Source organism: Archocentrus centrarchus, unplaced genomic scaffold (genome assembly GCF_007364275.1).
Source record: "Archocentrus centrarchus isolate MPI-CPG fArcCen1 unplaced genomic scaffold, fArcCen1 scaffold_50_ctg1, whole genome shotgun sequence".
NCBI classification, from domain to species: Eukaryota; Metazoa; Chordata; class Actinopteri; order Cichliformes; family Cichlidae; genus Archocentrus; species Archocentrus centrarchus.
Genome location: NW_022060273.1, coordinates 988,013 through 1,104,878, shown reverse-complemented (window position 1 = coordinate 1,104,878; position 116,866 = coordinate 988,013). Strand labels below are relative to the sequence as shown.

Sequence of the window (116,866 nt, the reverse complement as noted above, 5' to 3'; positions counted from 1 at the left end):
CAAGCCTCATTCACACACATTCATACAAGTGCCTTTTTGTATACCTAAATATACAAATATCTTTTGAACCTAAGGTTCACACTCCAGTGCATGCATGGGGTTCAGTATGTTGGTCACGGACACTTTGGCATTCACATCAGAGGAGCCAGGAATTTAACCATCAACTGTCTGACAGATGACCTGCTCTACCACATGAGCCACACCCTTCAAAGCAAAGCTATGATTTGTCCATCTGAGTGATGGCTGCTGGAGCAAAGCTGTTTTTAAACCAATTATTCAGTATCAATTAAATGATATGGGATGCCCTGTCATGATGCATAGAAGCATGCAAGTATTTCTGCATTGGGACTGAAGTCATACATGCCTGCAGTAAAGTCTTTTGGCCAGCAGGTGCCACCAAGAGAACGCTTGAAGCCTAAAGTACTAAACCAATTTAGCATTACTAGCTGGATTACTAGTGAAGGCTTTAGCTGTCACTAGTTACCACTATACTTGCAATTAATTGGAACTGATTCAGCATTCCTCTAATCATGACCAAATCTGCAGCATTAAGTTTAAACTTAGCTTGATTTCAAATTAAAGAATGTTACAGTTTAAACTGTTTATCACAAGTCTGTCCTGCAGTATCCCACAGTATCATGTGTCTGTTCCATCTTCATCATTAACTTATCTTTTGTTTGTTGCGCTAAGATCAAATTCTTCCTTTGATAAGTGTTTGGCTCAAGTTACTGAGGAACATTTGACTGAAAACCAGCTGAAATCAAACTACAACCTATGAGCGTAACCACCCACATCAGCAAAATGACACAAAATGATGGAATAATGATGTACATAAGGGAATCGTATGTTTATTCTACCTCCTCTGTGTCTTAGTGTGGCTGCTCATGAGCAATACAACAAACAAATATTCCTTTAAATATCTGTGCTGTGGTGAGGTGGCAGTCAGGTTGGCTGGGACCTGCTGTGTTAGTCTGTATGCATTACATCAGATGATCCCCTCCTAGCAAGAACTTTAGGTTGGTGGTGAATGAAGTTTCCCTTTCAACAGGAAGAGACTTTTCACAGACCCAGACTCAGGGGCAGAAGAGAGAAAACAGAAAACAAAAGAAAGAACAAAGACGTATGGAGAGATTACAAACCACAAACAGGATCAACACAAAGTACAGGAGCGAATTGACAAAAGTTAATTGCATGCAGCAGAGACATATGAAGGTTAGTAAAAATAGGTGAATGTTGCATCATGGGAAGCCTTTCAACAGGCTGAGTGTTTAGCAGCATAACTAAAGGTGTAATGTTGCATTGCTGTAAAATGAACTGAGAGCATTCATGACGAATGAATATCACCCTTAAATATACTTGGAAACTGTACCTGCTGGAAACCTTGAGAATATATATTTGTTTGACTTCTGTCTAAATGTCAATATTATGATGCAAAAAGTTGGTATTGTGTTTGGAGGAGGTGATTTTCAGTGCAAGTTCATTTTCTCCTGTTCCCCTGTTTTATTCAGTTTGCACCACTAATTTAGAGCCACCTTTTGCACATTTAATACACTATTATGCAGCATAATTGGTCACTGAAAGCACAGCAGTTGTGTTACCCAGGCACAATATGGGGCTGCTGTAAAACTGTGAAGCAGTTGTCAGCTGAGAAAGTTGAACAAAGTTAGTGTATATTACCTCAGAGGCTGCAATCGTAGACATTTCTTCATCACACCATCTATTAGTTATGCTACCATAGACTCAGGCTGCTGAGGGACTTGCCATAATATATTGAGCACATCTCCTCCACTCCTCTCTTTTCTCTCTGCATGCGTTTATATTGCATTACTGCATGCCATTAACCTTTGCCTACTCTCCTGTAATTTTGTGTTTTGTCCTGTTTGTTGTTCATGGTCGCTATGCTCACCTTTTTTTCTCTTCTCTATCCCATCACCACCCCAGACCAGTCTCAGACAGTGGCTGCCCCTCCCTTAGCTGCGTAAAGACACTTCTTCCTCCTCACTGCCGTTACATGCTCAGAGGGTATTATTCTGTCTAATATTCTAGTCTTTACCTTATTATATAAAGCACCTTGGGATGAGGATGTTGCCAAATGGTGCAAAAATGGTGCCATATAAACTGAATTGAAACCATTGTGGTAATAACAAATATTTACATGAAATGTAGTCATTATTAAGGAGCAGCTGTGGCTTAGGAGATAGAGTAGGTGTTGGACGTTTGGTGGCTAAGTCCAAGTGTCCAAAAAAAGAGTTGTATGAAAGTGCTTTTAGTAAGACTAGGGAAGTACTATATAAATGCCAGTCTACTCACCAGTTTTCTAGTAGAATTGTACTGTTTAGCTTGTTTTGCTGTTGTCTAGATTAGGATTAGAGTCTATGTATAGGGTTGGTGATGATGTTTTGGCTCACTGTTTTATATTCTAACTGAAGTCCTTCCATTAATGTGCCATAACTCTGATTTCACCATTTAGACAGTATGAAAAACCATGAAAAGCAGAGGCCTGATGATGAAAGCCTTTTTAAAACTGCTTCAGAGATCTTTGGGGAAATAAGTTTAAAAGTTTAGTCTATTGTATTACTTGTTTTAGTATCATCTCACAAAACAAATTCACACCAAATAACATTCTGTATATTAGATTATGTCTTGGTTCCTACCACTTTACTTTTGTTTAAAGGTATGTCAGTAGTCCAAAACTGCCCCCTTCACCCATTCATTGCTTCATCATTGCATTACTTGATCATCATTTTGCCTCATCATCATCCTCTGTATATTTTCCAAAGGTATAAATGAGTCTGTAAAATGCACTGCCATAGCTGATTCAGAGTAATGCTGATTCTGCGCTCAATAAACAGAATATTGAACAGTATTTCTCCTTCGTCTGAGTGCTGAAAACACAATTCCCAGTAAATGGACGAGTACACATATAGTATTTTGTCACATTAACTCAGTATTCCTTATTACAAGTGCAGTTTAGGGCTAGTATTACTAGCTTGATTACTAGTACTAGTACTACTACATTTTTAACATTTAGTCGTGCTCACCTGAAAACAAACCTTTATCTTTATTTATATTCATATATTTGTCTTTTTTTTTTATACCTGTGGTTACAGCGATAAGCTTAGGTGTTGCCAGGATGGGTGAACATGAATGGATAGGAGCAGATTTGTGTTTAAGTGGTAATCTCCACTTTGATGAGTGTTGTGTGAGATAACAGTTGTGTTCCCGTTTGTTTTAAAGTGTATTATAGGGCATATTGACGGGGAGCTACACGTGAAGGGTATGTGACGTCAGCAGCGGGTCCAGTCAGTAGAAAGACCTGATCATCTCCTCCTCCCGTCTCTGCCTCTCCTGCTCGTCTTTGCACGTCTAAGGTAAAATTCCCTCTGCGGCGCTCACTTTATCTTTTTCTAACGTATAATTTGTTGAATATAATTGCTTTTTTTAAAAGTTACTGACCTATCATTGCCGCTTGTCTCTCTCCAGGAGGACTTGCCTTTTCTATTGTCTTGCGCTTTTCGGGACTTACAACATGGGGGGATTAGATGCGCTCCGACAGTTTAATTTGCTCAAATGGCTGAGGGAGGAGAGACAATCGAGGAAACTGATTCTCTTCATTGTTTTTGTTGCTCTGCTTCTGGACAACATGCTCCTGACTGTAGTCGGTAGGTGCTTTTCTCACCTTCTCTGCAAAGTTTTCTCTCTCTCTCTGAGCAACAGGTAGTCAGGTCTGTCCGTCAAACATGCTCAGCGGTCTGCATGCTGACCCCGTCTCACAACAGAGCGTTTCTGTTGATCTGTACCAAAATCCACCCCATCCTACTGTTAACGACAGGCCTACATGCACCCTGCCTGGACAGGAAGATGATGATTTTTAACTTCAGAGATTTCTTTAATAATATCCGACTCCTCTCCATTAGAAAATCTTATAGAAAGATCAGATTTAATGTCAGTTTTGAGGTAGCTGCTCTTTCTAAAACAATTACTCCGTGCTGTCTAATGTCAGACCATTTCTGTTACTGACGTGTGTCAACCTGATTTAATCCAGTGCTGCAGTAACAGCAGACATTAACTTGGCTACGCACAGATTTGCATTCTGCTGGTTTTTACAGACTCAGTCTCTGCTTCTTATTCTCAGGGCATTTAACAAACGACCCTAGCTGCCACAATATTTGGTTCATTCTTAATTCAACCCTTAATGTTAATTAAGGCAAAGAAGCTATTTTAAGGAGTAAGAAAAAAAATACAATCCATTGTTTTTCCTTCCCACTGTCACCAAGTGCTTGCTCATTGTTGGGTTTTACTGTAATTATTGTAGGTTCTTTACCTTACAATTTAATGCGCCTTGAGGTGACTGTTTGCTGTGATTTGGTGCTATATAAATAAAATTGAATTGAATTGATTGAACTGAATAACAATTTAAGGTGTTAAAGTTGATATTTTTTTCAGAGGAAGTCAATTGCTACATTTATGTTATAATAATAATGATAATAATTAATGATATGATAATAATTTATTTTTAGTGGATTGGAATAGTCGCATTGTATTATTAGTAGTAGTACTACTCAGACCCATTTTAGAGAGCTTTCTCCTTTAAAATATGCAATCCCTTAATATATTAAATGATCCATTAATCATTCATTATTTCATTATTAAATGCTACAGTTAATAACATTAATAACTTTTTCACTGTTCACTGTGTTTTTCTCACACAAAATATTAACACGTCATTCAGTTTATAAGGCTTTGTTGGACTGTATACTAATTATAACGTAACCATTCATCACACATCTCTACTATGTGCATACCTCCAGCTTTTTATAAGTGCATACAAAAAGGAGAAAAGAGCATTTTTATCAGTTTTTAAAATTTTATTTTATAGAAACGCCGTCCCTAAAAGAAAGCAGACTAAAGTGGAATACTCTGACAACAAACAGTCAGAAATATGGAAAATTATTTAAGTTCAAAAGAAGAAAATTAAATATAAGAAAAAGAGGAATTATGATCATTTATCATTTAGACATTGCATGGATGATGGCTCAGAGCATACTACATGATTTGAACAGACCTTTTCCAGTCATTCTAAAACCAAAATTTAAGCAGATATAAAATGCTATAAATAGATATAAAAAGCGATCACTTCCTTTTCTGTGTTGTGTGCATAAAGGGATCAAATAGGGTCAAAATCTTCAGAGCTGAAACAGTGACTGATCAGTCCTATATGATGAACCGATATCTCTTAATTGGCTACATCAGTGGACCTGTATGCATGTATGTTGAATCTGCATTCCTTTACATAAATTCCTGCAAATTATTTCTTCTTTTATGGCTGTCAAACCTTCAAAAAATGACTTTTAAAGAGTTCAGAAAGAATGACCAGTTTGATCAACATCATTCGGAACATTGCTGTCAACATCTGCCGACAGTTTAATTCAGTTAGCTGTTCTGTTTATGTAATGGCAAATCCAGTAAAAGTTGATTAGAGCCCAGAATAATGTTAACATGTTACAGTGGGGACAAAAAGGGCAGCACGATGGTGCTCACAGCAAAAAGATTCAGATCAGGCAGCTGAAGAACATCTTTATGGAGTTTGCATGTTCTTAGGGTGCTTGTGTGGTTTTCTTTCGAGTACTCTGGATTCTTACCACAGTCCAAAGGTGTGTATGTTAAGTTGTTTGTATGTTAGGTTGTTTGTATGTTAGGTTGTTTGTATGTTAGGTTGTTTGTATGTTAGGTTGTTTGTATGTTAGGTTGTTTGTATGTTAGGTTGTTTGTATGTTAGGTTGCATGTTGGCAATTCTAAATTGCCCATAGGTGTAAATGCAAAGTAGAGAAAGCGCTTTATTGCATGGAATAAAGGGTTTTATATATATGAATGTGTGAAAACAGTAAATGCCACTTGTATGTGTAAAGCACTTGTGGTTAATAACACTAGAAAAATGCCACTGAGGCATTTTACATATGCCAGTCTATTCCGTGCCAAAACATCTTTTTAAGAAAGCTCTGACAGAACCAGGTTTAGAGAGGGGACACATCTACTTTGGTTGGCTCAGGTGAGAGGAGAATGGGCAGGGAAAAGATGAACAGTGAGAAAAAATGAATTATTAACCGGAGAATAGTAACTGGAACGTGCAGCTTCAGAGCTAGAACCTGCAGAAAGATATAGATGGACAAAGCACAGCCTGCAGGAGAGAGGACACAAAAAGTAAATGACATGCAGGAGTTGTGTAAATGCATGAAAGAGAGGAGAGCAGAAAGTAGGTGAAACTAAAGCATCTTGTCCAGAGGAGGCGAGGTGTTGTTGGTTGTGATTCCTTCAGGTGTGTATTTTCTGAGCACAAAGACAATCAAAATAAGCTTGTTTGTTTGATTTTGGAATGGCTGATTTTGATCTACCAACCTTTATGGTTAGTTGCAATTAAATCATAAACTGTATATAAAAGGTAGATGTAGCTACCTTGACATAACTCATTGGTTAGCCAGCTACGTGAATACTTGAGCTAGCTACCAATCTGTCAATCACAGATACCCTGCTTTATCATCCTTTTTCATTTTAATGGGGACCATAACATACAAATACTCATCAGGAAACACAGTGAGATCAAATAAGTCGGAGGCAGAACCCGTGTCACAGGAGCGTACCTTACAAGTAATTAAACCGAGTGCAGGTTTAACGCCTTCCATATTGAGTGTTTTGTTTTAAATATAAAAATGGATCATTAGGCTCATTAAAAGCATTAATAGTTGTAGCTTTTGTTTGAAAAAACAAACAAACAAACAAAATCACTGGTACTTAGGCTCAGCAGGGTGTCAGCGTAAACCACTGAGCCGAAAGGGTTTGTAAAATTCTGGCAGAAACTGCAGATCGCCCTTACAGAGTCCTTCTTGTTCACTGTTGTCATTCACATTGCAGTGAAGTCTGGGTTAGCATCATGCCAGTGAGTATCAGTCAGTGGTCGTGTCAGATTTCATTACACTGGTTCTCTATTGCCTCCTTATCCCCACCAGTTCCCATCATTCCCAGCTACCTGTACACCCTGGATGAGTCGACAGACACGCTGAAGAACAACATCACGTCACAGCAGAACTCTCCAGGATCCTTCCAAAGCATTGTGTCGTTATATGACAACACTGTTAGGTTGTCTGGGTTTAATGGCACAGCTAGGACTGCTGAGCTGGTCCCTCCAACCCCTACTGGTACAGCACTCCCACCAAACTCCACTGACTGCCCCAGGTCCACCAACAAGCTGATTAATGAGAATGTCAAAGTAGGAATGCTGTTTGCTTCCAAAGCCACCGTGCAGCTGATTACCAACCCCTTCGTAGGTCCAGTCACAAACAGGTAGGGTTTTGGCATTGCTGTGTGTTTCTTTGAGGTGTGTGCTAGTTACCTGGTTAACTTCAATTTAGCAGGCAAGCTGCAGTCTGCCTTTTGTCACCTTTGTAGTGGCATCCCAAATCACAAAAAATAATCCAGAGAAATCAAAGTTCTTGCATGTCTTGCACAATGAAGCTAAATCATGTGTTTGTGAGTCTTGTATTGATTCTGTCCGATAAATCCAGACAGAAAAACATGAGTGAAAGCAATTCTTAGAATACAACTGCTTAAATTTTTGTGTTTTTTTTTTTGTACTTTATTTTTTACTGTCATAGTTGAGCAGTTTGCTGTGGTTTAAATCTGGAGTTCATTTGGATCACTCCAGGACTGAGAGACTAGTTGTGACAGCATGCTAGCACCTACTATCTATCAGTGAAGCTGTTTAGTTCTGTGGTGCTAGTAGAAAGTAGAAGTGCTATTAATAAAATATCCCTGTCAATGCTGAAAGTGTGCATAGTGCATATAAATTTGCCATTTCACGTTGTGACATGATGTTACAGACAGTTCAGATATGGACAATATTTTGTTTCTCACATGGAGTAGACTATTCTAAAACGCAGTAAGTCAAATATATTTATGTATGTTTTGATAATATTTTGGGGAATAATTTTGTTTTCATATCTGACTTGTCAGAAAAATCAGCTATAACTTAAACCAAAGTAAATCTCATAGTAAAAATGAAAGCCCAATTTAAATAAGGACACTGAAGATCTTGACCTGTGATCCAGCTTGATGTGTGTATTTTATAACATGTTTTATAACATGTGTATTTTATAACATGTTGCAACAAACAATAAAGAGAAAAGATAAAGAAAAACACGAAAAGGAAACGATTACTGAAAACAGAATGACAAAGGACAGGATAAGAGGATCACAGTGTGACAGCCGCCCAGAGGCAAGATTTGGGTTCAAATTTCCCTTTGATACAGAATTCCATTTATAGTCTTATCCAAGGCAATATCCAGCAAGAGAAAGAGCAGGGACACACTCCCTTTTTGACTTCTTGGTAGGAAAACTAAATTCTTATATGGTAAATGTGTCTGATTGCTGTGGTTTTGATGGTGTAATGCCATGTCAACTACAACAATCCAACTGAGTTACACAGAGCAGAATTCCTGATTATGCCTGTCTGCATGTGTGTGCATTTGTTTGTTCATTCATGGGTAGCTGCGCAGTGACTGCATCACTTGTCTTAGCAACACGTACACCCCTCCAACAAAAATCAGGTTTTTGCTATTTTTTATATTGTAGAAAATATATTTATATATTCAAATGAATGGGTGAGTGTGTCCAAATTTTGACTGGTAATGTTTATAAATTAAAAGTGCAGTCAATGCCATGGTGGAGAATTTCCACCTTCCGTTGTGGTGGAGCATATTTATCAGAGAAAAACAAGGCTTATCTAACATTATCACTGCACTGTTAGCCTTTTGATCATATACAAGGTGGCAGCACCTATAAAACTCAAACTCGACTTAAATGTGGTCACCATTCCCTTTGTGGTCAAGTTAAAGGCTCGTGGTGTCGATGTGCACTCGTCTTATTTCAGTTCTGGTCTCTGCTGCAGTTTTCCTGCTCTGCTCTGAGCATTAAAGGAGCGGGAACAGGTGAAGTGAAGATAATGTTACTCAAACTGATCACAGTTCATCACATTATCATTTATATAATAAACTTTCCCAAGTGATCATTTGTTAAACTGCTTGTTTGTGTTGTTGTTTTTCTTTACTGTGGGTTCGTTTATACATTCTGTGACTTTTTCTTTCTACTGACCTGCCCAAACACCACTCTCTCCACACTCTGAGACATCCTGATCGACAAATCACGACTGTTTTCCTGCTTGAAACATTACAGATCTTCACTGTATCTCTCTCCAGTGCAGAAGAAGAAGGGCAGGGACTAACTGACAATTTACTCAATTCCTGAGTACTTAAAGCAAAGATATAGATTTCATTTACAGTCCCACACAAGACAAATGCAACTGGGACATTCTTCTAAACGCGACATGATTAAGTAGCATCTTTTAGTGCACTGTATTGATTTTACAGTCCAAAACTTGTCTTGGACTGTAAACGTTTTGTAGCCCTTTGGGCATTCAACCACATTTCTGTTGCTACTTGCAGCAAATGTCTGACAAAGTTAGTTAGTAACTGGTGAACTTAGTGGAGGATTAAGAAGCTAAAAACTCAATAGATCTTGGATCGTTGAGAGGACGGAGGACAGTGATGATTTCTTTCATTGCGAGGTCACATGATGGTAGCAGTTGAGGAAGTAAAGGCAGCACAAAGAGGAGGAGGCTGTGAGGATGTGCAGGGCAACACAGCACTAAGACAGGATATCACTGTTCATTTCAGGAAACACAGACTGAGGAGAACAGCAAACAAATAAAAACAAAGTTCCATGTATGTAACCTGACAACATTCAACAATGTTCAGCTTGCTCATAAATAATTTTTAGTATGATTGTTTTTAGTAGCAACCTACCCAAAGTTTCCATTACCATAAAGTTACCTGTACATATTGGATATATGTATAGCTGACTGAACAAATAGTAGCTTATATTATATAGTTTATATTAGCTATTTCCATATCCATATCCATTAAATAGAATAGAATAGAATGCCTTTATTGTCATTATACAGGATGCACAATGAGATGAGATGAGATGAGATGAGATGAGATTAGATTAGATTAGAAAATTAGATAACATAACATTTAGTCCACGACTAAACCAACGGTATAAATCATGTTCAGGCAGGAGTTGATGTGTCAATCATCAGTGATGGTGATGATACATCATCACTGGTGGTGAAGACCGCGTCCGTGATTATGCAGGTGTATTTAGAAAAACTTGAATTGGTTTTAAATTGAAAAGAAAATCCTCCTGATGATGTGAGAAGAGAACTAAGCTAAAAATATTCAAACTGTGAAATACATGTTTAGGGGCGAGGGACAAAGCATGATTCCACTAACATTACAGGCATTCACATCAAAGGCAATATTTAGTGTCTCATATGGGCACCCACATATGCAGTAATTGAGGCAAAGAATGTAGTACTATTACTGGTTCTTAGTCACCTTCTCTCCTGACAGAGGACAATACAAGGCCAGTGAAGCATGTCAGGTATCCAAGCTATGATTTTGTTTTGATGTGGATGGCAGCTTTCAGCCTTCTGCAGTGTTCAACAGGCTGACACTTGAAACAGGAAAGAATGCATCCTGCAAATGCAAAATGTCTGCAAGTACCACATGCTTATGGCATTGCAAGTCCATCAGGTTTATTAATAATAATCAATTAATAATATTAGATAATTGTGCTGCATGCTGTTTTGGACCACATGCACAGTGATAGTCTACATCTTTTAAAGCTGAGCTTAATAACTACCTATCAAAGCACTTATGCATTTGCACAGCTGTAACAGCCCTCTCTGGCTGAATCATTTTCCACTGAAATTATTATTAACATCTATTTTCATTTTACAGCTTAACGCTTCAGAAGCTGAAGATAATTATTTTTTTGAACATTTAAAAAAAAACAAAAAACTGCTTACTACAGATCTAATGTCTGCCTTTTAACCCCTGTGTCCCTTCAGAATAGGATACCAGCTTCCCATATTTGTTGGCTTCTGTATAATGTTCATCTCTACTATCAGTAAGTTCCAGCAAACATGTCTTCATTATCAGAAGCACCAACGGCTTGAATTGTGCCTGATGGTTCTTTGTCTGTAATTCTGCTGTTCTCACTGTTATGAAGTGTTTGCCTTCTCATCGAGCTACGCTCTGCTGTTTCTGGCCAGATCGCTCCAAGGCGTGGGTTCCTCCTGCTCATCTGTAGCTGGTATGATCTCCTCATCAGGCTTTTTAAATATTCACCCTTCAGTGTATATGAATACATTAATATACATTCACTAGACACTGAATAACTATTTGCTTTTGTGTACAGCCTCTTCATTTAAAATGATTGTTACATTATGGGTTTGCCTGTAGCCTAAATGATTCCAGGTTCTGTCATACTGCACTATAATGTGATAAAATATAGATATGGTAGTTATTCTTTTTCTGTTTTCAATTAGTTTTCAATTTCTGTTTGTTTAGGATGAGGCAAAAGTACCTGGTTAGGTTTAAGCATCATATTTTAAGGTTATAATAAGCTGGTGTAAAACAGGTCAGTCTAGCTTCATATTATGAAGGAAAAGCTAATGTGCACTGAGCAATAGAGTGCAGAAAGCAACAGATCTGTGCTCAGCAGCTCAGGAGCTACTTGTTTTTTATTGTTAGTCACCCATGAGGACAGGTTGACTGACCACCTGGCTTCTCCTGGTCCTAAAGAGCAACAACACAATGGCTAGATAAGCATGCTGCACACACTGCATCTACACTGCCCCCACTGAGTGCAGAGAAATAGTTATGCATCCTGAGCCAGCTGAACCGGCCACATCTGGAGCTTTTTTCAGAACGTGGCAACAATTCTAATGATGCTCTAAGAAATTCTATTGATATAATTAGTGTCGCTACTACAAATACCACATTGTGCTGCTGGCTGACCATAACATGACCTCAGTAACAAAAGCATTAGCTACTATAACACACACACAAATATATATATATATATATATATATATATATATATATATATATATATATATATATATATATATATATATATTCCTCCTGGAAACACTGGCATCAAGCATGCCTAAACGATTGTTTGAAGTGATCAACACTTTGATTTCTGTTTTGAGCGGGTTTTCGGGTTTTGTTGAGATATGGTCTTAAACTTTTGATCAGCTGAAAAAATCATGTTTGAGTGTAAATGCAGTTTTCAAAAAATTCCCTGCTCAAAAGTTTTTGTCTCTTGCGCCGATTTCTTCTTTTAGCATCGTGAAGCTCTACTTAGAACCTTCTTAAGATCCAATAGTGCAAAATGCAAATTGTTGCAATTTTTTAACTGGTCTTAAGATTTTGATCAGGAGTGTATTTATATATATGTGTGTGTGTGTGTGTGTGTGTGTGTGTGTGTGTGTGTGTGTGTGTGTGTGTGTGTGTGTGTGTGTGTAACAATCACTGTTATTTAAAAAAAAAAACTGCTATTTAAAAAAGCACGTGTCTTCTCTGCACTTTGTTTTAATATTGGTAATATCATACAGCATCTATTGTGTAACTCTGCTGCCCTGTATCAGCGCTGTGTCTGTTATGATGATTGAATTCACATTGCCTAATCTATACAACTGTGTGTTTTCAGGGATGGGAATGCTTGCTAGTGTGTACACAGATGATGAGGAGAGAGGTCATGCCATTGGCATCGCCTTGGGAGGTTTGGCATTAGGAGTGTTAGGTATGAATACAAAGTGTTTAAATTCTTCTGTAAAAATGACTTCTGGATCTGCAGCTCTATATTTTTGAAGTTTTTACTCTTGTATTTCTATAGGGCACTGTTAGCAAATTATACCACAATAATTAAAAACAAATGTAAAGTCTTCTTTATGTGAGAAAAATTGAAAGCTGCTCTAGAGAAGATTATTGCATCCACACTTGAACCTTCTGAAAACAACATGCTACAGCATATACAGCATAAATAAACTTAGCCATGATGCCACCATTTTTGGGTGCAACTCACATGCTCAACTCTGCTGCACACAAATGCATTTTCCTTAAAAATGTGGCTCAATTTAAGGGGTAATAAACAGGCTTTCTAGATTTATTGCCAATAAGCATCATTACAACAAAGAAATAATCAACCAAACACACATTTCCTTACTTTTTGTGATAACTTTAGTAAAGCTGCCATTTTTAGTAAGAAAACTAATAAACAGACAGAGCCTGAGCTGCATTCACTATCCGTTTCTTCATTGCTAACCATCCAGCATTGTCTCCACAGTTGGACCCCCATTTGGCAGTGTGATGTATGAGTTTGTTGGGAAGACGGCTCCTTTCCTTATTCTGGCATTCCTGGCCATGTTTGATGGAGGTACAGTGTTTTTTTGTTTTTTTTTATCCAAACTAAGTAGTCCTATAGAAAAAGAATCCACTAATATCTGTTTGTTCAGATATCAAAGGTTTACATTAAATCAATTCAATGTCTTCACAGCTCTGCAGCTCTTTGTTCTTCAGCCCACCAAGGTGACACCAGAGGTGAGCGTGCCTGCTTTGATAATTCATTTCCTGAAAATTATCTGCCTTCATTAAGATGACCTTTACAGCAGCAGAACATGCTAAAGACCATTTCAGAAAATTTCAGGAAATACAGAAAGTGTGAGGAGAACCAGAGAAAAGGAGACCTGCAGCAGAACAGATGTGGAGCTGCATGTATGCACAAAGGGAGAAAAGTACTCCCATCTTTAGCCTTGAATGAATGTTGATACTCATTTATTTTAGCATATGTACATAAATTCCTCGAGTTATTACTGATGACAATAAAAAGAAAACGTGCAGTTTGCCTCACTGTGGTCATAAGTGCAGAGAGGGAAGTATGAGTTTGCTGGTCTCAGTCCTGGAATCACAAAGAGGAGGAAAAACTACTGAAGGAGAAAATGTAACAGAGCAAAGCACCATGGCAGAGATAAAGTAGAGATAAATACTAAAATAAATAAATAGTCTAATCACAAGGAAAACAGAACATTACTTATGGCAGCAGCTATTTATAGCTAGCTACCAATAATACTAGATCCAATTTAGTGTAAATTTGCAATGAATTTTGTGTATATGTATGGATGTGGCATACAGGCTGCAGATAATATATAATGAAAGTAAATGGCTGTGTTGTGTCATATCCTCCCACCTTATCATCTTCACTTTACCGAATCAGACTTCACCTGCTCAAGGAGCTGTATGTATGAATGGTCAGACGTGTGTGTGAGGGCCACATTTTTTATTACATACATTCAATCTTTTGCTGGATATGTTTAGCACCTTTAATTTGATACATGTAAATAAACTGGTACTTACAGTATAAGGACTTTACTAATCTAATTAAGTACTCAAAGTACTTTTTTCTACAAGCCTTTTACCCGGTTACACACATTCCTCCAGTACTTTATTCTGTGTATTTATTCTGTCTCTGTATCAAACCACCGTGTGAAGCATTTTTACAATGCCACACAATTTAGCTTTCAAATTTGAGTTCTTCAGTTAATTTAAAGTAGATGTTACCAGCTTTAAACTATATATGCATGAATAATAGCAGCAAGGTAATGTTGTGTTTAATGGTTGGCAGCCACCAAGCATATAAGGCAAAGGCCACTTAATTCAATTCAATTCAATTCAATTTTATTTATATAGCGCCAAATCACAACAAACTGTCGCATCAAGGCGCTTTGTATTGTGGGTAAAGACCCTACAATAATACAGAGAAAACCCAACAGTCAAAACGACCCCCTATGAGCAGCACTTGGTGACAGTGGAAAGGAAAAACTCCCTTTTAACAGGAAGAAACCTCCAGCAGAACCAGGCTCAGGGAGGGGGGGTCATCTGCTGAGGGGGGCTGAGGGGAAAGAAAGACATGCTGTGGAAGAGAGCCAGAGATTAATATCAATTAATGATTAAATGCAGAGTGGAGTATAAACAAAGTAAATAAGGTGAATGAGAAGAAACAGTGCATTATGTGAACCCCCCAGCAGCGTAGGCCTATAGCAGCATAACTAAGGGAAGGTTCAGGGTCACCTGATCCAGCCCTAACTATAAGCTTGATCATAAAGGAAAGTTTTAAGCCTAATCTTAAAAATAGAGAGGGTGTCTGTCTCCCGAATCCAAGCTGGAAGCTGGTTCCACAGAAGAGGGGCCTGAAAGCTGAAGGCTCTGCCTCCCATTCTACTCTTAAGTATCCTAGGAACCACAAGTAAGCCAGCAGTCTGAGAGCGAAGTGCTCTGTTGGGGTGATATGGTACTATGAGGGCTTTGAGATAAGATGGGGCCTGATTATTCAAGACCTTGTAGGTGAGGAGAAGAATTTTAAATTCTATTCTAGATTTAACAGGGAGCCGATGAAGAGAAGCCAATATGGGAGAAATCTGCTCTCTCTTTCTAGTCCCTGTCAGTACTCTAGCTGCAGCATTTTGGATCAGCTGAAGGCTTTTCAGGGAGCTTTTAGGACAGCCTGATAATAATTAATTACAATAGTCCAGCCTAGAAGTAATAAATGCATGAATTAGCTTTTCAGCATCACTCTGAGAAAGGATGTTTCTAATTTTAGAAATATTGCACAAATGCAAAAAAGCGGTCCTACATATTTGTTTAATATGTGCATTGAAGGACATATCCTGGTCAAAAATGACTCCAAGATTTCTCACAGTGTTACTGGAGGCCAAAGTAATGCCATCCAGAGTAAGTATCTGGTTAGACACCATGTTTCTAAGATTTGTGGGGCCGAGAACAAGAATTTCAGTTTGATCTGAATTTAGAAGCAGGAAATTAGAGGTCATCCAGGCCTTAATGTCTTTAAGACATTTCTGCAGTTTAACTAATTGATGTGTGTCATCTGGCTTCATTGATAGGTAAAGCTGAGTATCATCTGCATAACAATGAAAATTGATACAATGCTTTCTAATAATACTGCCTAAGGGAAGCATGTATAATGTAACTAGAATTGGTCCTAGCACAGAACCCTGTGGAACTCCATAATTAAATGGTAAATGGTAAATGGACTAGCTCTTATATAGTGCTTTTCTACTCAGTATGAGCACTCAAAGCGCTATTACAACATGTCGCTATTACAACATTAACCTTAGTGTGTGAAGAAGACTCCCCATTTACATGAACAATTTGGAGTCTATGAGATAAATATGATTCAAACCACTGCAGTGCAGTACCTTTAATACCTATAGTATGCTCTAATCTCTGTAATAAAATGTTATGGTCAACAGTATCAAAAGCTGCACTGAGGTCCAACAGGACAAGAACAGAGATGAGTCCACTGTCAGAGGCTCTAAGAAGATCATTTGTAACCTTCACTAATGCTGTTTCTGTACTGTGATGAATTCTGAAACCTGACTGAAACTCTTCAAATAAACGTTCCTCTGCAGATGATCAGTTAGCTGTTTTACAACTACTCTTTCAAGGATCTTTGAGAGAAATGGAAGGTTGGAGATTGGCCTATAATTAGCTAAGACAGCTGGGTCAGTGATGGCTTTTTAAGTAGAGGTTTAATTACAGCCACCTTGAAGGTCTGTGGTACACAGCCAACTAATAAAGACTGATTGATCATTTTTAAGATTGAAGCATCAATAATTGGAAAGACTTCTTTGAACAGTCTAGTAGGAATGGGATCTAACAAACATGTTGCTGGTTTGGAGGAAGTAACTATTGAAGTTAACTCTGAAAGATCAACTGGAGCCAAAGAGTCTAAACAAATACCAGCAGTGCTGAAAGCAGCTGAACATGAAGAACAATCTTTGAGATGGTTATGAATCATTTTTTCTCTAATGTCTAAAATTTTATTTGTAAAGAAATCCATGAAGTCACTACTAGTTAACGTGAAAGGAATACTCGGCTCTACAGAGCTCTGACTCTTTGTCAGCCTGGCTACAGTGCTGAAAACAAACCTGGGGTTGTTCTTATTTTCTTCAATTAATGATTCAATTCAATTCAATTTCAATTCAATTCAATTCAATTTTATTTATATAGCGCCAAATCACAACAAACTGTCACCTCAAGGCGCTTTGTATTGTGGGTAAAGACCCTACAATAATACAGAGAAAACCCAACAGTCAAAAACGACCCCCTATGAGCAAGCACTTGGCGACAGTGGAAAGGAAAAACTCCCTTTTAACAGGAAGAAACCTCCAGCAGAACCAGGCTCAGGGAGGGGCAGTCATCTGCCGCGACCGGTTGGGCTGAGGGGAGAGAAAGACATGCTGTGGAAGAGAGCCAGAGATTAATATCAATTAATGATTAAATGCAGAGTGGAGTATAAACAAACTAAATAAGGTGAATGAGAAACAGTGCATTATGTGAACCCCCCAGCAGCGTAGGCCTATAGCAGCATAACTAAGGGATGGTTCAGGGTCACCTGATCCAGCCCTAACTATAAGCTTTATCATAAAGGAAAGTTTTAAGCCTAATCTTAAAAATAGAGAGGGTGTCTGTCTCCCGAATCCAAGCTGGAAGCTGGTTCCACAGAAGAGGGGCCTGAAAGCTGAAGGCTCTGCCTCCCATTCTACTCTTAAGTATCCTAGGAACCACAAGTAAGCCAGCAGTCTGAGAGAGAAGTGCTCTGTTGGGGTGATATGGTACTATGAGGTCTTTGAGATAAGATGGTGCCTGATTATTCAAGACCTTGTATGTGAGGAGAAGGATTTTAAATTCTATTCTAGATTTAACAGGGAGCCAATGAAGAGAAGCCAATATGGGAGAAATATGCTCTCTCTTTCTAGTCCCTGTCAGTACTCTAGCTGCAGCATTTTGGATCAGCTGAAGGCTTTTCAGGAAGCTTTTAGGACAGCCTGATAATAATGAATTACAATAATCCAGCCTAGAAGTAATAAATGCATGAATGAGCTTTTCAGCATCACTCTGAGAAAGGATGTTTCCAATTTTAGAAATATTGCACAAATGCAAAAAAGCGGTCCTACATATTTGTTTAATATGTGCATTGAAGGACATATCCTGGTCAAAAATGACTCCAAGATTTCTCACAGTGTTACTGGAGGCCAAAGTAATGCCATCCAGAATAAGTATCTGGTTAGACACCATGTTTCTAAGATTTGTGGGGCAGAGAACAAGAACTTCAGTTTTATCTGAATTTAAAAGCAGGAAATTAGAGGTCATCCAGGCCTTAATATCTTTAAGACATTCCTGCAGTTTAACTAATTGATGTGTGTCATCTGGCTTCATGGATAGGTAAAGCTGAGTATCATCTGCATAACAATGAAAATTGATGCAGTGCTTTCTAATAATACTGCCTAAGGGAAGCATGTATAATGTAAATAAAATTGGTCCTAGCACAGAACCCTGTGGAACTCCATAATTAACCTTAGTGTGTGAAGAAGACTCCCCATTTACATGAACAAATTGGAGTCTATGAGATAAATATGATTCAAACCACTGCAGTGCAGTACCTTTAATACCTATAGTATGCTCTAATCTCTGTAATAAAATGTTATGGTCAACAGTATCAAAAGCTGCACTGAGGTCCAACAGGACAAGAACAGAGATGAGTCCACTGTCAGAGGCTCTAAGAAGATCATTTGTAACCTTCACTAATGCTGTTTCTGTACTGTGATGAATTCTGAAACCTGACTGAAACTCTTCAAATAAACCGTTCCTCTGCAGATGATCAGTTAGCTGTTTTACAACTACTCTTTCAAGAGTCTTTGAGAGAAAAGGAAGGTTGGAGATTGGCCTATAATTAGCTAAGACAGCTGGGTCAGTGATGGCTTTTTAAGTAGCGGTTTAATTACAGCCACTCTAAAAACCTGTGATAAATAGCCAACTAATAAAGACTGATTGATCATTTTTAAGATTGAAGCATCAATAATTGGAAAGACTTCTTTGAACAGTCTAGTAGGAATGGGATCTAACAAACATGTTGCTGGTTTGGAGGAAGTAACTATTGAAGTTAACTCTGAAAGATCAACTGGAGCAAAAGAGTCTAAACAAATACCAGCAGTGCTGAAAGCAGCCGAACATGAAGAATAATCTTTGAGATGGTTATGAATAATTTTTTCTCTAATGTCTAAAATTTTATTTGTAAGGAAATCCATGAAGTCACTACTAGTTAAAGTGAAAGGAATACTCGGCTCTACAGAGCTCTGACTCTTTGTCAGCCTGGCTACAGTGCTGAAAACAAACCTGGGGTTGTTCTTATTTTCTTCAATTAATGATGAATAGTAAGATGTCATAGCTTTACGGAGGGCTTTTTTATAGAGCAACAAACTCTTTTTCCAGGCTAAATGAGCATCTTCTAATTTAGTGAGACGCCATTCCCTCTCCAGCTTTCGGGTTATCTGCTTTAAGCTGTGCGTTTGTGAATTATACCACGGAGTCAGGCACTTCTGATTTGAAGCTTTCCTTTTCAGAGGAGCCACAGTATCCAAAGTTATACGCAGTGAGGATGTAAAACTATTGACGAGATAATCGACCTCACTGGGAGCAGAGTTTAGGTAGCTGCTCTGCACTGTGTTGGCACTGAAGAGCATAATAATGAAGGAATTAGATCCTTAAACTTAGTTACAGCACTTTCAGAAAGACTTCTACTGTAATAAAACTTATTCCCCACTGCTGTGTAATCCATTAAAGTAAATGTAAATGTTACTAAGAAATGATCAGACAGGAGGGGGCTTTCAGGGAATACTGTTAAGTCTTCAGTTTCTATGCCATATGTTAGGACAAGATCCAGAGTATGATTAAAGTGGTGGGTGGGCTCCTTTACATTTTGAGAGAAGCCAATTGAATCTAACAATAGATTAAATGCAGTGTTGAGGCTGTCATTCTCAGCATCTGCATGGATGTTAAAATCACCCACTATAATTATTTTATCTGAACTGAGCACTAAATCAGATAAAAAGTCTGAGAAATCAGACAGAAACTCTGAGTAGGGACCAGGTGGACGATAGACAATAACAAATAAAACAGGTTTTTGATTTTCCCAATTAGGATGGACAAGACTAAGAGTCAGGCTTTCAAAAGAATGAAAACTTTGTCTGGGTCTTTGATTAATTAATAAGCTGGAATTGAAGATTGCAGCTAATCCTCCTCCTCGACCTGTGCTTCGAGCATTCTGACAGTTACTGTGACTCGGGGGTGTTGATTCATTTAAACTAACATATTCATCCTGCTGTAACCAGGTTTCTGTAAGGCAGAATAAATCAATACGTTGATCAATTATTAAATCATTTACTAATAGGGACTTGGAAGAGAGAGACCTAATGTTTAATAATCCACATTTAGTTGTTTTATTTTTTGGTGCAGTTGATGAAGCTGTATTATTTATTGTTTTTGAATTTTTATGCTTAAATAGCTTTTTGCTGATTTTAGCTTTGTTAGAGGGTTTTAATTTCAAATGACAAAATGAGAATGAATAAAGGAATAAAAAAAATTAAAATGGCAAACAATCCAAAAATCTAAATGCATGAATAAATGTGTCTTTAAACAAGCGTGTTTCTGCTCGTCATCAGTGTCTGATAGGCATAACAGTGTCTAATAGCAAAAGGTGCTTTATACACCATTTCTGAACAGTGAACAAAGATTTCTTAAGTAAACAAGGAAAAAAGGGTCCTTTGGTTTATTTCAGGATGACACCTGTTCTATGATATTAATGAAGACATTAATATAGACAGCTACTAATGGAAGCAAAGCAAGAAAATCTTTTCATGATCATTAGTAAATTCTTTCTTTCACTAACCTTCATTGTTGCTGTTCTTCAAATGTACAGAAGCCTGTTTAGAAATTTTAATAAGGTTCCATGGAGACCTGCAGCAGGACAAAATTACCCATCTCAGCTAATCAGCACGGGCCTCTGGGCTCAGATAGTAATTTATGTGACTGAAGCCGGCTGCTTACACACACACTGACTAAATGTTTATTTTTATGTTATTTACCTTTTACATAAGATTTATTATTTTAAGCATTTATCATAACTGCAGGTAATTGTATCCTTAGCCAGCCTGCATACATTTATTAGGAATGATGGTTCGTAAAGTTTGTGTATGTTTGTATATTTGGGGGTCCTAATTGTTCCATTACTTATTTAAAAAAATGTATTTTGTTTTTTTGTGATTATGCTCTCTTTCTATCAGAGTCAGAAGGGGACCCCACTGCTGACACTGATGAAGGATCCTTACATACTAATTGCAGCAGGTAAGAAATTAATAATTGCATACAGCAGATGTGATTATTGCCTTTCTGATGGTATTGGGGAAAAATGATAAGAAACAGCAGCCAAACAGAGAGCAGAAGTTGATTTGATGGTTATGAAGTAAAAAATAGAGCTTGAAATTGTGTTGTGAAGTGAGTGCTCCACAATCTATCCACTAAAATAAACACTGTAATCTTATTGCAGTCACAGTTGCTCACAGTACACAGCTGCGCCACTTCCTCAAGCTCCCGTACGGGACCTCAAGTGTTTCCCTGGTCAGGCGGCATAATCTTTGCACTTATAAGGGTACATACATACATTCATACAATTATTCCTCAGGCATCCAGGGAATCCCCAATCACCAGAGTTTCTGGGATCATTACAGCTTGGAGTGTTGCCCGTTAAACTGTGAGCTTTGCCCTCTGCATAGTGCTGTGTTTACCATGGTAGTCTGCTACAAAGCTCACAATACTGAAAATGCTATTTGAAAATAATAAATTGTATTATTTTAAGTGTATAATATGTAAATTATTGGAAAATAAATTGTACTTACAGGTAAATACAATTTAAGACCCCATCAGATGGTAGTGTATTGTTACTACTAATGTTGTTTCTCTGGCAAAGATCATATTTGAAAAAAATATTCCTCGTTTGTCTGAATGCCCTGGACACACCCTGAGACTCCAACAAGGCTTCTTCCACAGACTAACTTCCTGATGCGTTCCCTTTTTTTCTTTTTTTGGTATTCCTCTGGGTCATATACCATTATCCTGTCAGCCATCTGAAAGGTAAAACTATTCGGTTATGGAACAGGAACGAGTCCAAATTTCATATGTATTTTAGCGAGCCTTTCCCTGCATGTTACTGTGTTATTTACTGTGACAACATCGAAGAAAGAGAACAGGCTGTTTGCATGCTTGTCCATGTGAGAGCTGGCAGAAAAAACCCAGGGTTAAAAAAAAATAGACCATAATTGACACCGCACTTATCTTCAATCTTCATCTCCAGGTGCCATTTGTTTTGGAAATATGGCTATTGGCATGATGGAGCCAACGGTGCCAATCTGGATGATGGAGACCATGTGTGCCAGGAATTGGCAACTAGGTATTTGCAAAGCTCTGCTCTGCACACACAGAAGATATACATATGTTGTTACCTTTATAAAAGCTCACACATTACCAGAGGACTCACACAAACACATGTACACAGATCTACAGTAATTAGATATACTTTCCTTAAAAACATTCGAGTTTATTAAGACACACATACATACATAGTAACTACTGCCATTCAAATGCAGTGCAGTACTACAAATGTTCCACTGAGTCTAGCTTTGTAAAGTGTAAATGTTCAGCTTTTGTTGACATTGCTCCATATCTGTTAAGTGTATAATTACAACCCAAACTAGGGGTGGGAGGCTAAGGTTACAAGTACTTCTTATATTGTAGTAGAGCACAACACTATCAACTAAATTTAATTAACAATTCTATGATAGTACCTATGAGGTCTGTCAGTGTCATCAAAAAGTAGAACTGCTGTATTATAATTAATTAAAATGAACAAAAAGGATCGCCATATTTCTGACTTATTATCAGCCACGAGTGGAGCACAGTCAGCCACTGATTTGATGCAGTATAAGTAATCCTTTAAATAGGACATACATTTGATTTAACAGTTGAGTTAAAGTAATGTGGAAAATGTTTGGTGATTTGTGCTTTGCAGGCCACAGTTATGCTGATCAGAATCATTTGGCCGTGTGGATTCAGTGAAAAAAAAAATCTCTCATATGAATGAATGAACCTGCAATATAAAGTAAAAAAGTAAAGGACTGTTTCTGCGACAAATAAAAATTTGAATCCATTCAGTTTTAAATAACATATTCCCATTAAAATGATCTTCTAAAACTCTACTGTAAGTATTGCTTATTCTACTGTGTATGTTTTTAGTCCTAGAATTTATAATATAATAAACTGAGATAAATAAAAGTGCCCCTAAGAAAAGGCGTTATTTACATTTAAATAGACCTAACATGCTTCTGTGTGAACAGTGTTGCTCCCAAACTAATTGTGACTAATGGCACAAATAAATGAGGAAACTGTGAACAACCCCAAAGTGAAATCCACGGGAACATAAGAGCAGAGCTGGTGGGGGAAGTATAACGTAGAAGGAAAATGCCTTTTTAAGACCTTATGTTGGGGCAAAGTCAGCAAATTTTTAATTTTTTAACCATATTTGACTGAATTCAATTCAATTCAATTCAATTTTATTTATATATCACCAAAGCACAACAACAGTCGCCCTGAGATGCTTTATATTGCAAGGTAATAAATTTAGACAATACTTCAAAATACCCACCAACATAAATGCACAGGGCATTTCAAGATGGCTGCCGAGTTATGAAACTTTTTTAACCTCAGTCAACAAGTTCTCTAATCATACAAAGTATAAGCAAACAAATGAAGTTATCCTTCTTTAGTGGCTCCTTTCTGGCACCAGATTATCAGGGACACTGACCATTTCAGAAATCATAATTCATTTTTTGTCAGGCTGTTTCACACACAGCCTAACAGGAAGATGGAGTTACAGTCAATGGGTGAAATCCAAACACAGGAGCACAAAAACACGGAAATAAGACACACATCTGTGTCTTACATTTGTGTCATTTGTGTCAGCTTTTGTGTCAGCAAATTAAAAAAGAGCTGGAGACACATATTTCTAAGTACTTGTGGTGAAGCACATCTTAAGTCCAGGGTAATCTGACCTTATACCTCCAAGCAATCAAGGGGCCGAAATCAAGAGAAGCTCTGGATGAGCCCGGCCGTTTTCATATGAAAGTGGTCTTTTTTGGCTTCCACCAAAATCCAAAGCAGACAGAGAAATGTGTGAGAAATGGTGCGTGAATAAGAATGGCTGAAAATGGTAAATATATACACATGCCACAGTTTCAAACCTCAGAAGCTAAAAAGTAACACTGTACTGATATTTGAAGAAGTACTTCCTGTAGGGAATACATTTTCTTTTTCTTCCTTTCAAAAGACTCAAACGATTGGTTCTGCTGGAGATCGATTCCTGTTAAAAGGGAGTTCTTTCTTCCCAAAGTCGCCGAGTGCTTTCTTATAGGGGATCGTCTGATAGTTATGTGGGTGGCTGTGGTGGTAAAGCGGGTCATCTCCTAATTATACTAATTAGGAGGTTGGCGGTTCGTTCCCTGGCTGCTCCAGTCTGCGTGCCAAAGTATCCTTGAGCAAGATGCTGAACCCCAAGTTGCTCCCAATGTGTTCATCAGATAAAAGCACTTAGGTGTAGAAAAAAGTGCTTTTGTGTATGAATGAGACATGTTGTATACAGTGTTTTGAGTATAGTAGAAAAGTGCTATATGAACCAAACCGTTTGTCATTTGTTGGATTCTCTCTTTTATTGGCTCTTTACTTCACAATATAAAGCACCTTGAGGTGATTGTTGTTGTATAAATAAAATCAAATTAAACTGAACTTGTACAATAAAATATTAGGCATTCTTTCATTTATATAACATATATCTATTTTTTATTTTTAGTGACGACATGCAAAAGTGCCACTTGTCCATCATACCAGACAGTTTCTATACCAAGACTTCCTGTATTCTTTGCTTTTATTAGTTTCTTCCTGCAGCCAGCTTTATATGAAGTCTAGGTCAGATAAAAAGGATGAGGGGGAACAGGATATTAGGGTGTCACATGCTGGCAGGTGGAAAGCACAAGTCTTCATTAGAGACAATAGAAGATGTACAGCAGCTCAGTGATGAGGCGTTGATAGAGATCTGGTTATCTCTGGGAATACTGCCCACACCTTCAGCCTCTCATGTCTGTGTGTGTCTGTTTCTGGCACAGGCGTCGCTTTCTTACCAGCGTCCATCTCCTACCTTATTGGAACCAACATCTTCGGCACGTTTGCACACAAGATGGGGAGGTAGGGAGGGAAATTACCCTTATCTCCTCTCTCTCTTTCTCCTGTGTCCATGTGATATCTGTTTCTGCTCCTCTAAATGAGTTTTCAGTGTTTGGAGTGTTTGTGAGGCTGGCTTTATTGAAGCCTTGACGACACAGGGAATCCATAATTTGTCTCTGTATATGTCTTCCATTGGAGTGGTATATTCTTTTAAGATTGATGCCATTCACCAAAACAGTTTTCAGTACTACCATAAACCCAGTCTTAATGTTAAAATCAGTTGTTCAGTTTACTAACTTCACCAACACAAACTACTAGAAACCACTTCCAGCACTAACAGAGGGACAGAGGCTACAACCAGGGACCGTTATTGCTACTCCTGCTGGTCCTACCAGTACAGCCTTCTGCTGCTAATGTTTAACACTGCTGTTTGTGTCACTACTAACACAGCTGCTGCATATTGTAATAAGTGAGACTGTAATGCAATAAAAACGTCACTTTACAGAGTGTTTTAAATTCTGAGTTTGGAGGATTTGGTTCTAGAAAACGAAAGTTCATGAATGCAAAGTGTTTCATTTTTTCTACGAGTATGAAATAAAATAAACAACCTTTGTGCTGCATCTCACATAATTATACTACACAGTGTAATGTTTCAGCCATTCTCACAAAGCCTACTGGAATTATTCAGAAGTAGATTTGGATGTTTGGGAAAATCACAGTAAACAAGAAGACAGTCACATGGAAAAATGGTTGGTCCACAAATATAAGATTTATTTTGTCATAAAAAAAAAGAGAGAGAGAAATTGTGACATGCAAACTTTTTTCATCAATTTTTTTTCTGTTGGCATCCAGCACACATAATCATTTTTGAATTTTATGACTTTAATATTTCTCTGATTTGCAGAAAAAGTCACATGGTCTACTTTAAGAGGCGTACAGATTGAAAAAAATGGAGAACTGTCACCACGGAGACTGTAGTTCATGTCTTGAATGCTTTTCACAATATTAACCACTTATTGCATATCACAGGTTACCAGTGTATCAAATCCCAACCAAAAAATACACCCCCCAAAATGTAGGCATCTTGTAGTTTTATTGTGAAAATACTATATCATGTACTGTGGACCTAGTCGCTATTACACATTTTTTTTCCTGTGAGACTGTGTAATGTAACTGTGGGTATTTTATTGTTATTGGGTTGTTTGGGGTTGTCTCCCTATTCACAATGATCATTTAACAGAAGAACGATCAAAAAATAACAATGAAAACAAAATGTACAGTACAAAAGGGTCTTTAAAGCATAGTGAGATTACAACTTCACTCCATTTCTAAGCTCACTTTTAAAAATTACTTTGTGTTCTTTCACCAATCTGCTCCACTTCAAACATGATTTCTTTGAATGCTTTCAACCCTGGAGATCCCTGCAGCAGGGAGTATCTGTTACCAACATGCAGCCTGCCCTTAGTTTTTGTTTTTGCTCCACGTGGTGCAGCAAATGTAGCAAATTTAGTACTGCATTCTTAATGCAGCATTGTTGCTTCATTTCTGCTGCATCAAATTTGGTTGTGGTGGATCGTTTTTAGAACTGCTCCAATGATATGAGTGTCACTCATTGTGATATTGTCTGCTATTCACAGCTTTTAGATTATGTGTAAGTTAAAATATAGATTTTTGTTGGCATTTATGGAGTCAGTGTTGCTTAGTCTGGATATTTCTGTTCCACATAGCACACTATGCACACTACATACTTATGAGTGTAGTGCATAAACAGGATACTGTTGTCTCACAGGAAGGTGGGCACTTACTGAAAATACACTGTGTGCAGAATTATTAGGCAAGTTGTATTTGATAGGAGTCTTTTTATTATTGAACAACAACTATGTTCTCAATCAACCCAAAAGACTCGTAAATCTCAAAGCTTAATATTTTTGGAAGTTGGAGTGGGGTTTTTTAGATTTGGCTATCTTAGGAGGATATGTGTTTGTGCAGGTAACTATTACTGTGCAGAATTATCAGGCAACTGAATAAAAACTAAATATGTACCCATCTCACTTGTTTATTTTCACCAGGTAAACCAATATAACATGCACCAATACAGTATGTTAGTACGCTCTCTATGGAGCACTTGTAGAAGGATACCAGCAGATTTTGCTTGATATTGTTCCTCTTGAGAACCCTCAGGAAGTACGTTCTTTGCTGGGCCTTTTTTGTCAGCTCAAAGGTGTTCGTGCTCCATGTGATGCCCTGCTCAATGTGAACCCCCAGGAAACGGAAGTCAGCCACCCTCTCCACACAGACTCCCCCGATGGTCAGTGGTGTAATGTCCGTTTTGTTCCTCCTGTAGTCTATTACCAGCTCTTTTGTCTTTGAGGTGTTAAGGAGCAGATTGTGTGAGGTGGAGCGGCTGCTAGTGTGGTGCAGGGAGATTAAGCGGACTCGTCGCCTCCTGAGATGAGCCCCACCACTGTGGTATCATCAGCAAACTTGATGATGGTGTTGCTGTGGTGGGCCGGGGTGCAGTCATGTGTGTACAGAGAATAGAGCAGGGGACTGAGCACACAGCCCTGTGGAGAGCCAGTACTGAGGCTGAGGGCAGTGGATATGTGTTTTCCCACCCTAACTCTCTGCTGTCAGCCGGTCAGGAAGCTCATAATCCACGTGCAGATGGAGTGAGGAAGACCCAGATTCCCCAGTTTGTTCACCAGTCTGTGAGGGAGGATAGTATTAAAAGCAGAGCTGTAGTCCACGAACAGCATCTGCACATTTCTCCCCTGCTGTTCCAGGTGTTGCAGTGCAGCATGGAGGGCTGTGGTTACCGCATCCTCTGTGGACCTGTTGGCTCTGTAAGCAAACTGGTGTGGGTCAAAGCCAGGAGGGAGAAGTGCTGTGATGTGACCCTGGACCAGTTTTTCAAAACACTTCATCATCACCGGGGTGAGTGCCACTGGCCGGTAATTGTTGAGGCTTGAGATGTGAGGTTTCTTGGGTAGGGGGACTATGGTGGAGGATTTCAGACAGGATGGGATGGTGGACAGAGCCAGGGACTTACTGAAGATCCTGGTGAAGACTCCAGCCAGCTGGTCAGCGCAGTCCTTCAGAACATGTCCAGGGACACCGTCAGGTCCGGCAGCCTTCCTTGGGTTAACAGCCCGCAGTGCGCGCCTCACCTCGTGCTCCTCTACAACGAGGGTTGCTGTGTTGTGGGTCGCTTGGTGTAGTGTGGCTGCCTTTTTTGGCTTCACCTCAAAGCGAGCAAAAAAGCAGTTCAGCTCCTCTGCCAGCGAGGCATCACTTTCCGCAGCTGCAAGGTTGGCCCTGTAGTTGGTGAGATGCTGGATTCCCTGCCACACCTGCCTGCTGTTGTTACTGTCGAGATAGCCCTCTATCCTCCTCCTGTAATCAGATTTAGCCTCTGATGCTGTTTTCCCTCCCTGCAGATCTCACATTTTATGAGGGACCACAGGTTCTCTATGGGGTTCAGATCAGGTGAACAAGGGGGGCATGTCATTATTTTTTCTTCTTTTAGACCTTTACTGGCCAGCCACGCTGTGGAGTATTTGGATGCATGTGATGGAGCATTGTCCTGCATGAAAATCATGTTTTTCTTGAACATAATGACTTCTTCCTGTACCACTGCTTGAAGAAGGTGTCTTCCAGGAACTGGCAGTAGGTCTGGGAGTTGAGCTTCACTCCATCCTCAACCCGAAAAGGCCCCCATCTTTGATGATACCAGCCCATACCAGTACCCCACCTCCACCTTGCTGGCGTCTGAGTCGGCGTGGAGCTCTCTGCCCTTTACTGATCCAGCCTCGGGCCCATCCGTCTGACCCATCAAGAGTCACTCTCATTTCATCAGTCCATAAAACCTTAGAAAAATCAGTCTTAAGATATTTCTTGGCCAAGTCTTGACGTTTTATCTTATGTTTCTTGTTCAAAGGTGGTCGTTTTTCAGCCTTCCTTACCTTGGCCATGTCCCTGAGTATTGCACACCTTGTGCTTTTTGATACTCCAGTAACACTGCAGCTCTGAAATATGGCCAAACTGGTGGCTAATGGCATCTTGGCAGCTTCACGCTTGATTTTCCTCCATTCATGGGCAGTTATTTTGCGCCTTTTTTTTTTAACACACTTCTTGCGACCCTGTTGGCTATTTGCCATGAAACACTTGATTGTTCAGTGATCACGCTTCAAAAGTTTGGCAATTTCAAGACTGCTGCATCCCTCTGCAAGACATCTCACAATTTTTGACTTTTCAGAGTCCATCAAATCTCTCTTCTGACCCATTTTGCCACAGGAAAGGAAGTTGCTTAATAATTTAGCACACCTTATATAGGTTGTTGATGTCATTAGACCACGCCCCTCCTCATTACAGAGATGCACATCACCTGATTTACTTAATTGGTAGTTGGCTTTCAAGCCTATACAGCTTGGAGTAGGACAACATGTATAAAAAGGATGATGTGGTCAAAATACTCATTTGCCTAATAATTCTGCACACAGTGTAATGATTGCGAGGTTTCACCAGGATTGCTGTGAGTTTTGGGACCATTTGAGCCTCTAACTACACAAATGAACCCACAGAAAAATTAAACAATTCCACAATGCAGGTACTGTAAATGTATGAAAACAGTTGGCATCATCATCCAGAGTTACTATATGCCCTTCTACTGCTGGATGAAAATTGCTTTTGGTCCCCCACTTTTTACTGTGTAACCAAGACGGATGAGAAGTGTAAAGAGTTCCAGCACCGACTGTGTACTCGTGGTGGATTTCATGTGGCTATGTTTGATAGAGTGAATGCATATATTATGTATTGTATTTCAGAATTTCTGTGCCTATAAAGCCCAGTGTTGTTCATTTTGGCATCACAGCTTTAGAGCTGTTGCTGACTGACATTTAATATGTAACTTTGGGGTTGCGATGAATATTTTGGATATTGTTTAGCTGTTTAACTAAGAATTTATAGAGATACTGCTGTTCAGCCTGTATAAATCACATCATCACTTCATATTATGGTAGTTCACTGGAGTAAAACTGACTACTCCTTCTCTTCCCAACAGATGGCTTTGTGCTCTTATTGGAATGGTTGTGGTTGGGATCAGTGTAATATGTGTAAGTATGTGCAATACAGCTACACCACAAGTATGGGAAATTTTATGAGCCCCATTTGGTTATCAAATTTGAAATGGACCTGAAACATTATTCTTTAAAGATGATGTAAACAATGTGTGCATATGTGAGCCATCTAGTGGAAATGTAGCAGCAAATTCACTAGATGTTCACTGCAATATGTATATATTACATTACTGTCATTCTGCCAGTGACAGTGTGACTTCTCAATGATTTCTATGCTAAAATCAAAAAGCAGCCAGCTTCTTGCACTTTATAATGTTTGTTCTTTACACTCCCATGCAGTGCATATCAATCATTAAAATGAACATAATCCATTTTTTCTAGGTCCCCTTTGCTAGAGACATCTATGGTCTGATTCTTCCTAACTTTGGTGTTGGTTTTGCTATTGGTAAGATTGCTAAATATAATAATTCCACCTATGAATATGTGCAGAATTTTATAATGTTGACTGTGTTACAGGCATGGTGGATTCCTCTATGATGCCTATAATGGGTTACTTGGTGGACCTGCGGCATGTGTCTGTTTATGGAAGTGTGTATGCCATTGCTGATGTGGCTTTCTGCTTGGGATTTGCATTAGGTAAGTAAGAACCAATGGCACAAACCTTCCAGATGTTTTGACCTCAGGTTGTAAGCCCTATAAAATGGCAGTACCAGTTCCTGGAAACCTTTTTATCATCTTGCATGTCCAAAGGTCATCTTGGTGTCATTGTGGAGCAGTAGTTCTTGGCTAGTACACATAAACTCAGGAAGGGAAAATTAAGCATTATTCCACTCAGAATTACAGTTGTGGTCAGAAGTTTACATACCCTTATTATTGGCATGAATATCACAGTAATTTGGGGGCTTTTAATTTCTTTTAACTGTTCTTTTTCCAAGGTGGATTTATTGTACAGCATACATCTTTAATGACTTTAAAAAAAAAAAAAAAAAAAAAAAAAAAAAAAAAGAATTTGGCACACAAGGTTTAGTTTATTTTAAATTTTCTCTAATCCACACAGGATCAAAAGTATACATACAAACTGAAATATATACAAACAATCACTAAATTATCTTAATAATTAAATTTAATTAATTAACAATTAATGATTAAATACAGAGTGGGGTATAAACAGAGCAATTAAGGTGAATAAAAAGAAACAGTGCACTATGGGAACCCCCCAGCAGCCTTGGCCTATAGCAGCATAACTAAGGGATGGTTCAGGATCACCTGATCCAGCCCTAACTATAAGCTTGATCATAAAGGAAAGTTTTAAGCCTAATCTTAAAAATAGAGAGGGTGTCTGTCTCCTGAATCCAAGCTGGGAGCTGGTTCCACAGAAGAGGCGCCTGAAAGCTGAAGGCTCTGCCTCCCATTCTACTCCCTCCCATTTGTTGTCAGACTTTCGGACCCCACCATTCTATTATTATTAAGTGATAATGTTGCTATGATCCTCTATCCTAACATTACCCCATTATTCCATCTATATATTATTTTGTTCACGCTTAGCTTCTCTGCAAAGTCCTGCACACCACCACATCAACAAACTAAACCCGGAAGTGATCTGTTTTCTCCATATACAGGTCCATCTATTGGAGGTTCCATTGCTGAGAGTATTGGCTTTCCTTGGCTGATGACCATCATTGGAATAGTGGATATTATATTTGCTCCTCTCTGCCTCTTTCTGAGGAATCCACCAGGACAAGAAGAGAAAATTGTAAGAGTCAAGATATACTTAAACACAGTCACCAAGATCCTATGGATACATACACAGAAATATGGAAGCCCTGGAAGGCAAGCTCAGCAAAATTCAGACAAGATCACTACATGCTGGAGATTTTCAGATGTAGCAAGCACAGGGTACTTAACTGTGGCCTGCTGGGAGTTTGCTGTGGTTACTAAACACTTCCATGTAGATTCTTTGTTTAAGTAATAAATATGTTAATAAATACAAATAGTAAATTTGTTCCAGCACATCCTGTCACAGACTGACATGTTCACCCTATACATTCACTTCCTCTGCTATAATTTTCTCTGATGCTTGATAAGCTTTCAGCATGGTTGATCACCTAATTTTGGTCACATGATTATTCAGCTGTAACTTATACAAAAGAAAATGAAACAGTAAACATTTATTGGAGAAATATAAAAACTAAATGCAGATGGATGTTGATGTTGGTCTTCTAATATTCCAGTTGAAGGCTATTCTGGGGCTATTCTGTCTGCAAATGCTCTATTGCCCTCCAGCCTAAACCTGGGGGCAGCCAACAGAAACCAGTCAGTAGATCTGAAGCAGTGAAATGAAATGTAGAGGTCAGCTGTGTGGGGTCAATAAATGCCAATCGGTGCTTTAAAAGGAAGTAATACAAGTTCAAAGCCAATTGTGAAGACCATAGCCAGTGCAAGGAAAACAAACCGGAGGAATATGATCGTGAATTGCTCAGTTTTTTTTTTTCTTGGGCAGTTCACTGCTTGGTAAATGTAAATGGACTGCTTCTCATATAATGCTTTTCTACTTGAGCACACAAAGAGATTTACACGTGAATAAGTCCACTGAATTCGTCTTACAGACGGCTGTAAACAAAAGAAGAAATTAGAGAAATAAAGGATCCATTTCTAGAAATGCTCCTGAGCTAACACTGGAAATGCAGTTATTATGTAATTCTGACACGTGCAGTGACTTAACAACCTTTCAACAATTGCCTTTTCAGGCTATTTTGATGGACACCAACTGTTCAATGAAGACGAGGTCCTACTCAACGCAGGGGACGTACTACCAGGGTGAAGACATGGATCCGGAGTACGATGATTATGATTAACGGGACACCGGCCATGCAGGGTAACCCTTCAGAGGATCTATTTTGTTGTACAAACAAAAGGAACACGGAAGAAAAACACAGCAAATGAAACAAAACAGCCAAGATATTTCCATGTGAATGTCCTGCATTCAGTCTGTTCACTGTCCTCTTAGCAGTTGTACTGGAGGAAAACCAAAATTGTTCTTTATCTGTGGTTGCAAGCGCATTGTGTTGCACATATTTTTTTAGCCAACAGCCTTATTCAATGGAGAGATGCGTCAGAAAACACCTTTTTAGGTGCTGAGCAACAAGTGCGCTTTGCTGATTTTCTTTTGAATACAGACCTGTCTTAATTCATGTATCGGCCATTGATTTTTAATCTACTGTATGATAAATTTAACAATCCAGTCCTGTTATTATCAGATTTAGGTGTAAATTGGTATTAAAATGGACACCTGTGTGATAAGTCAAGAAATTGTTGTTTGTTAAAATCAGGAACATTTGTTAGCCTGTTTCCACTGATGCTCCACACCAGAGGCCTCCCCAGCACCACTGCTGTGACTGATCTGGGTTGGGAAGCTAACATATTTAAGCTGTTATAAACGTGATGAAGAATGTATTCTTAAACAGATTATCAACACATGTTATTCTTCTAACAAGTATAGAAGCTGTGCTTTTTGAATTTTAGAAGTTTCAGAGAGAAAGATCAGGTGAAACTTTTTTCCAATAGAATCCACTGTTGGGAAATAAATCAAAATAAAGCCTATGTCCAGAGTACACCTACAGTATCAAGAAGTACCAAACCAGTCACACACATGCTAACATAACAGCACAGATCCAGTATTATCACAATTACAGTATATTTGGAAGCTGCTGATTTTAGTGATCTTAAACCTTTCACACAGTCTTTCACTATAACACCGTCTGTTTTGTAGGTCTCTCAGCCAGATGTGTCAGGTATTTCAGCTTCAGCATATCAGTACATCACTTACTTAAAGAATATTACGTTTGAATGAAGCAGCAACGTCTGGTGATGAAAAATGAACCTATGAAGTGCCAAAAACTGCTCTTCCTCTAATGGCCACTTGACACAGACTCAACTGTGTTTGTGCTGTTGAACTGTGTTATCTGACAAATAATATGGTTTGCTGTGACCATGCAAGAAGTCCAAGCTCCAGTTTTCCTGCGTGAAATTCCAGTACGTTGAAAGCCTATTATATGTAGCTATACATAGCTCTGTGCATCGCTCACATAGAGGTTATGGATACTGCTTGCTACCCACTCTAGCTAGCACTGACTTCACTTCACCATCTGGTCTAAATACACTATATGGACAAAAGTACTGGGTCACCTGCACATTACACCTGCATGACTTGCTCAGCCATGGAAACCCATAACATGAAGCTCCTGGCACACAGTTTTTGTACTGAGTTTTATACTGGAACTCTGCATTTACTGAGTCTGCAGTGTTGTTTTACACACTGTGCACTCAGCAGTGTTACATTGTGGCTGAGTTGCTGTAGTTCCCTATCAGTAGCAATCCATAACTCAGGAGGGAAGAAATTTCACAGACTGAATTGTTGCAACGGTGGCATCCTATTACACCCTATTACAGCACCACACCCGAATTCAGTACATTCTTTAGAACCACCCATTCATTCACAAATGCTTGTAAAGGCAGGCTGCATGGATAGGTACTCAAACACCTGTGGCAGTGTGACCTGGATTCCAAAAAAATTAAGTGGGGTCCAATACTTTTGTCCCTATAGGAAAAAAAAAAACATGGTGGCAGATAAAACGCAAACTTTGAGGTTTCAAAATGCAGAATCCAAAAAAAAAAAAAAAAATCACATGACGTCATGTGATTATGTCCATGTTTGAATCTATCTGCAAATATCTGGCCTGTTTTTGGTGTAATTTACTGTAGACAGCAGAGGAGACTTATAAAGATTGTACATGTCAGCTCCTTCTGGGTCCAACCCTTATGCTCTTTGTTCCCTTAGAACTGCCAGTGTAGTTTGATATTAGTCAATAAATCAAATGTGTCTGCAACAGAAAATTTGCACTAATTTCATTTACGTCCAAATGCTGTTACTTTAAAATGCTATGTACATGTTTAAGATCAAGTCCATGCATTTGTATAATATATTTTCTGACAGAACAGCTATATACAGAGTTGTTTTTAATAGCCCCTTTTTCATTTTGATATGTTAGCAAAAGCTTTATTTGAAATGTTAACTATATTATATTCAAGCGGTTCAGTTCTGGTTTCTTGAGTTCCTGGAGTTTTATTTATATTGTGATTTATTTATTGGAACTAAAGGGAGAGACACAAGAAAAACATGACAAACATGACATACGGATGCATTTTGACCACACAATCACATGCAGCTTCTGCACTGATTTTTATTGTGAGCCAAAATAGCAACAATAGTGTATGCAGCAGCATTTTGATTGACAGCTAGAGGCATGTAACCAGTAGGGGAGTAGGGGAGGTGTTGTTTCCTGGCGACCTTGCAACTGTCAGTTTGTGCCCTGAGCCATCATTAATGTTATTGCTTCCATCTGTGCTTCCTGTCCTATGACAAGTCAAAAGGTCTGCTGTGACAAGAGGTTTGTGGTGTATTCCACATTTAGTATGTATTCACAATGGGTTCCACCAGAGTGAATTTGGAGGAATAGTTTGACATACACTATATTGCCAAAAGCATTCACTCACCCATCCAAATCACTGGATTCAGGTGTTCCAGTCGCTTCCGTGGCCACAGGTGTATAAACCAGCATCTAGGCATGCAGACTGCTTCTACAGATATTAGTGAAAGAATGGGTCGCTCTCAGGAGCTCAGTGAATTCCAGCGTGGTGCCGTGATAGGATGATACCTGTGCAACAAGTCCAGTCAGGAAATTTCCTCACTACTAAATATTCCACAGTCAGCTGTTAGTGGGATTCTAACAAAGTGGAAGTGATTGGGAACAACAGCAGCTCAGCCATGAAGTGGTAGGCGATGTAAAAGCACAGAGTGGGGTCAGAGGATGCTGAGGGTCATAGTGCACAGAGGTCACCAAGTTCCTGCAGAGTCAATCACTACAGACCTCCAACCTTCATGTGGCCTTCAGATCAGCTCAAGAACAGTGTGTAGAGAGCTTCATGGAATGGGTTTCCATGAGCGAGCAGCTGCATCCAAGACTTATATAACCCCCCCCCCCCCCCCACCAAACTTTACACAGTGCAGTCAGACAGGTATTGTCCTACTGGCAACTGCCCAACTTCGAGATGTAGAAGCATGATTTGTCACTCCAGAGAACACGTCTCCACTGCTCTAGAGTCCAGTGATGGCGTGCTTTGCACCACTGCATCCAATGCTTTGCATTGAGCTTGGTGATGTGAGGCTTGGATGCAGCTGCTCAGCCACGGAAACCCATTTCATGAAGCTCTCTATGCACTAATCCGGAGATCACATGAGGTTTGGAGGTCTGCAGAAGGTTGGTGCTCTCTGCACCTCAGCTGACCCTGCTCTGTCATTTTTACCACTTTGTTGCTGAGTTGCTGCCATTCTCATTCACTTGTTACAAAGTAAGCTTCGTCCAGCTGCTCCCTCATCCACAAGGTGAAGCCACAGCTGTTGGATCTGCATATTTGATTTGGTATAGATTTTTTTTGTTGCATACCGAAGAGAACCCTCCCAATTGTGAACCTGGGATGTTCCATGTGTTAGGCAAATATGTTAACCACTACACTATGGAGCCACAGTGTGAACACTATATTAAAAGTGCAAAATTTGACTCGCCTTACATAACAACCTCTCAGTTCAAAATTAAGCTAACTATCTTGCTGAAAGCAAAGATAGAAAAATGGCTGTATCATGACTAGCTAGATAATTAGCTTAGCTGATCTTACAGGATAAAGACTGTGCTCAACAAATAATTATTTTAGTTGGCTCCTTAATTCAGTGCAGTTTTTTTTTGGCTCTGCCTTATGGTGTATGACTGAGCCAATAAGATTATATCTTAAGATAAGTGACAGATCATTTCTTGTGTTTGTACTACAGCTGTTTGTCAAAATGTTTGTAAAATTACAAGCTAATTAGTTGTTATATTTTGATGAACTTAGAAAAAAAAACATGTAATATCTTTGGTGTTCATAATGTACCAAATCTTGTGTCATATGGTTTTGTTTTTGCTCCTTAGCTTTCTGATGAACTGTGAAAACCTGGCATGTAAGCAGAGTGGTATAATATTACCATTACTATCAAACATCTAGAGTTGTTTATCCAGAATGGGACTTGCTGGACTGAGCAGGGATTAACATGTCCAACACTTGTCCTAGAATTGTTCAGACTTCCGGCCACCACTCGTCTGAGTTGTTCCTGGGTATTTTTGTGTACATTTTGTGGTTTGTTCACTCAGAATCTATTGAGAACATGTCAGTACGTGAGTCTTACCTGTATGTAATTGACTGGATTGTTTTTCATACTTGTGGGAACACCGTGTTCTGTATTAAATGTCGTATACTCTGAAAAAGCTGTTTTCTCCTTAGATACGACAACACTAAAACTAAATATCTGGACAGCAGGATTTTCTGCACAATTAATTTTTGGTGCATTTAAAATGCTGAGCTTTCAGAGCAAATGTTAGGCTAGCTGAGGTTTCATATGATCACCATGACAGCTCTGAATGAACGCAAAAATAACATGGATGCGTCTAACGTGGCGGTTTGAATGGTCACAGATATCCTCATGTTGACTCGTCTGCTGGGTGCTTGAAGACAGCAGAATGGGTTGTCATGATGGGGAAATGTGGGAGTAGACACACTGTAATCAGGCTGTCCATCTCAACACTGGCCTTCAATTACTTTGCAGATGCTCACACAATACCTCCTTTCTCTCTTCACTGAAGACCAAAGCAGTTGTTCTTGCAGTAATGTAGGTGAGGCACAGATTTCTATAGAATATTATGTTTCTGTATGCAACCATTTAAAAAAAAGTCATTTCTAAAGGAGGGGTAGGGCTGTGAACCTACAGCTGTTGTCCACTCTTCTGAGGGTACACCAGACCCTCTTCAAGAAGAACTGTACATCAGTAACTAAAAACAGCAGTGGTGCTGTCTCTGCTGTGATCAATGTCATTTCCAGCCTTCAATGATGCTGCAGATCAAAATTCATCAATATGACCACAAAGCAGCATAAATTAGAAGTTACTGATTTGTATTTAATTAGAAACGAGTCTACAACCTCTGTGCCGATTTCAGGCTGGACTCAGTTCATGGCACTTTTTAAAAATGTATTTAATAAGCTGGGTGGATGTGGCTCAGGAGGTAGATCAGAAGCAAGGTGGTTCAATCCCTGGCTCCTCCAGGGAAGGGTACTGAAACCTGCGTTGCCCCTGATGAATTGGGGGGGGGGGGGGGTCACCTGCATGAATGTAAAATGCTGAGAGTAGGTAAGCACCTGTCAATTTAGCTTTTCTTTTTTTTCTTTTAATTTTTATTAAATAAATTGGGTTAAACTTTGAACCACTCATTTAACAATCCCTAGGCACCATTAGCTACTCAGCATATGTTACTGAATGCTCTACAGTAATCACACTATTATTTCTTTCTGTAAATCATTTAACAACTGTCTCCTTGGGCATTATTATTATGACTCAGTTCAATACAAATTTTAAGTGAATCCACTGAAAAAATTCATGAGGCAGAACCGCAGAAATGATGGCGTTTAGCACCAAATGCATTTTTGCAAGGTTCCATAAACTTAAAATAATTTTTTAGATAAAATTTTGTAAAATCCAAGATACTAACTGAGAGGTTCTTTTGGGAGTTAATCCAGTGCGACTCAGTTCCATGTTTTATTATTTAACTCTATTAGAGTAGCTTTGCATTGTTCACAGTGCAAAATAATTATTTTTTTCTTCATCTTGGTCTTGGTGCAGCCCCTCACCAGATTTACTGATGGTCTGCGCCACCACGAAACCCTCTTTGGAGAGTCAGAAGCCATTTCTGAGGCAATATATAGAAACCTCCCTTTCAGAGGACAAAAAGTGGGGTAGGAGACTATTTAAATAGATCATACAAACTTAATTTACTGCAAATTGCATTAAAAAGGAAAACAAAATGTATTATGTTGTCCTTGATGTGGTTATGATACTTGCCACTAAGTGAGATGGAGAACGGGTGGGTGCCTCAAAGCTGTGAACAAGGTACCAAAACTTGAGTTTCACCCTGCGGTGCTCACTCATTCCTCCCCTGCAGCGACTGTACAGAGCTCACCTGCATACATTTCTGCTCCTCAACAGTAATTCTGGTATTTTAATAAAATAAAGGAGAACTTAAATGAACTGAACTTAATGTGGCCATCGGAGTGAGGGAGGAGGTGAATCCTGACAGAACACTCATACAAGGATGCAGCCATATTACTTTTTACAGTGAGCCGAGCAGCTTTGCAGTGTTTCGAGCTTTTAGCCTCCTCTCTGCACAATTAAAACATCTCAGTGTGCACCACATGCTGTTTTTCTATATTGGAGCTGTTACACACCATGTTGAAAAATCTGTCAAAAAGCAGCTATTAATGGGGCCATGTTAATGTGTTAGATTAAGCTCTGAAACTTCCAGTATGTAATGTTGAAATATTATATTTAAGCCTTAATTCTAAAATGTTAGGCCACTTCCAGAAAAAGAAACTCGTGTAAAACCTGTGCTTACACTATTTTTTTTTTTTCTTTTTCATTGCTCGCTCCATCAGCGGGTCTGACCGGCTAATTTGTGCTGTGGTTAATTGTTAACAGATCGACATATTTCTTGCTATTGCAGGACCACATTAATTGGTGCTGATTTGTAAATCTAGGATTGCTCCTCTTGAAGTTCCTGTGCTTGTACGGCCACATCTGTATTCTCTCTCTTTGAGCTAACACAGACAACAATAGGGGGAAAAACCTGAAACTGAGCATTTGGAGCCACCTGAGCTTTTGATTCCCGTATATGCAGTGCATGCATGTCTCCAACTGTGTGGTTGATTTTGGCCTTTTTGTCATCATATAATGCAAACTGGTCCACATTCATCTCCCATGAATAAGGACTTCACCAAAAAGGCTTCAAAATGATGAATGCATTTTCCAGAACCTTAAAAAACCAGCACAGGAAGTGGTGTAGGTGCATCTCATCAGAATAGGCACCACTGAGAAACATGTAAACTTCAAAAATATATCCAAGGATGGTTCTGGCTTCAAATGGAGGTGCTGCTGACCTTAAGCTGCTACAAGGTTTCCAGATTCACTTTGAATACAGTCTGTGTTGATGACTAGCTTTTGGTTTTGGTCCTTCTATTGGAATTTTAAGTAAAATTAAACCACAATATGGACCAATGGAAATTCATGTGATCTTGTTTATTTAAGTTATATACAATAAAGCTTCATCACATGAGCCTTCTTCAAAAAAAAAAAAAAAATGTTGTACAACATCCCTCGCATACATACACACATAAAAAAGAATCACCATCTTGATCTCTACAAAGCAGTGGTGGGTGGTTGTAGTCAAGGTGCAGTTTCAAAGGTTAGGGCTACGGGTGGGGGCAGAAGCATGTGAGTATGACTTCAGTGGGAGAGCAAACTGTAACAGCAGAGCTTCTCAGGCTGAGACATTTAGGGCATGAAGCAAACTCCGTATGTGAGTTTCTCCACCAGGTTACACACAATCTACACATTTAAAGAGAAATCAAACACTGGGATTCCTTCCTGATTATTGACTTCATTTCATAGAACAAATACTGCACAAAAAAGATCAAATGATAGCATCCAGTGAGCAAATATCTACATAAGCAACAAAAAAAAAACATGTTTTTCTGATCTTCACTCCTCTGTTAGGGTGGTTTTCTCAATAAAACCCTGCAAACCTCGTTACCACTTTATTGTTGTCAGCAGCTTTTAGGCTAGTGTATGTCTGCACATCTTCAATCATCACTCCTACCTTGGTCCAGACCTTTGAACCAGTGGACTTCACGGACTTGACTGATTTGTCTGGGACATAAAAGAAGCGCTCTCCGGTGACAAAATGACCGGTCCAACGAGCAGCCAGGAGGAAAAACGATGAGCCAAAGAGAGTCACAGGTGAACAACGTCAGAGGCGATTAGCTGGAAGAAAGGATGAGCAATTATAACAGAAAAGGGAAAACCTGCAGTGACAACCGTGAAAACTGAAGATGAAGCACTTTCGAAGAGTTTCTCCCTTAAACCTACTGCTGCTGTTATATTTCATAATCCTTCACTGTAATATTTACTACACTGTGCAGTGTCTTAGCTTCTGATTACTTAAGGATGAATTCTAATTATTACAAAAACAACAAGGTTCTCAGTCCTCCATTCAAACATTTTCAATCACAAATCTACTGAAATTCTCCCTGTATGCTCACAATCATTACACACACACTCTTATTAACAGATGTGCTGTGGCATGAAATAGAAAAATAAAAAACTCAAAAGGACAATAGATTTTGAACATTTTCAGAATCAAGGGTACATCTGTCCTCTTTAGACCTAACACTAAGGTATTCTCTTGTCCGCAGCAGGTGTAAACAGTGAATGGTGCTTTGGGAGCTGTAGCTGTTTTTGACACAATCACTGAAACACAACATTAATGCTCAACATTTTGCAAGTATGGATGGAGGGAAGGTGGTGCCAAACAGCTGCATATAGACAAAAGATGGAAAAGGAACCTACATTCATTTGGGCATGAAAACAACTTGAAGGCAAACGTTCAGCATTAAATTGCTCTGTATGGAAATAATTCACAAACACATACTAAAACAATATTCAAAAAGTTAGATCACATGGGCTCCTGGGTCACATTCATTCACAGATCAATAAAATTGTGCCTTTCTCAAATTGCACTCAAAAATGTGCCATAAAAGAGTTGTACATAATTCAGGGATGTTAAACAATAAATGACAAATCAAAAAATATATATTGATAACAATATTAATAACGAGATTAGCAACTGATTGAAAGTGATAACATGGGATGACTACATCTTACAGCCATAATTAAAAGGTGGTTACATAGCCTAATCAACCCTATTTGTGTAAGAAATACAAACCAACCAAAACACTGAGGAAAATACAGAAACAAACAATATTCATCACTGAAATCCAAAAACTCTTTGTGATAAGTGAACTCATTATTTCAAATATAACAGAAAAACAGATATGATAACTCCTTCAGCAAACAAAATATAAATTTGCTCATGTCATCTTCATTTGGGCTGGTTACTCACAGCAAACAAATATTTACCAATTATTCACCAAAAGAATGACGATGAACATTTCCTAAAATCTTTATGTGAAACCAGTTACAGACAAGAAAGCTGAATTAAATCCACGCTGTGACATTCTGAAGCCACAGAAAACCTAAACCGGAGGAGGAACGTGCAGCTGAGGGCAGATAATGGTGCAACTGTCAAGCTTCCCTTTAAAAACCTAAAACATGGAAAAGGTGTCACACAGTGGAAATCAAAGATCAATAACAGGTTCACCAAATGTTCCTGGAAAGGAAATATCCTTTAGAGCATCCTTTCATTTTGACATGAAAAAACAAACAAGAATGCCAACATCAAACACTTGGTTTCCCCCATATTCTAAATGTACGGCTGAAATTCTGTTCTTTTCTTTCTCAAGTCTTGTTTTAGTGGAGTGCCTCCACGCAGATCTGCTCTTCACTAATGTCATCCAGCAGCGGCATATCCACAGGGCTGCTGCATGGATCACTGTCATAGACCTCTGTCCCCAACAGGGCCTCTTCCTCCAGGCCTTCTTCTTTGCCTTTAAAGCCCGGCTGCTCTGAAGGAGACGTGCTCTCCACCGACTCCAAGTCTTCAATACCTGCCCGGTAGTGAATCATTAGCAGAGTGAGGGCCTGGAGTCTCTCCCCAGACTTGGCCAGGGCAGTACTGATAAGGGCCTTGCGGCGTGCATCTGTGGCCTCCCTCTCCTCCACCATGAGAGCGTTATTGTGCTCCAGCTCCTGGTCAATTTCCTGCTGCAGTTTGTCCAGCATCAATTCTAACTTCTGGGAGCGCTCATCTGTGGGCAGCCCCCGGTACAGGTCACGGCCTATTTCCTTCACAGCTATGAACACGCTGTCATCCAGTCCACCTTCCTTTCGTACAAGTTTACTGCTGCCACTGCCCGCGGGCTGCTTTGAGGGGCTGGCACCACTGGTGTAGGTCTCAGTATCACTGCTCTCATTGTCAGATGTGTTAGGGGTATGCTTCGGTGAGGGTTCCACCACTCCGGGCGCATCAGTAACCTGTTCGTGACGAGCCTTGGGCACCTGGCGAAGGTTAAGCAGGCGGGAGCTGGTATTGATAATGTGGCGAGTTAGGCCGGTGGTAGCCCGGTTTATGGTGGATTTAGCTTCAAGGTCAGCTCCACGACGTTCAGCTGTCGCCACACAAAAAGGATTTTCAGCGAGGCACTTCTCCTGGCACTTCTTGTGGCAAACATAGGCGCAGAGCATACACTGAGAGGCTGCCTTGGTCCAAACCTTTTTCTTGCAGTATTCACAATAGGTGGGATTCTGAAACTGCGTGTCCTGGAAGTTGTGACGAACCTCTTGCAAATGCACAGTGCTGTAGGCCAAGTCCTCACGTGGTGCAGCAGGGATAGGCTCCCTCTCCCTCAGGTCCTCCTCCCGGAGGCTCCCCTCTTGTTCTCTTTCTACCAGCCCAACTGGATACTCTAGCTCACCCTCAGCTAAGTAACAGAAGTTTAGAGTAACATCTCCATAACACAGCTTCTCATTGAAACCCTTGTGAGTGCTAAGACTGCGTAATGCAGTGCGGCTGACGTTGGCTCTGGGCTCTGGAGGCCCCAACTTGAAGGTACTTTGGTACTCTCCTGAAGATGTGGCCATACATTCCAGAGCTACATGCTCCAGCTGGAGGCTCACATGACCTAGGCATAACAAACTGCCCAGTTTAAAGGGATCTTTGCACCACAAGGCTACATTAAGGTACTTATGGTTGCTCTCTACCTCAAATACAACAGATGCTTTTGACCATTGTGCTGTCTGGTTACGAAACGTGGCTTCTGTGGATTCCCAGAGGGAGTGGTCCTCTACACTGTCCCGCGTGCTGGAGGAGCTCTCTGATGCTTTGTCCTTTGTTTGATCAGCCTTGCTGCTGCTGGTCACAGTGGATGCAAGCACCTCCTCACTTGTTTCCATTGGCTTGGTGGACTGTTTTGCCTCAGTTTGTTTGACACATACCTTCTCAGCGACAGCCTTGTCCTCACCAGGTCCAGTGCGCGGAACTTTTTCTGGAGACTTTTCAGAAGCACTGACTGTCTTCGTAAGGGAAGAAGCAGCAGCAGCAGCAGCAGTAACATTAGTAGTTGTAACAGAATCCACGCTTTCCAAAAGGCTAGTTTCTGAGGATGCAGACGTCAACCTTATCTGTGGTCTTGGTGGCACTGGAGGGCGAGAAGGGGGAGGTGGGGGAGGGATAGTAGGACGTTGCAGACCCTCCCCTGGATCAGTACTGGTCTTTTGTGGTGAGGGCTTTGGTGACTCTTTGGGTTGGGGCTTTAGTGGTGACTGGAGACTCACCAGGTTTAACTTGCGGTTGAGTATAGGTGATATAGTACCAAGGGGCTTTGAAGCCAGGTTGGCCACAGTCCTTTTGGGGCTCTGATTTACTGTAAGTAAGAAATCCTCCTTGGTTTCACTGATATTTGTGGTACTGCTATTGGGGCCACCAGTCTGACTAGGCTTGGATTCCACAATCAATTCTTCAAACTCAGAGTCTATGTCTTTGCCGTCGGGTAAGTCAGACATGGTGGTGATGGGGGCTGGATCTTCCTCATAACCTGCTTGCTGGGGAGTAAAACTGTTTTCTTCTGGCTGCCCAGACCCTTCATTCAGAGTTCCCTGGCTTCCCAAAGAGGCATTCTGATGACGAACTGGTCTCTCATAAAGTACCACCACTTTTTCTCCAGCCTGCTTTAACAGTTTCGGCACTTGAACCGAGGACGTCACTTTAACACCTGACAACAGAAACAGGAACAATATATGTAAGTTTCCAATTAGAAGTGCAAAGAACTGAATTCTATTTTTAATATTATAAAATAGAAGTGTCTACAAATATCTCGAACCTCCAATTTCAATGAGGCGATCACCCTTCTGCAGCTCTGCCAAGGCTGCAGGTGAGTTGGGCGAAACGGTCTCGATGCAAACGTGTGCTGCATCCCCCTCGCTGACAGGGACTTGTCTGAATGTCATCCCCACACTGGTACATGTCCCCTTGATAATCTCCGTCTGATGGATACAACAAGAGAAAACAGAACAATTAAGACCAGCACTGATTAGAAGTTACAAGTCAGAAATAATGTATAAAAATGTTCCTCAATCTTAACAAAGAAATAAAAGAATGCTTTATAAAAGGTTTAACGATGACACAGTAGGTATGTTAGAAATTATATTAAGCATCTACACTAATAAGAGGTGAAAGGTTTATTTTTGAAATATGAATTATTAAAAACAGTATCATTTATTTGATTAAAATATTTATTTCTGAAGTGTTAGCTTGCATCAATACAAGATATTTAAATATATGTAATATTTATTTAATATTTACTACAAATTTAAATTACATTAAACATATCGGAACAAAGATATAAGTACTGACAGGAAGTCAGGCAGATGAACGTATGTACCATTTTTCAGTCACACTATGCTCACTGCTGTGTATATTTCTTCTTTTGTAATGTTCAAGGTAAATCCACAACTATCAACAGTGACTGATCTTTTTATGAAAGAATACAAACAAAATCTATCAAATGACAAAATGCTTCAAGTGCAACACACATCTGACTTCACAACTTTGATAAGAGACTCGAGCTGAATGAGGCAACTGAGCGAGAGAAGCCAGAGCTCAAAGGCTCCACCCCCAACTTCTTTAATAACAGCCCATTCACACAGTCCCAGTCATATACCCCACAACACACCTGTTGTGATACAGATGTGACATCCTTTATACTTGACAGGGAGCCTGCCAAACCACGGCACACTGAAGGTAGCAACAGTTTTGCACCTCCTGTGCTAAAGATCAACTGTGTATGTAAACCTTTGCTGTGACTGGTGGAGACTGCCCTCTTATTAGACCTATACTCCAGGTAGAGAAAAAAAACACTAAAAGGGGTGGAAAGAAGGAACACTGAGATGAAGATACCAATGTCGTGGTTTAAAGAGAGAAAGCAGGGCTGACATGATCTGGGTAGACTGAGACAAATGACTGTAATTTCCCTTGCTGTGGATTTGTTACAGTTCTGCTGGAAGGCAGTGATTGAGTTAGGGCTAGCCATGAATAAGCATCTGATCTATACAATCTGGCTGAGTGAGTTAAGGGTGGGGGGTTGATTGGTTAAGGTGGATGTGAAGTTAGACATGATATTTTGTTGTTGGTTAAAAAAAATATTAAAAAAAAAATTTTTATATTAAAACTTGTTACCTTTTTTTTTTTTTAACATCATGCTTGTTTTTGCAGACTGCACATTCATTTTTGTATAGGATAAGAAAGAAGTAGTATTAAGTTAAAAAATGTTTTTAGACACTTTAAATGTCTATTTTTATTCATCACAAAATCGTGGTTAGTACAGTGATGAGTGGTTAGCACTGTTGGTGGAGCAGTTAGCACGCTGATGGAGCGGTTAACACTGTTTCCTCACAGCAAGAAGGTTTCTGGTTCAAACTCCAGCCAGCGTCTTTCTGTGTGGAGTCTGCATGCTCTCGAGTCCCCTCCAAGTACTCTGGCTTCCTCCCACAGTACAAAAACATGGATGTTAGATTGACGGGTGTTTCTAAATTACCCATGTACCGCATATGAGGTAGATAACGTGCTTGAAGTGCATAGAATAAAGTGCTCTATGAATGTATGGTTAAAATGTGACTTGGAGTTAGAGATGCACCAACTGAAATTTTCTTGGCCATTCCAATTTATAGTTTTTTTTATTCTAAGTGTGACTTGCCAGTACGGATTTATGCTGATTTGGATTTTCTTTCTAAGCAGTATAACTGACAGCAAATACAAGCCAAATAAATAAATAAATGAAAATCTAATTTTCTTTAATGGAAAATATTTTCATAAAAGAAATTATTAAATGGTACAATTTTCCCAAACCTAATTACAGGATCTTTTCTCACATAAACTGAAAATAAAGTGCTCTGCTACTTGAAACCATTTCAAATAATTAACTGAAAATTAGTTGCTGTACACCCACTTTTACCTGACATATTTTACCTTACCAAACAAAAGCTTGACAAAACAAATGTCACTATTACTATAATAATTTTCCAGTAGGTTTATAGATTAAGCAGATTTCTCTTTTTCATCCATTTCCATAATTTTCCTCATAACCACTTTGGACCCTTTTCTCATACTGAGGCTGCTGGCTTGTGGCTGGCTCTAGAGGAGTTAGCTTCTTTAAAAAGTCCATGTTCAGCTGGGTGAGGGTGACTTAAATGTCTCATTAGGTTTGTTTTTCTGAACATTTTTGTGGTGGTTTGTGTTTTCACTCACAGTGAAGAGCTTCCATGCTAATGAGATGTTAGTGTGTAGCTGTCAGCACGTGCGCAGCTATTTGCCTGCGCCACTGCGCGTGTGCTGTGCATGCATGAAACAAACTGGCTCATAATCAGACACATGACAGCCAGTCCTTTGTCAGGACGGAGAATGGTGGAAAGCAGTGGATTCTGATTCCTGGCCAACTGATGGGTGCATCTCTACTAAAGAAGAATAAAGCACTAGAAAAGTGCTAAATAAATGCAAATACATTGCTCCATAAAAGTCTCTAATAAGCAGTGATGGCATAGTTACCTTGAAAAAGTAATCTGATTACTCATTACTCCTTTAAAAAGTAACTTATTTACTTTACTGATTACTTTAGAAATAACTATGTTAGATTACAAGTTACTTTATTAGTTACATTCAACAGCTGCTGCTGTTGCGCCAAAAAGTGACCGCCGGCCATGAAGTGATTCTGATGTTTCTGTGTGCTTTTATGTGTTAATGTGTGCTTATATTGGTAAATAGAGTGCAGTCAGCATGATTTATGAAGGGCTTATATATGAAATGAAGAAATAACTTGTTTTTCAAGAATCTTTATGAGTCTGTGTTATTGCAAAAACATAACAATCCAGAGCTTTTTGGCCACTTAAATATCTTTATAGAACTGTGATGTTATATTTGTTGTGATTTCTGCAGCCTTCTGAGCCAGATTTCGGTTTAAAAAGACATTTTTAATGTCAATGACAGTTTTTACCTTGATTAAAAAAAAAAAAGAATATATAAAATTCACTTTGCCCCCACAAATACTTTAATCAAATGACTGTTTTGATACTTTTCTTTTGTATTCTTCAACAATTTTTCAATTTAGTTTTGAATTTCTAGAAATCTGAAGAAGTCACTATTATTTAACCCATAATTTGTTTTCAATGTTTGAAAGTTGTTCACTTTCCCTTGACTTAGGAGGGTACAATATGCAGTCAAACCTTGCGAAGCCCACTCTTTGAACCGCACATCCAGCCTATTGGGGATGAAATCTTTGTCATATCCGCACCACCTTAGCAGAGTTACCACGTCCACGTTTCAAGACTTTACAAAGGTCTCTGTCAATCAAAAGGAACATTGTGCCACATGAAACAAAAATGGGAAAAAGAGGGCAATTTAACCATATCTGAACTGGAATGGACATTAATCTGTGAGGCACAGTGGAAAACTTCCAACTCTGTGATATGGAGGGAATTTTGCTGGAAGAATGTGGTCAGGTTTTTTAAAACTCCAATCCAAGGAAAACATTTTACTAAATCAGCAAGCTGTTGGAGTAAAAGTGGAAGACAAGAAGCAAATCACTACCACATATTTTGGTCATGCCCTTTGATTGTACCATTTTGGAGAGAAGTCCATAAAATTTTTAAAAAGGTGTTCCACACGGACATACCATTTCAGCTGAAATCAATGTATCTAGGTTTACTGCTTGGGGATAATCTGACAAAAAATTAATTATAAATTAATTTGTTTCAAATTTTGACTGCAGCAGCCAGGAAAGCCATTACTAAGAAATGGCTCAGCCCCCAAAACACCAATGCTAAACGAGTGGTTTGATATCATATATGACATTTTCAAGTTAGAGAGAATAACATTTAATATCAGACTACAACAAGACAAATTTGAGCACAAATGGAGCGGATGGATTGAGTTTATCACAAGTATAAGGGAAGATTTTATTTAAATCTGATGTAAATGGTAAGTGTGTTATATTTTCATTTTTGTATATATACGGATGTTCAGTAATGACACCCCATGGGTTATATGCTATGTTTAAGAGTCTTTTTTTTTCCTTTTATTTATTCATTTTTTTCTTCTCTTTTTTTTTGTATTAACAAAAACTTTGAAAATAAAGAATGGCAATAAATAAATAAAATAAAATAAAATTCAGTTTGCCAAAGACTGAGTGCAGCTTCTACCTTGTGATAGAAATGCTGTTTCTCACTCAAAATGACCTGAAATCATTCATGAGAGACATGTTCGATACATGTTTCACTGATTATAGGTCAACAAGTCATTTACAGCCGTTTAAATACAGGCAGTCGTTTTTTGGCAAATACCGAAAATCGCTGTTTGGCAGACATTCACTTTTTGGCATTACACCGGCAGTACCCACCACTGCCTCAACAGAAAAATGACAACCACGAGTCAACCATGTTTAAGGGCAGCATTTCCTTTACTGCATACTGTCCAACCAACTTCTTCAGCTCTCCCCCACTCACTGGTTTTGTACCGAAGTCCAGCTTTTGTTTTTTTGTGTGGTTTTGAAGCTAGATAGGCACTTTGTCACAACCAACCTTGATACAAAACGCGCATCTCTCTCCTCCCTCTATTGTTTACAGTTGTGTCGCTTTGCTGTTATTGTGCTCATGCTGAAAACGGGACTTAATTGTTGCATCGGCCAGACGTAACTCCCCGAGACACAAGAAGAAAGCAAAAATATATCTATTTACTGAGGAAAATTTAAAAGATAGCAATGCACAGTGACCTGGATACGTTACTTTTATCTGATTACTGGGCTGCAAATAGTAACACGTTAGATTACTCGTTACTGAAAAAAAGTAGCCAGATTAGGGTAACGCGTCACTGACATCATTCTAATCAGATTTTTTTTTCCTCCCAAGAAAATGGCACTTAAACGGTCATACAAGTGGCTAAGAATGCATCAAGACAATTTTCTCAGTTCTGATACTGATATCTTGGTTCTGAGTATCTCCCGATGCTGAATACTGATCCAACCCCTATCTTATATTTATAATCTGTGTTCCTCATGGTAAGCAAGAGGTTCAAAAATCATTCTTGCAAATGCAAGGCAACATCACGCTTGTTTTAAATAATGCTTTGTCTAATTTTGCACTTTTGTTTAGCTACATTTTAGCTAATTTATTTGTAGTAGTTTTATTTCAGCTGAGTGTGAGAGTCTTCACTGTGCTTCAGTGCCATTCATGGTCTCACTAGTTTCCTTTCTTGTTTGCTTTTTTCCACTGTGTATGAGACAATACTTCTGAATATCTTTTCCTTACAGACAGCGTCACCACTTGCTTTCTTGGTATGTCCTTTTATTACTGATGTTTTGGGGACAACCGTTTTCACTATAGAGTTCCATTTGGGATGAAAAAGGAGGTCCCAATGAGATAAATTGTGAAAGAGAGGATGAGGTTTCAAGTAAGAGTAAGTGGTGGACATGATCTGGTATCCAGGAAATGAAGGTAAGTTAATATAATGTTCTTTGAAATGATTAAAAAAAGACTGAGTGTGTGTGTCTCAAGATTTAATCTGATCTAGCCATGTTACAGCTTTTCCATGAAGACTATAACAACACAGCAGAGTGAACAGGTTGCTGCGGGGGGAAATGTAGAGGCTAAACCTCTACACCACACATTATTTAATGTGTGGGTAAGTTAAATTGGCAAACAATCTAAATCTAAACAATGCAATATTAAGCAGGATATTAGAAATTGTACAGCAAATATGTTCACAATACAGGTTACAATCTAAACCATCTGAGAGGATGCTATGAAGCATCAAATCTTATTATAGTCCTACAGGCACCTACTGTAAAATACACTACATAAATATACACATAAATACACAAATATATTACGATCATTATAATAAGAATTATTATTCAGGCAAATTAAGTGCCTGTTTGAGGACCTAAATATGCTTGAAAACCATGAACTTTTGCAAGCGCATCAGATCTGGTGAATATGTATGGAATAAAATCCATACATATTCTCACACATGGGCAGAGCAAATTCATTTGGTAGTGCCTCCTACCAAAAGATGAGTCCCAGGGCTGTTTCACATATGTGTTTGAAATTCAGTACACTTATGCAGCATCCCCCAACGCACAAAAAGCCCTCTTGAAGTGAGGCCCTAAACACAACAGGAAGTCTACCATTTTGAATTTATTAAGCAACTTTGGCACAGTATTTGCAATTTCCAACCATTATACTTTTTCAAACTCCTCCTGGGATTTTAACGGGATTCATTTTATATTTGGTCAGTTTCAGCTACAGACCTGGGCCATGCTAAATTTGGAAGCTTGAGTGTTAGTTGAAGGGAGTGTCTGTGGTGTAACGGCAAATTTCAATCATTTGACATGAAATTTTAATTTGTTGTCATTCACACATTGTCCAATCTGGCCCAAACTTCTCATGTGTGATGAGGATCCAACCCGGAATATGTCCGTTTGAAAGTATTCAATAATACTCTAGCATCACCTAGTGGCAACAGGAAATGGCATATTTTACACTTTGAGGCACCGGTTCCAGCGGACTGCCCACAGCCAGCTAGAAGTTTTTCAGGAAAGAGTCAATGTTACTTTATTTTGTTACTTTATTTTATTTTCTGCATACGGTTTCCATTTCTGGAACAATGCTTAAAATTCAACACTTCTTGTTGAATTTATCGCCGGCAGCTTCGGCTGCTTTCCACACCTGCTGCGCCGCACTCACAGCTTGTTCCTGTCTAATATCGTCTGTAGAGTCATTTTGTGAATTGATGGCGGCCTATTTTACAGAATTCAATGAGGCCTTTGAACTGATCCACCAGACCTGAGGCCATATCGCTGCAGACCCCGGAATGGTGCAGTGGTGTGGATGACTCGGCCATCAGCGGTCAGACGGCAGCGCTTAAATTACACAGACCGACCGACCATTTTCTAACTATTTGAAAAGCGTACGCTGGGTGTTACCCTCCTGTTGTACGCTTTGGAAAATGTCAATATTTGTTAAGTGTCCCTAAATAAACTTCAGAGCTTGATGATGCTTCAGTGTGAAAAAGGCTAGTTTTCATTCAACAACACACCTGGGAGGCATGGTGATGTGCCTTGAAACAAGAAGCTGTTATTGAGGGGTTTGGAAAGCTTAAAAAGTCATGAAACCTGACACACACCTCCAACATGATATAGGCTTTCATGTTTTACGGCTTTTATCAGTGGATGTGTCAAACTGGCTCCATAGCCTCATCTACAATATGTTAAAAAGTCAAAATGCAAAGTCCAGTTGCAATGTGGGTCTATGTAAAATTGTTTTAATTAATTTAGACTACATTTACTTTTTACACTGAATAAGAAAATAATATATCACTATTACCTGCTATTACCTGAAAAAGCTGCACTGTCTTATTTATTATCTGCTGCATGATACACTGGCATTTGGCACATGGCGGGGGGGGGGGGCTTCAGATTCTGATGTCAGATGGCTCAGCTTCTGCTCGACGACTTATGATTCACAGAGTACCGTGTTTTGTCATTTAAGAACAGCTGAAAGGTGAGAGTAGGTGATGAGGAGCAGCCTTGTAGCTGTGTGTATACAGCTGTATCACTGGGTGCACCATAACCATTGTACTTACAATAGGTTTACAAAGGATAGCACAAGTCCATCCTGCTCAAGTGCAAATAGTGGCAATCTCCTCACACACACACAGTTACATCACCAATATATGCACAGTCACAGTCACTCATATGCACCTAATTATATGGTAGTGCACACAAAAGGTCCAGTGTTAATACTAGCTCTTGTTTCAGAGACATAAACCTGGAGTTTCATTCTTCTGGGTATTTGTTCTATTAGTTTGTAACTCAATATATAGACCAAGCAAACAAAGAGAAATGGAACATATCTAATGGTAATAGTTTATTTGCAAAGTCAACCAGTTTTAGTCTTTGGGATAGGGCACAGTTTGAATTTTAAGGATAAATGGTATATTGTAAGGTGTACAGCATTGCAGTGTGGCCATAGACATGATGGGTATATGTGCTCAAAAAAAAAAAATTAAAGGAACACTTTGAAACATTTGATCTCAATGGGGGAAAATAAGCTGATATCAGTTTATTTTTTCTGACATAAAAGGATGCCACGTCGTTTGATGGAAATTAAAATTATCAACCTACAGAGGACAGAATTCAAAGACACCTTGAAAACCAAAGTCAAAAATCAAGTGGCAGGCAGTGCCGAAATTTCAGTGCAGTAACTCAAAAATGGTAATCTGTAGCTTTATGGCTACAGATTTACCCCCCCCCCCCAATTCTCCTGAGACGACAGATGGTGCCCACCCTTAAGGATCTGATCCCAGCTCTGGACCAGGGCATCACTGAGCTCCTGGAAAGTCTGAGGTGCAACCTGGCAGCATTGATGACCGAAACATAATGCATCAGAGGTGTTCTATTGGATTTAGGTTAGGTGAGTGTGGGGGCCAATTAATGGTATTAATTCCTTCATCCTCCAGGAACTGCCTGCATATTCTTGCCCCATGAGGCCAGGCATTATCGTGCACCAGGAGGAACCCGGTACACACCACACCAGCGTAGGGTCTGACAATGAGTCCAAGGATTTCATCCTGATACTACCAAACGGGTCATGCTGAATGATGTTACAGGCAGCATAACATTCTCCACAGCTTCTCCAGACCCTTTCATGTCTGTCACATGTGCTCAGGGTGAACCTGCTCTCATCTGTGAAAAGCACAGGGTGCCAGTGGTTGATCTGCCAATTCTGGTATTCTATGGCAAAAGCCAGTTAGGTTCCACGGTGCAGGGCAGTGAGCACAGGCCCACTAGAGGATGTCAGGCCCTCAGACCTCAGACGGCTGTTTGTTTGGTCAGAGGCATGCACAACAGTGGCCTGCTGGAGGTCATGTTGTAGGATTAGATTAGATTCAACTCATTGTCATTGTGCGCACAAGGCACACAACGAAATGATCGTTCCAGATCACTCATCCAGAGACGAGCACCTGCGGTCATGCAGCCAGAGGCCAGCACTACCGTTAGGCAATGTGGTTTAAGTGTCTTGCCCAAGGACACAACGCATCCTGGACTCTGGCATCCTGTTCCTCCTTGCACAAATGAGCAGACAGCAGTCCTGCTGATGTGTTAAGGACCTTCTATGGCTCTGTCCAGGTCTCCTAGAGTAACTGCCTCTCACCTGGAATCTCCTCCATGCTTTTGTCACTGTGCTGGAAGACACAGCAAACCTTCTGGCAATGGCACGTATTGATGTGCCATCCTGGAGGAGTTGGACTACCTGTGCAACCTCTGTAGGCTCCAAGAACCAGTAGTGACACTGACCCTGACCCTCTAGTGCACCTGCTGTTAATTTCATTAACACCAAAGCTGCTAAAACTGATTAGCCACCCCCTCTGCTACTTAACTGACAGATCAATATCCCAGAAGTTTAATTGACTTGATTCTGTTCTGATTAAAAAGTGTTCCTTTAAATTTTTTTGAGCAGTGTATATATGAGCATCAGGGTTTAACTCAATTTTTTTTTTTGACAAAAACAAAAGAACAAACTTAACTACCTGTTAGTAAACATTTCTTGTTCTTGTGCATTTCGCATCACTCTGTGTACCTCCCTACAGTTTTTGTATGGTGGGCAGAAGACACACGGTTTTAAACAGCAAAACAACTGGCTCAGACTTCAGACAGATAAATAATATGGACAAAAGTAGTGGGCCACAGTTCTTTGAACTGAGGTGTTTTCAATCCCATTCCTACAGGTGTACAAAATCAAACAGCTAACATGCAATCTGCCTTTACAAACATTTGTGACAGAATGGGTCTCTAAAGAGCTCACTGAATTCAAGTGTGGTACTGTAACAGAATGCTACGGGTGCAACAAGTCAGGTCCTGACACGTTTTTCTTTCTAGATATTCCACAATCAACTAAACATGGTGTTACTGTAAAGCAGAAGTGTTTAAGAACCACAGCAACTCAGCCACAAAGTGGAAGAGCACAAAGTTACAGAGTGGAGTCACTAATTGCTGGGGTGGATAGTGCATAAAAGTCCCCAACCTACTGCTGACTCAGTAATGGTAGAGTTCCAAACCCCGCTGGTAACACAAAAATTGTGCACCGGACGATTCATGGCATGGGGTTCCTTAGCCAACCAGTTCCTGTATGTGTAATGTGTAGGTGGCCCAGTACTTTTGTCCACATAATGTACCTGCTATTTCGTGCTAAGTAACACATTAAAATACTAGAATTACACCAAAGTTAAAGACAAACACAGTCAAGAGGTCCAGTTCTGTGGCTCAAATTAGCAGAGCTGAAGCCTAGCCAACAGTTGTCAGTTATAGATGCAGTGTCAACATCATCCAATCAAAATCGACACCCCCACAGTCGAATATCCAGTCCAAACCATTTTTTGTACACAGTTATAAAGAGACTTTAACCCCCTAACACCGGGCGATCACAGCTGAAGCCCCCGTTACCTGCCCTTACTTGCTGTGAACAGCTGGTCAACATGGAGCATATCACCGCTGCGATGTCAGATCAAACGTACTTTGAATTACTGTAATTAGACCATTTGGCCTATTGAGAAAATTCAAATGGTTTCTGAAAGCTGAGAAATTGTGCTTCGCATCCAACATAGGTTTATTAGAGTAATTTTTACTGGAAGTCCACAAATGGTGGAACTTTTGAATTACGTTCTGTTGCCAGCAACAGGATCAGTATTTAAGGGTTAATAAGTGTTTTTGAAGTTGATCATTTTAATGTGGGATTCTGGAAAGATTACCTGCATTATGAAGCCACCCAGATGTGGACAGAGGAACTGTAATTTTTTGGTACTTCCTTGTTGTCCACATTTGGGTGAGGACAACAATGGGGTGGCTGTAGCTCAGGAGGTAGAGCAGAGAGCAGGTCACCTACTGATCGGAAGGTCAGCGGTTTGATTCCTGGCTGCTCCAGGCTGCATGCCAAATTATCCTTGGGCAAAATACTGAACCCCAAGTTGCTCTCCGACGCAAGCATTGGAGTGTGAATGTTAGCTTAATTAATCATTGAAGTGCTTGTATGAATGCAGTAACTGTAAACATGTTTAAGTTCTTTGAGTGCTCAGATAGAGTTGAAAAGCCCTATATAAGAGCTAGTCCATTTAACCATTTTTCAAACCTAGAGAAAATATTTAACCCCTTTAGTCCCTGCTCAGTATAAAATCCTTTTCAAAAGCCGAGCCTTGCAGCAATGAACATTTGAGATTGGTCGAGTTCTTGTTTTCTATATTAGAGTCGCTGACTGGGCCAGAACAGAACAGTTTGTTAAGTCACCTGCACAAATGATGTGTAAAAACAGGCATTGTTTCATGTGTCAATGGATCATTTAGCCTGATTTTCGAGGGTGGAAATGCAGGTTAACAAGCTGAAGGAACCTTTTAATTTAGTGTCTTGGGAAGAAAAGATATTAATACTTTAGGTGGGAATTTAAAGCATCCATCAAATGTTCAAATGCACAATATGTAAAATTGTTAATTTAAAAAAAAATGTTTGATTATGATAAGGGCGAACAAAGTTCAATAATAAAGTAAGTTATGACTGCTTTCTTCTCTGACTTCAAAGTTTGGTGCTTCTCTAAATTGAGGAGTTTAATTGCTGTGTAGAGGTACTTGCTCTGAGGGCTGAGCAGCAGTGTCTGAACTAACCTTATTAACATCGACTAAGGTAGCAAGTAGCTCCTGGTTTCTTGTCTCTGAGCAGGAAAGAAACAAAGAACGTTGCAACCTCGAACTGGCTACATGTAAATAGAGCAATTCACCATCTATTCTAGCAAATCTGGCCTCTTTTATCTACACTGCCACAGAGAACAAATGAAAGGTTAATATGTTCAAATGGCAGCCATCACTGCTTTAAAGTTCTCTCCTTTACCTCCAGGACAGAAACCCAGACAAGCCTTCCTTTGATCTTCTGAAAACACTCATTGTGATAAAAAAAAAAAACAACATCTACTACATAGTGACATATTATAGGTTTCTTCCCACAAATAATGATATCCCATACAAATACACTGGATGAAAATATGCCGTCTATTTTATCACTTCATCTTCGATGTCATTTTTTCAAAACTAGAGAAGTTGACTTTTTGCTGTACATGTGCAGTATAGAAATAGTCCCTACAGGTTAACATGTAAATATGGATAGGCTACATTTTCAAATCAAATTATTAAAGAACGAAAACAAAATAGTAAAACCTAGATATTTCTCTTTTTTCCTCCAAAAATGTTTATATTTAATTCATTAAATGTTTTTCAAATTAGCTTGCAGTCGAGACTCAGACGTATTTACAGAATATGCAGGGCCAATGTGGATAAAATTAGTTGTATACCAAACTATAGTGCTAATAATTATATAATTATTTTATGCGTAAGGATAGGATAACAAGGCACACATGAATGAAGGTGAAAAGAAGGTAGTTCAATGAATAGAGGCTTAAATCTGTTTTCACTAACTGAGCCAAAGCAACTCTTATGCATTGACGGATGGTGCCGACAAGACTGTTATACTGTGATAACAATCACCAAGACATTAGTAGCAGATCCTTGAAGCTGCAAGATGGGGCCCTCCATTGATTGGACTTGTTTGTCCAACACACCCCACAGATTTTACTTATGTATGAAATTTTCACAGTATGCCTTAATTCATTAAAAAAAAAAAAACTCACAACATCTACCAGAGCACTTTCTTGAGAGGACTGTTAAACAAAAAGTGGAAAAGTGCCTTTAGGCAATCAGTCTTTTCTTATCAAGCAGTACATACCTGGAATATGAATCCAAATTAAGGAATATACCTTCTGTTTAAAGTTTTTAAAGATGTTACTGGATAATCAAACATGTGGCTTTAATGTGTGATGTTTAATATGCCGTGAGTATGTCGGTCTTTTCCCATATATACAGTTGTCAAATTTACACACACGCTCGGGCATGAATATCGAGCTAATTTTGGGTAGAATGATTGTACAGCACACATCTTTAATTACTTTAAAAAGCAAGAATTGGGTGTGCAAGTTTGAACTTATCTTGGATTTTCTCTAATCCACACAGGATTACAAGTATAGATACAGATCAAATACACATCCACTAATATTTGTGTAAATGTCCCTTAGCAAGTGGCACCTTGATAAGACACAAACTCAGACTTCTCTGTTATGTTTGCAAAGGTGAGTTTTTTTTTTTCCACAAAGTGTAATTTACATCAAACTGTGTACAAATTCATAAAAGGTACTCAAAGGATATCAGTGTTTTTATTTAGAGTGAAAACCATTTGCATGTACAAAGACAAAGATAAACCTGGAATTCTGCTAATTAATAATGCTAATTAGAATGAGTGATACTTGACTCTATGGATTAAGTTATAAGAGGGCTACATTTATAATGATCTACAAAAAGAGATGGCCAGCTGCAGACTCATGCGAACCCAGGCGTAATGGATAGTTAGGTTGAGGCAGTATCTCCTGTCGCCTGGCTGAACGTCTCTTTGGTCTCCAGCATGTCTGGGAGGGTGTGTGAGATGGAGATGTGGGGGTTGAGCAAATCCTTTTCCTTGTCAGTGCACTGCTTGGTAATTTAATCTAATACCACATGTCAGATCGTTTTGTGTATGGTTATAGGGTACAAGTCGCTGCGAGGCAAGTGCGCAGCAATTCCCTGCCACATCAAATTAGCAGCCCCAGTGGTGACGAGGGTGGAGTGGGCTGAGGACCAGGCTGCACGACCAATAGCTGCTCAGGTGTTTACGTGTGCACTTACTAGGCTTTTTAACACTGACGCATATTCTGTATGCGTCAGTGTTCGTAGGCACAGTCCCACAGACGAGTGGTAAGTTACAGTAGAAAATCTGCATTAGAACAACAGGATGACTAAATACAGTATTTTTTCAATAAAGAAGTGACTAAGCCAAGCTCACTATTCAAGGGGGCTAAATGAACCTATTAGAACTTTTTTAATGGGTCACTGCTCCATCCATAATGGAAGCAATAAATGTGATTGTGAATCAGTAAGTGCTAAAGAATAATATGAGTATGAAAAATACATGAATTCTTATTGCCATTACAGTATACATTTTTCTCATTTTAAACAGAAAAGTGTAAAAATATATAATTACAGAGGAAAATGAAATAAAACATTTTAATTGAGATTTTAGATTCAAAAGTTTCTTTAAAAATCACTAAGGCATTTATCATTCTTTTTAATAGTTTAACATTACCTGTACAAATTTAACATGTTAAACTGTTGGAGGTGATTTACCCCCTATCCTTATCTTAAAGTCTTACCTGAAAGTCCAAACTTCAGTTTATATTTTTATTACACAGTATACAATTGATACAGTCAGTAGGTTTTGGTCTCATGGCAATAACCTGAGCATACTAATCTGATGCACCTAATCTGAACTGTCATTATGTATTATTGTAGGGTCTTTACCCACAATACAAAGTGCCTTGAGGCGACAGTTTGTTGTGATTTGGCGCTATATAAATAAAACTGAATTGAATTGAATAGAACAAAGTGAGGTACAAAAAGGGCAAATGTAAAGTCAGCAGCAGGACAGTGTTAATATTTAGTATTTACAACATCCACAAAAGCTAATGTTAGCTGGCTACCAAAGCAAAAATATATACTGATGTAACTAATAATTGTTTTTAAAAGTAGTAGCTACCACCATTACATTCCAGAATATGGAGATATAATTACTACGAGAGATAGAATACACTGAATAGTAGTTTTATAATGAATTAGACACAGCAAATTGTAGAAATTCAATTATACTGCTACCGAAACTGCTAAATGTCTGGTACTGTAATGTTCACTTATAATGTGTATCCTGCTACGTTAATATCAATATCAAATACACGTAAACTTTCCATTTGGTAAAATTTGGAAGGCTATCCACTGGTGGGTGAATGTTTGTTCTACAATAATGTAATAAATTATTCTGAGAGTCTCTCCTTTGTTTCAATGTCACTTATGGGTGCAACCGCACAACCTAAATGCATCGTCCACATATTATGTATGCAAAAACAACAGAATATTGCCTAGATATCAATGACCCTAGTTTTGGAAAGGGACAGCATGTTTCAAGTCAATTATGCCATCCACTACTATTTGTGCTGAACATAGTAGTGGATGGCATATCTGTTGATCGCTGTGAAGTTTAGTGATATGCATGCGCTGGGTGTCTCAATCTGAATTTTCAAGTTGCCATTTTAATCATAGGAAGCCAGTTTCAAAAGCTTTAAGAACAAAGGAGTTGTTATGGAGACACAGGCAAACAAAAAGGTGTTTTGCCTAATTTGCACTTGTATGGAGAGCAACAGTGGTTTGGTCGCCCACGCGGTCCTTTTTTGTAGCACAGTCTTTGTCCTGCCATTGAAAAATGATGATCTGTCAAGACTGCTACATCATGCTAGTTGAATAAATGACAACTAAATTCAAACCTAGTACAGCTCAGAAAGGAGTAAGACACCACTTCCCTTGCTATCAAATTGGCATTTCAGTCCTTCCTCTTCTTTGCTTGTCTGTCACTGAACCTCTCCCCTGAGTAAGCTCACCAGTTGATTCAAAAGACTGCCCAAATGTCATTTTGCTTCTTGGAATCTGTAAGAGGCAATCTGACCAACTGGTCACATAACATTTACTTATCATTTATTTAACATTTCCACATTTTCTCACCTAATATCTGTCCACAAATAAAAAAGGGAACAGGCCTTGGGATTCCTCTCTACTGGCCCTTTGAACACAGCTACTTAAAGCAGCTGCCTTCCACAAACACTCAATGATGTGGGGAGGAAAAGCACAATAAATATGAGCTTTTTTCCCCATTTGGGTCTGCTGCATAAAATGCATCCTACATAATATCATTTTTGGTAAGGAGAAGTACAAACCATAACTGCATTTAGTGGTTACCATCGCTCTAAATAACACTTACACAGGAGAGGAAAAACAGACTAGCCTACGTCACATCAGTTGACAGGTCCTTGCAAATAGAAAGAAAGGGTATTCAAAGTAATTTCATAAATCAAGAGCCTGTTTTATCTCTGAGTTACTCAAAGCTTATAGTGTTTGTGAAACTAACATGAACTGTAGTGTAGCTTGCATTGCTGGATGTCATCCAAAGTATATATTCAAAAGGTCAAAATTCTAATTGTGAATCAAACCAAGTGAACCAAAGATTTTTCTAGTCTACTAATACTCATTAGTTTAAGCATAAACTGACATCTGTAAATAATCAAAGTTTCTAGGCACAGGACTAGTTGTCTTGGTGCTGGAAGCTTTATTATTTCTGTCTGTAGTTCGATTGTAGTCTGAGTTCTGTTAAGCAGTGTTTGAGAAGGCTGTATTACAGACAGGAGTGTGGAGAGCTGACAATGGTTTAACTTTTTATTTTTCTTGATATATTTTTCGATTTATCTGCATTTCTAAATAATGATAGGTGGATCAAGAAAGTCTTGAAGAGGATATCCCTTTCATCTCTAACTGTTTAACATTTTTTCCAAGTCAGCAGACCAGATAGATTGAACCAAGCAATTACATAGTAGTTAATATTAAAAAAATGGCAAGTTACTATTTGTCTATTTTTTTAATAAATATTTTGGGGTGCAAATGTCTTAAATGATAGAAAAATGGAATAGTGTGACAAGTCTTTAATTATAAATGTTTCAAATGTGAAGTACTGTAGTTGCCTGCTCATGACAAAATGTCACCTTCCTGAAGTTGCTCTTTACCCCACTCTGTGATTCACTGAGTGTTAGCTTTTTTTTTCTTCCTGCAACCAACCAACTGGTCAGCCCTTGGTTAACCGATACCCTATTCATTTGCCAACATTGGGTCATCAATTGTTTCCTGATATTTTACAGCATTAAACACTTAAACACTTTCCTTTTCTCCAGCCACTTAATGCCAAATATACGACATTAATGTAATCATATGGTAATAAGGGAATGTGTTAAAGTCCTAATTGATAAAGCACTACTTTTTTCTAAATCGCAAATTTACAGGCTTCAGATCCAAAAAGGGACTAAACTTGGAAACAATATTAATTTAGACATTATTTATCATGTGTCAAACTGTATTTGGATCCAGAAACATCTCTGGTGAGAAACATGTCAGTACATGCATTATTTGTAGTGATGAGTGGCAATTTTAAAACTCAAAAGCAACTAACAGGTCATTTCTTTTCTAATGCGAGACCTATAGGATGAGAAAAAAATCATTTTAAAGAATAATATCAACACATCTGTAATATGGCTGTGGCTCGTTGTGTCATGCACATATTGGCTGGTCTATTGAGTTTCTTGCAAGGTAAATTGATCAGTGGAAAAGCGATAAGTAACAAACAGCTTGTAGGGCCAATCTCTCATGTCTTTAATCAGCTTTTTGCAACACGCAGCCATCGTCAAATAGAATTAGAACTGGCCATATAATTGGCACGGTAAAGAGGAAATGGTTGATGAATGCATCACCTGCTCCAACTCAGTGTGTGTGACAAAGGTGACGGGCTCCCTTAGGTAATATTTAAATATCTAGTGGGTGTGCATTTTGACAAGAAAAACAATTTGATTTTTCTCTTGTGTTTGTGTTTTTTAAGAAGAGCAAACATAATTATATTGTCTAGCTTCCACATTTCCACAAGACCTGTGCAAAGCACACATGAGAAAACATCCAGAACATGTCAGCTGTTTGGAGAATCTGTTTTTGCTTAGGCTTGGACACATAACAGATCTTTAGTAGCTCATTGTACATCATCAGCAGTGACCCTGATCAGTCCTAAATTCTTACCAGCAGAACCATGAAAAATCCAGTCAAAGTCATAAAAAGTTACTATATACACAGCCCTCTTAATATACTTGAGGCTAGCAGGTATGCATATTTGATCTAATTGAATCTAAAGAATTAAAATGTCATTGCCCTTTGAAGAGGTGCATTATGCTATTTTACAGACATATTAATAGCATAAAATGGAAATAAATGAAAATATTGTCTTTCACAATTATTCCTGGGACAATATATCGTCCAGCAAACGCAGTTATTGTACAGGCCTAATTATATATACTGTAATAAATTTATCTTTACTGCACTCTCCTATTTGTACTCCAAAAACAATACTGAATGGGAAGTGAACCTGGTGCTTCAAGTACTAGGTGACTCATTGTTGATTGTGTGCGTGTGCACTGCTCATCAACCAACTGTCTTTCATCAGGTGTCTGGAGCAGATTAAAGACACAAAGACACCCAGAGTGGAACATCAAACAACCACTGTAATGGTGAGGGAGGTGTGTGAGAAAAATAGTGTGTGTGTGTGTGTGTGTGTGTGTGTGTGTGTGTGTGTGTGTGGGGTCTATCAGAGAATCTCAAATCCAAAACTGCCTGTTCTCCCTTTCCAATCCTGACTGGTTGGTTCTGTGTGTGTGTGTGTGTGTGTGTGTGTGTGTGTGTGTGTGTGTGTGTGTGTGTGTGTGTGTGTGTGTCTCTCTCGAGTATTGACTGCTTAGAAAACAGAGACCGGAAAAGGAGAAGAAAAGAGTCCTGAGGTGTGGGCGACAGCTGCAGACAAGGCTCTCAAATGTTATCAAGATGTGAGTGAACAACAAAACCATGAGAGCAGAAATCAACTTTGAAACTGTGATAGTGCAGGATTTTACCATTTCTTTGGCAAGTTTCATTCTGGAAAACGTTCCCATATTTGAACATGGAATAATAAGATGTGGCATACCTTATTCATCCCAGATTCTGGAAAATTCTTTAAGCACCTGTCTAGATTTTAATTAGATTACCACCTGGAGAGCAGAAAAACTAACCGCGTGCTGTAGGGCCCCATCAATCAAAGCTTTCAAAATCTGTGTGAAAAAATATCCCATGATTTGTTTTCCTGGCAGGATCATCACCCACACTTTTATTCCACTCTTTTCCATGTTTCATGCTAAAAAGCTTTTAAATTTTATGGATGGATGGATGGATGGATGGATGGTGAAGAGTACACAGGAAAGTAGGGAGTGGGGGAAGAAAGGACCGTGGGTCAGACTCTAACCTGGGCCACTGGCTTTCAGCCCTAGGGCACATGGTGCCTGCATGCTAAAAAGCTTTTAAAGATGCCAACAGGTTTCAAAAAAGTTGGAATAGGCATGTTTATGATTTGTGTACAGTTTAAAAGCCAGCATCAATGATATATGAGGTAGCATTAGTGGGTAAACTGCACATCTGAATCATATATACAGGCTTCACAACAACACATGATGGCATACAGATAGCATGTTATTCAGGAAAGATGCTGTTGATTTCAGCAAGACGATACTAAACCATGTTTTGCATATATTTCAGCAAGTCCCACTGCTAAATTCAATGAAAACAGTTGGCACATTCTGGGGAAAAAAAAAGAGAACACCCCAAACTACTGAGCAGCAGAAATCCTATAATAAGGGAGAAATCATTTGGCTTTCAAAACTACAGCAACTCATCCAAAAAAACAGGTGATAGAACAACAACAAAAATGTATTAGTTTAACACCAGAAGACCTCATTTTCTACAGTTTATAATGGAACATAATGTAACTGCATCAGTTACCGCTTCCCGGCACTTATTATTAGAGTGAATTACACAATTATAATACAGGTGTTTGACTGTGTAGGGTCTGGCTGCTTGGTTGCAGATGATACATTCATTTGAGATCTATTCACTGTTTGTCAGGGTACTTGTTCAGATGCTTTCTGTAGAGGCAGTTTAAAAAAAACACGCATTTGTCATCATCCAATATATAATCCTCTTTTTAGTTCTATCTGCATTACTCTAAATTATTCAGTAATTCAAAATATAAACAGCTAGCATCACATGGACTAATATTAAATGAATAAACTAATTTAAAATGCAGGACTGAAGTAGTGTTTTGCTAAAATCAACAGCTGTCTTTTATGAGTCACACTGTCAACAAAAGGTTACCGTCTGCAACAGGCAGGACAAGACCGAACTGAAATCCTTATCAAATCAAATATTTTTTAATACAAAGTTGAACTAATTTGATCAGGTGTACTTGCAGGTGAAAAACATGATATGAAATCAGCTGCTACAGAACTGAAGGCAAATGTTTGGCTGTGATATTGGTATAATAATGAGGTTTGATGAGAACATTTGACCCATTCACTTATGTTACATGTTTTTCTTTCAAGTTTGGGAACATTGATGATTTTGGGCTCTTACCCATAAACATCCATCATGCAGCCATAAATACACAAATTCTTTTTATGCAAAACAAAGCCATCCACCACGTACAACCCAATTTTAGACAACAAATGATGTGCTGACGTGTGGGTTCACACGCACATCGCATGTCTCTTTGGTCGAGCTGTCAGCAAGTATCAGCACCGAGGGCCTGATGATGGAATCAACAGGCCAGATGTGCAAACATGCCCAACAGACACCACGCCGCCTCCCACTGTACCTTCAGTACACAGTCTTTCATGTGCATGAATATTTTATAAAAACGTGTGTGTGTGTGTGTGTGTGTGTTTCAAAAGAAGCCTGTTGGTGGAGGGTCAAAACATATCAGCAAACTAAGACATGAAATGAAAAAAACACTTCATTATAATTTAAGTAATCTGAATCAGTTATTAGACATGTTTTTCATCTGTATCTGTGGATGAATTATGGGATGACATTTTCTGTCGAGTGTATCTTATGCTAAGCAGCTTTATTTGTCTACTTATTATTTTAGATATTTCAACCAGCTCGTATGGCTACATGCACATAACTCTAGATGACTTCACTGAGTTAAGAACCTTCCTAAGAAAAACTGACCATCTGATCACAGTAAACATGTAGACCCAGTCTTTTTAAAGTGAAGCTGAAGGCTTGGTTGTTTTTTTATTATGTCATTATTATTATTTTTTTTGCCTCACTGTCTTACAAAAAGACAAACCACAGGGTTGCAAATGGACTTAAAGTGGATATCAAATTAAACCAGTAATCTTTTCTGACCTCTGTCTTCCTGTTTTGAGGGTAGCTGAAGTATTGATGTTTTGGTGAACGTGTAATTTAAAGCAGCATGTTTTATACTGCTGATTTTGGCAGAGAATCCTTCACGGTGAACGGATTCATGATGAGCAAACTGTAAATCCTGGTGATCTATAATGAAGTAAATTCATTTTACATTATAAAAATAAGTGTCCATGGGGAGCCTGGGTGGCTTAATGGTGAAGCCGGCGTTGCGGTGCAGGCGGCGCGGGTTGGCGTGTCTTCCCCTGTATCTTTCCCCCCATTTTCTGTCTCTCTCCACTGTCACAAAAAAAAATAAAAGCCGCTGTGGCCAAAAATGCAAAAAAAATAAATAAATAGGTGTCCAGCTTATGAACATAGCCATCACTGACACAGTTTGTGACCAGAATATTATCCCCAGCAGCATCATATGTCCACAACCAATAGGAGTTTTTGGTAAATACATATTTAAGGCATGGCTGCAGGCTGACGTGAGGTACTGTTTAAGACGAATCATTAAGCAATGAGAAACACAAAGAAGCACCAAGCCAAATGTCAAACCTATCAGTACCAGTTTATCATAACAGTGAATAAACAGTATTTGTCAATTGAAAAGAAGACTGAGCAAACAGAAAGCTCATTAAAAACCAGCATGTCCCTTTCAGGCATATTTAAAACCCGTATGGAGACTTTCTATTGCGTGTGTGAAACCAGAAACCAAACACTGATGTGGTATGATATGGAAGGCAATGATTTTAAAGCATGTCAAACAGTGCAAGCGATCTTACTGATTAGAGCAGGTCCCCCTATGAGAAGGCAGACACATGGTGCAGTGAAAAGCAGAATCTCACACTGGTTAAAATGAAGGAATATTCAAATGGCATGAACGCTATTAACATAACACAAGACAAGCAACTGTCATATCTGGCAATCAGAGGGAAAAGGGAGAGAAAGATGGCGATTTGACCTTTTCCAGATGGTACAGCCTTTAATCCTTACTACAGAGTCCTGCTGGGGACATGCAGACTGGAGAAGTCTGATAAATTAGGCTCAAATGCCACCGTGAATCTGCATTTGTATGCGTTCATTAACAAAAAAGGGACACAAGTGCTTTGAAGTGGGTCCACTTGGAGAGGGTTGTGCTGATGGCAGTGGTAGTTGAATGCGGAACTGTTTGTATATTACTGCAACTCTAAACTACATATTCAGCTGAGCAAGGCTAAGGCTGAAGTCAAGCACTGCTTTCACATTGTGCTACCTATTTGGTGAAATACAGTGTTATAAAATTAATAACCCTTTTCAACACACTACAAAACCCTGTCCTTGATAACTGCCATGTCCGTTCCTTCATCCAGTGCTTATTCAATTCAGGGTCGCGGTGGGAGTGGAACCTATCCCAACCAGTCTGAATGCAGAAAATGACAGAGGAGGAGGACAGATGGAGCAAAGTTAAGAAGTGCTCAGGAAGTGAGGGCAGCTATGAAGAGGAAGAAGAGTGGAAAGGCAGTTGGTCTAGATGGCATATCTGTGGCAGCTTGGAGATACCTAGGAGAGAGGGCAGTGGACTTTTTAACCAGGTTAACACAATCTTGGAGAGTGAGAAGATGCCTGATGAATGGAGAAGAAGTATATTGGTACTGATTTTCAAGAACAGGGGTGATGTGAAGAGCTGCAGTAACTACAGAGGAATAAAGTTGACAAGCCATACCAGATGGATGTGAAAGAGTTGGTGAAGCTAGTTTAAGAAGGGAGGTGACAAACAGAGTTCCACTGTGTCTTTGTGGATCTAGAGAAAGCAACTATAGGGTACCAAGAGAGAAACTGTGGTACTTCATGAGGAAGTCAAGAGTGGCAGGGAAGTTTGTGAGGCTGGTGCAGGACATGTACAAGGACAGTGAGACAGTGGTGAGGTGTGTGGTAGGAGTGACATATGGGTTCAAAGTGGGGGTGAGATTACATCAGGGATGTGCTCTGAGCCCCTTCTTGTTTGCAATGGTGATGGGCAGGTTGACAGAAGAGCTCAGGCAGGAGTGTCCACGGACTATGATGTTTGCCGACAATATTGTGATCTGTAGCGAAGAACAGGGAGCAGATGAAAGAGAGCCTGGAGAGAAGACGAATGAAAGTCCGTAGAAGCAAAACGAAATACATGCGTGAAAGAGTGAGACAGGTAGAAAGACAAACATGCAAGGAGTAGAGAGAGCTCATAGATAAGTTTAAATACCTGGGGTCAACCATCTGAAAAAATGAACAGTGCACAAGAGAGGTGAAGAAGAGCGTGCAGGCAGGGTGTAGTGAGTGGATTTGAGTGCCAGGGGTGATTTGTGACAGAACGATAGCAGCAAAAATGAAAGGGAAAATTTACAAGATGGTAGTGAGACTATGATATATGGCTTGGAGACGGTAGCACTAAGAAAAAGACTGAAGGCTGAGCTGAAGATGTTAAGATTTTCATTGGGAGTGACCAGGATGGGCAAGATCAAAAATGAGAAACAGCTCAGGTTGATCGGTTTGGAGATAAAGTTAAAGGGGCAAGACTGAGAAGGTTTGGACATAAGAAGAGGAGCAATAATGGGCATACTGGATGATGGATGTTGAAGATGGAGCTGGCAGTCAGGAGGAAGGCCACAGAGAAGATAACTGGATGTAGTGAAGGAGGACATGCAGAGGTTTGGTGTGGATGCTGCAGATAGTGTCAGTCACAGGCAGATGAGATGATGAAGACAGCCCAGTACAAAGAACTGTTTTCTCTATAGCTCAGTTTCCTCTTCAAAGCAGCTGCGCAGGGGCTCATTGTTTCTATTCCTTTGGTAAAGCTTAAGGTCATGTACGTTTCTGCTTTGAATGACTGGAATTCAAATATAGGGTGCTGAAGCCAACAGCCATCTGCTAGGCCTTGCCTACGCTTACTCGAGTTACTGTTTTGGACCTGTTAATTGTTTTTGTGGTGTTGGTGAGCTTTTAATGCAATTATCTTAAAAATAATATGGCTTTCTGTATGATACAGACCATCTAAGAAGTTTGTACTCCAGTTTCAGTGAGTGAAAATCTTGGGTTTTATTAGTCTGTTACTTAATACTAATTAACGGTTATCTGTGATTGTGTTGCATCCATATACATCACAGGGGCAGTTTGATAACCAAGCTTGCTAGTGTTAGCTGCTGGACTCACAATGCTGGCATTGTGCTTTCAAATGATTTATTTTACTTTGTTTTTTAAGTTTGTATTTTATTCACCTGAAAGAGCGAACACGGGCTCTGAACTTTAGTGCTATAAAACAGACATAATGCTTATTCAACAACCACATTTTGGAAATGTGGTTGTTGAGTAAAAGAAATGCTTGGTATTGATATTTTAATGCCCCCTGCTGGACAAGAATTCATCTCAAGTTATTAAACACAACATGAGAAAATAGTACAGGGCAATTACTGTTCACCACAATACAAATAATCTTTTGAGGCACTGCAAATGTCATTCAGGAGTGTGTGGCAAGTACAGGGGCATCAGGCTTTGCTGGAGCTGGAGCCAGTAATTAGGCCTGACATTTCCCTCTAAAAACGCTCATTAGTCACTTCCAAACAAGCTTGATGTGATAACTGTAATATCTCTAAATTGCAGCAATTAGAAAAGGTTTGCCACAGGGGCCTGAAAATTTTCTTTGCCGCTCAAAATGTCAGCAATGGGACAATCTCATCAGTGCAAGGAAGATGAAAATAAGCTTGTATTACTGTCACTATGACAAGGTGTCCAATATGCAGCATCTGCAGAGTAAATGTGTGCATTACACATCAGACTGATTGTGAAGTGGATTTAAAAACTAAACTTTTAAGTCTCCATAGCTGGAAACAGACTAACACTTCTAACACAATCATCCTATAATTGTTGCCAGTACATATATAATTGTTTTTATGTGACCAAAGGGCAGTAATATTAAATCTGAGTATTATCTCTGCTGCTGGGCCACAAATTTAAAGAAACCAAACACACCTACATAGTTAATTGAAATGGCCTCAATATATTCTGTATGGATACTAAAGGTGCTCCTTATACGGTTGTGGAGCAGCACCCTCTCCTGTGCTGGAAAAGGCACTGTTGACATTTTTCCATCTAAATATATTAGAAGACACTAGACAGGGCAAGGACATTGCCCTTGAATTTTAAAGGGGATCTATTGTCCATTTTCAGACTCTACTATGTTCAAATTAATCCTTATTTGTCTTTTTACTGGGAGTGACCAGGAGGGACAGGATTAGAAATGAGTATATCAGGGGGAAAGCTCAGTTTGAGTGGTTTGAAGGCAAAGTTAGAGAGGCATGGTTGAGATGGTTTGGGTATGTGCAGAGGAGGGATAGTAGATAGGCAAAATATATTGAAGAATGAGCTGCCAGACAGAAGGAAAAGACAAAGACCTCAGAGGAAGTTCATGGACACCATGGAGGATGACATGCAGAGGATTGGTGTGACAGAAGAGGATGCTAGAGATGGGGTGAGATGAAGCCAGATGATCTGCTTTGGCAACTTGCACTTGTAAGCTGACGTTATTGTTTGGCACTGTGTGGCTGAGTTTAATATAAGCATATACACTGTTCCAAAAAAAAAAAAATTAAAAAGGAACACTATGAAAACACATCAGATCTCAAAGGGGGAAAAAAAAATCACGCGTGATATCTGTACTGATACGGACTGGGAAATGTGTTAGAAATAAAAGGATGGGATGGGGGTGCCTCGGGGTTCCTGGGTGGGGCTGGGTGTTCTGGCGTGGGTGCTGGCCTGCCCCCCTTGGGGGTGCGGTGCGGGGCTGCGTTGGCTTCTTCGGCGTGGGGGGGGGCTCGGTGGAGGGTCGGGCGGTCCTTGGGTGCCGTGGGCCCGGGAGCCCTGCCGCCGGCCAGTGCAGGGGGCTGGCCGCTGGGGGGGGGCTGGCTTCTCATCGCCTTGGGTTCCCTGGAGCCCTCGCTCCTCGACTGGGGGGGCTCCGTCTGAGACCACCCTCTCCCGTCGGCTGGGGTAGGTGTGCGGTTGTCTTTGGACTGAGTGGCCGGGGGTCTTCCTGGCCCTTGGTGGGCTGCTGGTGGCCTGGGGTTCCGGGGGCTTTCCGTACCTGCCTCTGGCTTCTGATGGGTGGAGCTGCAGCGTTTTGCCCTCATTGGTAAGTACGTTCCATGACACAGACACAAACATGACACAGACACAAACGCCCACTCAATCACAACTCAACAAAATTGTTGGTGTGCGTAACATGCTTTGTTAGTTTTGTTTTTCACACACAAATTTATTTTTGCAAGTATTGATAGTATTTTTTTATATGTTAAAGTGATGAAGTATCTGATTAATAGACTTGTGCTCTTTCCCCTTTTTTTTTTTGCTCCCTTTCTCTCTCCCTTTTTCTTCTCTTTATTTTCCTCTTCTTCAGCCTGTCAGCTCTGGCTGTTACATAGTATGTGGAAAAATAACTCAGATAAATAAAATAAAGGGTTAAAACAACAACAAGAAGAGCCTATTGAGAACCTATAGAGCCCATCTTGAAATAGCAAATATGTTTGGCACAACAATGCATTCAGATCACAGTTCTGCTTGCAAGATCTACCAGACATGACAGGCTAAAAAAAAAAAAAAAAAAAAAAAAAAAAAAAAAAAGAAATAAAAGGATGACACATCATTTGATGGAAATGAAACTTATCAACCTACAGCCATCCGTCAGGGTGCCATTGACTACCCTGTAGAGTGTATGCACCTGTGGATATGCCTCCCCAGACCATCACTGACCCACCATCAAACCGGTCATGCTGAACAATGTTACAGTAGCAAGGCCACCTGTGCGTACAAAGCCCATTCATCCAACACAAGAGTCATGTAAGTGATCAGCTGATGCAGGCCTAAACAATACAGCCTGCAGTCAGTCTATTTTCATCAATTTCTCCTAAGTGGTAGTATCAAAGAAATAATTGCCAACATGAAAAGTTTCCTCTTGAAATAAGCTTCATTGATATCAATTTTATAATCCAAATGTCTCAATAAAATGGTTTTATTAATACAAAAAGATTGATGTTCTTCACACTGTGAGGACTGGCGTTTTGATGGACACTGGCAGAGCCACAGGCTGAGGCCAATACTTTACCATAAAATGAGTGTGTGTTGCCTGCAAAGGAATGTTTTCAATTTTGTGAGCAATCCAAGCTTATCTTACATTTTATACTAGTGCAGAAACAATGTTTCTAGGAACTCAGACTCTGGAGTTACTCTCCATCAAAGTTTTGCGATAATAGTATACAAAATGCCCACTTAAAAAAAAAAAAAAAAGTGACACTGTCAACAAAAAGGCAAGACTCTAAAGATCATTTTGAGCTATATTTGATCAAAATCTGTTGCGATTTACACCTGTGCACCAAGAAGTTGGCTATCCATGAAAATCTGATGACGATTGTTCAAGTCATGCAATCGCACTACGATTTGTCTAATCGTGTAGCATTTGTTTATATTTTACAAAAACACCAAATATGTTTTGAAGCTGTAGTCTATAGTGTGTATACTGTGTTGTATATAGTGTATAGTTTTAATAACTGTAGTTGCAGTAGTTCCTGAGGCTACTTTTAATTTAATATTTCCACCTACTCACTAAATTCTGCCATAACCGGAGTCTGTTCCCTGTATGTACATAAATGTCTATTACAGAAAATCAGAGAATTCTGTGAATTTTGATCATTTTTTTGTCCATCGATTAAAAAAAAAAAAAAAAAAAAACCAAAATGCATCAGATTTGTTTTATTATTTTTGCTTTATTATTGGTACCAAAATAAAGAGAACTGACCATTTTTTAACAAGCAGGTGGCCCTGCTGTTGAGGATTATTTCGTTGTATCCAAGGATTCAGCTGTTTTTGCTCTCCCAAGCTTTATGTCGTGTTTGACCTCTTGAACCTGCACATAGTGGAGATGCAGACCTCCCTGACAGAGGGAGTCCTGGTTTCTGTCTTCGTACCTCTCTCTACAACACCAATGAAACTTGTTTGCCCAAACTGCTGCATATATATTTCTGAACTGTGTGACCTGTATAGGATGACTGGATGGGGCCTAACACAATACTTTAGGGTTTTCTATAAGTAAGGGCTGTCTCCTTTGTCTCTTTGAATTCTTCATTGCACTGCTGCGTGCTCTGTATTGACCAAATTCCTTCTTGCAAGAAACAATTTTCAAAAGACAACTCTGGCAGTACACTTTTTTGGCCTGCTGGAGGTCATTTTGCAGGGCTCTGGCAGTGTTCACCCTCCCACAGTAACTGCCTGTCTCCTCCATGCTCTTGAGACTGTGCTGGGAGACATAGCAAACCTTCGTATTGATGTGCCATCCTGGAGGAGTTTGACTACCTGTGCAACATCTGTAGGGTCGCCTCATGCTACAGTAAAGGCACTGACCCTAGCCAAATGCAAAACTAGTGGGGTTATCTCACTGTTGCCTTTCTAGTGCACCTGTTGCTAATGTCATTACCCCAAGGCAACTGAAACTGATACCAAGCCTGACTGCTACTTAACTGACCAGATCAATATCCCAGAAGTTTAACTGCTGTCATGCTTTCCTCTGATTAAAAAGTGTTGCTTAAATCTACATACGGCTCAAAAAAATTAAAGCGCTTTGAGCGCTCAAGTAGAGTAAATGGTAAACAGACTAGTTCTTATATAGTGCTTTTCTACTCTGAGCACTCAAAGCACTTAGACAACATGTTTACGTTCACCCATTCACTTCCATCTGTATGTAGTAAACTAAAAGCTTTTACTGTCTACCATTCACACACAATCACACTCCAACGCCTGCATCAGAGAGCAACTTGGAGTTCAGTATCTTGCCCAAGGACACTTTGGCATGCAGCCCAGAGCAGCCAGGAATTGAACCGCCAACCTTCTGATTAGTAGGTGGGCTGTTCTACCTCCTGAGCTACAGCCACCCCAGAGTAGAAGAGCGCTATATAAAAACAAGTCCATTAGTCCATTATATGACAGAAAGTAAGAAAAACAGACCCCCCTTTAAATAATCATTTTATTCTTTACCAAAATTTTGTGGGTTCTTCATTTGCCCATGTCCAACCTTTCCACAAAGTTTGATGAAATATGGCCTAGTAATTTTCTTGCATAATTAATACAGTTTTACTGTATTATTATTTTTATCTACCCATCTACATATTATCTCAGACTTTGGTAATGATGTCAAATGGTTATCAGTTTTTTGATACTGTATAGGACCTCACAGAGAAATGGACTATAAAAAGAATTATGAAACTAGTTTCCTTTACCTTTTTGATGGAACTGCGAGCCTTCTCCTTCCACTGCTGGCTGCTCAGCTCCAGGGTGCAGTGAACATAGATTTCTCTGTCGTAGGAGCCCAGGACAAACAGTCTGAAGAGACATAAGACAGCAACAGTACTTAAAACAGTTAGAGGTAGCAATAAAGTCAGGTCTATCCATTGGTGAGAGTTTCTGTAAGACTTGACCAAACTTTGTCATGCAACAGAAAGACTATGCTTTTAGCAGCTAAATTGGGAATAACCATCTTTGTGAAAAAGAGGCGCACTACTGTCTGCAGCACTGGCTGGAGTGGCTGCATAATATCCAACTCACATTTTACCAAAATAAAATATAAATAATTAGTTTAACCAAATGGTACTCCTGGCATCTAAGATTTTTTATTTTCAGATGTGATTTTATTGACATATGATGCCATTCCACCAAGTATTTTATTTTATTGTTGCTTTCTGTGCTTTTCTGGTCTTCTCACATGAACCACTTTAATTTCTCTAACCTCAGAGATACGCAGCAGTAAATCTCAAAGCAGTAAAATGGATCCTTAACTTCAAGCTGAGATATAAAGCTTTTATTGATCTTTATTCACAGACACTTAATTCTTCCTTTATTATTTATCAGGCCATTTCTCAGGTAGGGAGAGTAAAAAAAGTGAGGATATATCCATCTCTGCTGTTTCAATTTGCTTTCTGCTGAGTATTGAAGTTTTGGTCATTTGGACATTAGGAATATGTTATCTGTTAATCTACTGAGTACCTTTTCAGCAGTTCGCTAATACCAAAATACACACACAAGACAGAGAACAGGTTGCTGCAATATTTTTGGCTGCTGTTTTTGCTGCCCTCTGCTGTGCTGAGGCCTTTATGCATCAGATGAGTTTCCTCTCATCTGTGAAAGAATAGCTGCACCCACCGTCCCCAGTTTGAATACAGTGCACATGTAGACTTTCAGTGCTTCTGCTGGATGTCATGTAAAAGGTGAACTGACTGGATGCCTCCCTCCATTAGACAGCTTTCTTACCAGCAACACTCTGATATTCACAACAGGGAGGATTTGATTCACTAGTAGAAAGTTCTGTCAGACTGTGGTCTATCAAACACAATCAAAGTATAATAAAAAATTAAAAAGTATGAGAGAACACACACACACACACACACACACACACACACACACACACACACACACACACACACACACGTGTCTATCAACCACACAGCCCCTTTCTCTCCAAGGCAACAAAGGACAGGAGCTTTCTCTCACAGCCAGCCTGGGCGAACTCTTTTCACTGTTGGGCCAATTAAAATTTAAACAAGCCAACGTTGGACAGAGGAGGGGGTGTTTGTCTCAGAAAGAAGAGACCAGTGAGGGAACGCTTGTACTTGTATATAATGGACATTACAGATGCTAAAGTACATGTAGACAAAATATTACACCATAACAACCAAGCCAACAATAAGCCCTCTGTTACAACAATAAAAAATTATTTATAGTTAGATACAGTGGGGGGAATTATTTGATCTCTGCTGAATTTGTAAGTTTGTTCACAGTCACATGAACGGTCTCTAGTTTTTATAGTAGATTCATTTTAATGGAGACAAACAGAATATTAACCAAAAATCCAGACAAAATAAAACACATTAAATAAACGTCAAACTGATTTGCACGTCACCCCCAAGCAAAGCATGACTTAGGACTTGGTGGAAAAACCCTTTTGACTATTTGTACAAGAAACTATTAAAAACCTGATCACATTAGGACCTTCGATCAGCGTTTCATGTTTTACATGACAGGACAATTCATTTAGCTGCTGGGTCTGTTTGTTTCTCTTTAAAAGTCTATTTGAAGAATCAGTGACCAAACATTGACTGATTGACCAAATATCTGCATCAATCAGAAAATTGGGATAAGTCAGACACTAGGTTATGGCAAAGAGTACACCTTCCACCCAGGAGTACTGCTTCTAACAAGTAGCCCAGATCCTTGGGGCCAATTTTCCTGGCAACAAAAATAAAGACCTAGGAATTCACCAAGTGCATAGATCATTATGGGGAGAGCTGGTAATGCTTATGGTATCCTGTAACTGTATCTGACTAGTGGGGCTACACGGTTAAATGCATTACTAGAGGAAGAGGGGTACGCATTCAGACATAGGACATTAGAGCTAGGCGTGTTCCTCCACCACCAGCTTAAACGGGTTTCTGGTGATTCCCTCTAATATCGTTTGGGACCAGAGACTCCTGTACAGGGAAAGCTATAATGCTATGTAGCACATTAACTAGTTCTTTATGCTGTAATCTACTGCTTTATGTTATACTTTTATTTTTTGTCTTTTATTGTTTTTTATTTATTCCATTCCAGCTTATTAATTAATCAAAGATCCAGACAAAGTTTTCATTCTTTTGAAAGCCTGACTCTTAGTCTTGTCCATCCTAATTGGGAAAATCAAAAACCTCTTTTATTTGTTATTATGGTAAATGGTAAATGGACTAGTTCTTATATAGCGCTTTTCTACTCAGTCAGAGCACTCAAAGCGCTTATACAACACGTTTTTTACATTTACCCATGCACACCCATTCATACAAGCACTTCCATGTTTACTAAGCTAAGTGCTTTTTTTTAATTATATAACATCCACACACATTCACACTCCGACGGAACGGTCGGAGAGCAACTTGGGGTTAAGTATCTTGCCCAAGGATACATTGGCATGTAGCCTGGAGTAGCCAGGAATTGAACCCCTGACCTTCCGATCAGTAGGTGACCTGCTCTACCTACTGAGCTACAGCCACCCCAAATCTATCGTTATCTATCGTCCACCTGGTCCTTACTCAGAGTTTCTGTCTGATTTCTCAGACTTTTTATCTGATTTAGTGCTCAGTTCAGATAAAATAATTATAGTGGGTGATTTTAACATCCATGTAGATGCTGAGAATGACAGCCTCAACACTGCATTTAATCTATTGTTAGATTCAATTGGCTTCTCTCAAAATGTAAAGGAGCCCACCCACCACTTTAATCATACTCTGGATCTTGTCCTGACATATGGCATAGAAACTGAAGACTTAACAGTATTCCCTGAAAGCCCCCTCCTGTCTGATCATTTCTTAGTAACCTCTGGAGCTTGAAAAAGGCGACTGGACATCTTTTTGTTTCTTGAAGACGTTTCACCTCTCATCCGAAAGGCTTCTTCAGTTCTCAACCAAATGGTGGAGAGACCCAGGTATTTAAACCCCTGTGGGCGTAGTCCCCTGGAGGTGGTTATGACCCTCTATTGATCATGTGCGTGAACACATGTGCCCAGGTGTGAAGGGGGCGTGGGTCATATTTAATCAGTGGTTTCAGTTGAAACCACTGATTACTACTATGACCTGGATGACTGAGAATCTACACAGACATTTCTTAGTAACATTTACATTTCCTTTAATGGATTACACAGCAGTGGGGAATAAGTTTTATTACAGTAGAAGTCTTTCTGAAAGTGCTGTAACTAAGTTTAAGGATCTAATTCCTTCATTGTTATGCTCTTCAGTGCCAACACAGTACAGAGCAGCTACCTAAACTCTGCTCCCAGTGAGGTCAATTATCTCGTCAATAGTTTTACATTCTCACTGCGTATAACTTTGGATACTGTGGCTCCTCTGAAAAGGAAAGCTTCAAATCAGAAGTGCCTGACTCCGTGGTATAATTCACAAATGCACAGCTTAAAGCAGATAACCCGAAAGCTGGAGAGGGAATGGCGTCTCACTAAATTAGAAGATGCTCATTTAGCCTGGAAAAAGAGTTTGTTGCTCTATAAAAAAGCCCTCCGTAAAGCTAGGACATCTTACTATTCATCATTAATTGAAGAAAATAAGAACAACCCCAGGTTTCTTTTCAGCACTGTAGCCAGGCTGACAAAGAGTCAGAGCTCTGTAGAGCCGAGTATTCCTTTCACTTTGACTAGTAGTGACTTCATGGATTTCTTTACAAATAAAATTTTAGACATTAGACAAAAGAATATTCATAACCATCTCAAAGATTATTCTTCATGTTCGGCTGCTTTCAGCACTGCTGGTATTTGTTTAGACTCTTTGGCTCCAGTTGATCTTTCAGAGTTAACTTCAATAGTTACTTCCTCCAAACCAGCAACATGTTTATTAGTCAAGTCAAGTCAAGTCAAGTTTATTTATAAAGCACATTTAAAACAACGACGTTGACCAAAGTGCTGTACAAGATCTGTAACCCCAAGGACTATACTAAATAAAAATAAAAATATATAAATAAATAAATAAAATAATAAAATAAAAATAAATAAATAAAAACATTAAGAACAATAAATAACATAAGAAAATTAAAAATTAAAACGTTTAAAACAAGTACCATAAAATACCATAAAACAATCATCTAAAAGGAGGTAGCACTGCAGCCAAATGCCAAGGAAAAGAAATGTGTTTTTAATAGAGATTTAAATGTGTGTATCGTCTGAGCTGTGCGGATATGGAGAGGTAGATCGTTCCATAGCTTTGGTGCTGCTGCTGCAAAAGCTCGATCACCTCTCTGTTTTAGTCTGGTTTTAGGCCTCTGTAAGAGCAGCTAATTAGATCCCATTCCTACTAGACTGTTCAAAGAAGTCTTTCCAATTATTGATGATTCTATCTTAAAAATGATCTGTCTTCATTAGTTGTCTATGTACCAATTCAATTCAATTCAATTTTATTTATATGGCACCAAATCACAACAAACAGTCGCCTCAAGGCGCTTTGTATTGTAGGTAAAGACCCTACAATAATACAGAGAAAACTCAACAGTCAAAACGACCCCCTATGAGCAAGCATATGGTGATGGTGGGAAGGAAAAACTCCCTTTTAACAGGAAGAAACCTCCAGCAGAACCAGGCTCAGGGAGGGGGGGTCATCTGCTGTGACCGGTTGGGCTGACGGGAGAGAAAAAAAGACATGCTGTGGAAGAGAGCCAGAGACCTCATAGTCCCATATCACCCCAACAGAGCACTTTGCTCTCAGACTGCTGGCTTACTTGTGGTCTTTACCTACAATACAAAGTGCCTTGAGGCGACTGTTGTGATTTTGGGCTATACAAATAAAACTGAATTGAACTGAATTGAATTGTGAAGTTCTTTGTGATTTTTATCTGTGAAAAGTGCTATATGAATAAAGTTTACTTTTTTCCCACCCAATTATAGTACACAGTCCACTCCAATGTGCACTCTGATAACCTACAGTTAGGTCATATACTATATGTTGAGTACAGGTGATACGAGACATTTATATAAAAAAAAAAAAAAAAGGCATTAGGGCTAACCCTCACAGTTGTAGAATCAGATCTTTAGACAGAATAACACTGACCTGATTGTTTCTAATGTGACCTACCTCTAAATGTTACACTGATCACAAGGCATATGTATTAAGTATACATAGATACTGAATTGTTTTTAATCATGCCTCTAAAATGAGCAGAAAATGTGAATGCACTTCAAGCTTGTATTGCCTTCCCATAACATGAGAACAATGTTTACCCAATGATTTTCACAACTTTTTTTCAAAACAAGCACATCAGCATCCAGCAAGGAAAAATTTCGATAGCAAAAAATTGTGAAATTGAATGGTTTGCTTGCCCAAAGAATGAGCCATCCCACATGGCTGCCAACATGGAGCAACCAGGGCCAACGCTAACATTTCAACCCAGATGCCCTCTTAGAAATTCACCCTGATCATGTTCCCTGATGTAAATTCTGTTCTAAATCCAGTAAACAGACTGGTACTTTGATAGCACTTTTCTACTCTGAGCACTTAAAGTGCTATCTACTACAAGCCTCGTTCAGCCAATCACACACACAGTCTAAAATTCTCACACACACACACGGATGAGGGGGGTCAGTATCTTCCCCAAGGATACTTCAACATGCAGACTGGAGTAGCCGAGGAGTGAACCACCAACCTTTTAACTGGCAGACAACCCGCTCTACCTCATGAGCCACAGTCGCCCCAGCAGCAACAAAAATATGAGTTGCAATGTGTGTGTCCAAGACAGACCGCAAGATGCAGCGTACATGCATCAAGCAGAAGAAAATGAAAATGCAACAAACAGCAAAACTAACCCTCATGTTTTACAGGCTGGCACAAACGTTGGTTGAGTAGCAAGAAGAACGCCACACAAAGACTAAGATGTCACTGTGTGATGTGCCTTGATGTTTTACCAAAACAAAGCAAAAGGCCCTTCAGCAAGGAAAGAAAGACAGCCCGAGACCAAATTATACAACTGGCAGGGATGTCTAGATGAAATCAGGCATGTGGCAAGCTACAAAAGGAAGTAAAGTGTCTCACCTGCTACATTCAATGAGGGTGACTTTAAGCCGTCCTTCAACCAGCCGGCTGTCATGGACTGACAGATCCAAATCACAGGCTGAACCCAGCAGAGGCTGCACTTGGAATGGGAAGAAGGGCTTGTATCTGGAATGAAAAACAGCATGTATTCAATTAACGTAACTGCATCGTCACAGAGGACAGGAATTTTATAGGCAAATAGTGCTGAGCAGCACACCTGATGTAATGGTCTTAATTCTGCTATACCAGTGAACAGAAAAGGCTTTTATGATGTAATCTGATGTAATTATAATGCAAAATTTAAATACATACTAATAACAATTAATACTCCAAAACTAACTTCCTTCAACATTTAAAAAGCATAATGATTCACAATCATTTGTATAGCGTAAACCATTCTAACACCAATAACTGCACACTGAAAAATAAACACCACTAAACAGCCTGCTTGGTAATGCTTGCCAGCAGCCTGTTAACTGTTAGGAGGGGTTCTGTCACTAGATTCAAGAACAGTAAAGACACATGGAAGATAAAGAAAAGAGAGCAGAGGTCCTACATGTAGTGATGAAGAACCAGGTGAGGTAAAAATAATGTGTTCCACTCAAGCCTATCAGGTGTTATTACCTGGACAGGGTTAATACAGGAATCCTAGAGTTCAATTTACTACCTTTTACTACCCCGCAGAAACCCTGCTGGAGACAGAATCATCTGTGCAACAAAGTTTGGAAGAAAAGGTCAGAGTTGGAAAGGTGCCCCTCACAGCTCTGCATTAACATTAACACTACTGAGCCATTTGTTGACTTTGTAGCAAAAAAAGTGGCATTATATCAAACTGCAAAGCATAATCGGAAGCCTTTTAAATCTGAGGCTTAAGTCATCACAGGCGATGACCACCTCCAAATTCTAACTAACCCTATTGTTTTGGAGAAAAGCAAAAAGGACATTTGGGAAAAATGTAAATAGTTTTTAATGAGTGTCAGAATGATCATTTCCGTTATCCCCCGACTACCAAGACTTATGAGTCATTTTTAAAATAAATAAACTAACTTACAAATTCTGATAGCTTTGGGACAGAATTATTAGTGATGATGACTACAAATTTACAAAGTTAAAGATTGACTCCATCTTCCAAATCTTTAAATTTTGTAAGACTAGTCTTATATAGCACTTTTCTACTGTCCTTTGAGCACTCAAAGCACTTTATACAACACATTTCCACTCACCCATTCACACACACTTGCAAGTACTTTTTTCTCCTACATCTAAGTGCTTTCTGTCTAACATTCGTGCACATATTCACACTCCATTGGGAGAAACTCGAGGTTTAATATCTTGCCCAAGGATACTCTGTTATGCAGACTGGTGCAGCCAGACTGGAGAACTGCCAACCTTAGTAGATGACCTGCTCTACCTCCTGAGCCACAGCCAGCCCAATCAAGTTAAGGCAGCCTAAGAGTAGATTTAATGTTCTGCTTGTGTAATTTTGCTTTATTTCTTGATTGATGACATTAAAATTAATTTACATTCTATATACACCATACATAAACTATATTGGCTAAAGTATTCGCTTGTCCGCCTTCACACACACATATGAACTTGACTGACATCCCATTCTTAATCCATAGCATTTAATATGATGTTGGCCAACCTGTTGCAGCTCTAACAGGTTCAGCTCTTCTAGGAAGAATTTCCACAAGGTTTAGGAGTGTTTATGGGAATTTTTGATATTCTTCCAGAAGCGCATTTGTGAGGTCAGACACTTATGTTGGACAAAACGGCCTGGCCTGCAGTCTCTGCTCTAATTCAGGTAGAACACCTTTGGGATAAATTACTAAATATACTATTTTTAGTATATATTTATTGTTAATTTAGTGACTGAGGTTTAGTGACTAACCTGTACAGCACTTTGGTCAACAAGGGTTGTTTTAACCCTTTAACAATCCTGGATTGCTTTGGCAAATGTTTTTGGGCCCGTATACAGGCCCTAGTTAATGTGCTAGAGAAATAAACTTTGACTTGACTTAAGTTCAGGACTCTGTGCAGTTTCCACACAAACTTGCTCATCCATGTCTTTATGGAGCTGCTTTGTGCACTGGTGTGCAGTCATGCTGGAGCAAGACGGGACCATCCCCAAACTGTTCCCACAAAATTGGGAGCAGGAAATTGTCCAAAATGTCTTGGTATGCTGAAGCATTAAGAGTTCCTTTCACTGGAACTAAGGGGCTGAACTTAGGTCCACCAAACTTTACACTTGGCACAATGCAGTCAGACAAGTCCCATTCTCCTGGCATCCACCAATCCCAGACTCATCCATCAGATTGTCAGACAGAGAAGCATGATTCATCACTCCAGAGAACACGCCTCCACTGCAGTAGAGTCCAGTGGTGATGTGCTTCACCAGAGCATCCGACACTTTTCATTGCAGTCAGTGATGTAAGGCTTGGATGCAGCTGCTCAGCAATGGAAAATATTCCATGAGGTAGGGCTACTCAATTATTGGGGGAAAAAAAAAAAAAAAAAATCATCAAAACGATTATCTTGGTCAATATTGAAATCACGATTATTTAACAGGGTTACTCACTGCATTTATTATAACATAAATGTAATATAAATGAAATGTAAAAAATAAATAGCAACATAAATAAATACATTATAAATTAAGCACAAATAGAAAAACAGAAAGGTAATGCTAGTTATCCCGACAAATAGTACTAGGAAGAAAAAAAAAAGACTAAGTTGTTTAGACCAAATAACTTTGGTCCTGTACATGTATTCAAAAGGTTTGTTATTAACATTTTGTAGGGACATGAGTTGAATTGGTTTCTGGGGTTTTTGGTGACAAATTGGGGTCCGATGCGGTACTAATTACACCTGCAGCACAAATATTGGTCAGTACATCTCCCTACCAATCCCTTGCTAATCATGCCCCATGATTGGTAGGGACATAATGGATGTTATTTGATATTGGTAGGGACTTGTCTCTACAGTCCCTACTTAATTCTACACCCCTGATTCCAGTCAGGCTGGCCCAATACAGCCCAGAACAAACAGAAAACCTGTTCAGCTTCAGACTAAATCAGAATTATTCAGGCCGGGGCGCCAGGGTGGCTCAGCGGTTGAGGGGGCAACCACTTATGCCGCGTGGCTGTCTGCACCGCGTGCAGACAGCCACTGTGCAGGAAATCTGTTAATTACCTTGCGGTCATGTCCCAGTGTTTTACACACAGCATGGCCGGCAAACAAATAAAATGCCGGGACTTTTTTTTTCCTCCTGGGTGTCTTTTTTGGGTGTGAACATATTTCGAACACATTCCGATAGTTTCAGCAATTTCCCTCGAGGAATTTGCTGACATTTGTGAGTCCTTATATTGATGCTATGATTAATATTCCTTATATTGAAAACAATGATTGTTATTCTATTGCTGACAAATTAAAAAACTGGGCGTAAAAGTAGCTGGAAATGCACGGGAGGAACCGATGGTGGTGAACAGGCCAATCACGATTGTTGCAGGCTGCATTGCCTCAACACAGTCACATTTCTCGGGAGGTGCAGGTCAGGTTGCAGCTTAGATTTCGCACTAAATAATTAACACATAATGCACCTGTGAAAGCCGAAGCACCAGCAACGTCGCTGGTCACTTACGTAGGTTACGTGTAGGCCCCACAAAGACTCAGCACTGCAGAATATATGAAGGCTAAGAGTATACTTGCAGAGCATAATGTGACAAAGTAATTTTAATACTTTTTTTTTTGTCAATTTGTCTGTTTTTGTGATCATTTGGAGCCGAAATCAAAAGTAAAAATTCAATTAATTGCACAGCCCTTTGAATCTCTCTACGTACTGTTCTTGAGCTAATCTAAAGGCCACATAAAGTTTGAAGGTCTGTAGCCACTACAGGAAAGTTCATGACTTCTCACTTTGTGCCTCAGGATCTGCTGAGGCCACTCTGTCATTTTACATGGCCTCCCATTTCCTGGCTGTGTTGCTGCCATTCGCAGTTGCTTCAACCTCGTTATGATATCACTAACAGCTGACTGCGGAATATTTATTTAATTCAATTTTATTTATATAGCACCAAATCACAACAAACAGTCTCCTCAAGGCGCTTTGTATTGTAAAGTAAAGACCCTACAATAATACAGAGAAAACCCAACAGTCAAAACGACCCCCTATGAGCAGCACTTGGCAACAGTGGGAAGGAAAATCTCCCTTTTAACAGGAAGAAACCTCCAGCAGAACCAGGCTCAGGGAGGGGGGGTCATCTGCCGCAACCGGTTGGGCTGAGGGGAGAGAGACAGGACAAAAGACATGCAGTGGAAGAGAGCCAGAGAATAATAATACCTAATGACTAAATGCAGACTGGGGTATAAACAGAGTAAACTGAGGTGAATGAAAAGAAACACTCAGTGCATCATAGGAACCCCCCCAGCAGCCTAGGCCTATAGCAGCATAACTAGGGGGTGGTTCAGGGTCACCTGCTCCAGCCCTAACTGTAAGCTTTATTAAAAAAGGAAAGTTTCAAGCCTAATCTTAAAAATAGAGAGGGTGTCTGTCTCCCGAATCCAAGCTGGAAGCTGGTTCCACAGAAGAGGCGCCTGAAAGCTGAAGGCTCTGCCTCCCATTCTACTCTTAAGTATCCTAGGAACCACAAGTAAGCCAGCAGTCTGAGAGTGAAGTGCTCTGTTGGGGTGATATGGTACTATGAGGTCTTTGAGATAAGATGGGGCCTGATTATTCAAGACCTTGTATGTGAGGAGAAGGATTTTAAATTCTATTCTAGATTTAACAGGGAGCCAATGAAGAGAAGCCAATATGGGAGAAATCTGCTCTCTCTTTCTAGTCCCTGTCAGTACTCTAGCTGCAGCATTTTGGATCAGCTGAAGGCTTTTCAGGGAGCTTTTAGGACAGCCTGATAATAATGAATTACAATAGTCCAGCCTAGACGTAATAAATGCATGAATTAACTTTTCAGCATCACTCTGAGAAAGGATGTTTCTAATTTTAGAAATATTGCACAAATGCAAAAAAGCGGTCCTACATATTTGTTTAATATGTGCATTGAAGGACATGTCCTCGTCAAAAATGACTCCCAAGATTTCTCACAGTGTTACTGGAGGCCAAAGTAATGCCATTCAAAGTATCTGGTTTGACACCATGTTTCTAAGATTTGTGGGGCCGAGTACAAGAACTTCAGTTTTCAGTTTTATCTGAATTTAGACGCAGGAAATTAGAGGTCATCCAGGCCTTAATGTCTTTAAGACATTTCTGCAGTTTAACTAATTGATGTGCGTCATCTGGCTTCATTGATAGGTAAAGCTGAGTATCATCTGCATAACAATGAAAATTTATGCAATGTTTTCTAATAATACTGCATAAGGGAAGCATGTATAATGTAAATAAAATTGGTCCTAGCACAGAACCCTGTGGAACTCCATAATTAACCTCAATGTGTGGAGAAGACTCCCCATTTACATGAACATGGAGTCTATTAGATAAATATGATTCACTAATGCTGTTTCTGTACTGTGATGAATTCTGAAACCTGATTGAAACTCTTCAAATAAACGTCTGTGTAGATTCTCAGTCATCCAGGTCATAGTAGTCTCTGGAGCTTGAAAAAGGCGACTGGACTTCTTTTTGTTTCTTGAAGACGTTTCACCTCTCAACCACCTCCAGGGGACTACGCCCACAGGGGTTTAAATACCTGGGTCTCTCCACCATTTGGTTGAGAACTGAAGAAGCCTTTCGGATGAGAGGTGAAACGTCTTCAAGAAACAAAAAGAAGTCTTCAAATAAACCGTTCCTCTGCAGATGATCAGTTAGCTGTTTTACAACTACTCTTTCAAGAGTCTTTGAGAGAAAAGGGAGGTTGGAGATTGGCCTATAATTAGCTAAGACAGCTGGGTCAAGTAAAATTTAGCAAGAAAATTTCACAACTGCACTTGTTGCACAGGTGGCATCCTATCACAGTACACGTTGGAATTTACTGAACTCCTGAGAGCGACCCTTGCTTTCACGAATGTTTGCAGAAGCAGTCTGCATGCCTACATGCTTAATTTTATAGACCTGTGGCCATGGAAGTGATTGGAACACCTGAATTCAATGATTTGGATGGGTGAGTGAATACTGTTGGCAATATAGTGTAAGATTATAAATATAGACATGATATAAATCTTTGGTCAGAACACCAGACAGTGAATGAAGGAGCATTGTTTGTGCTGGCAACACCTGAAGAATGTAACTTGTCAGAGTCTCAGTGCGACTGAGGAGTCAGACTCTTAACTACTGGTGATAGGTCTGATGCCTGCAAGAGAGCTAGTTCTCTAAATAGAGAGAGCATTAAGAATGAGGGAGCCAAGCAGTAAGAAGCAACAGTTGCTAGGAAACTGTGAGAATGGGAAGGAAGAGGTGTTAAGATCTGCCACCAAGTTATATGGTATGCACTTTTATTAATTACAGACCCCCCCCCCCCCCCCCCCCCCCCCAATAAATGGTGTAATGACACCAAATTCCTTGTGCATCTGCACAGAGGAGTCCAAACCACTACTGTGAAGTTTGATCTTGAAAGCATTGCAAAGCATTGCCAAGATATAAGCTTACTTCCTTTTTGGTGGCTTTTTGGTGAAATTCGATTAACTGTTGCATGCAAATGCTTCTGCAAACCAGAATGAAATGTGAAAACTTTTGTGAGGCTTGCTCTGAAGATCTATATCAAGTTTTGTGAAAATCAGGGAAAATTTTCCAACCTGTGAAAAATTTGTTTCACTTCATATAAAATCCAATATGATGGCTCAATCAATTCAGTCGACATCAAAAATTGCCACTTATCAGGCTCAGGACCTCTGACCATATTAGCTGACACAAATGTCACTGTAAAGTCATACATATAAGCCATTATTGGTCTAAATGCATTTTTACTAATTATAGTGCCCCCTCAAGGTCAAGTGTCACCAAAATTATTGTGCTTCCTTATGAAGGGGGTCTCAAGTCTAGGTACCAAGTTTGGTTTTGATAAGTTAAAGCATTGCCAAGATATGAGCTCAGTTCCTGTTTGGTGACTTCACCACTGATTTTGATTGTCTCTGATGGGCAAGGGCTTCGGAAAATCAAAATTCCATTCAGTAACTTTTGTGAGGCTTGGTCTGAAGATGATCTGAGACAATTTTGGTGACCTTTGGACAAAATTTTCAATTCAATTCAATTTTATTTATATAGCGCCAAATCACAACAAACTGTCCCCTCAAGGCGCTTTGTATTGTGGGTAAAGACCCTACAATAATTTGCGACCTGTGAAATTTTGAATGTTTTCCATAAAATACAATATGGCAGAAAATGACATCATAGGTTGTGTTGAATTCGGCTAGACCAAAGGACTCCAACGGTACCTTGATTTCGAAAATCAGCCACACAGGTCACAAATTATGGTCGCAAACACAAGTCCAACTATGCCCCAATGGTGAAGCTAGAGTGCTCAAGGTAGTGGAACTTGGTGAAAATGATAATATGACTGTCCTGATGAAGTGTGCTAAATTTCACAACTTTGACCAGATGGTTCTAGATGCTGCCAAAGACTCCCATTGGAGAGCAATAAAGTTAATGATCATATAATAAAAAGAAAATCTAGAATCGTTATCAGTGCCCGCAGCTTTGCTGCTTGGCCCAAAAAAACAAAATATTCACTGTAATGTACAAGCATGATGTCTGAGAGCACATACCCGTTCTTTGCTATTTTGGGTTTCTGGTGATACTGTTGCAGCCTGAGGCTCCTGCTGTTCTGAACAGTGGACTTTGTTCATGCGAATCCTTCACATTAATTATGAACCTGACATCTGCCCTTGCAAGCACTCGGATGGAAAAATTCACATCTATTCACATATTTTTTATTAATTTTTTTTCTAATAAAGGAAAAACTGTCAAATTGACAAGCTTTAAGCTTGTACATTGTAGCAGGCTTTTCAGATTGTATCCTCCTCTCTTGCTCTGAAATGGACAAATAATGCCTAGCTCTGACCAAGCTTCTCAGTTCTGCTGTAGCTTACACATAGAAATTTATACAACAATTCAAATTTGAAGAAATATATGAGTGTAATTAAAAACAAGCAAGCAAAAGGAACATATTGTATTGACATTGATATACATATTTTATGTATATAGTGCTTATGTATATTTGTATAGTTTTTTCTATTCTATTTTATTTTATTCTATTCTATTTTAGTTCATTTGTTTTTTTACTCATCCTTTTCATTTTTCTCTATACTGAGCTGCTGTAATGCGCAAATTTCTCCGTCGTGGGATCATTAAAGTTTTATCTTATCTTATCCTATATTTTGTATCATACAGTTTTCTAATTTTAACAAATTTAGGAATACAACATAAGTAATAAGAAACAATATTAATTTGTGTTTATGATGACTTCACTTCTAAAGGAGCTGCTGATAGCTTGAATATTCATTAAAATTGAAATAATACTCATAACAAACTGTAACTGGCAGCTAGTCCTGTGAAAAATATTTTGATGAAAATATCGCCAGCAACTATTTTGCGCTCTCCATCTCCTTCACAAACAATTTGTCCACAAAGGCATAGCTTTGAAAATTAAGTTTGTACAAAGACTTAATGTTTTGGTTTTCCATAGATATTCAATTGAGCAATAGGACATGCCAGTATTGCGTCAAAGGTGTAGCAGTACTATGGGAAATATCAAACGTGTGTGCCCAGAGCACCATTTAGACTCCACATTTTAAATTCTTTTACAGCCTTATGGTTCCTGTTGCTTTGCACAGTGGTGTTTTTTGTTTTTTGCAGGTTAAATTAGAAACCTTTACATAATTTATTTCATAGCGTAACCTTCAGGTTTTTTTATTTGAAGCACACTTTCTGATGAATCGCCTGTTCATAGTATTCACTCATTGTGCCTTTGCTAGCTTGCGTAGCAATTAGCTTAGGTCTTAACAGAATCACTAGCAGCATTGGTTCTTCATCTGTCCCTCTTGCACTTTCCTGCTTGGTCAAATGTTTAGCTACTCCTCTACCTCCTTTAGTAATATGATAATAAATGCAGTCTGTTCCTTGCTTTGGAGGCCTGGCTCCGTACACTTGAAAGTTCTGTAGGTAGCCAGGTCTGAGTGGCGTCCAAAAAACAATGTGGACTTTATAGATAATTGGGAAACTTTCTGGGGAAAACTGGTCCTGTTAGTAGAATAAGTGAAATCATTACTTACTGCGTTCACAAGATTTTCAGAAAATTTGACCTCTGACCTTTAGTTTAAAGGTCAAGGTTGCTAAGACTCAAAAGTTTTAGTTCATGCATCTATGATGTGAATTTGAGCATCCTAGGACAACGGGTTCAAGTAATGGTCAATGTTAAAGTTTGGGGGGAAAAGACGCTGCTGACGTCAAGACTACGACAATAGCTCAACTTTTTTCTTCAAAACAGCCAAGGTAATAAATGATTTAATAATTGATCAACATATTAATTTATTCTGCCTTACAGAAACCTGGTTACAGCTAGATGAATATGTTAGTTTAAATGAATCAATAACCCTGAGTCACACAGTCAGAACATTTGAAGCACAGGCCGAGGCGAAGGAATAGAAGCAATCTTCCACTCCAGCTTATTAACCAGACCCAGACAGTTTTAATGAATTTGAAGGTCTGACTCTTAGCTTTGTACACCCTAAATGGAAGACTCAAAGACCAGTTTTATTTGTTATCATCTATAGTCCACCTGGCCCTTTCTGATTTAGTGCTCAGTTCAGATAAAATAATTACAGTAGGTGATTTTAAAATCCATGTAAATGCTGAAAATGACTGCCTAAACACTTCATTTAATCTATTAATAGACTCATCTGGATTCTCTCCACCCACTTTAATCACACTCTGGATCTTGTTTTAACATATGGCATAGAAACTGAATATTTAACAGTATTCCCTGAAAACCCTTTTCCGTCTAATCATTTCTTAATGGCATTTAAATTTACAATAATAGATAACACAGCAGTGGGAAATAAATTTCATTACAGTAGTTGTCTTTCTGAAAGTGCTGTTACTGAGTTCAAGGATGTAATTCCTCCACTATTTAATGCCATGTGCAAAGCAACTACCTAAACTCTGCTCCCAGAGAGGTTGATTATCTTGTTAATATTGTTACATCCTCACTGCTTATGACCCTGGATACTGTGGCTCCTCTGAAAAAGAAAGCCTCAAATCATAGGGGCTTAACTCCCTGGTATAACTCACAGACATGCAGTTTAAAGCAGATGGCCCATAAGCTGGAGAGGAAATGATGTCTCACTAATTTAGTAGATCTTCATTTAGCCTGGTCTATAAAAAAAGATTCTTCTAAATTCAGATTAAACTGTTACTCTGTACTCTGCTCTAAAAACTTTAAAAACATAGTATCTAACTATATGTATGCATATATTTAATGTTTGAGTGGATGACATTACCTTGGCCTCCAGTAACACTGAGGAGCTTGAGGTGCCACCAGAATATGTCCTTCAATGCACATATTAAATAAATAGGAATGCTTACTTGCATTTTTATTTATTTATTTATTTTTAAATTTACATTTATTTAACCAGGAAAAAACACATTGAGATTAAAACATTTGCACAATATCTCTAAAATTAGAAGAATCCTGTATAAGAGTGATGCTGAAAAACTAGTTCATGTATTTATTATTTTAGGCTGGGTTGTTGTAATTCATTATCATCAGGTTGTTCTAAAAGCTCCCTGAAAAATCTTCAGTTTATCCAGAACGCTGTAACGAGAGTACTGACAGGGACTAGAAAGTGAGCATATTTCTCCCATATTGGCTTTTTTTCACTGGCTGAACTTAAACTGAATTTAAAACCCTTCTCCTCACATACAAGGTATTGCATAATCAGGCCTGATCTTATCTTAAAGACTTCATAGTACCATGTCGCCCCAATAAAACAGTTTGCTCTTGGATTGAAAACTGACATGTGGTTCCCTCCAGTATTTAAAATTAGAATGGGAGGCAGAAGACGGTACTATAGAGGTCTTTGAGATAAGATGGGGCCTCAAAGACCTCATAGTACCATATCACCCCAACAGAGCAGTTATGTATGCATATATTTAATGTTTGAGTGAATAATCAGTGAGAAAGTTATATAAGCGTGAAATAAAAGTTGATAAATTAAACCAACTGATTAAAGTGAAACCCCATGTTTGTTAACGGCCAGTAAACCGATTAAAAGGTTTCACTGACCGTGAATGAAGGGGTAAAAGATTAACATCTATTTTTAAAATGGTACACAGGATGAAGAGGCAGACAGTTGTTCCATGCAATCAATCTAAAATGAGAATACAAACAAAAGGTCAAACGGGCCAATAACCTGTTAGAACAGTAAATTTTTCCTGAGAATGGTGGCAAGTCATTGTTTCTTCCATTTATTGCATTCATTTTATTGTTTTTCAGACATTTTGTAAGTAATTAAATGGTGAGTGGGTGCCAACGCTCAGCTGTTTTGGATTCATAAGGGGGTGGAAGTGCTGTTACAGTAAAGTCAGTGAACAAGTGTGTAACGTTTGATGAGTCTAGCTTGAACAGTGTGCATCTAAGATGGGAATTTGAACATCCTCGGTGAGATTGTTTGCATTACTGCAGTAACAAGTTTTTCAGAAAACTTGACCTCTGACCTCTGCTTTCAGGTGAAGGTCCCCGAGATTCAAACTTGTCGAAGCCTTTAGTACAGGGCTCTTCAACTCCAGGCCTTGAGGGCCGGTGTCCTGCAGGTTTTAGATGTGTCTCTGCTTCAAGGCACCTGAGTCAAATATAGAAGTCATTAGCAGGACTCTGGAGAACTTGACTGCATACTGAGGAGGTAATTCAGCCATTTGATTGAGGTGTGTTGGATCAGGGACACATCTAAAACCTGCAGGACAGGGGCTCTCGAGGCCTGGAGTTGAAGAGCCCTGCTTTAGTAGATGCATCTATGGTGTCAATTTCAACCCCCAAACAGCTACAGTGGGGGAAATTACTTGATACCCTGGTGTAAGAATCAGTTTCTTCCATACTAACCTCTCCACACCATGGGTAAGACCAAAGAACTGAAAGGAGGTCATGGACAGGATTGTAGACTTGCGTAAGACCGGAATGGGCTACAAAACCATCGGCAAGAGCTTGGTGAGAAGGTAACAACTGTTAGTGTGATTATTCACAAATGGAAGAAATTTAAAATGGCCATCAATCGCCCTCAGTCTGGAGCAAAATTTTGCCTCATTGGATGAGAATGATCATGACAAAGGTGGTGTATCAGCCCAAAATTACACAGGATGAGCTTGTTAATTATCTGAGGCAGTTGGGACCACCAAGAAGACCATTGCTAACAGACTGAAATATTGCAATGGCCACAAGTAGGGCTGCAACTAAAGATTATTTTGGTAGTCATCTAATCTGTCAATTTTTTTTTGATTAGTCGATTAGTCAATGATTATTTCAATCTTTCTTCACCTGTTCAAGCCTGCCCACCTGTTAACATCACCTTGTTGTCTCTTCTCACAATTAAAATAATGACCCATAAAAATACGAGTTTGAAACTAATCAGATGCATTTTTAACATTAATGCGGCCATCACAACAAATATCAAATAAACAATTCATATTAAAGTGAATGCAATTTTTATTTTTAAGTGAAAATATAATGTGCAGATAAATAAAAATTGCCTCTATCCAAAAGGTCAAATAAGGCTTCAAATTAAATCAAAAAAGATTTTTCCATCCAAAACAACTAAAAAGATTTCAGATGATTGGGTTCATGCAGAGGTTTACTATTCACAATGAACACTAATTAATGCAAGAGAAAAAAAAAAAAAAAAAAAGACATCGTAGCTGCTCCTATTGTCCTTCACTTGTTAGCTAACATATCTGAAATGATGGCGCTTAGCAAACATCATCCATGGGAGCTTGTTTCTGACAGGTAAACTAACAAACATTACTGTAACAGTAACAGGGTATCAACAACGCACTAACTCAAGTATGAAGTAAAAATATCAACCTTGTTTTTCTTATTATTGGCTTAAAATTTAATTTTCTTTTACAAATCTCTTTAAGGTCTTTATTAAAAAAGGTTTACAAATCCACCATGGCTGTCACGCGGATATTCCCGCTGCAGTTTTATCTCCTCTCTAGTCTTACAAATGTGACATCAAAACGAGGTGTAGAGCTCATCATGATCAGGTTAGATACAGTACAGTTTCATGCAAACCTTCACTGTATTAGCTGTAAGTCCTAATATTAACAGCACTGTCAAAGTCATTTAGTTCAAGGCCACATACAGTTTGCTTTCAATTGGGTCAAACCAGTTAACCCATTACTTAACCTACATCAGAAAAAAAAAATGCAAATCTGAAAATCTTGGAGTCATTTTTGACCAGGATATGTCCTTCAATGCACATATTAAACAAATATGTAGGACCGCTTTTTTGCATTTGTGCAATATTTCTAAAATTAGAAACATCCTTTCTCAGAGTGATGCTGAAAAGCTAATTCATGCATTTATTACGTCTATGCTGGACTATTGTAATTCATTATTATCAGGCTGTCCTAAAAGCTCCCTGAAAAGCCTTCAGCTGATCCAAAATGCTGCAGCTAGAGTACTGACAGGGACTAGAAAGAGAGAGCAGATTTCTCCCATATTGGCTTCTCTTCATTGGCTCCCTGTTAAATCTAGAAAAGAATTTAAAATCCTTCTCCTGACATACAAGGTCTTGAATAATCAGGCCCCATCTTATCTCAAAGACCTCATAGTCCCATATCACCCCAACAGAGCACTTCCCTCTCAGACTGCTGGCTTACTTGTGGTTCCTAGGATACTTAAGAGTAGAATGGGAGGCAGAGCCTTCAGCTTTCAGGCCCCTCTTCTCTGGAACCAGCTCCCAGGTTGGATTCGGGAGACAGACACCCTCTCTATTTTTAAGATTAGGCTTGAAACTTTCCTTTTTTAATAAAGCTTACAGTTAGGGCTGGAGCAGGTGACCCTGAACCACCCCCTAGTTATGCTGCTATAGGCCTAGGCTGCTGGGGGGTTCCTATAATGCACTGTGTTTCTTTTCATTCACCTCAGTTTACTCTGTTTATACCCCACTCTGCATTTAATCATTAGTAATTAATAATCTTTGGCTCTTTTCCACAGCATGTCTTTTGTCCCGTCTCTCTCCCCTCAGCCCAACCAGTCACAGCAGATGACCCCCCCCTCCCTGAGCCTGGTTCTGCTGGAGGTTTCTTCCTGTTAAAGGGAGTTTTTCCTTCCCACTGTTGCCAAGTGCTGCTCATAGGGGTCGTTTTGACTGTTGGGTTTTCTCTTAAATTACTGTAGGGTTGTTCCAGCTGCGTGCTGTATTGTTAGTGTTGTGTGGGTGGGATCTGCACTCTCTCTCTCTGCCCACAGCCAGGGCTACTCCCCAGGTGAGTCCAATTCGAATTAAGGACACCTGATATAAAGCGGCGGAGAGGAGACGGCGAAAAGAAAGTGTTCCAAGTCCATTTCAAACAGTGGCGCTCGTGTGGACAATGATTTACTGTTGTGGAAGGTGTATTGCCTGTTGGCCGACAATATATGTGCTCTGGGATTTCAGAGGAGTGGGTTTTGGCTGTAGGGTTTGTGCTGTGTTTGACCATTTCATTTAACGGTAACCCTTCTTGTTACCGCTGACAGGTGGCATCTCCTGTTTGGAGATTGTTTTGTGTTCTGGTTCGTTTTTAGCCTTTTCTTGTAAATAAACATTATTTATTATGCCGACAGCTTTGTTTTCCTTGTTTATTTTCTTGATCGCATTTTGCTCCCTCGCCCCCTAGACCCAGGGGACATAACAAGGGTCTTTACCTTACAATATAAAGTGCCTTGAGGTGACAGTTTGTTGTGATTTGGCGCTATTTATAAATAAAATTGAATTGAAAAGATTCAGTTTCTTATTTAATGAGTGACCCAAAAAAAATTGCTTCAAATATTTTAATAATATGAGTGAGTTCAATAATATGTCTTAGTTTCTACACATTCACTAAACCTACAGTCTGGTATATTACAATCAATTTACAGATCAAAGTTGATCTACGAAGGCATAAAATGTTATAATGTTGAGTTTCTTTTGTTTTAATGTAAAACCAACAATAGTATTTTATCTTTATAATTCAAAAATGCAAATGACTCCCTCCTTATTTACTTTGAATGGTGTGGGCTTAGGAGAGATATATTTGTACACAGTTACTATCATTATTCACATTACATAATTCTTTTAGGGTGATATAACAAAGCACATACTTTTTTCCGGCCTCCCTCTAAACTATGAATAAATTCTGGTAACTACAGGGAATTACTAGAAACCAGTTTGTTTCTATTGCTCCAAGTAGGCTGCACATTATTTTTTTGTTGTTGTTGTTGTTATTCCCATTTAAGCCTTTTACCTTATTTCAGCTATATTTCAGCCAGAGGTGTGCAGGATCAAAGGTAATTCAAATTATCTTCACTACCTACATTAAGGTTAAGCTGTGAGTTTCAGGCACATCACTCTGGCTTCTAGTTAAATATCAAACCCTGCAGTGACTCCTAAACAGCCATTTTTTAAGCTGTTTCAGCTCGCTCACCCCTGCTACTTTATGTCAGAGTTTGCTAGGTGAACCATAAGCTGAGCAGTCTGTTTCCAGTTACAAATAACATTTATTTTTAACAAACCTCCAATACAAACTACTTATGACAACTACTGAAAAAACAAACATGTCGTTAAGACAACCATGTGGCAGCTCCATTGTGATCTTTCCATCTGAGCCTGCCTTGCATCGGCACAACCCAGTGCAATAATCGACAATCAATTTAACTAGGGTAAAAATCTAAATGGCAAAGGGTAAAATCTCTAAGCATCCAATGTCTTTCCTTTCTTGTCATTTGTCTGACAGTTTACATGGGAGATCTGTCTGTAATGTAGATGCTGCTGCAGCACTATATCTGCTGTGACATGTAAAAAAAAAGTGAAAGGAACAGCAGCTGTTTTTAGACTACAGGACTACTTCCATCTCCAAGCAATTATGGCTGTGTTGTTTTACAAACCTCATCTCTCACTGCTGGGCTTTCAGCCAAAACAACAGACAGACTACAGTGACAATTCAATCAATACAAGTCTCCTCCCATCTGCGCTACAAACAAGCTAAAAGGGAACTGGACACCCTCTAAAATGGCCCACTGTTTTTCACAAGTGTAATCGTCCTCCTCCTTATGACAAGAAATGACCGAAGGCAAGAAGTTAAACAGAAGCCACAATTATCAGTTACTACATCTGTACATTGTGTGTGTACATACATACGTAGGGACGTCTATTCATACATACACATCTAATATTCTGAGCCCGGGCCCCCCCGCGCTACCACCACCCACCCAATATAAGTTATTCTTGTGGTTTGTTACCCAAACAAAGTCTGTGCACCGTATGAGAGAAACAAGTAAGATGTTCTTTTGCTTCTATAACTCTCTCTAAATGATTATTTACATGTAAGAAGAGCCCAAATGAAGGCACAGCGGCTGTATTTAACTTGCGTATATGCTGCTTTTGATAGACAATGCTGCAGTTATAAAAATCTGGATCTTTAGAGTCATGCCCCCCCCCCCGGCCAAAGCTTCAGATACAATCCCTGTTAGTTAAGCCCTATCAGACCTCAAGATTCCTCCAAAATAAATGTCCTTAAAGACAAACATTTCAGTCTTTGCTTGCTCAGCAGTCAGTCATCCCTTGAGACAAAAATGTCAGCTCAGCATAGAAGAACACAACTGCTTTTACCTCGAGGAATTGATATTTCCCCTAAACAGAAACCAAAAACATAAACAAAATAAAAACAAACCAAAAAGAATCAGGGTTTGATTATCAGAATGTTTTTAAAAACTGGGACAGCCTCACATCAAAAGCACTTTGGCTGACCAGCTGTGTGCTCAAAAGGTAAAGATGAGTGCTACAAGAGTCAGTGTTTTCTGATGTTTGCAAAAACTTCATGCTTTCAAAAGGAGCAAAATGTCAAAGATGTGCACCGTAATACCTACTGCATACGTTTAGTGCATCGTTTAGACAGAAATAATAAAGATAAATGAAAAGACTGTATAACTTACAAATTTCAAAAACACTGGGGCAAAATTTCTGCTAGCACAGAAATGTTTCTGACCTTGGAATGGCACCTTCCACACTGGGTAACAGTACTTAACACTGGTGCCATGTAGTGCTCTTCACTCTAGGTTACAATGTTCAGTTCACAATCAGGCAAACCACTGAGCAAATAATAAAATGACACAAATTACCCAAAGAATTGGCTGAAAAAAAAAACCAACCAGCAATGAGTTTGCCTATCGCAACTCAATGGTTGGTCCAACCACCAAAAACCTATAAACAGAATATTTTTTCCATTCACAGAGCATATCCACATAAAATATTAACTCTATCATCAACCTTTCCCTTTAAATTTTGACTCCATTCTGAGTGGGGTTTTTCACTCTAGACAAATGTGTTAGTGAAAATATTTCCCCATTTATTCAAACAGGAAATTTGATGTGCTTAGTTACAATCAGTCAGGTTGTCCTATATGGAAAAAAAAAACAAAGGTTATACAGAGGTCAGAAAATTTAACCTAGTGTTTTTCCTAATTTGGACAACGTAATATCTTAATGTTTTCCTTCAGGGTTTCTGCATAGTGCTGTCTGTGCTGACAGGGCAACATTACCCACACTCTTCAACTTAATCAAATCTAAAAAAAAAAAAAAAAACTTAAGATCTGGTTAATGAAATGGATGTGGAATGGTGTATTAATCATTCGTCTCATTTAAGTCTTTCACTTGAGAATTTTTTCAACATTCTGTCCACTGACCCATCCAAGGTGCACTACCTTCCACGGTGTGTCTTTTGTCCCCTCCCCTCAGCCCCAACCGGTCTCAGCAGATGACTGCCCCTCCCTGAGCCTGGCTCTCCTGGAGGGTTCTTCCTGTTAAAAGGGAGTTTTTTTCTTCCCACTGTCATCAAGTGGTCACTCATGAGGGGTGTCGTCTGATTTAGGGGTTTTCTCTCTGTTGTAATTTGATGCTAAATAAATAAAATTGAACTGAATTAGTTAAACAGATGTTTTTGTTGTTGTAGAGCATTCAAGTCATATGGACTTCTTTGGATAGATTTTGGTGATTAGGGAGCGTTCACGGCATTGGGGAGTTCAGGCTGTCAGTATGTCATCTTCACAGGTCATTCCGAGTCCATTTGCCCACCTTTTCAAGACTACTGAGCTAACTCTGCTCAGGTTTTTTATTCATGCCTCCCCTTAAGATATTAGTAATGTAACGGTACTTGATGTTATATTAGAGATAGGGAAGTTATTTTATTGAAAAACAAAACAAAAAAAAACAGTTATTTGTAAAACTAGTACATGCACAAGTTGTTTACCAGTATTTTCCCCTCCTCCAAGCTTCAAACACTGGAAGCTGTATGATGACCGGACAAAGTGAATTCCACCAGACTCGGTTTTGAACATAGTATTCCCCAAAAGCCGGAGTTGTGCCTTTACATGGTTGCCTGGATTACTTCCAGTGCGCCACAATCCCAGCCCTCCCCCTACACTCAACTACCATCTGTGCTACTCAGCAAATCCCAAAGTCCAGCCTTCATGTTATGAGGCTGCTCTTCATTACATCATTTCATCTCACTCACTCTGCACAGTTGTCAGTGATACACACTCACATGCACGTTTAGAGTTCTGTTTGCCGCAGTACTCTCCCACACTTCTCAAGTTTGTCTGTGGCTACAAAGAGGAGAGTTTAGCAGTTGAAAGAGCCAACAAAGACCCACTGAGGAGATGTTAAAACACGTATACCACCAGACATAAGCATCTATCATCTCCCCACAGCAGTCCCACGGCTAACTTCTTGGATTGTAAGCTCTCCAAAGAGCAAAGAGAAAATCCTTTCAGCCTCTCCTGATACATGATATTCTACTGAATGTGTTTTTAGAAAGTGACTTTGATGATAAATTCTTTTAAGTTATGGTTATGAGTTACACACACACAAAGATTTCCTACAGGGTTCATCACAATATTAGAGAGCTGCTCTACCATATATGCAAATCTTCAAATAGAACTGAAAGAAATTATTATAATTTAATGACATTAAATCCTGACTAAAATTTATATACACATATACACACATGCAAGCTGTCCATGCCTGAGGCATGAGAGCTTTGGCTAATAGCTTAAAGCGGTATACCAGGAACATATAAGCCAGAGGAATAAACCAGATGTTCTCAACTGAACCATCCAAGGTTTACTCTCAGTGGTACTGAATCTAAGAGGAGACCACAGCAACCTCCCTGAACCTCCCAAATATGAAGAGCTGGACAGCACCAGGCCCTGACATGATTCACACCTCCATGAGCACCTGGCAGCACAAATGAACCAGCTGCTAAAGGTTGAGATGCTCCCAGAATGGCTGCCCGAAGGCTGGACAGTCCTGATCCACAAGGACCCCCAGAAGGGACCAGTCCGATCCAAGTACTGGCCAATAATCTGCCTCAATACAACATTTAAGCTCCTATCAGGCATCATAGCAGCTAAGATGAACAGACACATGGCCCAATAAATAAGCGAACTCAAAAAGGAATTGGCAGAAACACTAGAGGAGCAAAAAAACAGCTGCTGGTGTAGATAGAGCAGTCACTTGAGCTTGCAAGACCAGACCGACCAACCCGTGCACCGCCTGAACTGACTACAAGAAAGCCTATGACTCGATGCCACACATGGATCCTGAAATGCCTAGAACTGTACAAGATCAACAGGACCCTAAGAGCCTTCCCTGGGAACTAAATGGGGATGTGGAGAACACTAAAGGCCAACTTAAAGCCAATTGCACAAGTCACCATCAAGTGTAGGATTTCCCAAGGAGATGCTCTGTCCCCATTACTGTTCTGCATAGGCTTGAACCCCCCTTAGCCAGATCATTATCAAGACTGGCTACAGAAACCAGCTACGGAATGGGGCAAACATCAGCCGCCACCTCTGCATGGATGACATCGAGCTGTATGCCAGGAATAAACAAGACATCAAGTCACTGATCCACGGCACTAAGATATATAGCAATGACATCGGAATGTCATTCGGACTGGAGAAGAGTAGTCATATGATAACAAAGAGGGAAGTAGTCAGAACCTCCATGCATAGAGGGTTTCACCCCAAGTCCAGCACCGTGAGACTACACGCTAAGCAGAGGCAAGGCGGACAGCCAAAACTGGTCAGCTGTTTAGTGAATACCTCAGACAGCAGTAACCCAAGAAAGAAGAGGAACAAGAAAAGGAACTGTTACAGAAGGACAGGCCCCTGCACGACATATATCACTGACAGACAGAAGTAGTGGCTGATATAGTAAAATCCTACCAATGGCTGGTCAAAGCTAGACAAAGACACCACAAAACACCAATCATGAAAGCACAGGAACAAGCTTTAAGCACAGAGGCTGGGGTCTACCTCACAAGGCAAGACCCCAGGTCACAAGGTCACAAGAAACTCCATAAATGCCGAGGGCTGAACGAAGAGATAGAAAGGATGTCGACAATAACAGTAACAGTGGTCCCCATGGTAATCAGAAAACTTGGGGTAGGTTACCATAATAGTTTGGTATAAAACAACATGATTTTAAACTATTTACAGGTACGCTCATTTGTTCCTCTACTGATCCCAGAGAAGCTCTCATACCGCAGTCAGACCTACTTAAACTCTGTCATGGACTTGCAGCAGGTGAACAACTGGTTTATATGGCACCACAACAAGCAGAGCAAGACTGTTAAAAAAAATAAATAAAAATACTGTCAGCCACCAGTAATACCCATCAGCCTCTTGGAAGTAGAATCTTTAGGTGGCAAAGTACAAGTTCTAGAACAAATAATTACCGTATTTTCCGGACTATAGAGCGCACCATACTATAAGCCGCACCTACAAATTTTTTGGAAAAAACTGGAAACGTACATATATAAGCCGCACCGGGCTATAAGCCGCTGGTATCTCCGCCGCTCTCGGTTTTCCACAATTACTCGGCACTCAGCAGAGGGGGACAGACAACCCCAAATTTGAGTTATAACAAGTCAATTCACCATCACATTAATTTGTAAACAAATTTATTAAGGTTAAAAAAGAAGAAAAAGTTGACAAGTTTAGCTTTAACTGAACTGATTACGGTAGTTTCCGAAAGGTGCATGTAACATAGTAACAGCGCTGATCGAAAAGGAAGAAAAAGATGACAAGTTTAGCTTTACCTGAACTGATTATGTTACGGTGCGTGTAACATAGTAAAAGTGCTGATCGAACAAAACAGAAAAGTTATTGATTGGTTTATTCATCTTCCTCCTGCACACTGAAACCACTGAAGTCATCTTCTTCGGTATCGGAGTTGAACAGCCTCAGAACAGCTTCGTCACATACCCTTTCTGTCTCTATGTCCGTGTCACTCTCCGTGTCGCTGTCATCCCGGGGTAAAGCTGGCTCCGAAGCTGTGGTGCCCTCTTCACGCAGCAGTCCAGCCTTTCGGAACCCATTGGTGATGGTGGATTCATTCACTCTGCTCCACGCTGTTAGGATCCACTGGCAGACCTCAGAAAATGATGCTCTTCGCATTCGGCCAGTTTTTGTGAAGGATTTATCCCCGCTAGTCATCCAAGCCTCCCATTCAACCCTGAGTGCTGCTTTAAACGCTCGATTCACACTGATGTCAAGGGGTTGCAAATACTTTGTTGTACCTCCAGGAATAACAGCGGGAATTGAGTTGGTTCTCTTGATGACTGATTTCACCGAATCGGTGATGTGGGCCCTCATACTGTCCAAAACAAGCAGCGCTTTTTTCCGGTGAAAAAATCCTCCTGGGCGCTTTCCGTAGCACTCCGTTAACCAGTCCATCATCAGATTTTCTACCATCCATCCTTTCTGGTTGACTTTAACTACAATGTCCTTCGGGAGTTGGTCTTTCGGCATAGTTTTGCGCTTAAAAATTACCATCGGGGGGAGCTTTTTCCCAGACGCGGTGCAGCCCAGGACACAGGTGAAATGTGTCCTCTCGTGTCCGGTGGTTTTCACCAAAATGGATGATGCACCTGTCTTGTTTACAGTCTTGGTCAGAGGCATATCAAATGTCAATGGCACTTCATCCATATTTATAATGTTGTCTGGTCCGATGGCGTTCTCCGCGATCTTTGTTTCAACAAACTGTCGGAAATTTGTAACTTTTTCCTGGTAGTCCGGGGGAAGTTGCTGACAGAGAGTTGTCCGTGCTCTGATGGACAGGTTCTTTCTTCTCATAAATCTGAAACACCATGACGGTCCTCCATTAAAATTGTCAATATTCATTTGGCAGGCAATCGATTTGGCTTTCAGACGGATTTGCACGGTGGATACACCTCGGCCGCCTGCCCTCTGAGTGTTTACCCAATCCTCAAGAACATCTTCAAGTTCAGGCCACCTGCTTTTATGTCCTCTGAAAGCCTTTCTCGTCTTTTGGCATTCCATGAGTTCTTCCCGCTGCCGTCTCCAACGCCGAACCATTGATTCGTTCACGCCGAGCTTACGTGCAGCGGCTCTATTTCCCTCCTGTAGTGCCAGGTCGATAGCCCTCAACTTAAAAGCGGCATCATAGGAAGTTCTTTTTGTGGTTTCCATGATGAGGGAGTTTGAAAAAAATCTCTTTTGTGCCTGCTGCTAGCACTTGTTGGCGCTTTCTTCTTCGATTTCCAACTTTGACGTCCCATGATTCATATCCTGCTAAAGAGCCCCCTGGTGGTTAAAGAAAAATCCACAGAAACGCCGCACCGGGCTATAAGCCGCATGGTTCAAAACGTGGGAAAAAAGTAGCGGCTTATAGTCCGAAAAATACGGTACTAGATTTTGGTAGATGTTAATGGGGTGCACATGAACCTTATCAGAATCAGAATCAGAATCTTTATTGTCATTGTACACAGAAGTTGCACAACGAAATTTAAAATGCATTCCTTTCTAGGTGCCTCAGACAATAAATAATAAAATAATAAAAATATGAGTGATAAAAATGATTACTAAAATACAGTGCACAATAGTAAATTAACAGACGAATCTAGCCCCAATACACACCAACGCACGCACACAGTCAGCACTACCACCCCACATCACTGTCCAAACCACACAGAGTTCAGTTCAATGATAGCCCTGGCATAAAAGCTGTTCCTCAGTCTGTTTGTTCTGGCCTTCATTGTCCTGAAACGTCTGCCTGATGGCAGTAGCTGAAACAAGGAGTGTCCAGGGTGTGAGGGGTCCTGGAGGATGTTCTGTGCCCTCCTCTGGCAGCGGGCATTGAACAGTTCCTGGAGGGAGGGCAGGGGACAGCCTATGATCTTTTGAGCCATGTTGATGATTCGCTGGAGTGTTTTCCTGTCTGCTGCTGTGCAGCTGTTGAACCACACGCACAGACAGTAGGTCAGGATGCTCTCTACAGAGCAACGGTAGAAGGACACCAGCAGATTCTGGGTCAGATAGTTGCTCCTAAGAACCCTCAGGAAATGCAGTCTCTGTTGGGCCTTCCTGACAATGCTGGTCGTATTGATACTCCAGGTCAAATCATCCTGCAGATGTACTCCCAGGAACCTAAAATCTGAAACCAGCTCCACTTCATCCCCCTCGATGAACAGAGGTTGAATGACATGTGTTGTCCTCCTAAAGTCTACTACCATCTCCTTTGTCTTAGTGGTGTTCAGGATCAAGTTATTCTCACTGCACCACCTTGACAGCCGCTGCACCTCGTCCCGGTATGCTGACTCATCCCCGCCTGATATGAGCCCCACCACAGTGGTGTCATCCGCAAACTTAATGATGCAGTTACTGGCATGTATGGAGGTGCAGTCATGTGTGTAGAGGGTGAAGAGTAGGGGACTCAGCACACAGCCCTGTGGAGAGCCGGTGCTGAGGCTGATGGCTGAAGAGAGGTGGGGACCTACTCTTACCCTCTGGGAACGGTCTGTCAGGAAGTCCTTGATCCAAAGACAGGTGGAGCGTGGTATCCCCAGATCTGACAGTTTAGTCACCAGTCTGCCAGGAAGGATGGTGTTAAACGCCGAGCTGAAGTCCACAAAGAGCAGCCGAGCGTAGTTCCCCCCCTGCTCCAGGTGAGAGAAGGCAGAGTGGAGGGCCGTGGCAATGGCGTCCTCTGTGGACCGGTTGGCTCTGTAGGCAAACTGGTGGGGGTCTAGTCTGGGGGAGAGACTGGAGATGATGTGAGCCCGGACAAGCTTTTCAAAGCACTTCATAACAATTGGTGTGAGTGCTACTGGCCTGTAGTCATTCAAACCTCTGATAGTGTTCTTCTTGGGGATGGGGACGATAATGGAGGACTTCAGGCAGGAAGGGACAGCAGCCTGGCTCAGGGACTGGTTAAAAATGCTGGTAAAAATACCAGCCAGCTGAGCCGCACAGACCTTCAGTATCCGTCCAGAGTAGCTTTATTCACCATATCAATTCAAAAGCAAATAGCTAATTTTTTCCTCACTCATCCCTATATGTTTTCACTATTGTTTCTGTCTTTTTAATGGCAGCGCCTCCAGAAGGGGGGCAGCATGGCCACAGTTCACCTATCTCCCCATGTTTGTTCTGTTTGTCTTCTTGGATGGGTGTTCTGTTAACTGTAATTTCCCCATTGTGGGATCAATAAAGTATCATCATAAGAACTGGGAATAAAAAAAAAAAGCTAAAATCATAATATAAACCACTGAGAAGACTATCAACTTTCTTTCATTGCCATTATTCTAGTAACAACTAACACATACAAGATTTTTAGTAGATGCATCTCTGGCAGGGAACATCAACTGGCAGCCCCTGGGCCACATCCAGCCCCCAAGAGCTTTCCATCCGGCCCCCCGAATAGTACTGCCACAGGTACTGTACGCCAATCAATCATGTCGTGTCATAACCCATTAAATACCCATCTCTGACTAGTCTGAATTACCAAAAGCCTCCAAACACCACTTCCTATTGCAAGTAAATGCCTCCATGTCCCTAGAACCAATCAGAATGCAAGATCGGACCATGTGACTTCAAGCGCTGCAGTGATTAGCCAGCTTTTGTTGGTGATTAAATTGTAAACATTGTTGAAGGCGAGTCTAACCTTGTTTTGTGTCGAAAAAATGTTCAGCGGTCAAACTTGTCTAACTAAAGAAAGACTAGGAAAAACACCTGCTGAAAAGCAGATCGTGCAGAGATGAACTCGTTGCTCTCATGTAACATTTTATTGTTTCTGACTATAATGAGCACAACTGGACACAACTGCAGTGTTTCGATAACAACCATCAACATAATAGAACATTCAAGTGCAAGACTTACACATCATATCATTGAAAATAGTATAAATTTGAAAGGAAAATTGATATATCAATATATAACTTAGGATACAATATTAATTTTATTTTCCTTTACGAGAGCATCTGGCCCTTACACTGTCTGCTGAGAAAAATTCCGGCCCTTGGGCAAATGTAGTCGATGACCCCTGACCTACGGTATGAATCTGAACAAGCTAGGCCACATTACTATCGCGTTCACAAAGTTGAAAGTTAGCCACCTGCCCGCCTGCCCGGTGGGGTGGCAACAATAACCCATCAGCCTTTTTTAGGCTGAGGGGTAAAAACTACTATACAAGCTTATAAACAATATTACTGCAGTTAATTAGAATATGTGCACATACATGCATGTATGCCCCTCATTTTCTAATGGAAACCCTAGCTACTAGCAAAGTTAGTCTTGAAAGTTGGACACACGTCTCAGTCTGTCTGCTGATAACTATAGTGCTGTGCCTTGTAAGAACTCATTGAAGTCAACTTCAAGTGGACTCAAGTGAACAGAAAAAAAAAAAAGTCTTGTGTGATTAAAAAGTCCATTGCTGTGATGAGAATGTCACTGCTATTCTCCAGCAGATATCTGGGGGTTCAGCAAGTCCTGTCTGCAGTAGAGATGCTTAATTACAAGATTAATCAAGTTTATATTGTCATGGCGAGCGGTGTGTCGGGCAAAGCTGGACCCAGACGCAGGACTCCAGATAACATCAAGACTTAAAAGGTGTTTATTGGAAGACAAAGGAAACAAAAATACAAAATCCTTCTGGGGTAAACGAAGAGCAAAATACAAGGCAGGCAGGAACACACTGGGCACAACAACATCAACGACGCGACAACAGGCAGAGAAAACACAGGACTTAAATACACAGAAGGGCTGATGAGGGAAGAGGAAACAGGTGGGAACACAGGTGACGCTGATTACCTTGACTGGGGGAAGCAAAACTGAAGATAACAGACATGGACCAGACAACTATCAAAGTAAAACAGGAAGACAGAAGAGGGAGACAAAGACGCAGACTTGACACCAGGAAACATACGGAACAAGATGACAAAACAGACACAAGACCATAGATACAGGGGAGACAGGGACAAAAGGAACAAGACATCAAAACAAACTGGGGACTAAAACTCAGGAAAAATAAAACTAAACACAAAACGCTGGGCAGACGGCCCAGGACATGACATATATTACTGTGGCAACTGTATTTTAAGCAGTGCCTGTCATCAGTAGCTCTACTACCTGCTGAATTTTCTGTTCTTCTGGTGTGACTTGATAAGCAAACACAGTGAAATTACAACCCACCAATGCAAGTTTCCATTTCTCACTGACACACACTTTCTACTTCCCTTTTTATACACTGTTTCACTCACTCCATAAAATTACATCATTGCTGCAACTATGAACAGAACCTACACAGAGAGTGTGTCCCATTTTTTAATCTTTCATTGTGCACCAAACACAAACATCGACATCACACAGCTTTTTAAAATTCACTCCGTTAAGTCTGCCCATATAAGGCTCCACTCTTTTCATGAAAAAATTGTCCAGGATGTTTTCAATGATGTAGAGCTGGAGCGTCAATCATGTCCAAGGCTAATAATTTAGTAAATCTGGCTCGGTTTTAAAAATCACAGAATGTGCATGACTGGTTGGCCAAACAATTCAACTCTGCTACCAAGGCTGGCCTGCACAAGAAATACAAGTTGATTTATTCAGATTAAAGATTGGGTCTAAGATTTTATGCAGCTATCCACAACTAGCCACTATTGTGGCATCCCTAATCTAATGCTAATGTCCAGATGACATAAAAAATAAAAATGGGGCAAATTATAAAGTCAGCAGAGTTTTGGCAGGATACCGACCTAAAAACACATCAGCTGTCAATGGAAGGAAAAAAAAAATCATGCTGGAAATAGATCCCGATATTGAATGGGTAGAGTTTTGGGAACAAAAGGATGCCACATCATTTGATGGAAATGAAAATTAGCAACCTACAGAGGGCTGAATTCAAACATCCCCACCCCCACCCCACCCCAAAAAAAAAAAAAAAAAAAATCAAAGTGAAAAAATTATACAGCAGGCTGTCCATGCTGCAGAAATTTCATTGCAGCAACTCAAAATGGTACTATTTTCTATTGCCCCCCAGATGCTTCCATGCATGCCTGACAACATCGTGGCATGTTCCTAATTAGGATGATGGATTGATTTCTGGGAGATCTCCTCCCAGATCTGAACCAGGGCATCACTGAGCTCCTGGAAGTCTGAGGTGCAACCTGGTGTCATCAAATGGACCAAAACAATGTCCCGGAGGTGTTTGATTGGATTTAGGTCAGGCGTTATGGGGGCCAGTCAATGGTATCAATTCCTTTATCTTCCAGGTACTGCCTATATACTCTCACCACGTGAGACAAGGCGTTGTCGTGCACCAGGAGGAACCCAGGACCCGCTGCACTAGCAGTAGGTCTAACAATGGGTCCAAAGATTTCATCCTGCCACTGGCTAGCCTGTAGAGGTGTGTGTGTCCCTCCATGGATACTAGGGTTTAATATTTTTCCCGAAATGACATGAATCAAATCCCGGGAAAAAGTTTATTTATTTTTTTATTTTAATTAGGCCTTCTGTAGCCTGTGTCGGCCTTAACCTATTGTGATATTGTAGAGGTAGCTTTCCAGCTATGTCCTGTTATGCCCAGTAGGGGGTAACGTTGGCTTGATTAACGCAATAAAACCTACATCTCGAGATTCGAGTGCTCGAGCTATGCGGTGTTGTATCGTTCCTCAACACTCCCTTAACAAATATAATTCGAATATTCCTCCATTGTACATGGAATTATAACAAGCTATTTTACAATTGCTGGTGCAAAACAATACGGTTCATCTCCACAGCATTGATAAAGGCTCAGCCACGCTGTCGTGGCGACATCTGTTGCACTATATCTCCACCAGTGGAACGCTGTAATAGTCATTGAAAAGTTAACTACCGTACTACACTATAATATGGCATAACACAGGGCCTTGAGTAATGCTCCACGACTTGGTCATTGCCATTCTGGCAACAGCAAATTTATAACACCGTGTCTGAGGGTTAAAGTAGGTTCGCTGTGAATCGTCGTTTGAAAAACTGGCCAATCCTTATAGCCTAAAAAATATACATTTTACTCAACTCCATTTTAAAAGCGAAATATGTTAAAGCAATCTATTTCATGATAATTTCTTCACACATTAGGCCCGTATCCTAATTCATGATTGTTAGTAAGCGGCTGCAAACGAGGAAAAGAAACACTCGAAGTTACACAGATATTTCTTTATTGTTCAGGGCAGGCATATTTTATAGGCTATATAATGCAATATAACAATATATAATAATATAAAATTATATAATACAAAATACCTTAGGGTAAACACATTGCCTACGATTTCAACAAATTAAAGAGGAAAAAAACCACAACTGTGTAATACCTCTATTAAAACGCTTGAGATGAAGGCTGAAGCCTTAAACGGAGGCTGAACGTGCCTGAAATGAAGAGTAATGCTTTTCGCATTAAACGAACCCTTCTCTCAATATTTCCTTAAATTTAACATTCTGAAGCTTTCTTTTCTTTCTGAAAGTCAAATCGACGCGCGCGACTTTTTTCCCGGTTTCCCGTCTAACGTTTCCCGGGAAACGGGAAATGGTTCTGATCGCATTTCCCGGGAATCCCGGATCCCGGGATTAAACCCTAATGGATACGCCTCCCCAGACCATCACTGACCCACCATCAAACAAGTCATGGTGAATGATGTTACAGGCAGCATATAATTCTCCACAACTTCTCCAGACCCTTTCACACATGCTCAGGGTAAACATGTTTACATCTGAAAAGCACAGGGTGCCAGAGGTGGACCTGCCAATTCTGGTATTCTATGGCAAATGCCAATCAGGCTCCAAGGTATCAGACGGTGAACACAGGGTCCTCTAGAAGTCTGTTTCTGATTGTTTGGTCAGAGTCAATCACACCAGTGGCTTACTGGAGGTAATTTTGTAGCTCTGCAGGGCTCATCCTGTTCCTCCTGGCACAAAGGAGCAGATCCCGGTCCTGCTGATGGGTTAAGGACCTTCTACGGCCCTGTCCAGCTCTCCCAGAATCTCCTCCATGCTCTTGAGACTGTGCTGGGAGACACAGCAAACGTTCTGGCAATGGCATATAATGATGTGCTATCCTGAATGAGTTGGACTACCTGTGCAACCTCTGTAGGATCCAGGTACCAGTAGTGGCACTGACTCTAGCCAAAAGCAAAACTAGTGGAAAACACAGTCAGATAAGAAGCAAAAAAATGTCACTCGACTCCACCTGTAAAGCCATTCCTGTTTTGGGGGGTTTGTCTCATTGCTGCCCCTCTAGTGCACATGTTGTTAATTTCATTAACAACAAAGCAGCTGAAACTGATTAGACACCCACTCTGCTACTTAACTGACCAGATCAATATCCCAAAAGTTTAGTTGACTTGATGCTATTAGCTGATTAAGAAATATACTTGAATTTTTTTGACCAGTATAGTTATGTGTGCGCTTGTGTGTGTGTATGTACACATGCATACACCTAGAAACAGGGGGGCTTCAACTAACTGGCCATGACTTCTTCATATCAGTCTCAGATAAACACCTCCCAACAAATATCACTACTTGTGCCGGTGGTACAAGGTTTCATACTAGAAATATGACAGACTACATTCTTTAAAAATAACTCTCTCAGGGCGAACAGTGCACAGTCAGAATCTTTCTTAATAACAGCTTATTCCACAAAGAAAGCCCTGCCCCTGGTGGAGCAGGCTGCTGTATGCATAATGACATCATTAAGAACAAAAAGGTACTTAATTCTATGTTAAAGATGTTAAAAAGATGTTAAATTCAACTCATTGTCATTGTGCACACAAGACACACAACGAAATGATGGTTCCAGATCACTCATTCAGAGACAAGCATCTGCAGTCATGCAGCCAGAGACCGGAGCTACCGCAACCCCTACATTTAGCTTGACTAGGTTTGTCTCCACCTGGTAATCAGTAACACAGACAACATATAACAGAAATAAGACATGGATGGAGAGGACACAGTGAATGACCAAGTTTTGCTTTATAATAAAAATAATGCTTTCACACAGGGTTAAAAAATAAATAAACCATGTCGATTTCAATCCTGCATAATCCCAATCATGCTAGCGATGTATATATGACAGAAAGTAAGGCAACTGATCACAATTCAAATTAGTAAAATGAGCACTCCAAACTGGAAACATCAGCCCGTTTGGAAATGTCAGCCATGTCAAAATTAATGAACTATACGTAATCAACAGCAGGACCCTTTGTCTAGAGTTTGGTACCAATTTAACACTAGTCCTTGGTACCCATCCCTAATTACTATTAACCAGAGATCCCTCTGGATTAATTAAGCCTCAGTAGAAAAACGCAGGATGATTTATTATTAATGCACTGAAAACAAGAATGGTATCTGAAAAATAAGAAGCAGCTCCAAGTGGGAGGAAAGGAATTTAAAATGTGACTCACGGAGTGGGAGATGTTTTTTGAAATTATGGTGAAACATTTGTTTCCCTAAAAACATTGTTGAGCATCACTGAGTAAAGAAAGAAATGCAGATGCTTTTATGCAGTGCTCCTCAGTGGAGCAAAAAGATCATTAACACCCAATCATGCTTTGCGGCATCAATAAAAGTGTTGAGCAGCTCAAGAGGATTCTACTGGGGTTTTTTTTATTATCATTAATATTAAGATACAAGAGGCAATGGTCTAAGAGGGAGAGTACAGGTCTGCATAGCAGGAGCTTGACTCACACATATCCCTTTTCCACTAAGGCTGGTCCAGTGATCTAGAACTGGTTCTGTGCATTTCCAGAGGCTGTTCAGTGACTACGATAAAGGTTAGAACAAGAAAACACACCATGGAATTACCCCATTTATGTAACAATAGACGTTTGGTTCTCAAACGAAGCTGAAATATGGGTTGGTCCTCAAAAGGAACCAATGCAGAGCTGGTTAAACACTGACAGTGGGTTAGTGGAAACTTCTCAACTGTCTCATGTTTCGATAGGAACAGTGGCTAAAGTGACATCTACATTCAGATCTATCTTAAACCTCAGTTCATGGGGTCAGAAACTCTGAGCAGTGCACATGATTTATCATGCATTAGTACTAGGAATGTTCTGGCAGCTAATTTCTAACTTAGTGGGAAAATTTAGACCCGCTGACTAGTCTAAAAGAAACACAAATTTGAGGACTGTTTAATGGACAATGTCAAAAACTGTCTCAACAAGCGCATTTGAAACCATTAATCACATTCTTCAATCATCAATCATATTTTAAATGCTGGTTAACTGTGTGGCATCGTGCATTATGAACACTGCACGATACACCCCAACCAGACAATCAAGAAGGAAAAAAACACTTAAAATAAAATGTTAGTTACTACACATACACATTTCTACAAAAGATGTTCACGCATTATTAAAATATGACAGCACCTGAAAAACTAATAAACTGCAACTGAAAAGTGTGGCACATTGTGCTGTGCATTATTCTAAAATTCACAACACCAATATCAATAAAAGATTAAATCTAAAATGATAAGACAATAAGTCATCCATCCATCTTCTTCCATTTGTCTGAGGGTCACAGGGGCAACGGCCCTCTCACCAGCCACCTCCTCCAGCTCATCCAAGGGAACTTCGAGGTGTTCCCAGCCTAGCCAAGATATGATCTCTGCAGCGTGTCGTGGGTCTAACCCGGGGCGTCCTCCTGGTAGGACATGACCGAACACCTCGGCATCCTATTCAGATGCATGAACCACCTCAACCGGCTCTTTTCAATGTGGAGGAGCAGCAGCCCTACTCTGGCTCTTTTTCCACTGACCGGGTGCCGGTGCCAAGTGCTTGAACCGTTCAGAAGGCCGTGACTCTGCCATCTCGATGTAAGGTTTTCTACCACTATTTCACTGCATGGTGTGTATTACATGAGAAAAGCAATGTGATTTTCACGGCTGTGAATTAGGTTGGGCTCTAAGGCTGAACTTGCTGCTTTGTATCAGTTCATATCACAGATAAAAGGACACAAAGTGCGTACTTGTCGTCTTGCTCTAATCGCTGTCTGTGTTTACGTCTGTGCTGCACACAGATGCTGCAGTAGTTTGGTTTGGACCATAAAATGTGTTCGCAGCACAAGAAAGGGGAGCGTGTTCTCCCACGTTTGTGCCCTTTGGCTTCCGTGTCCAGACGAGGACCCGCCCACACTCATACGTAAAGCATCAGCTCGCAAAGCACGGTGGAAACGTGGCCCGTTCTTAAGCGGTTCATGGGTTCATCGAAACCAACACCAGCACTGGAACCGGCACCTTGTCAGTGGAAACGTGGGATCTGAGGCCCACCCAAATGACTGAACTCCTGAACCTGTCTCTAAGGGAGAGGCCAGCCACCCTCCGGAGAAAGTCAATTTTAACTACTTGTATTGACAATCTCATTGTTTCACCTTTAAAATAACTAACTAACAATAGGACTAACAAAAATTTCAGGTTTAGATTGACAGAGTTATGGCGTTTTTCTACAAAAATGTCCATCTGGTGACACATGCTGCATAGCATTTAGGACAACAATTTACCAGCACTGGGCATCAATTCAATTCTCAGTTACATTAAACAACTAGTATGTCCAGTACCCACTAGTGATAGTAGTGGCGATTAGTTGCCTAGTTAACTAGTCGTACATATGCCTAATTGGTACGACTACTAATATAATGATGTAATGAAAGTGTCCTGAGATGACCTGCTTTGTGTGTTTTATTAATGAAACTTAATTGAAAGTCAAAGCAGAAGAAAACTCTACTTCAGGTGAGAAGTGAGGGTGTCAGTGCACTCTCAATAAAAACATAATTGCACTGAAAGTTAGGCAGTGCAACACCAGACACAAAACACCACAGAGACACACCGAGTACAAATTTTATGGGTAAAATATTAAATAGCAGAGTTTAGTTACTACTAGGTGTCTGAGGTCAGCTGATCAATGATTGTTGGCTGTACCTGGGTCCAGGTTAAGGACAAAGAGACTGGGCTTTTGAGGTTGTGGCTCCCAAGTTGTGGAACTCGCTTCATTGCACTTAAGATCTGAGGAACCTTTTGATCCCTTTAAAGCAGCTTTAGATCCACCTGTACAGACTTGCTTTTATTTAGTTTTATCTATTTATACTATTTTAATTGCTGCATCTTATTTTTGATTGTAAAGAACTTTGTGACTTTTATTTCTTGGAAACCACTACTTAAATAAACTTTACTTACCTGCTTGCATATTTATAAATACTCTTCATATGTAAAAGCACAAATGGTCTTCCGACAGCAAGAAAATGCATAATTTGGATGCTAAAAGGAAAAAGTTATCATAAAAACATTAGCAGATGGTCACAGATAATCAGCCAAAGGGATCGTTGGCACAGATGTGCAGACAGACCCACTCACAACCCTCACAGGAGTGTGGACCCCACATCGACAGCAGGACCGTCATTTTGACTTTTTGTGCTTGTTTTGCATCTCTTTGAAGTCATTACACACGCCTGTCCTAAAGCACTCTATAATAAATAGACTGAAAACATTTTGTTGCTCAAAAACAATTAACACTTTCATTTTGGTCGTTCTCCATCAGTCTGTGGTCATTTTCTGGTTGTCTTGAATCTTTTAGGTCATTTTGTGTCATACTTTTGTGTCTCTTAGGGATCATCTCTATGTTTTGTGGCCATTTTAAATCTCAGTGTCTGTGGCTCTTTTCCGTTTCTATTATTTTGAGTCATTGCGTAGTCTGCATTTGGCTCTCTGAAGCTTCTCTGGGTATTTTTTATAGTCATTTTGTGTCTTAATACAGTCATTTAACAACTCTTTATTGTTGTTTGGGTGTCACTGTGGTAGTTTGGAGCCTGTTGTTGTGTCGATGCCCTTTCTGGTTGTTTTATTTCTTAGTTTGGACATCTCTCAGTATTTCAGAGCTAATGTTCTGAGCACAAGCACTTTATTCTGGTGAGAATTGCTGGTTCTGGCCTGAGGAGCTTTTGGGTTGTTGGGGCTCACAGGTGCTGGTGTGTTGCAGTGTTTTGGAGCCTACCTGATTTTGTAGTTGGGTAAAGTGTGTTTCTTCTTGATGACGCGTTTCAGCTGGTTGACTATGATGGAGGTGAGCTGAGGCAACGGCCTTCCTTCAAACTGGGACTTCACCTCAAAATCCACCAGCGGGTCCTCGAGGAAGGAGAAGGACCAGTGGGAGAAGGGCATGCGCGTGAACTGCAGCCTCAGCCTGCCCACCACGCGCCTCATCTTAACGAACAGGTAAGCGGACTTTCCGAACACCAGCTCGACGTCGATGGCAAGGTGGAAGCCGCCATTGTATTCGATGTCCACCTCGAAGTTGAGCTCTTCTGGCATCCCGTCTTCGTTCAAATGCACCGGCTTCATAAGTTTGGCGGTTTTAAAAACCGGTAGCGAATCACCCAGAGAAAAATCCTTTAGACTGAGTCCCTCCAGGAGCCGGCCAGCTGTCTTGGTCTGCAGCAGCTCCTCAAACTCCACCTTAATCTTTTTGGTGAGCCAGTGTCGGACGACGGGGGTGTCTCGGAGCTCCCTGAACAGGAACAAAAATATAGCGTTTAGGAAATTGCACGTTTCGGGTTTGTCCGAATCAATGGGCTCGCTTTGGGAAGGCGGTGGCGGCTGTTGTTTGGGGAACCCGCCGGTGACAGCCGCTTCCTGGTGTTTTGTAGAGACGGCCTCTTGCTGCTTAGATGCAGTAGATGCCGTGCTGTCCTGCTGCTGCTGGCCTGCTTCGGCATGATGGCTATTAAAGTAATCCTTCAATGCATTACCAGGCACTACTTTGACATACTGCACTGTCCTGCCTATGGGCTCGGGGCTTCTCCGGTATAACAACAGGAACTGTACTATCAGCGTAACGACTGCTCCAAAAAATGCGGAAATAAGTATTAAGTAAATCATTTCGAGCAGCGGCCCTGACATCGACTCTAACTCAGGGTTTTATAATAAAACGTAAAGCCGCGTTAACAAAGCAAGTTCCACCTGGTCGCTCTCAAAGCTGCCATATCATCTGCTTCTTTCCTGAGCTCTTGGCTCCTCATCTGATTGGACGAGTGCTTTACGTGACTGTGCGTAATGACGGAAACAGGTTTTTGATGCGTTCACGCGGACTAGGAAACCTGTTGACCGGTGCGCGACCGTCAATCCAAAGGTTGCGAACACAAGTGGACGAAACTTTAACCAGTTCTGTCCGATTTAAAGCAGTCTGAGATCATTCATTTGGATTAATAATGTTTTTGGGGTTTTTTACTCGAGCTTCAGGCGGTCTTTGGTCTTGGTCTGGAGAATGTAGCTGCCCTGTTACCACAAGCCATCACTTAGTGTTACAGTAGTTTCCCATTAGTACTACATGCAAAATTATTCAGTGCTAATAATAAACAATTATAGTTTTTGCTCATGGAAATTTGGCACTAATGTCATGCAGTTGGGTTTTGAATTAAGTGCATAGGTTTACAATCAACATACAT

The 116,866-nt window shown here is 39.8% G+C and overlaps 2 protein-coding genes across 2 annotated transcripts; one reads left to right on the top strand and one right to left on the bottom strand.

Annotated features, from left to right (window-relative positions):
• The first annotated feature begins 3,319 nt into the window (after positions 1–3,319).
• Positions 3,320–33,260, top strand: slc18a2 (solute carrier family 18 member 2). The gene is made up of 16 exons (XM_030725255.1): positions 3,320–3,371; positions 3,484–3,662; positions 7,006–7,339; positions 10,965–11,023; positions 11,126–11,209; positions 12,614–12,706; positions 13,250–13,339; positions 13,460–13,503; positions 21,102–21,162; positions 22,169–22,264; positions 25,029–25,107; positions 30,146–30,197; positions 30,543–30,606; positions 30,678–30,797; positions 31,781–31,914; positions 32,909–33,260. Exons 2-16 carry the CDS (start codon positions 3,530–3,532, stop codon positions 33,014–33,016), a joined length of 1,551 nt encoding a protein of 516 aa, XP_030581115.1. The 5' UTR covers positions 3,320–3,371; positions 3,484–3,529; the 3' UTR covers positions 33,017–33,260.
• Positions 33,261–41,736: 8,476 nt separating this feature from the next.
• On the bottom strand, positions 41,737–116,407 carry pdzd8 (PDZ domain containing 8). The gene is made up of 5 exons (XM_030725235.1): positions 115,417–116,407; positions 80,923–81,048; positions 74,596–74,698; positions 45,129–45,291; positions 41,737–45,020 (listed from the first exon to the last, which is right to left on the bottom strand). The coding sequence occupies exons 1-5, from the start codon at positions 116,319–116,321 to the stop codon at positions 42,661–42,663; spliced, it is 3,657 nt and encodes a 1,218-aa protein (XP_030581095.1). The 5' UTR covers positions 116,322–116,407; the 3' UTR covers positions 41,737–42,660.
• Positions 116,408–116,866: the final 459 nt, after the last annotated feature.

Bases quoted from the DNA above. Each gene is read 5' to 3' on its own strand.
- slc18a2 (XM_030725255.1), top strand. From the start codon at position 3,530: ATGGGGGGATTAGATGCGCTCCGACAGTTTAATTTGCTCAAATGGCTG. The intron at 22,265-25,028 runs GTATTTGCAAAG...TTTCTGGCACAG, and splicing joins TGCCAGGAATTGGCAACTAG to GCGTCGCTTTCTTACCAGCG. The intron at 30,798-31,780 runs GTAAGTAAGAAC...CTCCATATACAG, and splicing joins CTGCTTGGGATTTGCATTAG to GTCCATCTATTGGAGGTTCC.
- pdzd8 (XM_030725235.1), bottom strand. From the start codon at position 116,321: ATGTCAGGGCCGCTGCTCGAAATGATTTACTTAATACTTATTTCCGCA. The intron at 81,049-115,416 runs GTAGGCTCCAAA...TTTTCATTCCAG, and splicing joins TTACCCAACTACAAAATCAG to ATACAAGCCCTTCTTCCCAT. The intron at 74,699-80,922 runs GTGAGACACTTT...ATGTCTCTTCAG, and splicing joins ACCCTCATTGAATGTAGCAG to ACTGTTTGTCCTGGGCTCCT.